Source organism: Grus americana, chromosome Z, assembly GCF_028858705.1.
Source record: "Grus americana isolate bGruAme1 chromosome Z, bGruAme1.mat, whole genome shotgun sequence".
In the NCBI taxonomy this organism is placed as follows: Eukaryota; Metazoa; Chordata; class Aves; order Gruiformes; family Gruidae; genus Grus; species Grus americana.
Genome location: NC_072891.1, coordinates 6,666,191 through 6,810,369, shown reverse-complemented (window position 1 = coordinate 6,810,369; position 144,179 = coordinate 6,666,191). Strand labels below are relative to the sequence as shown.

Genomic DNA, 144,179 nt, shown 5'->3' with positions numbered 1-144,179 from the left:
AATAAGAATCTAAGTATAGATAAGTGCATAGTACGTGTACTGATGAGGTGAAAATGCAATAGGTGAGGGCTCCCAGTGAGCAGTTCAGGTGCCCAGTTGAGTCTTATAGTATCACATATGTAGACATTTCAGTGCCAAAGACAGTATAAAATGATACCTACAGTTAGGTACCTGAATGGCTCTGCTGGAAACCACTCAGACTGTATCCCCTTAGGTAAAATTACATCAATTTTCCTTGTATCAGTTCATTCACCTTCAAAACAAGAATACTAATATCTCTTGACCATCACTTGGAAAATTCTATTTTATCAACTGACAAAATTATAAACACAAAATACTAAAATACATTGACCTATCTATCTAATATATCGATATATTTTAGAACAGTAGATGAATTGATGCTATATAGCAGGAAAATATGCCTATTGACCGGCCAGAAGGAATGTAAAACTCAGCCTTATCCTGGAGGAAATTATGGCAGCTCAACTCTGTCTTACGTTTTTCAGCACAATAGATAATTGCTACAGTAGGTAAGAGTTTATAGTTGATTTTTCAGGTAAAATAATACATGTCAGTATTCCGCTGATAGAAATTTTTGCCCTTTTTGTCAAGCTCTAAATTACTGTGGCAGACATTTCTTTGACAACCTGTGGCAGTACTATATGGTTAGAGATGGGTAACAATGTCCATCCAGTTGTACACCCAGCAGTCTGTGAGCCACAACTTACAAACCTCCCAAAACTGCAAGTCACCTTGGAAAAAACTTCATATAGAACTTCTCACAGGCACATCCTTCTTAACACAAGACATAAGGGATCTTCTATACCATGGCCAAAAAAAAGAGAAAAAAAAAACCCCTGGATTATTGACAATTTGCAGCTGGAATGAGATGCCTTATGATTAATGCCCTGTGAGGAGGATGCTGTAAACAAAACATTATTTTGTATTGCAAATAAATGGGACTGCTAAGCACTGTGTAAATCCCCCCAGGTACCAATGGTCCGTAGCTCTGACAAAAATGCATTTGCAGAGCACTTAGTGTCAAGAAATCCCATCTCTTGGTGCCAAAGGGTTAAGAGTCTCTCCAAATCAGAGGATAAACTCATTAAAATGGGCCATTACAGGAGGAAGAAGAAGCCCCAAGACTCCTTCCCCATTTCTTTGCTGGGTTAGCAGGAGGAACCAAAGAGCATAATACAGGTTTGAGTGCACATAAAACAATAGTGAGCTCCATAAGGAGTAAAGATTCCAAAGTAAATAGAATACTGAAAGTCAGCAGAGGCAAAAGTTAACTTAATATAATATACTTGACCCTCAGGTAAGGCATTAAGATGCTGTTTTGGCAGCCAGAACTGATAGGAGACTTGCTGAAAGGGTATTGGCTTCAGAAAGAAGACAAATGCAATCCTAATCCCTTTTTCCTGCCACACACTGGAGATGAGTGAAACCCAAGGGGGAAATTCTTATTACAGCAAATAGGTGCAAGTCCAGAGGAAAAATTAAGTCAACTTGACAATTTACAAATTTCCTTTCAAGCATGAAAGGTGGATGAAAACAGAAGGTTATTTTTAAATCCAAACCACAGTATTTTGTATCTGTTAATATCACTGCCAAAGAATAAGGGACACAGGAAAAGAGTTCATAATGAACCCAAGCTTCATCTCACTGGAATGAAGCCAGGACAAAATAACTTTTGTCAGACAAGCAATATTAGAAAATCTAATACAGGGAAGAGACATTTTTCCTTCTTCCCATCAGGGGCAGTGAGACCTGGTGGTTTATCCACAGCTTTCCGGGTGAAGATGCAAACCAAGGTAAAATCTGCTTATCCCTGACTTTGCTAGGGTAAGGAATATACAGTACAATGTTCCTCCAAAAAAAAAAGAAAAAAAAAAGGTATTTCTGCGCTGTTTTGCTTCATGTTCCTCCTGATTTATTCCCCTGCAGACAAAAGAGGATTAGGTATAATCAAAGTTTGCCATCAGCATACCTCTACTATTCTATAAATGAAAGACCTTGAGCTTTGTGGAAAATACGTGTACTGTTAGGTGGGCATCTGCTTAACTCTTATGGACCTTTAACACGTGTTTTGAAATGCTCAGGCATACTAGGACCTGGCAGTATTAAATCTTGCTTTTGTAGATGCAAAAATTGCAATCCATGCTATGTTAGAGTGAAGCGAACATACAGATCAAATTATATCCTACCCACTGCATAGAGCCAGATACTCTCTGGACCTGAATCCTGAGCTCAAGTGCTTGCACCTCCTGTCTGACATCCAGCAAGCTGCACTCCCACTGTTCATTTTGGGGGTGGAAAATACCCCCATCTCCAAATGCATTGTGGTTTGGATTTACATCACCCCAAGCATGACAGTGTCAGTGAAGATTATACCTGGGGCCAAAATAGCTAGTTTGGGGATGAAATGCAAACTGCAGAAACCACATCCTCCCTTGATGTTCCAAAAAGTGGTTGCCTGACTTTTTTTCCTCCATTGTAAAGCCAGATGTCTCTTCCTTTGAGGGAGGAAATCAAAGCAGACCACTCTGATCAAGGAGCTGCATGAGCTCTAGGCACATGTGGCTGCCATGAAAGCATGCTCTACAATGAGAAAAGATCTGATGCTGAGGAGCAGAGAAATGCTGGAGGAAAAGAAACTGCATCTCAGGGAATGGAAGAAGTGGTTTTGCCCTTCCTTTGTAGACTGTAGAGGAGCCGAAGTGAGGTGACAGATGAGATGACAGAAATGGTCTGGAAATCTGCTTTTTTCCTTCTCGCAGAGGTCACCCAGGTGGAGGAACGTGTCCATTCCTAGGGGCAGACTGTGAACTTAAGGCTGAAGCTATGCAGAGTTTTGCAGAGATAATTGCCTGGAGGAGAGAACATCAATTAAAATTCTGAAATTGAAAACATTGCAGAGGCTCATAAACAGACAACGTTTAAATGTCTCTGTCAGCAGATACGCTGGATTATCATTTGCTACCTCAGATAGCAAAAGGATGACCAGCCAATAAATACAGCAAAAATATCATGCCCAACCACAACAAAATGCTACTGGAAATTTCCACACCAAGAGATGAGTCCATCTGGTCGTAATTTTTTATGATTTTCTACAATATGACTTACAGTTGACTTCTAGCTGAATACGGTATATATGTACCTTAGCTAGTACGATGGGGTCTAGTGTTATATAGATAAAGTTAATTTCATAACTGCTACCATGAATTGCACTGTAATGCTATTAATATACAGAAAGTGTTTGCAGGATTGGGGCCTACGCTGCTGCCTGATGCAAACTTTCCCCAAAGCATTATTTTTTAAATACTGCTCTTCCTTCACAGCACCTAATTAGAGAATTGCTTGGTGGAGAGATCTATATGACTATCTATATGAGTATATAAATATTCATATAAATAAACATATAAATATCTACAGATGAATATATAAATATCTTTACACAGAGAGATTTGAATAAGCATTAAAATACATCTTGGTTCCAGCAATGTCAACAAAATTGTAAGTGGGATGCAGAACAAAATTTCACTTGGTTTGGTTTCTAAGATTTGTTGGCACAGATTCATCCTTTCTAATTTTATATTTTTAGTTAATAGCTATAAGTTAGGACTTGGTCACCCTTGAATTTCTCTGTAGTTGAGAGAGAGAAAGAGAGGAAGATATTCTTGGAGAAGGTGACTCTCATCTTTTTAGGGTTGAATCACCCTCTCGCAGGAGGTGCCTATTTTATCCTTTGCCTAAGCAGACAATATAGAATTAATTCTTATTTAGCATGCTGGTAAAAAGGTAGAAGTTTAATTTGGTCTCTAGTTCCAAATTCCTTGATCAGCCAAAAAAACAGTGCCTCTCCTTATCTGGTGTAGATCACTATAAAGGTGTTTGAAGTCAGTTAATTTAGCCTGATTTGCACAGTGGTTGACCTCATCTTGGGACAGGTATCTGAGACTGGTGACATCAGTTCCATACGTGTCAGCCTAACATGACTAGCCTCGCATGTTAATAACTTTTTGACATCTGAAGTTACATGAGAAGTTCCTCTCCCTCCTTTTTTAATTATATGCCTGTTTCCACTCATCTGGGTGAATCTCAACTTTCCTTGCAAAATCATCTCTTAAAATTCAAGCACAGCTAGGATGAACCACAGCAGGTTGTTATCAATTGCCAACAACACTGTATCTACTGTTCAGGACAGAAAATTATTTAAGTCTGAGCTAGACACCTAGGCTCCATCATAGAAAATAGAAAGAGGTAAACATCTTCAGAGGGCAATTAATCCGCAGGCTCAGTCTTGCTTTTGGTAAAGTGAAAGTCATTTTGGGGTGGATATGAAATGTAGGACTGTCTTGCAACAGTGATAAATAAAAGGAGAGGTGTTATGAGACAAGAAGAGTGAAGATAACAGTACAGCTGCTAAACATCTGAGCTAGAAGTGTACAGGCTGGAATTCATCTCATCCAACTTCATCCACTTAAAAGATCTTCATCAGGTCCAAGTTAAACATCCAGGCTCCTTTTTAGTTGATGGAGAGAGACAGCACAACCGGAGGGTCTATCTACCTGGTACCCACTATTGGCAGGCTGAAATGCTCATGGCATGTGTCAGCATTTGCCAACAACTTTAGCAAAAACCTTGATAACTAATTGCTAGATGCCTTACTTTTAGCCAACTTAAGTGAGGTGAGGTGAATCCCATACCAGATATTTCCTATGGATGCATATTTGCTTAATTTAACTGTTGAGTTGGGAATTGGCCACAGCCCTTCAAAAATTCTTCTGTGTTATAGGTTCAGGGAACATAAAGCCTGGAATAAGAGTATTAGCTCACCTAGTCTAGCCACTTGGATATCATCAGTTATTTACTACCACACAATTATAACTGTATTAAACCCAGTCACTTGGTTTTGATTAAACATAATCTGTATTTGGCCACATTTACTTTTCATTCTTGAACTGAAGACATCAAAAGCAAGAGAATTCCCCTCATCTCTGGTTGGTTTTTTTTTTTTTTTGAGAGTTAATTCCCTTCTCCACTATAAATGTGCACCTTTTTCTCCGTTTGAATTTGCCTGGCTCCCAGCCACTGACTCTTGTTAAGACTTTATCTTCAAGATTCAAGATCCTTCTACAACCCAGCATATTTCCCTTAGGAGGCAACTTGCATGTGGTCACAAAGGAAATATATAACAGAGCAAGGAACCAAAACCTTACACTCTGAAATCTCAGGATAATGCCCGGATCATCAGCTCATCCATGCTGCTGACAGCACTTTGGAGAAGGGGGATGGACAATGGCTATTAATGCAGCATGCAGATGGGGCTCTACAGGTGACACTGTGAGAAAGGACACTGTTACCTCTGCCTCTTCCAGTCATGCACAGTCCAATACGTGGCAGCTGGGGCACAACAAAGGAAACCTGGTTATACAGGACACAAATTGCTCAGGAACTCAGCAACGTGCAGCTCTGGCCTCTCAAGAGGCAGACTGTTTCCCGCAAATTTGCTTCAACCTGTTGCTAACGTAATAGCAAATACCTGCCTTGATTGTCCCCTGATTTTCATGGACCAGGTGATGCTATCTGCAACACTGGAAGCACCAGGTGACAATGAACCCAGCATCCCTCCTCCTCCGCCAGCTTCCACTCCTGGCACCCTGAGGTTATTGTGGCAAAGACCCATGAAAGGGGATGCATCTTTTACGGAAAGTGGCAAATTTCGTATATGAGAAAGCACCTTCCCCCTCCCTGGAACTTCACCTTGTTGTTGTGAACTGAAGCTCTGCTCTCTGTCTGCTGCAGCCCCACATAAAAAGAAAATTGTTTCTCATAAATTACTTCGGAAATGCACATTGCATGTTAATTGTAAAATAAACAGTTTAAATTCATTTCATTGAGCACAACATCAGAAAGAAAATGAGCCAACTGCAGTAGATTATTTCTGTTGGATAGGTTTCAATCATCTTTACTGATGCCCTTCATTCTTCTCCTGATTACCATCACTAAAAACCCCCATAGCAAATTTCATCCGAGTATCTAAAAATAGAGATATTTATAACTTGGCTGTTTTTGTCTCACATCTCTCCTCCCCCTTTCCTCTTTGCATTTCTGATCAGACTTATTTCAGACCCTGGTGAAATATGTAAAGCACTCATGCAAGGACTATGTACAGAGGGGAATCTGGGGGCTTCACCACCTTCTTCTCTATCCGTACCGTAGGTGCCCAAAGGAGTACCCTCAGCCCATTCCCAGTTGCTCTGCCAGGGGTTGTCATCCCATGAGACTTGCTGTCTCAGCTGCTTCTGTGAACACTGCCTATCGTCATTCAGATTCAGCCAGGTTAGCAAAGAGTTCCTAATTAGACTGGTTAAGCTAACCTAGTTCATTTTCACTAAAAAGAAAGTGAACAGGCAACACGAATAGTCCATCCAGAAGGCCAGCAAGAGCAGAATAGAATAGATGGGGTAGGACAGGGAGCAGCAACTTCTTCAGCTCGTTGGTCTACAGCCACGGAGATGTGCGATCAAGGCCTTAGTGCAAGTCCTCATTTGGAATAAAAGCGGCATAGTTCTATTGACTTCACACCGACGAGGAGCCATCTGATAAGGTGGATGCAAAACCAGCAAGTTTCACAAGTCTCAGAGATGGTGAATGTCACCTTTCTGAGTTTCTCTTTGATCTTTTGGTTGACATCCCAAAAATTGAGCAATTCATATTGAAGCCAGGAGTCTACATGTTGAGCGTACATGATCACTTTGTAGGTTGTAAGTCATACCTTAAGGCACAAGATAACTTGAAACTTAGCCCAGCCTTGTTTAAAATTCAGCTCAGGTTCATAAAACTACAAACCCCAGTGAACCCTGTGAACTTGGCTCAATTTTAGGGTTTGAACAGTCTGGATCTAAACACATTTAAAATACTTTTTTTCAAAAGCAGCCTGGGCAACAACTGAAAGCCTTGGGAAAAGTTCCTCTGCATAGGAAAACAGCTAATGCATCAAGTTATGGTTTCTTAATGGCATTCAATTAACACATCACCGTTGTTAGTTGATTAAAAATTAACTGTGAATACACATTTAACATTTAGTACTTACAAATGTTCCTTGATTTATTAAAATTGTCAGGAGTTAAGGAGTCTTGGGATAAGCAAGGAATATTTTCTTTGCCTATTTTGCTAACTCTGTAATGAAGCAAGCAGTTTTTAATAGAGAATTCAGACTTGCTGAAAACTTTTCTGTAAAGCACATTATAAATCATTCTTCACATATTAAATACCCACTTTCCTCAATTCACTTTGTTTGTGAATGTGTGTATCGGCCAGCAGCACTTGCGCTAGAAGAAACCCCCTTTTCCAGGAGTGCAAAAGAAGGGAGTGCTGTTTGGAAGATTCCTTCAGCACTGCAGCTGAGTTTCCACGCGTGTCTGTGTTTGCTAACGGGGAATCTTCTCCACGCCGACTTTTTGGGTTGCAACATGTCACCAATGCCACCGCGTGCCTTTTGCTGCATGGCATCCCGGTGCCACTGCTATGTCAACAGGGCAAGAGGTGACACCCCCAGCCTGCGGTGGGGAGCAAGCAGGAGGAAAGCCGTGCTCAAGAGAAGCACAGCCACGTGCTGCACAGTGATGTGCATCCTCCGCATAGAGGGTTTTCAAGAGACCAGCCATCCCACCCAACCCCTGGTGTTATTTACAGGATCACCTCTGGCAGATGCAACCAGCCTGCATTCCCTACCATTTGACACCAGCGCAGTTCCTCCTACGTGTGATCTTCCTAAATTTGGACATGTCAGTACCGATGCTGTGTACAGGGCTGACTCTGACTGCACGTGCAGTTACTGCAATCACATGTTCAAATAGACATTTAAGCCTCTGAAGAAATATTTGTACTCTCAGATGTAGCTAATGTGTTTATTGAACCAGGTCCAGGCAATGACAGGCATGAGGACACTGCGGAAATAGAAACAGTCCAACCAAGAAGTAGCAATAGCAGTGCAAAGTGCTCAACATTTCAGCTAAAGAAGTCAGGGGGAAGAGGGCTCTCCTCCTACCTGAGCACTGACATTTCAGATCTGCCTGCTTTAGTCCACGATTGTGCCTCTCTGATTAAGTGTGTGACATATGGATGCAGATCACGAAAACGAGACCCCTACAATGTGAGCATTTGGTCACCCCGCTCATGAGATGCTGACAAAAATCTTTCAAACACACAAGTTGTTTTCCAGCACTATAATTTTCTGCCTTTTCCCTCCCACATTGCTCTGCCCTCAGTATAATACAAATACAAATGAGACAAAAGAGAAAAAAAAAAAAAGGGGGGAAAAAAAAGCTTGGAAGCACTTTATATCACGTCCCTCCCTGACTTGCTCCCGGGAATGCAGCAGTGTTTTTCCCTTGTTCTGCACCTAATGAAACTCTTGTCATGATGCAGGGATTAATCTGATTATTTATTATTTGCATTAGTATGATACCATCTGCCCTTCCCTCCCCTCTCCTCTCTTCTTTCCTGCATGATTAGGGATCTATTGTGTTGAGCAAGACGGGTACCATGTTAAGAAAAGGTTGTTATCCCTGTTTCAAGGAAGGGAAGTGAGGTGGGCAGAATTTCATGATTTAGATGGAGCTTGCTGACGCACAGTCAAAAGCATCCTATCCATTTCTGTGGGCTCCGGATCAGCCTCTAAGCATAAGCCTGCTCTGCATAAGACATCACTGTGAGACAGAGATTTAAATTGGCTCAAAAATAGCTGAGTGTCTGCACTGCAGAATCGCCGCCTGACGAGATGCTAGCTCTGGCTGTGGGAGCAGACTGGCCGTCCCAGCTTGGTGCTGGTAAACTGAGGTCCTGCAGCCTACTCCTTCAGAGCTGCCTCAGTGTACAGCACTCCAGGGTGTATCGACCAAATATGACCACAAATGACCAGGATAATCTTCCTCAATTCACCCAGGAAGTAGTAAAATGAGAAAATAATGCTTCCATTCCTAAACCTTACTTTACCACTGTCCAGTCTGAAAGTGCATCTGCCATGATGATAAAACAGGGTTCAGGATGAGCCCCAAAGCAAGGTATATTTTTCTCTTTTGTCTCTTCTCAAGTCCTCTGCCATGTTTGGTGTGTCCTTGTTAATTTCTAAATATCCAGTTATGGATCTTATGTGACTGACTATTCCCTAAAAAAAGGGATAAGCCTTGCTTTATGATACCAACAGCCTAAACACTCTGGCAGGAATGTTTTTTAGTGTTCATTTTTAAAATGAAGAACTTTCTCTCTAGAAGTTCACAGAGATGTTTTTAAAGACATCTAGATGCTTAAAGATACTAATGAGTGGTGACTGAAGTTAAGATGCTTATCTCCTGCTGAAGTTATGGGAATGAAATACATAAAAAACTTTTTAAAATCTTCCTTCACATCTGCTGGTCTCTCACCTGGGCATCCTTGAAAATCCGAGTCTTGTGTGCACTTAAGAATGAGATCCCATTTTGTATGTCTGACATTCTTAACTGCTGAAATATTCTGCTAGTGTTACCTACAGCCTACAACGTCCCAAGAGAAAGCTAGCACTAATATCCGCTTTTGCCAAGTGGGGATGCTGACTTTCACATTGGTTAAGAGTCCATGAGCTGATGACCAGACTCCCATAGCCTCTCCAGATACACCCTGCTCCATTTACTAGACTGGTCTCATCTCATCATTTTCCCACATGAACCACATCTTTGCTGTTACCGGCATTCACCGCTTAAGTCTGAGCCAGACATTCTTCAAGAAAATGAAGGGTAAGTGCTTATTCACCCCAGTGCTTGTCATGTAACGAGTATGACAGAGCTTATATGCCTTGGAGATGTAGGAGGGTCTACCCAGGCAACAAAAAAATCTCATGGAAAGCAGGTGTTTGTCAGTTTGTGAGACAAAAGGCTCACCTCCACGCACACAGAGGAGCACGGAGTGTAACAACGGGGAAGGGGGCACCCAAATAACTTAAGGGGAGAAAAGTACTCCTGCTGTGGCCCATCCCAGAGATGCTCCAGGAGACCATCACCCCACCACAGTGCTCTCTGGAGCGCTGTAGGTCCAGAGAGGGAGGTCACTGCCCAGGCACACATTATGGGGTGCACGGGAAGAGCGTTTTGGGATTGAATAGGACTTATTATGGGATGTCTAGAGGAGGAAAACAGAGGTGGGAAAGGGAGGGATCAAGGTGGGTTGGGAGAATCAAACATGGGAAAATTGAGGGAAAAGAGGATAAAATGGCCAGCTGTGTGCAAACAGGGCTGGTCAGTGCTCTTGTCTGGATCGACTGTCTGTGTGTTTGTGTGACGGTGTGTGCAGGGCTGTGCACTCCTGTACCCCCTGGCATGGGGCTGCAGCCTCAGGACCTCCTGTGTTCCAGTGCCAGCAACGTGGGGGAGACTGGAATCCACAGGCCAGCTGCTGGGGGATCCATATTTTATACATATGTGTATATTTTGCAGGGACAGACTTTCACCCTGATCAGCCAGAGAGGAGACATGATGAGGCTGTTGGTGCTGATTGCGTTTGTGCGAGTGCTCTGTGTGTCCGTGATCCGTGTGGATCTGAATACATCTTTACATAAATACGCATGCTGTATATGTGTGTGTGTGTGTGTGCCTGCTGGGAACACATGCTCAGTCTCTGCTGGTTGGACCTGGGACGTGGAGCTGCAACGGCCCCGGCTCAGTTGGGCTGCCAGATTCAGTCTTACCCTAACAATATCTTCAAGCCACTAAAAAATGCAGGAGTGCCATGTGCTAACCTGCAACAAATTCAGTGATCTCAGTATTCGGAGTCAGACTTTGGGGGTCTGGAGAGGCCACTATATCGTAACGCTCTGTTTGATAAGCTTCTCCAGCCAGATCTGAGGAAGGGAACGAGAAAAGGAGGTACCTTTGGACAGGCCTGCCAGGCAGATGGACAGGGGAGCCTTTCATTTCAGTTCAATGATCCCAAGCACAATTGCATGGAACAGTTTATGGCGCAAAAGGAAAGATAATAAGAATCTAATGTGGGGGAAATTTTCAGATAACAACTGTCTTGTCTCTCTCCACAGGCTGATATTGCTTGGTGCTTTCATTTTCTGATACTCTTTACATCCAAGCTGACTGTGATCTCTCTTGATGAAGGCACTGAGACAAATAGCAGTGCCTAAATATCTCTGAAAATCTCTGTGGACCTCGCTCTGAAGACCCTGAGCACTCAAAATTCAAAATGGGGTTAGATTCCTCCAGCTGCAGAACAATAACTCTTACAGTCCTTTTCCCCAGACACTCTCAAAGTCTTGAGTCTGAGACTATAATGAGAAGTTTAGAGTAATTGAAGTCTCTTATTTCGTATTCGTCTGAATGAGGACAGCCTGGAACCTGGCGTATCTTGCTTTTTGGCTAAATAGCTAGACCTGGTTTATCTATGAAAGGAGCCTTGACTGAAATAAGGCCCTGTGCTGATCTTGAAGACATCAGAGATGGTTCAAGTTGTACCTATCAGATTCAGAGGCTTAACTTTACCTAATTCCTGGATCTCACCAGGATTTAGGCAGGAATTAGGCATCCACCGCACCATTCAAATTTGAGGGTGCCCAGGGTATGTTTTCAGGGTAAAAGCATGGACACCCAGAGAGTTTATGATTCCCATGAATTAAACCATTGAAAGGAAGAGTGGTTTGGATGACAATTTGAGACTATTGGCACCAAAGTCCTTCTTCGGGACTGCTCCTGAGATGCATTTGTGAGCAACAGAGCAGTGAGCTTTTCAGAGAGTGCTTGCCATTAGAAAAGGTTTCATCTCACCTATTTTTTCCCATTTCACTGGGTAACACTGAACCTGGAGTCACCTGGGCTCCCTCCAGTGACAGAGGTAAGCAGAAGGGACTCCTCCTTCTGTAAGCTAAACAGCACGAATTACCATCTTCATCACTGTGCCTCTCTCTTCCCCCTATTAGAAGGAACCTGGATGTTCAGCGTAGACTAAGGAAAGGCAGAAAAGATGAATCTTGCTCAACACAACACTGCTTCTTCCCAAAGCCCTGTCACTGAGTTTAAACCAGAGAAAACTTTGGGAACTGACCACTCATTTCAAAATCTTACTGTATAATTGGAAGATGTTCACTGGAGCAACACAGCTTGTTAATTATGAAGCATTAAACATATGAGGCCAGATTTTGACATCTTGACAATGATGGCAATCTTGTATACAAATAGTCCTGCTGCAATAAATTGGACCATTTGTGCAATGGGATCTACCCAAGGCTACGAGTGACTCAGTGTGAATCCAAATCCGACACCTAATATTTATAACAGGGACTAGATGACTCAGGGCTTCGTAACAAAACACAGAGTTTTTCAGCCTCCGGCTACCTGCTTTAATCTCACCGCTGTCAGCCGTGACAGAAAGTCAGCGCCACATGACAGCTGTTCAGAGACATCCTAATGAGCGGGTGATGTTGGAGGTCCTGGTGGACATCACCCCGGGAAAGCAGCGCTACGCCCGGGCATCCATGCTGGCAGCCGTGGCGGAGGAGCGGTGGCCTCCAAGGTCAGGGTCGGAGCATGTCGGGTGGCATGGAGGAACCCGCACCGCCGCAGCTCCTGCAGCATCTGCTCCAAGGAAAGGGCACGTCTCAGCTCTCCGGGCACCGTGAGGACAGAGCTCTCCATCAGCATGCACGACCAAACACAAAATCCCCCCCTGACAACTTTGGCTCACCGGTGAGGCCTAAACCATGTATTCTTTGGGGAGCGCAGCAAACCCAGAGACCATAATTAAAATATGTTAATCTACACTGGGCACTTACCCATGGATAAACACTTCCATTTGGCACGATTTCCCGCAATCTTCTTCTGAGATTTGAGATTGATCTCAGAACCCCACTCCTTTTCCTTTTGACATTTTTGGTCTTATTTTTGAGCCAAAAAAAAAAAAAAAAAAGAAAAATAGAAAAGGAAGGAAAAGAAGAGAGAAAGAAAAAGAAGTTGACACTTCTTTTCTTCGTAAGCTTTGTAATTCCAGTTTTATTTTACTGAGGGTGGGGAAATGCTGTAGCTAAGCTATGTGTTCATTACAACCAGGGGGAAAAAATGAGGTTGGCTCCCAGTTTTGCTTATGTTGTTAAAAGAGCCTCTGAAGCTGCAGTTCTGGAACAGGTCTCCTCTTTCTTTGAAAGCATGCTGTTTGATAGACTGTCATTTGTCCCCTCCTTTCAGAAGAGCCAGCTGGCAGCTAAGTGCTAAAGCCAGTGACTTGCATGTGTTTTTCTGACATTTAACAAATGGGAACAGCTTGCAAATCTGCATTAACTCACTCTGTCTCACAAATAATCATCGGCTACGCGGTGTAGACATTCGGAACATTAGCGCAAACACAAAAGGGAGCGGGAGTCTGTGGGAAAAACAAGTTGGCAAATAAAAGATGTTTTACTAAGGGATAGATATAGCTTTTTGGTTCAGATGGAGGGTTCGGATAGAGATCCTGAAGATGGGGGGGTGCGTGGAGGTACGAGAAGTGTGTGGCGAAGGGAACTAATCCTCTCCCTCACACCGCAGGGGAAGCTACCGGATTTGCACCTGAAATGAGAGCTTCTTTCACCTGCCATTCATGAGCATTTATCAGTGGAGCATTTTCATTCTGCAGCCACCACCTGAGATAGTCTGAGGAAAATACAGAAAGTGCACCCAATGCCAAGCTGTTTCCTCATCAGTGCTTCTGTGTGGCAGCTTACGGATGTCCCTGAATTTTTCTCTTTGTAAATTAACATCGAGTCTGTTACCAGGATAATGAATACTATGGGATGGTTCAGGTACTAAAGGAGCGCGGATAAAACCAACACACGATCAGTTCTGAGGCTAAAATACAGCTAGTAAAACATTTACCTTCTAGGCTTAGGTCAGAGATTTGGACTTTTCACTTGAAAAGAAATGGATACTTAATTCCTTCAGCCTTTCCGAAAACTATAGTCACAGCTTTTAGGGAGTGAAAGAAAAATCCAGCTGTTATTTCATCTTAACCACTCTTTTTTTTTTCCCTCTTCTAGGCATTGAGAAAGATACATCCACAGGTAACAATATGGATTTTTTTCCCCTGCTCTAAAAAACCCTTTTCTTTATAGGTTGACACTCTTGTAGGTCAGGAGTGGACATGAACCTCACATAAAATGATGGCAAAACCTCACCAACAGGCCGTATCAGTTTGGGGTGATCATCTTCCTTTGTAAGAGCACCCAGACAATATTTATACCCAAACACCTCTCTTGCTGAAGGTAAGGACTAAGCCCTGTGCCTGGGAGTCGCTGCAGACTCGTGGCACATGCAGGTCCATCCCTTGAGGCCATCAGTAGCCAGTTGCAGCAACAGACTTGGTCCTCCTCCTAGGGCAGATGAAAACCACCACAACTCTGGCACACTTGAGCAGGTGCTGAGCGGGATATGTGATTTCCAGACAGAACCTGATGGATTCGAGTGCCATTAAAAACCGTTTTGCCGAGTGGACAGGTACGTTACTTTGCATTACTGGTAGCTGAGAAGGAAATATGCCTTGGCTGCCTCCATGTAGCACACTAACATTTCAGAAAATATCTCTCAGCACGAATGCATTCATATTTCTGAGATAATTTAACCAGAAGGGTATAAACTGTATACTGTATTACTTTGCCCCGAGTTATCCTGCCCAATACTAATTGCAGTTTAAAATATTGACTATACACAAGTTTTTATCTGGTCTCACTAATGTTAAAATAGCCCAAGATCAAACCTTGTGCCAGCTTTTCCATCAGGCAGGATTCAGCAGTCTGTAGGACCCCATGAGGGCATGGCTCTTCAGAAACATGCCTGGTCTGTAGGCAAAGCCTTATTCTGCTCATGAAATCGTAGGTCACAGAATCATAAAATCATTTAGGTTGGAAAAGACCTCTAAGATCATCAAGTCCAACCATTAAACTAGCACTGCCAAGTCCACCACTAACCCATGTCCCTAAGCACCACATCTACACGTCTGTTCAATACCTCCAGGGATGGTCACTCCACCACTTCCCCGGGCAGCCTGTTGCAATGCCTGACAACCCTTCTGGTGAAGAAATTTCTCCTAATATCCAATCTAAACCTCCCCTGGTGCAACTTGAGGTTGTTTCCTCTCATCCTATGATGGCTGGACTCTCCTTCCATTAGGAACAAAAGCAGTCTCATGCCTTCTTGGATGTGCCCTGTGCTGGTAAGTGTTTCTTGGTGGGCAAAACCTGTCTCAGAAAAAAGCAACAGAGCAATAGGTGCTAGCTGGCTGTAATTCCCCCTCACCTGAACATCTGCAGGCATGCTTTTTGTCTTTTGGGGGTTAAATAAACAGAATTGTAGGAAAATAAGAGTTATTTTTTGTACTCAGATCTGTTCCCCCCCACTCTTCCTTCCCAAATATTTAGTCTACTAGTAAAAATCATCTGGTCATTCAAATCAGCTATAGGAAGTTCAAGACCATGGATGATAAATTATATGCACCATCTCTAATTACTCTGTCATCTGTTTTCCCATAAGTACAGGGCAATTTCAGTGAAGCCTTAAGTAGGGAACTCAAGTCACACTTCCTTATCACATGTGCACTGTGGTGTGTTTGCCTCTCTGAGATATAAGAGCTGCCATTTTTCCTGTAGCATCAACATTTCTTTTCACTACTCCCCTCCACCTCCTTCTCTCTCTCTCTCTCTTTCCCTCTCTCTCTCACAGCACTTGGCAAGTTTCTCCCTGACAAAATGTCCATCTGTAAAAAATAAACAGAACAATAACACCTTGTAGGCATGATGTAAGTGTTGCTTGGGTTTTATTTTTGTATGGATATTTATATATTTAATTAAATACAGTCCTGGCAGTTTTGTAATTGCTTAAGAGTATTCTAACAAAAGCATAACTGCTGAAGTGGGCAGAATTGCATGTTCCTTCATTTTTCTTGCTCTCCTTTAGCGTATTCTGTGTAGTGCAGCAACGAGTGTATGATTTACTATTGTCCAGGAACAATCTCTGCAAAACCTTACCTTTGATTCCCCTCCCCACCTCCAACTGTTCATATGCACAGATACACATTTTGTATCCAGAGTGGTCCCCAGGGAAGATCGTGGATCAAATTCATCCCTTGTCTATCTTCCTTGAAACCAGTGAAGTTTCACCATCATGGATGAGTTTGGCCCCTTCAGTCGAAGCTCAGCAGTGGTTACAAGAGACATATGAAACAACCCAAAAGGCACTCCCATCTGGACCATAAAGCAGCAGATCAGACAGACAGATGGAGCAAGACACAGACAGGAAGAAATAGGATTTGCTCTAAGAAGAAGAAATGGTGAATACTTTCATGGCTGAGCTCAGAATGATGCAGTTCTGGAAAAAAATTTGGAAAGGGACATGGAGGCAAGTTGCAACTGATGAAATAGAAGTTATCAACTGGGAAAAAGAGCACAGTGTTTTCAAGCATGCTTACACCAGGTCCTACGCATTAACCCGCTCGATGTTACAGGACACACCTGGCCAACAGATACCACCAGTGTGTGACTTCTGAAGATGCTTTATGAAACACCACAGAACAAAATAAAAACTGACCAGAAGTTTACTTCTGAGCAGCCTTGATTCTAGAAAATAAGTAACTCCCAGCCAGCAGCTGGTCAAATGCAAGAACTGCAGGGTAAAAGTCAAATTCAAAGGTTTTGCACATGGACTCATTACCAAAGCCAAGCCTTTGGGTGGAAAGCCATTATGCAAGAACAAATCTCAGTGATGAGATCAATGCTACAGCTATTCCTGAAACTTTGTTTTTGTGAAAGAAGTTCCTGCTCACAGGGGCTGCCATGAAGCTAATAAATGGATTTTGTCCTGAGGGAGAACTTGTCCTGTGCTCAAGGAGCTTTGCATCAGGCCCAAAACTATCTGTTTTGTCATAGACACGCGAAGAATTATGAAGAAGCAGACAGAGACTCAGCTAAAGAAAAGTTAGGCCTTGGTAACAAAGCCATTCCCTACTACCTCTCTGGATGATCTAACACTTTATAACATTTTTCGATGCACCTTTCCAACCTTAATGTCATTCATGGCTGTTTGTATAAAGATATAGCAGGATTGTTTGTTCTTTTTTTTTGGGGGGGTTGGATAATCAGAGGTGCCAAACAAATATTTGGATGTTTCAGAGCTCAATGGCACAGAATACCTCAGAGACAAATTATCTGAGATACTTTTAGAAAAGATCTAGTGGCATTTTTTTAAAAAGAATAAGAATCAGACTAACCTTTACAAGTACATTAAGCAACAGTATTGATCTGCATACCTCTGGGGACAGTTTACAGGCAGAGGAAGTCAGGTAGAAATGCTCTAAGTTGCACAGCAGGGTGTTCAATGGGAGGAACTACAGGGAGATATTTGTTATTCACAAGTTACTGGAAAATCTCACTGACCTCTTCAGTGTTCTTCCTTGGTGTAAAAAACCACGTGGGGAATGAACCCAAACCAAAGCACCAGCTTAAACTAGGATGGAATGGGAGAGGTCATCCAGCACAGAGTGAATAACAGTTTTAAGTCCTAATGCTTCAGAGTTGGACTGAAAGTCCAAAATCTGCAGCCAAGGTACATTTTCAAATTTCCAAATATCTACTGCAATATTGTTACTATAGATGGAAATTTCTCCCCTAGTCACTTTTAGAAACTGATCATCCTTTCTGGAAACTAGAGCTAGAAAAAAGGAGCAGCAGCAACTGAGCTATCTTTCCTCTAGATCCTGCTCCCCACCTCTTCCAGCCTTTCCCCCAGAAAATAATCGCAAGTCAAAAAATAACACACAGGCATTTATGACTGTGCAGGTGTGTGTTTGCATACATGTGAAAGAGAGAGATGGGGAGAGGATTCCTGCCCCAGAAGTGTGATTAAATCCAGAGAAGGTTGATAAAGGATCTACTGTAGTAGGATGTATTAAAAAAGAGAGTTATTGTATCTTCTGAACTGATCAAGGTGATAAAGTAACTGATCACACAGAAGAACTGCTGGAACTGCACCCAATTCTACTCTATGAGTAAACAGAGTCCTGTGGCTCGTTCAAGAGGCTATAAATTTACGCTTAGTATTTCAGGTCTATATCTAAAGAGTGACAGAACCTCATATCTCCTGATTCATCCAGAAAGAATGCATCATCTTTTTGTACCAATCTAATCAGGAACACTTTTGCCACGTCCATTTTTCTTTTTAAGTCAAAAAAGGCACAGAAGAGATTTAGTCTTTTTTTTCTTTTTTTTTTTTTTCTCCCCTGGATATGGGGAAAATAAAACCACCCTAAGCCTCTGACACAGGTACGCTGACTATACATCTCACAGTAGAGCAGTTCATTTCAATCCTGTGCTTTAAGTACCATCTAGTGGTTAGAAATATATTTGCATTTCTGGTAGAGGATCTTCAGATTCAGATTTCTGTGTCTTTTAAAGGCGAACTAGTCTCATCATTTTCTGAAATGAAATAAAAAGAAACACTCTTGAATTTATTATTCTTCCCTTAAAAAAAAAAAGAAAAGAAAATCTTCATGTCTTTTTACCCACCTTGTTTCAGTTCCATCTGAAGCACTGCAATATTTAGTAACTTCAGAGAAAAAAGAGCTCAATAAAAATGTAGCTGTGCTTTTTTTCTTTTACAGATAGAAAATGAATGTCAATGTACGATCGTTCATTTCCTTATATTAAAAAAAATAATAATTTTTCATTAGGAGGTCAAGCCATACGTCTTTGAATATGCATTTGAGAATTGGCCTTCAATTTGAGCCATTTATTATTTTTGAAAGTATTGCTCCATCTATCTGTCTGTCTTAAATTAGTATCTCTCTTTGTGTGTTCCCCTTTCCATATTGTCTGCCATCTGTTATATGATCACTGAGAGATAATGCCTGGTTCGCTTGTTTGATTAGTTATCTTGCTTTCTGTTTCAGTGGACATTGGTTAAATGTACCCATGGTGTTGCTCTCCTGATATCAGGAAAGTTACACCATAAACAGGTAGACATGACTTCCTCCTTTCTGCCAAGTCTATGTGATTCTTTTCTAGCATGAGGCTCCAAATGTTAGTTATCTAAGTTGTAGCCAGTCACCTTTAAATAATCATTTGGAAGAAAAGAGGCATTTGCGACAGATTAAATGAAAATGTTGCTTAAGGCACCTGTCTTCTCCCCTAATTACAAAGGGAGCTCATCGATGCCGGTCAGGTGAGGCCCCTGGACCACGGTCCAGTTCCTTGATGTCAATCTCCAACATTGGTCAAACTCCCTCAGGCATGAAAGAGCCTTCACAAGACCTGCCCTCTCCCTGACCAGAAGCCCAGGGCCGTAGGGTACTAATAGCAGCTCAAAAGGCCTGAAATCAAATAGCCTGAGTTGAGTACTTGCACACCTGGGGTCTCCTTATGTGCAGGGAAGACCTGACCAGTGCAGGCCGTGGAGCCAGGAGACGATGCTGCTTACCCAACAGCAGGCACCAGGACTGCTCCAACACCTCTCTAGGAGCCACCAGCAGCGCTGACTAGCTCCTTCCTGGCTATAAGGACAGCTTAAACACCAACCTGGGCATAAACATCCCTAGGTGTCTAAATTCAAGTGTTTGTTTTACTTAGGCACACTATCCCACTCAATACTTCAGTCAGCTAAAATTTGGCAAGACAAAAGTCCACTATGGAAGGTTGCTAATTTCACCTTGTAAGTCTAACTGGCAAGTGATGTGAGAAAAATAAAGACAATAAAACATTCATCATTCTCACACTGCCTCAGCACGGGTTATTACCCTCTCAGAGTTTGTCCCCACAAATGTTCAATTTGGTGTTTGTCACAAGTGATGGAGCAGGATCCCATAAAGAAGGTCTTGCTGCTGCTGGAAAATGTTTCTGTCCCTGGTTCTCAGTCCCAGATGCTCATTCCCTCTCCCCCCCACTGGAGATTTCCAGCCAGATCTGCATGTAGCCATAGTATAACTCTGGAGATACCAAGAATATGTGCATGGGAGGAATTCTTACATGACAGTTTAAAAAAGTCAATTAAATTCCTATCTGAGAAAAGCAAGAATCATTTAACTGCTTCCCACTTGACAAAATTTAGAGATTACCCCTTTTCCTGTTAGAATACTGCTCTTGCTGCTTATATCATATATCATAAATTGCTGCCTAATGTTGAGCTGTGAAGTTTCATCCTAGAAATTCTGCTGGAGACATTTTGACATGAGCACAAGATTTATTGCTGGGCAGCTAGTGGATCTGACATCTGTGATGACAGATACTCTTTTTTCAAATGAGCATAATGACACTGAAAGGAACAGGATCAACCTTAATGTCCCTGAAGTCTCTTTCTGTGAGTTGCAGGTGTACCCTCATGCAGATTTTTGAGGAATCCCCATCAGCAGAAGCAGCAGAATCACACAAGGTTACTGCACAAGAAAAATGTATGTATTTGTTTTAACAGGCAAATGCATTTTGCCCGCAGGGGTGGGGGGCAGGAGGCTGTGATGGAGTCCTGGCCTGAAGCTAAACTAGTGGGGAGACCCTGCTCTTGCACTGGAAGTTATTGCACATCTGCGCGCTAAAGCACATTTCTGTTACGTTACCCAGAGCGAATAGTTTATTACGTATCATTACCTCTGAACAACAGATAATCAATTTGGATGTGTCCTTATTTACCTGGACAAACAATGGAAGGCTTTGCAACTTAATGGCCTGTTTGTTAGAACAAATAGACCTATTCGGTTCTGAGATCACAGTCAATCTGACAGTTTATAGCTGGTTGGTTTCTGCTTTCCAACTGTGAAACCCCGATTTGTTTTCAAGGTGTAAAATTAGCAGTAACATTTTTACATGCTAACGGATAAGTCCCTTATTGAAACATATGACTGCACTTGCTCACTGCAGAGTGAAAATAGCCCTGCTCAAAAACCCAGCACAAAGCCTCTGGCCCGCCTGAATTTCACATAAGCCCTGATGTGATGCCAGGTGTGAACTGACCCAGACACCGGCTGTCTCCACGACAGCAAATTTCAACCTCCTGTAGCAGGAGGTTTTCCACTCATTATTAAATTATACTATTTGCATATAGTGGAGCGGCAATGGGGTGCTTGAACTGAACATGGACATTTAAAACAGTAATTCTTCACTTCATCTCTGAAATGATTAGCCTTGCTAAATCACGCCGAACGCTGAAAAGGGGTGTTGAATCATGACCCTGTGGTTGAGCAATAGATTCCACCTTGTAATAACGCCTGTGTAAATAAGCACAAGTTAAAAAATGAAGGAATATCTGATCCTAAACCTCTGACTTTAGATATTAGAAGCCCAAGGAGTCAGAACAACATATAAGGGAAGGAAAAACAACAAGAGGAGAAAATGCATTTTACCATATTAATATGTTGGTTATTTTTCTGATTAGTTGGGTAAACTAAACTAAATCCTCAGAAACAGCGAGCCAAGGTAAATTTTGAAAATATCAGAGAGGACTTCATTGAGAGTTGAAGATGGAGAAAGGAAAAGTCTGGCAAATGAAACAGGCTGCAGATGTAGCAGTTCCACTGAAATGCATCAGGCCTGTAAATCTGCTTTTTGGCCAGTGTGGAATGAGTTGCCGTTTCCAGTACAAACACCACCTCATCCAGCAATATCCCAGCATTAATCTGCTTGACACACTTATTGGAGTTCGGACTTCTAAAGAAGTCACTTACTAGAACACACTGAAGTATATATGTGGGGTGTATGTGGTAAGGAGATTCTCCAGAATATATAGTGATGTTCAAAGAGGGTGCTTCAAAATGTCATGTGGATGTCTCCAGCACTCTCTGTCCAGAGAACAGCTGTACCTAGCTATCCAATTTATCTGTACTTATCTGCATTTTTCATTGCTTTTCCTTAACTTGAGTATCTTTGCCTCCTTCCAGGGACTTCCCTCATGAGGAAAGATAATTAAACAGTAAAACTGTAACACCTCCCACCCTTTGGTTTAAAATCCCAGTCTCTTCTAATTTCTCCACATAAAATCAGTTCTCTATTCCCCTTTTCATTTTAATGGTCCTTCTCTGTACCCACTCCATTTTGGATTTGTCTTTTTGTGGCCATTAGTACCTCCAAGTTCCTGCCAGAAGTTTTTTTTACTCGCCTTTTTGTACTCAGCTTAGTTGCATCACTTTAATCACAGACATCACAAAACTTCTAGAAAGTCCAGGTCTTTCCCCTTTCTCAGTAATAACTGATGGTCTTTCTATTAAAATCAGAAATGGCTAGGTTAAAATTCCTCCAAAACTTATGAATGATATCACAGAACTGGTTCAAAACAGATCCTCTCAGCAACCTGAAGGATAGATCCACATCCAACACAATGTTCTGGTAAAGTCCATTTACACTTGGGTTATCTTACCCTTTTCTATGCTGAAATGGATTACTTTTCATTTAATAAATATTCCTCCTTAAATCACAGACATTGAATACAACAGTTTGCTGAATTGTGTGTTACTTAATCACCAACCTACAGAGAGCAGATGCCTTCTTAGATACATCGCAAGCACCTCAAGGAGGTTGTATGTGAGAAGTAAAACCACACAAGACGCGTGGAACACAGCACACCAGTAGCTCTAACTCAGGAGCATCCCTGAACTGAGGATGCTTTATTGTCTTATACCATTTCCAGTCATATTGTTAACAACTCTGCTTAAAGGCTCCATCATCTAATAATAAAGCTAGTACACACTGCCACTTAGACTTCCCCATCACAGAGCTTCAAAGCACTCTGAATCAGTGGTATTTTGCTTACTCTTCTAAAGACCTAGATTTTTTTGTTTTCAGTTCTTGACATAAGTGAACACATTTGTAAATCTTTTCTTGAGTTTTCAATTGAAGGTTTTCATCAAATGGAAGTAAAAAAATTCCATGGTGAAGCCTACTGCTTCTTATTACCATGATCACTAATGCTATCATTGTCGTTATCTGACACAGATGCAAGTTCTTTAGCTCTTTTTACTAGGGCTTCTTGCCTCAAATATCTGTGAGTGCCATAGGAAACGCTTTTATCTGAGGTCCTGAATAAACTTCCAGAAACAGTTTTGGACCAGGGTGCTATGAGGATTTATTTAGTTATTGCCAGGGATTCATCTTTAAATTAACTGTGCCTTTATAGAACTAGAATTCTGCTTTTTCATTAGTGACATAGCTTAATTGCTTCACAATCAGGAAAAAAAAAAATTAAATAAGAATAAAGAAAAAAAAGGAGACTAGCAAATACCTGCCTGACTTAACCACATTAAGCAGCATGGTGCAGAATGTAACTTAACAGTCCAGTGAACTGTCAGTGGCAGAAGTAATTGGAAATTGGTGGGATAGTTCTTCATATGATGGGGATGGGAGTTTTTCATGCCTATTTTTAATGGGCAAATAGCTCTCAGGGCAGCTTCATATTCTGTCATTAATTTGTAAAGATCCTTTATAATGTAGAAAAGTTAAGATAGCAAAAAAAAAAAAATTCCAATTACATGTTTAATGACTTGGCATTTGTGGTAATGCTATCTAGCACTAATTCACCTGTTAGAAAACAGTCTATCTTTTAGCCCCTGGGGTTAATAGAGTGCAAAAGCCTAGTCTTATCAGAGGGTGGGAGAAAAGTGATTAATTTTTTCCTACAAATAAGAAAGAAAAGCAAGAATGACAAAATTGATTATGAGTTTTCAACTTGCTTATTGAGCTTAGACTATTTATTAAATATCTTTTAAAAGAAAATAACAAACTTCTAATTGCTGGTGTCTCTCTAGCTCTCAGTACTTTGCAGAGAGGCATGGGGGACTTCAGTCCCTCTCTACCCAACATGAGCACCCATTGGAGTGAGGCATGCACCCGTACCGTGTCATGGGGCTGCAGATCAAAGCCTGCTTCACTTCTATATGGAAATGGGATCCATAATAAAAAATGTGATTTGATCAGTCAATAGGTGGATGGATGGATGGATTTATCCTCTCCTCAGCTGCATACTCATAACTACACTGAAATCAATAGCAGATGCTCAAATGTAACTAAAGGCAGAATTTGTTCCACAACAGCAAAGAAATACCATTTATGCAAACATCCATATTCATTTACATGCCTGTCTTTATCAGTCACTGCTGTATTTGCATCTCAGCCTGGACAAAAGGCTCACGAAGGCATTTGTAATGAAGGCATTTTAAAAATTTAAATAGTCTGTACTGTAAATTGCATATTCTAACTGACTGGCCTGGTGTGAATTTCTGAGCCCACTGAAAGGAAGAGAGGCAGGATTTGCCGTGTTTATGCAACATCTTCCCTTGCTTAATACCTGATTTGTCTGTGTCAAGGCTAAACCAGGATTAGCAGCAGAAATACTAAATGATGTTTGAATTCATGCAGTCCTGTCTAGCCCATGTAGAACACGAAGATACTGGTTATATCAAAAAAAAACCCCAGCAACAAACAAACCAAACCAAACAATTGTCATCAGTCCAATCTCTAAAACTAGGAGTTTCACATTAAAGATAAGTGCTGTCTAATGGCTGGAACACAAGCCCAGAAATCAAGGCTTATCTCCCCTGTTCCTAACTCAGCTCGTGGCTCATCTGTCAGGAGCTAATGAAGGCTGAATACTGAGCATCCAGAATACTGAAACCCAGTGACTTCATCCGGAATTCTGTAACCTTGGGTTTTCTGAGCAGTCAGCCCATCCAACTTCTTCCTGAGCCCTTTAGGGTCAATTATGGTTTTGTCATTAACTTCAGTTGGAGAAGAAAAAGTTGAAATTTATATTCACTGTACCTCACCACCTCCCATCTGTGGCATGGAAGCAACAAAACCCAGCACGCCCTGAACAGTTTGGACGTGTTTGGTGCTTAAGAGAACTAACACTTGCAGTGTGCCCTTTAATGATCTGGTGGTGACAGAAGATACATAAGTCTCAGCTTAAGGGTGGGATTCACCTCATTTAATACTAGCTTATAAAAGCTGTATTTAATATACAGAGGTCATCTAGGTTCCTTTTACAATTTTTGGAGAAAAACGGGTTTGCAAACAGTGGTACATCCCAGCCTCACACAATTATTGAAGGTAAGTGGGGTTGTATTGCTCTTAAATGTTACTGTCTCCTTCCCTTGACTCAAAAGCAAGGTGAGGCCAGACTAGACAAAGTAAAATCATGTATCCCAACGTAACAATGCAATTTTAAAGAAATTAACAATCTTTTGTTTACGGCCTGTAGCCTTATTTGGATTTGGATGCTATGCAAATGGACTCCTCTGTAAGTGGACGGACAGATGGATGGATGGATGGATGGATGGATGAAATTTTGTCTTTACTTGCATTGTCAAAACTTATGTTTGTGGTTTTGTTGTTTTGTTTTGTTTTTTATAAAGTTGCTATTATTATTGTGTCTTATTTGGAACAACCTAAAAGGTATGTTCAGCTACTTTGGGAAAGCATAGGGTGCACATGAAAACATGACCCACTCTTATAAAAGAGTTAAACTTGTTTTCCGTAAGTTAGTTGAAAGTGATGTGCCCTCATTCCCATGGCAAGGAACATTTCCTTTAGTGCAGCTGACAAGTTTTTCAAGGTGTTTCTGCACATCCTGTAGGGAAAGCAAATTGTCATCAAAATTGAAAATTCAGAATATGGTGGGGTTTTTTTTTTCCCCTGAAGGTCCTTAGGGCTCTTGAAATGCTAAGTAGAAAACTGAGCTCAATGCATATGGAGGAGATTTTCATATTTTAAAAGACAGACAGAGTGTCAGCCGGCAGACGCAGCAACTCTGAGAATCTTCAAAAAGGCAGAAGCAGAAAAGTTTACTGCTTGTTCGGCGGACACATTATTTTAGCCTGTGTTCTGCAGATTGAGAGGCAGATTGCCTAAGGTCAGAGGGTGACCCTGCCCTGCAGCACGAGTATCACTCCTTTTTTTTTTTTTTAAAGTGCAAATTTACATTTGGCTGCAACCTGCCTCCTTAATGATGGATCAGCCTTTTGTGTAGGTATAAGCTCTGATTGATGGGGCACGGGGATAGGAGAGGAGCATGGAGAAAACAAGTTTATAAATTTGACATAAGATTTGAATCGCAGCAGGAACTCTGCCAGTCTCCGTAGGCATAAAATTGGACTGGCTGGAGATATGTACTGCATGTGTGATGTTTCAGCACTTATTGCTTTCATTATATCTTTACTTACCCAGTAAACAGACTACTGAACTTGCAAAATCCGGCAGACTGAGGTTTTTTTAAACAAATTTTATGATGGGGGGGCAGGAACTGGAAAAAAATGAAAATTACATATCAGATCTTCATCTAGTTTAATCTAACATAATTTAATTGATTTCATTGGAGTTACACTGATTTTCTCTAGCTGATGACCTGACTCAGTAGTTTTGTTTTGCTTCACCTTTTTTTTTTTTCCTCTTCTGAACAGGCTGTGTTGACATTTCATGTTTCCTATTATTATTATTATTCCTTTCCCTTCTTTGTTTGGGGAATTATATGGTTTATTGACTAAACAGCATTAGAAAACTAAAGTTAATGGGCCAAACTCTTCCCTAGTGCAACTTTATTGAGTTCAAGTTATATAGGGATGAATGAGTTCAGGGACTCCTCCAAAGAGGGTTATTGCAGAGGCTGATTCTATAATAAAAAGGAAGTCCACAGCTTTGTTGTGATTTCAATAGAAATGAAATGTTGCAAGAAGCCCAGTGCTTTCAGCTTCAGCTGATGTGATGAAACCTGAGGGTACTGAACACAAAAAAGTAGAATCATACCTCATTTTAATGGATTAGAACAAATCCTTTTATATTATCAAGAATGCATTTAATAATACCCCTGTTCATGTCTACCTATTCCCTGGAGTGCTCTGAGTTCTGTGGCCAACCAGAATGGCCATCTTCTCCACCATACCTCTATCACTGGCAACTGAGGGAGGGTCTTAGTGACTGGTATAACATCTGTCCTACGAGTAAGGTGATGCTGTAAGGATTTGACTCCTTAAAATAGCAGAAACGCAGCACCAGTATGGATCAGGCTCAGTGAAAATGGACTCTTATGGATGGGACAAAAAAAAAGGTGGTTCCTAAACGGGAGTGTTTTGGGACAACGTTCTCATGGTCTTAGTGGAGATGAAAACTTTTTTGCTTGTGAAGTGGAACTCAATGAGACAGATTGAAACAGTTGGTGTTGGTAATAGTAAAATATGGACTGAATGTGTGAGTTGTCTGCAAGTTCTGGGTTTCTTTGAGCACAAATAAAGATGTTATTGTGCTCGGACAGAAGGTTGGGGAAAAAACCTAGAAAACTTGTTCAATGGCAGTCTCAGTGAGAAAAGGCCTGGAACAGTAAGTAAATACTGTACCTTTTACTGTAGTGTGTAGGCCCTAAGCCCTGTAATAGCAAAGCACAGTAGAAATGCAGAAAGGTAGATGACTTTTTGCTCAAAGAACTCTAACCAAAAAATAACAGTCATTGATTATGGAAAAATATAAAATCAGCTGGAAAATCTTAGCATCATAGAACGGTTTGGGTTGGAAGGGACCTCAAAGATCATCTAGTTCCAACCCCCCTGCCATGGGCAGGGACACCCTCCACTAGACCAGGTTGCCCAAAGCCCCATCCAACCTGGCCTTGAACACTTCCAGGGAGCCAGGGGCCTCCACAGCTTCTCTGGGCAACCTGTGCCAGTGCCTCACCACCCTCAGAATGGAGAATTTCTTCCTAACACCTAATCTAAATCTACCCTCTTTTAGTTTAAACCCATTCCCCCTTGTCCTGTCACTACACTCCCTGATAAACAGTCCCTCTCCAACTTTCTTGTAGGGCCCTTCAGGTACTGGAAGGCCGCAATTAGGTCTCCCCGGAGTCTTCTGTTCTCCAGGCTGAACAAGTCCAACAGTCTCAGCCTGTGTGCATAGGAGAGGTGGTCCAGCCATCTTTGTGACCCTTCTCTGGACTCGCTCCAACAGCTCCATGTCTTTCTTGTCCTGGGGCCCCCAGAGCTGGACGCGGTACTCCAGGTGGGGTCTCACCAGAGCAGAGTAGAGGGGCAGAATCTCCTGCCCAACCTGCTGGTCACGCTGCTTTTGATGCAGCCCGGGATACCATTGGCTTTCTGGGCTGCAAGCGCACATTGCTGGGTCATGTTGACAAATGAACCTTGTTAGGTAAAAGACCATTCCATAAACCTAAGATATTGGTGCCCCGAGTTTTCAAGTAGAGCTTTATGCATGGCTTTGTGTTACTTGGATAAGAATCCACAGGGTCACCCTCGTGAGACCCTCATCTTGCTACAGGGGTATATGCTGCTGGCCGAACACTCTTAGTCTTTGGATGTTTGCTCCCTGCTCTAGATGGTCTGAAAATTTTCTGAGCACATTACAGGGGCAGTTTTGTTCCAAGGCTAGAAGTGTGAAAAAGGTCAATTTTTTGACCCAAGTGATATTCTTAGGTTTGAATTTAACTCCAAATTAATGCATTCTTTCATATCTAACTATTATTCCACATAGATACATCAAAATATTCAGTATCTAAAGTACATCAATCAGTAACCTTTTAATGCATCTATAAACAAAGGTAAAACATACATTTGAGGAAAGGAAAGTTGTAAACATTTCTTAAACCCTCTTCATATCCATTTTTAAAGGAAATAAGATAACCAATGTGTTAACCGCCTCTCTATTGTGGTTCTGAAGACCTGCCCCCATCATTGCGGTATCCAAACAGCAGAAACTCTCTCTCTTGTACATTCAGCATGTAAAGTCTTTCTTGGGATATTACTAGAGGTAAAATGGCGGTTGCCAATTCAGTTTTGTTCCAGTTCATTAGTGACTGAAAGTCATTACCATCTGACAGATGTACTAAGAGTTATGTATCGTTTTTAGTTGTCTCAGTCCGGTTTCTAGTGGACAGATGTCCACATTCAGAAAAGATGAAACAAAGTAAGCCTGACAACACAGCTACCTTCAGCAACTTTGCTGTAAGTCTTTGCCAAGAATGTGGGACCTGGCTGAACATCTGAACTGATCAGTCCTCTTACTTATTGTGGTAGTCCCACTAGCAGAAAATAGACAGTATATGAGGAAGCAACGCCGTCCTCTGGAACACAGTATGTATTTCTTAGTAGGATGGAGAGGTTACATATTTCTCTGTGGCTATCAATCGAATACAGACTGCGAGTGACACTTTTGCTTCAGAGCAAGAGAAATAGCTCCATTCCCTCCAAAGAGAACTGTGTCAGCAGCAGAACTCTCTACTGGTCCCACTGTCTCGATATTTCACCTCATCAGGCTTCTGGGACCTGACAAGCTATCAACACTGAAAAAGAGAAAAGGGATAGGAGAGATTTTAACGCATGAGCAAAGAAATGAAAAGTGTCAATCCCATGCTTGCTATAGGTTTTCCAGTTACAAGAAAGGGAAAATATTAGCCACTAATGAAATCGAGATGTAGGTAGCCAGTTTCTTATACTCTCCATGAGAAAAAAAAATAGATTTCTCTTTGTGTACATTTATTCACAAACTTTGTAAATGCCTCCCTGCGTTGGGTTAAATCGGTGTTTCAAGACCAAACACTCAGGTAAACGTTGGGCACTGGATGAGTGCGTGTTTGCCAGCGCTGTGGCAGAAAGTCAGGCCCTGTCCCACTGCCCAGGCAGAAGGCAGGGCAGGCTGGGGGGCAGCTGGGGTAGCCCCAGCCCTGGGCATCAAGCAGCCTCATGGGGATGGACTGATGCCAGGCCAGGGCATCAGCCCAAGAGTGGGAGCTGGCTGAGTGGAGCCCATTGCTGGGCTGGACCTGTGGTGGAACAGAAGACTGATACCTATGGTGTTGCTGGGACACCCCAATATGGGGTCCTGGGCCATAAGCAAGGGAGACTGGTGACCATTAAGGCCGATTAGTCTCTCAGGTCCCTCTCAGTTTCCCAAGAGAAGGGACAGTTACCTTTTTCTGTTGGCACGATGCAGGTCAGGGTTTACTTCACAGCATACTTGGAGCATCAGCTGTCTTGACACTCTGGTTCACTTCCAGAACCTGTTCCTGTTATCACATATATGCAGCTGCCTGTACAGTGTGCGTGCTAGTTCACTCCCAGATGCCCTTCTGGAATATACTTATCAGTCTCCTTCAAGAAGAAACGCAGGTAGAGTTGCCAGGATAGTTTGCTTATACGGGTGCTGCAGATCGGCAATAGGAGAACAGATGTGCCTTGTTTGACACCCAGCGCTTGGATTAATCCTGCCCACAACGTGACTTCATGGCATGACCTAGATGCCACGCTATAAAAACCTTTCTGCAGGCTGAAAAACAACTCTTACATTGTATCAGGCACTTTGAGCTGGAAAATACACAGAGAAATAATCCTGTCTTTTGGCCACAAGAGTGGTCACTGAAGCTTAGAGAAGAGACGGACCAAATATTATTGCAGTTGGGATACAGATGGACCAGGCTGCAGGGGCCAAGTCAAGATAGGGTAGATGCAAACCACACGTACAGATGATTAAGGGGCAACAGCCTACAGCGGCTGTTTTTAGCAGTAGAGATGTTACCGTGAATGCTGAGTGCCCTGAAGGATCTACAGAAATGGCAGCAGAGAGTAAATGGGATAATGCCCTTATCTAGCTCTGCATCTGCTCCATACCAAATGGCCCCACGCAGCTTCAGCGTGCTACCGCAGTTGTAGCAGTGTGGCACGTCATACAGACACTGCACCGCCTCAGACATCTGTCACCTCCAGCAAGATCTGCGTCAGTGGTGTGGGCAGTGATTCCCAGACTCGTACGCTATGTTCATCACTGCTTCTTCCAAGTACGTTAGGATCCTTCAAGGTGCAAAATACTCTTTCCATCTGCCCCTATGGCAGTATTTGAGAATGTACAAATGCAGGGTTACTCATATGAGAAATCAGTATAAAGTGACAGTTTTGATTGAAATGGCATTTTTCTACAATTTTATTGTCAAAAATGTCCTTCCTAAACATTTTTCTCCTCTTTTGCCTCCTACAGAACTAATTTACTTATTTTGTTAGACACACTAGAATCTGAGAAAGTTGGGAAATATGCTACTTCAGAAACTTTTTTTAATGCCAACTTCAGAGAACTTCTGTAACTTTTTCTTTTTTTTTTTCCCTAATAAACAAAATTGCAGAATCCCAGAATGGTAGGGGTTGGAAAGGACCTCTGGAGATCACCTAGTCCAACTCCCCTGCTAAAGCAGGATCACCTACAGCAGGTTGCACAGGATCATGTCCAGGTGGGTTTTGAATCTCTCCAGAGAAGGAGACTCCACAACCTCTCTGGGCAGCCTGTCCCACGGCTCTGTCACCCTCAGAGTGAAGAAGTTTTTTCTCATGTTCAGATGGAACGTCCTGTGTTCCAGTTTGTGCCCATTGCCCCTTGTCCTGTCCCTGGGCACCATTGAGAAGAGTCTGGCCCCATCCTCTTGACACCCACCCTTTAGGTATTTATAAGTGTTGATGAGATCCCCTCTCAGTCTTCTCTAGATTAGATTTGAATAATAACCTAAAAATGTCTCTGTAATAGTGAAATCAATGGTGAAATTATTTAACTGATACTACTAATTCCATTAATTGAAAAAGGATCCAATTTTTCCCGAGATAATACTAAACCAGGTACACATATATAAATGTATTTGCCATCTGTATACACATAGATATACATTGCTTAGCTTTACAATTGTGAGATTTACTTGTCTTTTAAATTTTTACAGTTTTATGTTTTACTTTTTCTCCACAGCCAAGAAGAGCAATATGTTTGTTTATCTTTGTTATGGAAAGCAGAGCTTTTATGTAAAAAACTGGGCTGGAACCAAACTAACAAACAAACAGAAGCCATCAAAAATTACGAGGCAGGCAATAAATGAATGGCAGCTGCCAGAGCCGTAGAAATTGTAAATGTGATCAAAAAGTGACAAATTAAGATAGAGAAAGCTGGATAAAAGATCACTTTTTTTTTTTTTATTTTAACATCATCTGTGCAAAGGAATTTGTTAATTTAATTACGGTTAAATCACATTTTGCACTCATGACACATGCCAGCTTGGCAGTGCAGGAAAGCAAAGGCTTCATTTTAGTGATTTGTAGTTCTGGGTCAGGACTTTCTCTAATTTATTAGTTGTTTTGGAGAAAAAGAAAAAAAAAAAAGACCTCTTCATCACGGCATCTGAGGGGGGAAAAAGAAAAAAAAAAGGCGTTTCAGTGAAATGGTCCTTCTTTCCTTAAAGAAGTGTTCCCCTCCTGCTTTGGCCTCTTCCCCTATTGCTGCTAACTTGCAAGAGGAGAGGACTACCATGTCCTTCCACACCCGCCTTTTAACGCTTCTTACTGTGAAAATGGAGGAGAACGTGCTGGTTCCAAATCACAATTATGTTTTTTGTCTTTTTTTTTTTTTTTTACATACATGCAGTGCATTCTGGGAGAGAGCGCCTCTCTCTAGATGCTTCCTCAAGACTACCTCTGCTGTACGTACAGCGAGCTACACCAAAACACCACTTTTTATACTTTAGTTCAGCAGTGGTCAGTTTTGCTACTTAAAAGGGCCTGCAATCCTTATTAACACTCAAAACACTAAATATTGCTTAAAATCACATGACCACTTACAGGATGTAAGCTGTGGGTGATTTTTGGTTGCCTGTGTCAGATGTGTAGTCATTCCGCACATATCTTTTACAATTTTCTTTTCTGTTAGGTGATTGCCAACCACCCACTGCTGCTGACAGCTGAGGCTTCAGGAAAAACATAACAAGTCAGTCAAAAATACTCCCAAATTAAGTATGGGGAGACTCATGATAACATTACCACCGTGAATTCAGCCACCAACCTGCAATGTCCACATCCTGCACAGCTTTTGCTGCCCGGTGGCAGAACGCAACTGCCATTTCCGCTCAGCCTCCTTCAGAGGTGTCACTAACAAAAAGCATGAGTTGTTAACTCTAAAACTACCCGCTGTGCGACTTCGCCTGCACAAACATACGGTGCACTGGCCGTTAGCCTTCCAGACTCAGCACCCGCCTTCCAAGTCACACAAAGGATTTGGAGATGTGGGATTTGGCTGCAACACAGAGAATCGCAGCCTGAAGAGAGAGTGGGAAACCTAGGCGAACTGCTGGGGAGCGGAGCAGTAGTCCGAGCCTTGACACCTTCAGACATACCACTCTGGAGGCTGCTAGCAGCGGGCCAGCCCTCTCTGCTCTCAGGTGCGACCCGCGACCACCTCGCACCCCGCTGCGGCAGCAGCCATCTTGCCCTTCCTCTCATGAAAGCGGCCATCTTGCGTGCCGTACAGCCGGCGGCAGCCAGGGTAGTGAGACACACGTAGGACCGCCCACTCGGCTGACGGAGTCTGGCGGACATTTTGGTAAAGGGCCGTTACAGCATGGAGCATTAGCGTCGCTGCTCCTTCGTCCCTTACAGAAGATGGCGGCGGCGCATGCGCAGAGCCTGGTGGCGCAGGGGCCCAGGCGGCAGGCCGGACCGGCTTATGCCCGCGGGCCGTTGTGGAGGGCTCGGGCGCTGCTGAGGCGGCGGGTGGGGAGCGGCGACGGCAGCAGCCATGGGCGAGACCGAGAAGCTTTATTATGTTTATAGCTGCGACCTGGACATCAACGTGCAGCTGAAGATGTGAGTCAGGGGGGCCGCGGCTTGCAGCGCACCCCTGCTCCGCTGCGGGCGGCTGGGGTTACGTGGGAAGCGGCCCGGTCCCTGCCGGCTCGGGGGAGGGTGGGCCGCCCGCTCAGCGGAGCTGCGCTGGGTCCCGAAGCCTGGCTTCCCCGCGGGCGTCCGGTTACGGAGCGGTGCTGGCTCTGTCTCCCCTCAGCAACCCCGGGCGCTCCTGGACGCCGCCGGCTGCGTCCCTCGGGGCTGCTGGGCGGAGGCAGCGCGGCCGCGTCCCTGTTAGCGTGCCGCGCCGCCGAACGGTGCCCTGGAGAGGGGACGGGGGGCCGCGGCGGCAGCGGGGCCAGGGTTGTAAGCTTCGGTCTAAACGCCTTACATACGTTCGTGGCCTTGGGTCCCGCAGCGCAGGACGGTGCTTTAAAGCAAAAAGAGATTGTCAGCCTAGCGCTGACGTCTCTGATGACCTTTCACCTGGTGGTGTCACAGCACGCTGTTAGGGGAAGGCGATAGTCCTTTTTCCTACTTGTTCGCATGCTCCTTTGAAAGCAGGTTGCTCTGAGTCGGGCTCTTTGTTGTAGGCAGATCCAGGCATGCAACACGTCAGTGTGTTCCTAACAGGGTGCATGCAGGCACTCTTGTTGAAGCTGGTATTATAACGTGCTGACGTATTTGCTGGTTCATTTTTTAATTTTTGACATTTTTCTGTATCGCAGCAGCGGGATGTTTGAATTGAGTAGCTGGCTTTAAAACTTAGTATACCTAGTGTTGCTACATTAAGATATATTGCACTTTTTTTGAAAACTAACTTGGGAAAGCTTATGCGAGGTTGTTTAACTTCTGAATGGAAGTTGATACACGCAGTCAGATGCATGTGTCCCCTTTGCTAATTCATTCTGCCTAACAAAAATATAACTAGGATTTTTTTTGTACATCAGAGTGTATGTCGTCCTGGAATGTGCTGTGCTACTTTCTTGCAAGAAACTTGTCCATCTACTCTGAAGTGGTTTTTGTGGTACTAATAGATTTTCATTTGCTAGAATATTGAGCTTGCATGTTTTCCCGTCACAACCACAATTCCTTTTTTATGTTCACGTGTGCGTTCACAGTTAGATATTTAATACGTGTGATTGTTTTCACTGTGATATAGCTGAGGCCTGAGAAATTCCATCAATTCAACACGAGCATTCTGCAAATTGTTGCAAGGCTTGAATCAAGTTTGATTTGAATAGCCTGCTTAGTTGAGCTCTGACTTGTTGATTTGACTGGCATGCAAAGACAGTCATATGTTTCACATTTCATACATCTTAAAGATAAGACTTTTCTAATCATGTTGGTTTTGGTTTTTGTGTTGGTTTTTTTTTTTTTTTCCCCCAAATAGTATTTGGAGCACATGTATGCTGATGTTTGTTTTGTTTTTCTAATAATAGCAGCACATGTCACCTCATTGTTGCCCTGCTTAGGGTACCTCATTTGATGCTGTCTGAGAATCTACAGGTTGTACTAGAAGAAGTTACCTCAATTGAAAGGACAAACAAGTAATTCTTCCCTTCCCAGCTCTTCACCCCACCTGCCCCCCAATCAGAATAGCAATAAATTCAGTATTTGTTCATCACATCTCAAGTTCGTCTCCGATACTCGCATTTCACTACTGGCAAGTAATGCAAACTGAGCATAGCCTCAATACTGGGTAATCTAAATATAAGATATGGAGCTAGAATAGGATTTTAATTGTGGATAAAATCAAATTTGGTTTATTTATTTTTTTCTCTTCCCCATCCCTTCTTTACCCCCCCCCCCAGAGGAAGTCTGGAAGGGAAAAGAGAACAGAAGAGTTACAAAGCTCTCTTAGAAGATCCAATGCTGAAGTTCTCAGGACTGTATCAGGAAACTTGCTCTGACTTGTATGTAACTTGTCAGGTGTTTGCAGAAGGGAAGCCTCTTGCTCTTCCAGTTAGAACTTCCTACAAAGCTTTTAGCACTAGATGGAAGTAAGTGACTGCCTTTTATTTCATATTCCTCTTAGTTGCACAGGCATCAACTTATATAAACAAATCTGTATGTTTTTTATTTGTATCAGAAAGATTTGTTTTCTGTTGTTGTCTTCAAGTAACTTACATTTGTTCAAGTCTGCTCTAGTCTCTAGCCTTTTAATCATGCTCAAGACGACCATTTGAATGGTTAAAGCTCACAAGAAAACAATCCATCTGCCCTTAGAAACTCATATTCTAATGAGAATCTGGGTTGTATAAACTAATACAGAGTAACGTGAATTCTAAAGCTTTATGACTAATGAAAAGTGTTTCTCTGCAGCTGGAATGAATGGCTAAAACTGCCTGTGAAGTATCCAGACTTGCCTCGCAATGCACAGGTAGCTCTGACCATCTGGGATGTATATGGACCTGGTAAAGCAGTTCCTGTGGGAGGAACAACGGTCTCGCTTTTTGGGAAATACGGGTATACTGCTTTTTCTTCTATGGTACAGATTTGAATCTCACTTGTGAATAGTAAGGTAGCAGTTGTTCCAAGAGATTTTTTATTTATTTATTTTTTAAACCGCAGTAACAGTTCCATGTTTGGAAAAATCAGATATGTACATAGAATCATAGAATCTTTAAGGTTGGAAAAGACCTCTAAGATCATCAAGTCCAACCGCTGACCCAACACCACCATGTCTACTAAACCATGTCCCAAAGTGCCACGTCTACAAGATTTTTGAACACCTCCAGATGTGTACATTATTTACTCTATTTCTTCCTGAGTGTAACTTCATACATACTACAGTGTTGTAAAGAGGGAAGGAAAAAAAAAGTCTTGCATAACAACAATATTTAGGCTTTTTTTTTTTTTTTTTTTTTGAGATCGCTAAGCTTGGATTTTAAGGTAACAAGTGCTGAAATCACTTCATATTTATACTTTTGTAATGCATGGATACCAATACGATTACTTAAGATAATTGATTTAATTAGTTGCAATTGGTCTGTTAATGCAATATTATTTATAAGCAATGAAGTATAACTCAGTAAATCAGGAATTTTCAAAATTAGTAGTCTGTGATCGAGTAGAAGGCAGGTTCAGTAAATTTGTGGATGATAACACTAAGATAGAAAGGATTACAAGTGTGCTGGAAGGGGACAACACATCAAAAGGATCTTGACTAAGTGCAAAGAGGACTTAAAAAAAAAAAAGGATGCAGTTTAAGGAAAAGTATGAGGCATTGGTACTTTTTGCAATTGATTGTATTCAAATACAGAATGAGGAGCAGCTGCCCAGGAAAACAAGAGGAAAAGATTTGAATTTTAGAGTGAATCTTACGTTTTACATGATTCAACATCGTCGTGCTCTTGTGAAATGTGCAGACAACATTGAATGCATGAAAAATCTAGAAGTATGTGCGTCAGGGACAATGTTGTATCCTCCTTCTCTAGTGGGATACGTTCAGTTCTATATGACTTTAGGCAAGTTGCTGACTGCTGGGAGTCTAAGGGAGTCCGTATCATTGAACATCTAGGAAATAGGTGGGGTGGAGGAAGAGTAAATACTAGTAAGGCCAAAGGAGAGGCCATAGGAACACTTCTCTAGTATGTGGGTAGCTTTGGAAAATGGGGAGAAATAGCCTTTTTTTGTCCTGTCAGTGGATAAGAAGTAATAAGGCTAAACTGAAGTGCAGGGAAAGTTTAGGTTAGCATTAGGAAACCTGTTGTAGTGACACTTGAATGCGGAAGATGAGTGTAGGGAGAGGTCGTATCTGTGTCATTGAAGATACTGCTTTGACAAAAATAGCGACATTGTTTTAGGGCAGAAAATTGAACTGGATGCATTGTACTGTGCCTCAAAGACTGCTGGTAGATTTTTAAAGTATTAGAGCATAGTTCCTGGAAAAAAAAAAAAAAATTACAGATTTACCTTTCTTTCCAGCATGTGGGGCCTGGGGAATGTAGACGGACAGAAAGCAAGAAATAATTTCAAAATTTTGTATTTACTTGTAAATGGAAAACCTTGTAGTAGTATTCCACAAAGTGGTGTGTAAAGTCAAGGTCAGATGGTCCTTCTAGTCCGTATTTCTCATTTTTAATGGTTGACTTTAAAAAGTATTTCTCCCAGTTGTATTTACCGGAAGTTGTTAGAGTTAAGTGATCACCTCTTATTGGCAAAACTGATGCACTTGATTTCTTGGGGCATCTTTCATAAGTGGATCAGCGCAAATATGCAAGGGAAGCAGGGTTTTGCAGAGAAAAGGTGTGGTCAGTTACCCTGCAAAGTTCTGTTCACTGCACATTTTCAATTACCAATTCAATTTCAAGCACAGATGGAGAAAATAATGTTTTGAGGGGTTTTTTTATTATTATTTGGCAGCTCAGAAGGCTGCTTCTTATCAGTTGACCTTCAAACGAAACTTAGGTAGTTTTTAGTTGAATTTTTTTCAGACTGGCAGACCTAAAGTCAGTATTATAATTTGCAAGTCAAGAGGAATACTTTCTGCTTCATTACAAATAATAAAAATATGAAGGTCAAGTTCTGTCCTCACTTTACGTTTGTACCACCCCACTGACTTTGGGAATTACCCATTTTTCTTCCACTTGCCAAATAAGTTATCTCAGACTTACTAATTTTCTTCTAAACTCCACGTGCCAATAAAAATGAAGGCCATAGAGGGCACAAGGTACAAGGTGCTTTTGCGGTTCAGTTAAATTATGCATGGTAGTGTATGTTTGTAGGTTTGGCAAAGGAAGCTACTTCATTTTCTTGCAGCTGCTGCTGTACTTTGATTCCTGACAGCTGTATTATTTTGAATTTACTGAAGCGATTCTGCATTTTTTTTTTCCCTGCAGTATGTTTCGTCAAGGAATGCATGATTTGAAAGTCTGGCCCAACGTAGAAGCTGATGGCTCGGAGCCCACCAAAACTCCTGGAAGAACCAGCAGCACAGTCTCTGAAGATCAAATGAGCCGCTTGGCAAAGGTGATAAGAATTGCAAGTTAGCTTTAAGATGTATGTGAAAAGCTTGCACTTCACTGGAGTGAAATGAAGACAGGCTTTAACGAAGATAGGCTTCTCATGTCGTTTTCTTATGGGAAAGCTATCTTCTTCTGATTGTTTAGGTATTTCACAGGATTTATATAAATGAGTAAACTAGATCGTACTCGCTTCTGAGGTATTTTTAAAGGGGGACATATAAATACCTTTTAATATACATAGCATTCTGTTGTAACAACATCCTAATTCTTTGTAAAGAATGACAACATGAACATGCCTTGAAGATGCTTGAAGCCAAAATTCCATCAGGTTCAGTAAGAGCAGGTCGTAGCAGTAACTTGTGAGGACAGTCTAGTTTCTTTCAGTAGCAATCCTTTAGATTTAAGGCTGTCTGGTGTTGTGTTCAGATGTGTGTGACATACCTCTACATTAGAAAGAATTTGAGTAGAACTGCAAAAAATAACCGAAGTTTCATTCATTTAAGCTTATGAATATGTGTGTATATTAGTATTTTTTTCTCCCAACGTGATAGCAGAGTGTTTTCTTGCCATCAGAACTACTTCTGGAATTGATCAGTAAATGTTAGTTCTTGAACTGTTTTAATAGCTGATCTCTCTCTCTTCAGATAAACTTACCCCAAGCTTGCCAAATCATTTAACCCACTTACTCAGTGTACTTTCTTCTTAATCTTGGTCTCCTAGTTTTCATCTTCACGTTTGTGCAGCTCCCAGTGAAAGATAGGTCCAGTGCCATAAATATGTTCGTTTTCTCATCTAGAGATTTATCGCTGCAGTAAACTAACTTTCATTTAGGGTCTCTCTTTTATTAGTCTAGTTCACCTTGAATTTATAATGGCAAATTAATTAAATCTTTCTGCCAGTGGTGTTGCCCCATTTCTTGATCATAGTGGAATAAATCCCCGCCAGCCTAAGGAAGCTCTGTAGATGGACACTAAATATCAAGGCTTGTTTATAGTTCATCAAATGGTTACATGATGTAGGCAGTGGGTCTCCTGAGGTAGGGTTTTAGAGCACAGGCCTCCCATTTCATGTTAGTTCTGTTATGCAAACATGACCATATCCTACCAGTGTTTTTTTTTCCTCTTCCCTTCATCCCCGTATGCTCCCTAGCTCAAGAAATACAAATAGAGTATTTAATACCTGGGTCTGTTCTAGCCTGTTCTTTTGGCATGTGGGAGGTGAGGGCTGAAAGCCTCTGAGGAAGAGGAGGAAATTCTCCTTTCACATCCCAATTGAGAGTTCTAGTTGTTGATTAACAAAAACCTAATAACATCACTGCCACCATCTTCTCTTTTCAGTGTTCTTTTGCGAGATAGTAATTTCTGAAAGATGAGAGTGTTTTCACTGATACTTTGTTGTATTCATTTAAAAAAAAATCATTTTACCATCAGATGCTAGAGAAATGAATAGGGTTTCTGGGTAGTGTGTCTATGAGAGCTTTCATTTGCACAGCTGTTTACACAGCAGATGAGGTTCTTGTGATTTGTCATTCCTCAGTAGCCATTGTTTGAATGCAAACAGCTTCATTTTTTTCTGTAACTTACTCATCAGTTGCTGAATGCCTCCTGATGCTGCTGTATGTGAGGGTATATTTAAATATAGGTAAGAGGAGTAGGACCAGTTAAATACAAGATGAGTTTATAGGGAATTTGTATAAAATCAATGACCGGCTGCTGGAGGAGTTGCATCCTTTTACCTTAAATAATTGATACAATGGCAGGTTTCTCATTTCATGTTGAGGTGCTGCATGGTTGTGCTGGTACAAAACACATGAATGTTGCTTGTAAAATTGCTACCGATAAGAAAGCTGTGGCTTTGCATCCTGAGGGTCATTGTGAATGCAGATTTTCCCTGTACTAAGGAATATTAATGGGAAGAGTGTAGAATACCTTAGCATGCTCAAATATTAATGACACTAAGATGTTTCTCCCATGAGTGGTGTATTAATTTATTCTACTTAAACAAAAAGTTCTTTCTGATCCTTTCACTTCCCTCACACCTTCTGCTGGCTGAATGAAATTAGATTATAACAATGCTGAGATAGTATCTAAAGGGATGCCTCTTATTTAGTAGCAGATGATGAATGCTTCTTTCCCTGAAGGGAATATGCTAGCTTCTTTCTTAAGCTTTAAATATTAATCCGAGAGAATGGTTCTTCATGTGTGTATACATATGCCTGCAGATCTTCTGGGTCTTGTATGCAGGCCTAACTAGTTGCTGTATTATGCCTTTTTTCTCCTGTATAAGAGAGGTGAGGTTTGTAGGTTTAAGAGATTAATAATTTTCCCTTAAAACACACAGAATGACTTTATTCTTTAGTGCAATGAACAAGAAATTGAATTGAGAATTTTTGACCAAGGCATCTAAATAATGGGGTTTTTGCCAGGGCTTTGATAAATGCTATCCTAAATCTGTGCATCAATACTGCATGTCAATATGTGGTATTCTGAAAATTTTGATGCATTGGTTTAAGGTAGTGGAAATAAGAGGGCTACCTTGAGTGAAAAAATATTTTTGTTAGATTAAATAAAAAAGTAGGGAGTAATTCAGAAGTGGATAAAATGGTGGACATGTAAGAGTAAGGAATTTCTTCATTGCTGAGGATGAGAACACTTTTTCTGTGAACTAGGTAGGACGATTGTGAGTGTATCAAGTGATGATGTCCAGCCTGCCTGAAACAGCATTTGGGGTCGTAACTGGTCTGCATGCTGCTGCTTCTCTACCTTAGAAATATATTATAAAGTCATATATGAGGCAAGGGCCAAGTCTTGTCCTTTTGGTACAGTCCTGGCACACTGTGTCTCTAATATTACTGGGATAGAATTTGATGAACTGGCCACAGAATATAACATAAGATGGCAAAAAATTATTACTATATTGTGCTCCCATTTGCAATCTTGCTGATAAATTGAAAGAACCCAGAGACTGGGTTTTCTGTGCTTTAGTTACGTCCAACATCCTGAAATGTTATTAAGGATTATATTTTGCCATCCCACCCTTCCATTTCCTTTTGTACTGTTAAGTTTCTGAAGTTTACTGATGCTAATCTTCAGATTAGCTGTCCCAGAGTTTACTGGAGACAAAAGAAATGAAGGGGAAAAAAAAAAGAAAAAAAAGCCCTTACTATGTACTGAACGGAGTTAATTAATTCTTAGCAGTTGCCGTGGTCTTCCAAAGTCTGCATCAAAATCTCATTACTTCTGTGAAACTACATACTGTGGTCTAGGACCTAAAGAAATCTTAGGTGAATCAGCTGCTTTAAGCAAACAATCTCATAGTTGTTACAGGATTATGTTTTTGTGTTTCATGGAATGAGTTCAGAACAAAGGGCATCAGATGCGCATGGCTAATTTACTATTTAGCGCTTCTTGAAATTAACAGTTCCTAGCAAATCTGGAAATAAGTTTAAAACAAACCAAAAGAGGCAGGATTTTCTTTCCAACTGAATAGCTTTTTGACTGCTTTTTAAAATGTGACTGCTTTTGCTTAGTCTTTTACTTGGTTAGAGCCAATAACTATAGCTGAGGATTAATATTCAGTGGAAAATTTTAAACCTCGTCTCTAGTAGATTTAGTGGGAACTAAGAATTAGAAGAGCTGAATTTGATAACATATTTGTGAAATGAGCAGGTATTGGCATTCAGAGCTAAATGTCATGCTTGCTTTCATAAGTAATCTGCCTTAAAATTTAATTCAGAATTTGAGAGGGCACAGAGGCCATGGTGTGGGCTGTAGTGTATTCCAACTCTTTCTGACATGTTTCCAAAAATATTAAATTAATTGGGAGTTTTGTTTCCTGCTTGGAAGTAGGAACCAGTATCCAAAGTGTTGTTAGACAATAACACCAGATTAAACTCTGGAGAGTTGAATAAGAGAAAAAAACAAAACATGAAATTGTCTTAAACAGCAAGAAGTCACTTTGTGGAAAGTGAACAAGCAAGATGATCTGTTGTTGGATATGAAGGGGCAGTTGATCAAGGTGTTAAAAGGTGAGGATAAATGTTTCCCATCTTATTTTTGACAGATCAGTTCCACTGATAAAAGAACATCTGCAGGTAGACTGCAGAACATTGAAATTGCCTGAATGGTGTTAATGACTTTTTACAGTCTTTTGTAAACTAGACCATTATTTGCCCATTATGTCAGCATTTCTTCCTCAGAAGTTGTAAAAAGCTATCTGGTTCCACAGCCTACATAATTTCTGAATTTTTGTGAATTTGTCATGTACGTACTCCACAGATCTGTCAGGATCTGTACCTGGACGTGAAGTTGACGCTGTTCTCAGACTACATCTTGACGAGATTTGTGTTTAGCCCAGGTCATCCGTGTTAGAAACTGCAATAGGATGTCTGTGCAATAATACATGTGCCCCTGCTGCTGAAACATCAGTTTACTGGGGATTTGAGTGAGAGTAAAGGAGCTCCTGGGCAAACTCAAACACAAGAAGGAAGCCTACAGAGGGTGGAAGCAAGGGCAGGTAGCCTGGGAGGAATACAGAGAAACTGTCTGAGCAGCCAGGGAGCAGGTTAGGAAAGCCAAAGCCCTGATAGAATTAAATCTGACCAGGGACATCAAAGGCAACAAGAAAAGCTTCTATAAGTACATTGGTAATAAAAGGAAGATTAGGGAAAATGTGAGCCCTCTCCGGAAGGAAATAGGAGATCTGATTACCTAGGATATGGCAAAGGCTGAGGTACTCAAGGACTTCTTTGCCTCAGTCTTCATCAGCCAGTGCTCTAGCCACACTGCCTGAGTGGCAGAAGGCAAAGGCAGGGACTGGGAGAATGCAGAACCACCCCACTGTAGGAGAAGATCAGGTTTGAGAATATCTAAGGAACCTGAAGGTGCACAAGTCCATGGGACCTGATGAGATGCATCTGTGTGTCCTGAGGGAACAGTCAGATGAAGTTGCTAAGCTACTCTCCAACGTATTTGAGAAGTTGTGGCAGTCCAGTGAAGTCCCCACTGACTAGAAAAGGGCAAGCATAACCCTCACTTAAAATAGAAAGAAGACAGACTTGGGGAACTACAGGCCCGTCAGTCTCACATCTTTGCCGGGCAAGATCATGAAGGAGATCCTCCTGGTAGCTATGCTCAGGCACATGGCAAATAAGGAGGTGATCGGTGACAGCCAACACGGCTTCTCTAAGGGCAAATTGTGCCTGACAAATTTGGTGGCCGCCTATGATGGGGTTACAGCGTTGGTGGATGAAGGAAGAGTGACTGATATTATCTACGTGGACTTGTGCAAAGCATTTGACACTGTCCTGCATGACATCCTTGTCTCTGAATTGGAGAGACATGGATCTGATGGATGGACCACTCGGTGGATAAGGAATTGGCTGGATGGTCACACTCAAAGAGTTGTGGTCAAGGGCTCGATGTCCAAGTGGAGGTCAGTGATGAGTGGTGTTCCTCAGGGGTCGGTACTGGGACCAGCGCTGTTTAACATCTTTGTTGGTGACATGGACAGTGGGATCGAGTGCACCCTCAGCAAGTTTGCCGATGAAAACAAGCTGTGTGGTGTGGTTGACACGCTGGAGGGAAGGGCTGCCATCCAGAGGGACCTTGACAGGCTTGAGAAGTGGGACCGTGTAAACTGCATGAAGTTCAGCAATGCCAAGTGCACATGGGTGGGGGCAGTCCCAAGCACAACTACAGGCTGGGTGGAGAATTGATGACCTTTGATGTCCCTTCCAACCCAAACTATTCTGTTATTCTATGTGTTATGGTTTTGTCCCAGCTGGTGGCTAAGCACCACGCAGCCGCTTGCTTACTCCCCACCAGTGGGACGGGGGAGAGAATCAGAAGAGGACAAGAGAGAAAACTCATGGCTTGAGATAAAGACAGTTTAATAGGTAAAGCAAAAGCCATGCAGGCAAGCAAAGCAAAGCAAAGCAAGCAATTTATTCCCCACTTCCCATTGGCAGGAAGATATTAAGCCATCTCTAGGAAAGCAGGGCTCCGTTGTGCGTAATAGTGAGTTGGGAAGACAAACGCCATTGCTTTGAGCATCCCCCCTTCCTCCTTCTCCCCCCAGCTTTATATGTTGACCATGATGTCATATGGCATGGAATATCCCTTTGGTCAATTGGGGTCAGCTGTCCTGGCTGTGTCCCCTCCCAACTCCTTGTACCCCCCCCACCCCACCCCAGCATACTCACTGGTGGGGTGGTGTGAGAAGCAGAAAAGGCCTTGGCTCTGCGTAAGCACTGCTCAGCAGTAACAAAAACATCTGTGTGTTGTCAGCACTGTTTTCAGCATAAATCCAAAACATAGCCCCATACTAGCTGCTGTGAAGAAAATTAACTCTACCCCAGCCAAAACCACAGAAAACCACAGGCTGGCCACAGAACAAAGTTGATGAAGTAGTGGTTGTAACCCTTCCCTTAATAGGAAAAGATTTGAGTGTCCCTTCACTAGCCTTTTTTGCAGACAGATACTGATTTCTTTGAAACATGAAAGAACTTGGTGTCTTCTAGTCCCTTTGCATACTGCAAGAATTACTAATTTTCTGAAGAACACTCGTGATTTCTTAGGAGCCAAAGAGATGATTCTTGTTCATACTTATGTGGTCATCTGCTGAATTTTTCATAAGCTATTGTGTGTTAGTGCATCTGAAACTACAAGTAGTATGGCTCGTATCTTATCTTCTCTTCCACTCTTGTGCTGTTAGGTAGTCCTTTAAACAACTCAACTTCCTTGCTGTTTTTACAGCAGTATGTAGATGTATGAGTAAAACTACTACTTTACAGATGACTAAAAGGAAAGGGAGAACAAGCTCTCCATGACTTGCTATGAGTTTTCAGCTGATTACGTGTAAGTCGTGATCTGAAAACTTCTTTAGGTGAGGCTAACAAGGGCAGAATTATTCAATTTGGGTAGTTTTTGAAATATCTTTTTTTTTTTTTGGCTTGGTAAGTTTTTCTATATGAAACTTAGCAACAAAAACAATGAATTATGTTTGCTATGTGCTTAAAAAATAGGTTCCTGTTTTTAAGGTGTTAAAAATGCAGAAGTGATGTGCTTGGAACATGGTTTTGGTCTTTGCTGTGATTGGTGTTTTAGGTAGAATTATTTTTATGGCATGGCTTAGCTGTTTACAAGGACCTACTGTGTGTGTACTGTACAAATGTTTTTTCTGGTTCCTTTATTTTTCCCCTGATTTCATTGTAGTGTTTCTGTTAAATTATAACTTTGGTATTCTTTTTCTTGCTCTGAGCAATTTACATGTTATCATTGTGTTTTTTCATGCAGCTCACCAAGTCTCATCGACAAGGTCACATGGTGAAAGTGGACTGGCTGGACAGACTAACCTTTAGAGAAATAGAAATGATCAATGAGGTAGGCCACTGTACATCAGATTTGTAATTTGTTGGGGAGATCTTGCCAATATGGAACCTTGCTTGCTTAGGAGACTAACTCTAAGCACTAGTCCTATTCTTCTTCAACTGCTAGTGTATGTGATAAACAGAAAAATAATTCTTTAAGCTTCCAGAGTTGATTTTATTTTGGCAATAATGAGAACAATAGAATAGATTGAGTTGGAAGGGATCTTTCAAGGTCATCTAATCCAATCCCCCTGCAATACTTGGGGACATCTTCAGGTAGATCAGGTTGTTGAGAGCTCTGTCCAACCTGACCTTGAATGTTTCCAGGGATGGGACAGCTACCACCTCTCTGGGCAACCTGTACCAGTGTTTCACCACCCTCAGTGTAAAAACTTTCTTCCTCCTATCTAGTGTGAATCTACCTTCTTTTAGTTTAGAACCATTACCCCTTGTCATATCACTACATGCCCTTGTAAACAATCCCTCTTCAGCTTTCTTGGACAATTTGTCCTGACTGGGACAAACCCATGACACATAGAATCATAGAATGGTTTGGGTTGGAAGGGACCTCAAAGCCCATCTAGTTCCAACCCCCCTGCCATGGGCAGGGACACCCTCCACTAGACCAGGTTGCCCAAAGCCCCATCCAACCTGGCCTTGAACATTTCCAGGGATGGGGCATCCACAGCTTCTCTGGGCAACCTGTTCCAGTGCCTCACCACCCTCAGAATGGAGAATTTCTTCCTAATATCTAATCTAAATCTCCACTCCTTGAGCTTAAGGCCATTCCCCCTTGTCCTGTCACTCCCTGCTGTTGTAAACAGTCCCTCTCCAGCTTTCCTGTAGGCCCCTTTAGGTACTGGAAGGCTGCTATAAGGTCTCCCCCGAGCTTTCTCTTCTCCAGGCTGAACAACCCCAACTGTCTCAGCCTGTCTTCATAGGTGAGGTGCTCCAGCCCTCTGATCATCTTTGTGACCCTTGTCTGGACTTGCTCCAACAGCTCCATGTCCTTTTTATGTTGGGAATCCCAGAGCTGGATGCAGCTCTACGGGGATGTCTCAGGAGAGCAGAGTAGAGGGGTAGAATCACCTCCTTCAACCTGCTGGTAACTCTTCTTTTGATGCAGCCCAGGATATGTTTGGCTTTCTGGGCTGCAAGTGCACGTTGCCGGCTGATGTTGAACTTCTCATCAACCGGAATAGACAGCTGTCTTCTAAGTTTGCAGCTTCAAGTGAACTTTACCATGGAAGATGTAATTTATTAGTAATTTGGAACAGCTTGGAACAAATTCTGTTATGTATGACTAACTCTAGGATTTAGATTATGATGGGAAGCATTTTGGACATGCAGACTGTTCCTTGGTTTTAGACCTGTTCAGCTTTATTAGTTTTGATTTTGGGTGCTGAGGAGAAACACAAGATTTGAATGAGTATGAAAAAAAAAAATGTTGAAAATCTGGTAGTTAAATACCTGAATGAGATGTTAACCCTCATTGAGCAAAATTACCCCCAAACTGTTAACTGGTTATACTCATCTTGCCCTACAGAACACTGTTGGTTTCTGCTTTCTGCCCTTTGATTTTGATTGTCTTACTTATAATTAGACCTCTGGGAATCAGATTCTGTTTTAACTTAAAATTTGTGTTCTTATAAGCCCTTATGAATCTTTTTTTAATTTTTTTTTTTAGAAGTCTACCAGTCCTTTTTTTTTTTTTTCCTCTTCACTTTCTGTAAAAATACAGAACACTAAAAATCTGATTCCTAGGGCTGTGCCTTAAATGCAGAACCACTTTGCCTGTAGTGGAAAGTCAGTCCACTATTAATGCATGAAACAAGCTTGAGTTGCTTGTTATTAAAGGAGATGGGGGATGCTTATTTTTTGTATTAAGTAAATGTTCCTGATGGTGATAATGTGTAAGTTCATTCTTTTTTCCCACCCCGATCTTAAAATTCTACACACTGTTTCTAGGTAGAACATTTCAAAAATTCATACGTGAACAAATCTTCCTCTGAAAATGAATGAGTTGCAAATCTAATCTTGTAGTCCAAGTTTAATTTCTCTTTTACGTTTCTATCTAAAACAGTGATATTTTTTATGTCTTCTGGTTTTTGACTCTGACATACATAATTTATGTATGTAATTGTGTTTAAAAAAACCCAAAACACAAAAAATCCTCTCTGTCAGCTGGTTATTCCTCATTGCCTTTTTGCAGACCTTTAGTCCCCAGTTGCAAACCACTTATGAAAACAAAGTGGGAACGTGAGGAAGTAAGAATGTCAGGAAGAAGGTGATGTGGTCTCAAGTAGTGCTATTAAATAATTAACTGAATAATTGCTACAACAACTGATAATCTAATTAATGAGTTACAGCACAAAGGAAGTAGGGTAATTGCTGTACTGAGAATGTTGAAGATTGATGCACTTTAAGATATGATACACATCTGTGGTGGTTCTCTTCTCAGAGGGAAAAACGAAGTTCTAATTTTATGTACCTGATGATTGAATTCCGTTGCGTCAAGTGTGATGATAAAGAGTATGGAATAGTTTACTACGAAAAGGTAAGTGCCTTACAGGCTTTATGGTCGTCTTTAAAAAGCAACATATGCACCTAAAATGAATAGTTTTTCTGCTGAGGTGAAATATTCTGCCGCAGGATAGCGGCAGACAGCTGTCAGTGGCAACTGTTTATGTACATACAAATCAAATAGTACAGATGCAATAAGATTGCAGAAGTCAGTCATTCGTGTAATACAGTTCAAGATTACAGAATTTAGCAAGTGTGAGTGATTAAAAACTTTTTGATTTATGATCCTTCAGTCATCCCAGGACTACTTTCAGAGTAGCTGTATGTAAAATTATATCTTATATCAGGAAGAAATGCACCTGTATGGATTGGTAACTTTGTAAAAGATAAGTTATTAAAACTTTGCACAGGAGCTCTGCTAATGAACACTTTCTCTAAAATGAACAAATATGTAGTCTTTCATGCTGAAAATGCTTTGGAAGTCAATTAAGGAAAAGACTTTGGATTGGAATGCTTTGCATCTTTTCTTTCTCTTTACAAAACAGGTCTCCAAAGCAGTACCCTCAGTGCTTTTTTAAGTTCAAATTTAATGAAATGAAGGACTAACAGTGAGCTTAACAGACATCAGTGTGGCTTTGGAAAGGGTTATCAGTTCTTTTTATGGACCTGTACATTATAGAAAGACCCACTAAAAAAACTCACCTGTCAGTAATTCTTAAAATTTTCAGCATGTTTAGACGTAACAAGAATTCAGAAAGTTACTGAATAATGCAGCTTTATGGGAAAGAAGGTAGAAAATGAGGCTGGAGTCCTGTTGAGAACAGAGACACTAACTTCAGGCAGCATCTGTTTTGAGAATTTAAAAACTCCTGTAATTCAGTACAGAAAATGTGAATACAATGGAAAATAGATTACAAGTATTTCTATGTATGTGATAACATTACTAGTTGATTGGGCAACAGAACTGTGGTCTAAAGATTCTAGAAGTTAGTAGAAAATACAATAATGAATTGCAAAAAGCAGGACTTCACAAAATTGAGGATGGGGGAGTGATGTCTGGGGGTTTTTGGTGTATTTGGGGGGGTATTTTTTTTGGTGTGTGTCGTTGGGGTTTTTTTTGGGGGGGGGTGTTTCTTGGTGGCTTTTTTTTTGAATTTTTTTTTTATTGTGGGGGTTTTTTTTTTGTCCCGTACCATTTATTGTAGTGACATGTTAGTTGCTTAGTTTGACTGTCTCGGTCTCGGTAAACCATTACAGAAAAATGTAAGGATTGTGAGAGTACAGTTGAAAAAGATAAAATTTTGGTGAAACTCTGTGCCTTAGGCAGGTGCCTAGGTTAAAAACTTACTTAGCTTCCTGCCTGAGTGTACAAGCAGGTCTTTAGCATTTCTTTTGGTGGACTGTAGTTGACAATGGGACCTCTCCCTACCTCTACAAGTCTCTTTACCTTTAGAATAGCTTGTTTTGCAGTGCTTCTACAGGCTTTTCCTAGAACCAGCTATTATAGAGGATCTTGCTGTTACAAAACTCCCTGGTGTTACAAATCGGAATGAAATCTGCAATGTGTCAGACTCCTCCATGAAACAAAATAAAGTTATTTACTTGTGTGAAAATCAAGAAAATATTTTTCTGGAGAGCATAATGGAATATGATCAAAATATTGAAACATTTTACTAACATTAGGGTTTTTTACATTAGAATGTACTGTACTTTCCACAGGTGCAAACTGATGAGCATGGCTACTGTACAGCTTTGTGTCTTTTTGTCTCTTTTATTTTTATAGTTCAGTGTGACATTCCTAAAAATTATTTCTCTCCCTCACCTCCAGAAACCTACCGTTACAGATGAATTATTCCTGATTTACACATTTTTTTGTCATCATTATGATTTTTGCAGATATGCAAGGTGAGAGAAAGAAGATACCAACTTCAAGCATGCATCTGTTTCTTTTAACAGATGTTTCTGAAGCATGTTAAAAGTGCATGGAGCAAAATAACTATGAATTGGCTGTTCTTGTGGAAATAAAGTAATTGAATGGGTAATAGTACGTATTAAAACTATAACTGCAGTTTGAGGGATTTGTTGTTATGAAGTAGCTTTTTCAACAAGTTCTTGACCCTTTTTCTGGCAGCGGTAGGAAACTACGTAAATTAGTGCCTGTCGTCTTAGTTTTGTCATGCTTCCAATTACAGTGTACGGCATACATATCTGGCATCACCAATCCGGTATATTGAGTCTAATGAAAGTAGGTTCTGTTGTCACCTGTCTGTGACCGATAGTCAAAGTGGAGATTACTTGTCACGGGTTTGTTGATAAATTTGTTTTCAAGTATTCACGAAGAACTAGCCTGTTAAACAGTGCCTGATAGAATTTGAGGTTCTTTGATTCAACATTCAATTACAAACAAGTGAAGTGGCAGTGACTTTTTCCATGTTCTCTGTTAACTTAATACAGCATTCAAGACATGAAGGATAGCAGTCTGCTAGCTTCTGATTCTCCATTCGGGCAAAAATTCAGTGTGACTTTCCAAGTGCAGTTAACACCAGCATTTATCATTAATGTGTTTTTGTGCAGGTTTCAAGTGAAATCTTTGTTTGAATAAATAAATTGATTGCACTGCTGCATCCAGCTTATTAAAAAAAAAGGTAGTCTGATTATCAGAGCCTTTTTCATGGCTTGAAAGAAAGAAAAAGTAGTCTATTGCATTGGGTGTCCATTTACTTTTTGTATGGGAGAAGTTGGATCCTATTGGTGTTACATGAAATGATATTTTGACTAAATAAGATAAACAGAACTTCCTTATTTATTAGTGTGAAACTCATTTTCAGGAAAGGGCAGAACCACCTTGCTGGTTCAGAAAATTCTTCAAATTTTGTTGACTTTCTTAAATGGATACTGATATTTATATCAAAGTCACACACTCTGACCTTAATGTAGTGAAATACCTTTAAAGCTCTGTGACATAGTAGTTTAAAGCAAGTTAATGCTGTGTATTGATGTTGCTTTTGTTTTCCAGTGGCAAAATAGGAGGTGATCTCAGGTTCTGTCTGTGCTAGCAAGTAAAGCAGCCAAGAGGAACGGATGTGCAGAGTGAAGATGTTTCTAAAGGCCCAATGTCTGCACTGCGTTCTTACACTTGGGACTAGTTTTAATCAAGTCCTGTGGGCTGAATGACTGTTGGCACTTGGAGGGTATTAGGTGTTTCTAAAGCTTCCATGATACAAACCAAAGCTTGCTACTGTCACGTAAAAGGGTACAAGTCTGATGTGTGGCTGAGGGAGGCCCTCCCGTTGAGTCACGAGGTTCAGAAAGGACCCCCTTGCTTTCTAAACTCCTTCTCAGAGAGGAGCCTAGGTGTGGCTAGGTCCAGTCTTAGTCCCAGACTTGGTCAATGGTTTATGTCTACAGGATTATGTGTGTAGCCACTTATCAGAGTCAACATTTGCCTGTCAGAGCCCCACTAAGGACTTTCACTGAAACAGTTTCACAAAGCTGAAAAGAAAAACAGGTAATTTATTGAGGCAACAGATATAAAAAGTTTGGAATTGCCGTTGATAAATGCACTGACTGCAACAATTTTGAGCTCAAGGTAATAGTTCAGCGCTTTTGTTACTGATAGTTTTCCTGGGGTAACATCAGCCATGATTGGAGGCACAAGTCTTACCAAAGAGGTGTCCCTGCTTGGGGAGGAGAGAGGTCCAGGCCCGTCGACCCATCCGGGTAGTTGGAGTTCTCGTTCTCACAAAAGAGGATTCTAAATGCCAGATTTATACTGTTGGCGAGGTGGGACTAAGTCAGGTATTGTGTGCCGATTGGCCCTTAACAAGGCTTGTTGTGCAGTTGATCGGGGCTGGGGGGGGAAGTGGCGGAGAACAAAGGCGTTCAGTGTAGAGGGGCGGTGGTCTGTTTAGTTTTACCAAAGTAAGGTCGAGCTGTGAAGGCTCCCCCTCACCCCAGGAGTCACTTAGTTGATTGAGGAGTAGACCCGTCAGGCACCGCATCTTGTTAAGATGAACAAATTGCTCATCTCCTGCCCCTGTTCAGGTCCAGTGCTTATCAGTGCAAGATAAGCAAGTTGTTCCATCCCTGCTCTTGCCCAAGCTGGACTCCTCCAGGGCCCCTTCTGCTGGCTCATAATGGCCCTGTATTCAGCACCAACAAGCCTGGACAAGTCCGGCATCCCGCAGCTACATGGGGATGATCAGGAGAGACACTTCAAAAGCACGCACCTGACCAAATTTAAATCCTACATTAGAGTTGAGCCTCAGCATTGATACGATGTAGTAAGTTTGTATGGTCATGGTCAGTGATCCATGTGATGCTTTCCAAATATGAGTTAGAGCTGCATGTTAATCTAATTGGAAGGGAAGTTAAACAACTGACGTCCTTCATGGGCAAGCTAATGGCTTTGTGCCTTCTTGAAGATTTCACAAAATACTTTTTAAAATGTTAACTCCTGACGCAGTAACTTGTCCCATGGCGGCTTTGGAAAGGCTTGATTTCAGAGCAAGTTTTGATTGAAGCTTAAGGTTTTGTTCTGAAACGCAATGGGAGCAGAGTTTTCCTACTGCTTGGACTGAATAACTAGAGCTTTTCAGCTTGTCTCTTCAGCATAATCTAGCTGCATTTGAGAGGGGGAATTTGACAAACAGTCATTAAAATATTTTGAAAGGTTAAAAAAGACACGTCAGCAATGAGTTTAGAAATCATTCTTTTAATGCTAGTCTTGGAAAAAATCCCCAATCTTGGTTTTAAAGGGTGTTACAAACGCTTCAACATTAGTCACTGGAAGGCCTCGTGTGTTTTTATTTTAGTTTTGTAAGTAAGCAAATTTTAGGCAATTGTGCTTTTGTCATTCTCATCCTAGTAAGTTTTGAGTTGGTAATAGATGTCGTAGGTTTTTTATTGTGGGATAGATCCTCCATTTTTACGAGCCTGAAAGCTTTGTCGGACGCTTTCCTTTTACAGCTATTTTATCTGAATGTTTTCACTGAGAGAAAGATGTAGTACTATGGGTGTTATTATTACTTATAGTGGATATTTCACATAGGATATGGATGTTAGAAATGCCTCAGTAGGAGTTCGAACATTTGTTAATTGCTAGTGAATCCACTCCTGGGTCAATTTTTTCCTGCAGTGCTTTTATGTGAAGGGTATAAACGGGGTGGAAACTTGTTTGTCACTGGGACATTGGTAATCCTTTGTTTTAGAAAGGTCAATTCGAATTGCAGCCTCATAATTTTGACTAGGAAGATAACCAGTTAGTAGATAGAAATCAGTCTGTCATCTCTTGTCGTTGGATGTGTTTCTTTTCAGAAGGAATCCCCCCACAATGTTTCACTGTTTTTTATGTAATTTGACTTTGTAAAACTAGTATAACATGATCTGAAAATTCTGTCCAGTGGGATGGCAAAGGTTTTAATGTGCGAGTGCTAATCTGTCAGTCTGGCTCCTACTTAGTTCAGTCTACTGTTATATTGACACAGTAGTGTTTTGTTATAATTGAAATATTTTAGAATTAATAGCATTTCCATACAGTTAGGTTAAAGCTAAGTTCATTATTTAGGCAGTACAGTTTTAAAACAGAAACTGTAAGCAGATGGGCTCTTTGTCCTCCTCAGTGTTTGCATGCATATTTTTTAAAGACTAATGGGAGAAGCAAATCTCATGTTCTGGGACCGTTGTCAGCCACAGCCAGATTGTAGATGTGTTTCCCTTAACTGGGATGGATGTGTGTGTAGTTACTGTCTTTGTTTTGACTGTAAAATTGTTACTTTAGAAAGGCACAGGAAGCTAATAAATGTAATAGAAGTGTCTTCCTGAATGTGCATTTTAATTATAAGAGATCTTTTACTGTAGTCAGCTATACAAAATTTATGTAGCTGGAAAAAAATGTTTCTCCTGAAAGTTTAATGGCAATCTTAACTCGTGTCATCTTGGTGACAAATGATTCTTTTTTCTTCCCCTTGATACAAGCCCTTCACTTCTTCGAAAGTTACCTCTGAAAAGTGTGAAAGTAAAGCCATTCCAAGAGGCCTGTGCGATTGGAAAAGGAGGAGGAAAAAAATAAGAGTGGGGGCTGAAGCAAACATGAGCAAGTTATCTCAAAACTTACATTATTGAAGGAAATGTTGATATGTCAAAAACCAAAACTTTATTCTGAGCTGAAATGTACTCCAAAAAAATGAGAACAGACTAAATATAAATATAGCATAGCACATATTATGCTAGTGTTGTCTTTGGTTTTTTTATGTTTTATGGTTTTATACTGTCTTTTAAATGAAACGTTCTTCTGTAGATTGTGTCAATTACTGCTTAGATACACTTCTGAGGTACACAAGACATAGCTGAGTGTGACTGGAAGAGGGAAGTAGAGTTGCTGTTTCTGTCATGTGGTGTCATTTTCCTTCTGTCTCGTTCAAACCAGAAACTTTTCATTTCTCCCTTATTTATGCATGAGCAGGTTAATGTCCCCTAAGGAAACTTAGAGGCTCCTGTTGTACTGCTCCAGAGCAGCACAGCCTGAACTTCTGGGAGAGACTGTCACGCTCCATGTGGAACCCGTTATAGACAGGCACACTTGCATCTTCCAAAATTCATCTGTGTTTCACATGGCTTGTATGTTGAACTGTTAGGAGATATTTTCTACAGTATAGTTGTTATTTGTAGGAAATGATTTGGTTTTGGTGGAAATAAGGACCCTAACTGGGTTTCTTTTTCTGCTTATAGACAACACGTGTGATAATAATAGGAAATTTCTCCACTGAGTAGCCTGTGTGCCAGCATGGTAGTGAGTTGCCAAGCTGCGTCTCTTCGAATGAACTTTCATGTGTCTTGCCACCTTGTTTATCATCTGTCAAAAACTAACAAGAAAAAAAATCCATTTCTTACTTCCTGTTTTCCCCTTTATAACTATCAAAAGTCAGCAAGGTGCAGTTGCATCATTCTTTCACTGTAGTATAATTCACAGTACATTAATATGACGTGGATTTTTTTTTTTTCCTAAAACTTGACATGTTTAATATGCCTTTAACTTTTTGCCATTCAGGATGGTGATGAGTCATCTCCAATTTTAACAAGTTCTGAAATTGTTAAGATTCCAGATCCGCAGATGTCTATGGTAAGCAATGCTCCGTGTAGTGCAAGCTATATTACGCTATTTTTATTGAAGTTTTCCTAAAGGGGAGATAAAAGCTTGCCTGTATTGTTGTCCGTAATATTTTAAAATTGCATTGGAAAGATGTATTTAACCAGTTGAGAAATATCAATGAGTTTGACTTTTATTTTTTTTTCCCTGTTGCTGTTCGATTAAAATACAAGAATTGATGTAATGCTTATGTTCAACTCCTTTCCATACCTAATGTGCTTGCTTCTGAGGTGTAGGAAAGCAGAGAAGGGGGATTGTTGGCAAAAGAGGTCAGAGGGTGGGAATATAAAGTACGAGGGAGCTGAAGAAAGGAAATTTAGAGGAAGGTGCAGTAACTCTTGGTCACTTCATCTGTTAAAATATTTTCTCCCAACACTCTCTTGTATGTTGTCTTTCATATAGACAGTGCCTAAGTACAGTTCTAGAAAAGATTTCCATTATTGTGGATGCCAATTCAGTGGGACTGGTATTGGCAGCTTTGGGAACCTTAATGTAAGTGGGCTTCTACTGGCAACACTGTTTGAGCACTGTGTACTCTAACACTGCAAGAGCAAGTCTGACAATGCTGAAAACTGCCTTGGCTGCTGAAATCTCGTTGGCACTGTGGCTCCTATTGTGGCTCCTACTGTTGCTAACATGGCATTAACAGTGGGGAAAACTTTTTACAAGTTTTTCTTGCGTACGAAGCTTTATACTGCAAACATCCTAAAAATGTTTATAAAGCGGCTAGCACGTTTGAGTGCTGTCTAAATCACAGACGTGTTGACTGAAACGCTTGCATTTTGCAGCAATTCACTGAAAGGCAAGATACGGTTTGTAAATTGTGTGAAGTAAAAACAAAATCCACAAAAAAACCCCCAGAACAAAATGCAAAATCCCCAGCAACCCTCCATACATTATTGTAGGAATTTCTTCTAAAACAACAAAAAAATTCCAGAAGATGCTGTAGTTTTAATGTCAATTTTAATTGTCATGCCTTATTCAAGATACTGGTGAGTCTTTGCTAGATGGTTTCATTTCAATAGTAATTTTCTCTGGACTTTAAATATTTATAAATACTGACTTACTCCCTACATTTAGGAGAACTTAGTAGAAAGCAAACACCACAAGCTTGCTCGAAGTTTAAGAAGTGGACCTTCTGATCATGATCTGAAGCCTAATGCAGCTACACGAGATCAGCTTAATGTAAGTCAGTCATGTAATGGCAAAATTGAATTTTATTAGGTAGATTGGTATTAATATATGGTGGCAATTTAAGGAAAATACAGTTCATTTCAGTTTAAAGAAAGTCATTAATGAAGAAATGTCGTTAAGTGTTTCTTACAGGTGCTTAGTTAGATGGGTCCGACTCAGAAAGGAGCAGAAAGTACTTGCTCATTTTTTTGTAAAACATTTTTTTGGGGGTAAGAATGCATATTTTGCACCTATCGTGTAGATGTTGATGGTAGTCTTAAAGTAATGGTGTATGTTTGCCTACACTGCCACTTCTATCGGCTGCATAACTGAGGAGCCATCACCACGATAGCATGAGAACTTTGTGTTGTTGGAAGGCTTTTTTTTTTCCCCTAGCTATTTTTGTGTGTTGTCAGTGTTGTGTGTTGTCACAGTGTAGTCTGTTAACTTGTTGATAATGCCTGTTCTTGTTTTTAACCTCACTTTCTGACTATGTATCTAATAGATCATAGTGAGTTATCCACCGACAAAGCAGCTAACTTACGAGGAACAGGATCTAGTTTGGAAATTCAGATATTACCTTACTAATCAGGAGAAGGTAAGTTGAATGATTGAAGAGGCCTTATTGCAAGAGGTGCTTCATCTGGCAGTCATTCTACAATGTTTTGTTATTGCAGAGATACAGAGCTTCATTGTCTTAGAAGCTAGTCAGGATTATTTTTACTTTTTCTACAATGTTACTGATTTAAAAATTGGCAACTGTAATTTTCCCTCTTAAATCATATGAGCTAGCTATTACTACAGCAGTCTTTCTACATATGCTGTTGGCTTAAAATACCGATGTTGCCAATATTAAAGAGGAGCTTCTTCATCCCTTTTAGACAAGGGTTAGCATTACCAGAATAAGTAGTAGCACACCAACAGCCCAAAGTAAATTAAATAACTACATATTCCCCCAGCAGTGGGTATTTTTTATGTAATTGTGGTAGAGCAGTACCATTGTCTTTACATTTTACTTAGAAGATAACCCAGCTGCATTTTTCTAGGACGTATTAAAGCAATCCCATATCATATTGTCATTTACATAAGTAAGGTTCCTCAGGTCTGTGCTTATGTAAATATAGTCTGAATCTACTTCTACTTTAATGTGAAACATTCATTTCTGAAATCATTTGTTCAGGCTGGCTTTTCACTGATTGAATTGTCCAATTTCTTTCTATTTAGGCCTTGACAAAATTCTTAAAATGTGTCAACTGGGACCTACCACAAGAGGCAAAGCAAGCACTGGAGCTGCTGGGCAAGTGGAAGCCCATGGATGTGGAAGACTCTCTGGAACTTCTGTCATCTCACTTCACCAACCCAACGGTTCGGCGCTATGCCGTCGCCAGGCTTCAGCAGGCTGATGATGAGGTATTCATTGGGCTGTAGGTACATGTGAAAGTCTGCTGCGCTCAGGATTTTTGGTGTCATTGAGTACTTGAAATGTTTGCTACTCTTTAAGGCATTTAAGTGAATAATAGTGATAGAAAACTAAAAAAATATAATGAAATTCACTGTAATACTGTTTATTATAAGCTCTTTATGGAGCAAAGTCTTCACATTATTAAGTGACACTTACTGATAATTGTCTTGGTGGGAACAGCCAGTGATAACTGGTTTTGTCAAACAAGGTGAAACAACTATGTTCTTCGCAGAAACCAGTGATAAATTTTGAATGTCAACCTGCATAGAAGTGCTTTGAACTTAGTCTACTAAAAGATTTCCAACAAATCCACCTAGTACATTGAAGCAATATATCATCATACTCTTTTGCTAAAGAAAGTGAGTAGAAAAGCATCTGTGGAAATAAAAGTGTTCGTAATTGTGTACTGATTAGAATATGATGAGCTGTGATTTGTGAGCAGAGCCCACTTAATAGATGCTAATCTGTTAAATTTTAATTATTTATATATTTTATTTTCTTTTGACAGTAAAAAAAAAAAAGGACTTTGTATGTGTTACCATAACTCTTGAATCCTTGGCAATCAATAGAGTTTAAAATAGGGAGCATAAATATATCAATTTTTTGCACGCTTACTTCAGTAGCCAAGGTCATACTGCTTTGACTTTAAAAATGTACCTTTTATGAAATATTTGAAGGCAACTGAATGGAGAAAGTTGAATAGTAGAGGCAACAAATACATTATAAATAGTGAGTGATTAAAATTCTATTCTTCAATCTAAAATATATCAGATATGTGGTTTTTATTTGGACCCCCAGCTCTACAAGGGATTAAAAAAAAAAAAAAGTGTGTAAGAGAAGAGAGAATATGATTTCCTGGTACCACAGTCCAAATTTTATGCTTGAATTTTCTTCTTGGGAGCCACATGCTGAAAGGTATATTTTGTTGATGCTGGAAGCAGGTAAGGTAGCTTACCTAAAGAGAACTTTTAAAATAGTAATTGCACTTAAATATTTACTTAATTAGTACTTACTGCCTTTGAGTTACAAAAAAATAGTAGTGTGAGAACTCAGTATCTTTTGGGAATCTAACTCCATCCTACACCATTTTTTCTATTGCCTATTGCTTGCTAGGGACACCTCAGTTTCCATGTCTCTATAGGTCACTGCATCCTGGCTAAGTTTTTCTATAAATTAGAAGTTTGAAAATATATGGAGTCCTAGTCAGCTTTGACTGACCCCTTCAATTATTTTTTTTTTTTTCCTCCATGAGGATTTGCTGATGTACCTGCTACAGTTAGTCCAGGCATTGAAATATGAAAACTTCAATGACATAAAGAATGGACTGGAACCTAACAAGAGGGACAGTCAAAGTTCAATGTCAGAAAACGTGACAACATCCGGAACTAATGGTGCAGAAATAGACAGGTAAGAAGCTTAGATTTCCAGTAGAAAAGCAGAAACATATAATATTCAGTCCTCAAATTATTTGTACTTTTTAGGGACCACTGCATGTTCAATATCCAGTTGTATAATCTGAAGCAGTGACATAAAAAAAAAAAATCAAAAATACCCCTCCTGAGCTTTCACAGAATGTATTTCCTGACTACAGATAGTTTACAGAGCAAACATTCTTAATCCTGAAGTTGTGGCCTTTCACCTTACTGCATGAAAGGAGGACAGCCTCTGGAGAGCAGGAAAAACACTGGCATTGCTTCTTTCTGTCCTTGCAAAAGTTAGGATGTATTCAGTGAAGTTGTTGTATGAGGATCCACTTGGCACTTTGATGAAAGAGTGTGGATCTAAAAGTCCATTCAGTCCGAAATGGAAAGAAATTTCTTCCTGCTCCTGCAAAAGAAAGTGTAGGGAGAGACCTGTGAATGTAAAAGAGCTGAGGGAGCACACTTTTTATTCTCACGCGAATCCAAAGAAAGGCTGAAATATCTAATTAATATGGTATTTAGCAAGGTGCAAACAAACTTTGTTAGCCAAAGTCTCCAGTGAATATTTAATACAAATTGCCAGGCTTTTTAGTCTTAAGCTTCAGTATCTAATCACTTATGTCACTAGGGTATACTTTTCATATTATAAGTATACTGCTTTTCATTGATCTTGCCGCTGAGCTGTAGAGTGGGTGCCCTGGGATGTATGGTGTATTTTGAGGCTGCAATGACACTTAGACGTTAGTAGAGCTTTTTGATTACTTCCTTTCAGGTAAATTTACTGTCTTGATAATTTTGCCTTGCAAGCATTGGGTTTGTCTACTCTGTTATGTGTAATTGCATTCCAGAGACGAGTGCTTGCAGGTGTTGCGTATTAGCAATTTCATCTCGAGAACATTTAAAAAAAGCTTATCCTGAAAATGTGGATTTGCTAAATTACCATCTATGTCTGCTTATTTTTTATGGAAGGTGAAACAAAATGCTAAGTTTGCGGTAAGTGAACGGCCTTCACAGCCATAAACTCTGTAGCTATCCAGGCACAGATTTTTGCTGTTTTCAGGAACTGCAGCTGTTAAAGTTGCTGTTCATGCAGTTTGTTCTGAAACAAAGTTGAGATACTATCTTCAAAGATATTTCTCTTCCAGTTTTCTGAATTTATTATGCTGTGGAAGTGAAAGTGTTGCTATTTCTAGGCATGCATCGTGCCCCCCAAGCAAGAACTTTGACTTATGCCAATTACATGCTTTCCTTTATGTAGTTCCCAGATCATGAATCCTGTTGCACCTGTTTCCTCACCACCCCTTTCTTCTAAGACAAAAGAGTTTGCAGACAATGAAAACTTTGATGTAAGTTAAATGCTTTACCTTGTATTTTTTTTATACTCAAGGCTTTTTAGTGACGTAGTACTGTTTTTAGTTTTTGTTTGTGAATATTTGAATCTTTCTACTGTATGTTGCTGAATACCTGAAGTGCTCAAAAAAACCTAAATGCTAAGAAAATAGCAATAGCTTAAATTATTTTTTTTTTACAGGCCATTTATTTGTGTGCATGGTCAAACTATCCAAAACTGGGGGACTGGGCACTGAATTTTTCATAAAATGAAAGCACTGTGGTTTAAAGGAGAAAATTACTGCAAAGGCTATTTCATGATTAGATACTGACAATTGCATGTGTTTGAGGTGTTTTAAAGCAGTTTTTTTAATGGAAAACAGTTATCCAAATATTTTAATCTCTGCAGTCTGTTCTTCCTGTAACCATATTCTTTGGAGTGAATGTCATCTTTTTTGGACCTGAGTGAGACACTGTATGTTGATTTACATCTGCCAAGGATTATACTCAATTTATACCACAAGTAGAAGAGTAATAAAAATGGGACTGGGGGTGGGGGGGAAGATAAAAGGTACAGACCGTTTGAGGGAACTTGATGTTAATCTGATGTGCAATTAATTGGTTTTTGAGCTAAAGATCCATTCCCTGTTGCAAATCTTACTTTTTGGATCTCAGTACTGCATAGATAATAAGCCTCAAATTGATCACATCAGTGAAAATACAGAGATTGCTTGTTAGTTGGAATATTAAACCTTGAAAAAGCAGCTAAATTTTGTGTATTCTCTACAGATTTTTTGCTTTATGTTAAGATGTAGAACATCTTAACGAGTTTTAGATCTTCTGGATGCAAAACAGGGTAGCAAATCCCTTTTGGGTTGAATCTTGCAGCAAGGAATAATGTAAGGAAGGAAAATGTAATATAGAAACTTCACTGTAAAGTTTTATTGTTGGAGAACGTCACATACTTTTGACATGTTGTTAAATACATTATTGTAGTTGCAGAACTTTTTTTACTTGTAGTGTTTTGCTGGATTTGGAGTATTATTAAAACTAAGATGATTTAAATATTAGGTTGGATTGGATTCAGATTTTAGAAGGGAATATTTCTCTCAAAACTCCCTGCAATTGTTTGAGGGTTTTCCTTAACTTCATCTCTCTCTCAAGTGCATAGACTTCTTTGTAATTTAATTTTACTTTTCTTAAATCCCTTCCAGCAAGACCTTTGCACTTTCTTGATTTCACGAGCATGCAAAAATTCCACATTGGCAAACTACTTATACTGGTATGTTAGAAACTATTTATTCCTATTGTATCAATGTTTATATAATGCCCAGAAGGATGCACAGCAAAAGATGATCTGTCTTTAGAACTTGAGAATCTCAGTTTCTGTCAGGATGAAGTAGTAGATTTAAAACAATATGCATTTGAACAGATAATTACTAAAAGGAAGGTGCTGGGTTTTAAAATGCCCAAATGCTTTATTGTTAGATGAAGGTGATTTGCAGGGCATTAAGTACAGTCTTCAAAAAAAAAACAAACGACTAGCTATAGTTTATAAGTTGTCATTCAATTTGTTTGTGGGGGTGGGAAGGAGATGAAGTTCATCTTCTGCTCTGCTTTTCTGTTTGGTTTGTGTTTATAGTTTTTGACAGTGTTGGCTAGAATATTAAGGTTATGAACTTCAGTATTAAGCAAAAGTGTACTTTATGAAGGTTCATAAAGCACTAATTTTTTGGTGCTAACCTGATTATTTTTTAGATTCCATTTGTGGTTGTACTATGAGCACAAACAAAGTGTCATCGCAGATGTGCTTTCTTAAGGGGGAACTTTAGTTGTGAATAGTTCATCTAGATAGTGGAGAGGTGAGATTACTCATTTAAGGATCTTGTCTTACTGCAGTGGTTTAAGAATTAAATTAGATCCCTAAACTAGTCATCTGCATGCCTTCTGCGTAAGCATTTGCAGATACCTCATGTGGAGAGAGCTGTACTCTGTGAAAGTGTGTGTGTATGTGTGTATGTTTATGTATGTGTATGCCTATACACAACACACAGCTATTTATTTGTATATACATATGTATTTTAAAATAGCCATGTAAAAGGCATCTAAGCTCTCTAAGTTTAAACTCAAATGATTCTCATTTGTATCCTCCTGTAGATGTCCATTAGTATTTTTAAATATTAGATACATTATCATATGTTAATGTCTATGAATATTAGCCACAGATAAGCCATGAATTAGGAACAGAGTATGACATGTGACGTAAACTTACTAAACTGTTGTTCTGAAATTCCTACAAGAATCCTAGCCTACCCTGAGAGAGACTCCATTTGTAAATGCCTTCTTAAGTTTTATTATTTAATTGCTTTTTCAGTAGCTTAATTTTTAAGTAAGTGCATGACTTAACTACAGTTCCTTAGCGTACATACTTCTTTTACAGTGGTCAAAGATAATGTTTGGCTTCAGAAAAAGGTGCTATTAAGTTTAAATGATTAAAAATAATTCAGGCTGAATTGATGTGGGTAGAAGCCAAATGCTTGACTTAATAAAATATTCTTCATTAAGATAAGTGTTAATAGGTTAGCTTATTTCTATCACATTGCTAGAAACTGTGCACTTGCATTTCAGCAACATCTCAGACATTCAGTCTACATAAAGTTCAAACATCCCAAACTCTGAAGTTTTTGTCTTATGACCTAAAAAAAAAAAAAAGGGGGCAAAAAAACCCACCCCAGCAACACCCCCACCAAACCAAAAAGCCCAATCAATTTTGTCTTTGTTTTCTTTCCAGACATCTCTCTTTCTCAGTGACAAAACACAAATGTTGCAGCCACTGTTTGAGCTGACGTAGCCATAAATCCTCTTGGCTGTTGATCAATTGCTCGTTTCAACTATCCAGACACAGCGTGCACCTGAAATAATCAATGGAAAAAGTACAATAACCCTTGAAAATCAAACCTCCTGCTCAGTCACTTGTCATTGTAAAGCTGTCCTATCCTTATACTTTAACAGCGACTACAGAAGTCAGGGCTACTGCTTTATTCCGTCTCTTCTGCAGATGTATGAGACATCTATCCAAGTATGAAGCAGTACTCTTCTTGTTTCAAGATAGCTTTGAGAAACTATCTAGAGCTTTTTAACAAATGAAGATGACAATGACATGTTTCAGTTCATTACTTCCTGTTTTCCTTGAAGTTTTGGTGTGCAGACTTTGTGAATATGGACTATTTTTATGCACATATTACTGCAATCTAATTTTGTCATTTTAGTGAGGGAACGGTGTAGAACAATATATTACCAAAGTCCTAGAAGTAATCTTTAGTTACAAATTCCATTGAAGTAATACTCATGGAATAAGTTACATATGCCTTATTTTAATATATGTATATATAATATATCATGTATTTATAGATGAGACTAGTCAAATCTGATCAGCTGCAAATGACAGCTCTAATCTTGTCCCATAATCATTCAGTTGCAAAGATTCCGCACAAATGCATAAGGACGGGGTAATTCTAGCTGTCATGGTCAAGTCCAAGTGTGTTATATGTGCAGAGTCACTTTTGAATCCAAATGCAGTGTTTGAAAATCGACTGACTTGCTAATTTCTTCCTTTTTTTAATAGTAGGGTTATATGTTTTTGCTGGGTAGTACTAAGGAATATATTGATCAACAGAAAGACCTGTGCATATAGCTACTTTTTGCTTGTTCAAATAGAAATAAACACAAAAGCATTCCAAACAACTGCTTAACATATCAAAATAAATTTTCAGTATAGCTGTCCCAAATTGTACTGTTTAAATTTTGTATGCAAATCATAATTTTAGAAATGAAAACTCATTTTAGTACGTAGACTTTGCGGAGCTGCTTCAGGACCAATAACATGTCTTCCACTGTTGCTAAGGCTAAAATGGAACAGGTAGGGTGAGACTGGTTTTGCAGGTACACTTGAATAGCAAGTTCACAGCCACTACGTTATGTAAAGGGTAGTAGCATAGTGGAATGCCTACTCCAATGTGTACTGCTTGGTTGGAGTGTTCATGTGATTTGGACTTCTGACTTGTCCTGTTTGAGTGATGCCACTTCACTGTAAATGAAAGACCTCAGAAACTTTGATAGACTTTCTTGATGCAACTTGGAATTTCACTATGCAGTTTTGAAGAGTTCGCCTGTTGGTTCATATCTCATTCAAAGATCGACTTTATTTTTAGTTTCAAGCCTATAATAGAGGGCTGCTGTATTTCACTCAAATTGTGTAGCACCAAAGTACAGCATAACTTGTGTTGGTTTTATGCTGCAGGTATGTAATAGTGGAGTGTGAAGACCAAGACACTCAGCAGAGGGACCCAAAGACTCATGAAATGTACTTAAATGTAATGAGAAGATTTAGTCAGGCTTTGCTGAAGGTAATGCCTCTGTAAGGAAATACATAGTGTTTTGAAATAGTCATTCTTTAAAAACATGGGTGTCTAGGAGGAGGACAGTTTTTCATGTCATATATATTGAAATTTTAAAAAAAGCTTCCACTTTTGCTTGATTTTTGAGTTCATGGTAAACCAGAGAAACTGCTGAAAAAGAAGAGAACAAGTATTGAGAATTTTTCCTCTGTTTTATTGCTTGTTTCTGTTCGTAACATGCTGGCTCTAAAATCCTTTGCCTATTTTATTTACTGTTTCTTTATTGAAAGCACTTAACCTTGCAGTGCAAATTGAGACAAGAGACCTGTCTTTTGAATTCGCAGTGTTGTTCTGTGTATCAGCAGCAGAGGGTGCTGGAGCAGCAGCGAAAAAAAGCAAAACCAAACAAAACTTTTGGAAATTACAATGTATAATTTATAGCAGATTTGCAGTCTTTCCTGATTTTAGTGTATTTCATACTTCCTATTAATTAGGGATGTTACTCAAATCTGACTTGCTTTGTAAGAATATTCCATGTGCTTATACTTACTAACTTATTTTTAGCTATGTGAATGGGTTTGTCCTCAGTTCACCACTGAAACTGTTGATGCAAATTTAAGTGCACTGGTAGGTCGGTAATTGATTGCCAGCTACAGTGATTCTGATTATGTTTTACAGAAAACACTTTTCAAATTGACAGGAAATTGATCATTATTCACTTACCTCTTAGAAGCCCAAAGGTCTAAGAATAAAAGAATAATTTCTAGATAAAATAATTACAGAACAAAGAACTAATTTTGTTTCTTTTAATTCACTTAGGGTGATAAGTCTGTTAGAGTTATGCGTTCGTTGTTGGCAGCCCAGCAGACATTTGTAGATCGGCTGGTTCACGTAATGAAAGCAGTGCAGCGTGAAAGTGGGAATCGTAAGAAAAAGGTAACTAAAGGATTGGAAGCTTATCTCTGGCTAGAATTTGACAATAGTAATGTTAGCTTTTCACTAAGAATTCTTAGCACTGAGATTTTTATAACAGATGTCTGCCTGTCCTGTAATAATTTTAGCAAACTTTAAACAAAACTAGGAGAGGTTTAGATGAGTCAAAGTTCAAAAGTGTTCTGAGAGTTTGTAGATGAAAAAGAGAAGAGGCCCTTGAGAAAAATCTTGGGATATTTTGGCAAAAGGAAGGTATGAGAATAATTGAATAGTTGACGATATAACAGTGAACAAGTTGTGGGGGACATGGGAGTGAGCAGAGGTTATTGTGGTGTGAGAATTATGCTGGGATAGAGAATGAAATTTGCTTGGCAGCAAGCCTTCATTTATTCCAAGAGCAACAAAACTATTCTTATATAAAGCGTGTGTTTAGCAGAACTTTGCATTATCTGAAAGTTCTGTTGCATCTTGAGGAAAAGGATTTCTGTCACAGGTATATTTTGGGAAGCTTTGTCCTTAGTTAAAATATTTCAAGTCAACTTGACAGACAGGCAGGATGAAGAAGCAGGAATGCCAAAGGAATTTTTATTCATATATTTTCTTTTCCTCTGACACACATCAGTATTTTTAAGTAAGGATTTTTTAGTGTAATAATTTCTTTTCACGTTCTTTAAATCTGTGGGGTATATTTGTGTGGGAAAATGAAACAAGTGCTGCATCGTTTTTATGAAACGGAGTGAATGTGCTATGTATCAGTAATAAAGATGTAATCACTAAACAAGGACGAGGGTTTTTCAATTCATAAGGATATATTTCCTACTTGTGCGATACATTGATGGTGTTTTGTCACATATTATTTTTATAATTGCCACGATATTTCTGTAAAACTAAGAAACACATGGCTTTGATTTTTGGATTTAAATCTACCTAGCAGCAATTAACCAATGGAAGCATTCTCAACAGTAGCGGGCTACCTTGCTGTGTGTCTGTATTTATGTCTATTATATTCGGTAGGGGTCTTTTGTGTATTTGATGCTTGTTATGTAGGACACCAAGCGTAAAGAAAACTTGAAAACTGACTAATATTATATTTTTGGTAACTACAGATATAGGAATGTAGAGCAAGCTCTGAAATCAGATCTATGCAAGCTATTGGCTCTTTAGTTCATTGGTGGTATAGAATCTCATTGAGTTCAGGGATTTAAAGGATCAGAGCGGAAGACTTGAATCAAACTTCAGAAACCAGAACTTATATTTGTTACTGATATAGAAAATGAATCATCCTGCTAGTTGTGCAGGCAGTTTAGAAATAAATTTTTTGTAAGGCTATTATACCTGGCACTTAAAAAATTGCTTGACTGTACACAGGTTAGATGAAATATCTCCTTTCTTATTCAGATTACTACAGATGGAGAATTTTTATTTCACTAGATTTTAAGAGTGAAACATTGGTTCTTTGGAGGAGTAAATAATTTAATAGAATCATAGAACCGATTAGGTTGGAAAGGACCTTAAAGCCCATCTAGTTGCATCCTCCTTGCCATGGGCAGGGATGCCCTCCACTAGACCAGATTGCCCAAAGCCCCATCCAGCCTGGCCTTGAACACTTCCAAGAGGGGGCATCCACAGCTTCTCTGGGAAACCTCTTCCAGTGTCTCACCACCCTTACAGTGGAGAATTTCTTCCTAATATCTAATCTAAATCTCCCTTCTTTCAGCTTAAGGCCATTCCCCCTTGTCCTATCACTCTATGCCCTTGCAAACAGTCCCTCTCCAGCTTCCAGTACCTTTAGGTTGTTATAAGGTCTGTTAGGCTGTTATAAGGTCTCCCCGGAGCCTTCTCTTCTCCAGGCTGAACAACCCCAACTGTCTCAGCCTGTCTTCATAGGTGAGGTGCTCCAGCCCTCTGATCATCTTTGTGACCCTTGTCTGGACTTGCTCCAACAGCTCCATGTCCTTCTTATGTTGGGAACCCTAGAGCTGGATGCAGTACTCTGGGGGGGGCTCTCACAAGAGCAGAGGGGCAGAATCAGCTCCCTTGACCTGCTAGTAACGCTTCTTTTGATGCAGCCCAGGACATGGTCGGCTGTCTGGGCTGCAAGTGCACACTGCCAGCTCATATTGAGCTTCTCGTCCACCAGTACCTCCGATTCCTTCTCCTGAGGGCTGCTCTCAATCCATTCCACACCCAGCCTGTAGTTGTGCTTGGGATTGCCCTGACCCATGTGCAGGACCTTGCACTTGGCCTTGTTGAACTTCATGAGGTTCACATGGGCCCACCTTTCAAGCCTGTCAAAGTCCCTCTGGATGGCATCCCTTCCCTCCAGCGTGTTGACTGCACCACACAGCTTGGTGTCGTTGGTAAACTTGCTGAGGGTGCACTCGATCCTGCTGTGCATGTCGCTGACAAAGATGTTAAACAGTGCTGGTCCCAATACCGACCCCCGAGGAATGCCACTCGTCACTGATCTCCACTTGGACATCAAGCCATTGACCACAACTCTTTGAGTGCAATCACCCAACCAATTCCTTATCCACCGAGTGGTCCGTCCATCAAATCCATGTCTCTCCAATTCAGAGACAAGGATGTCATGCGAGACGGTGTCAAATGCTTTGCACAAGTCCGGGTAGTTGCTCTTTCCTTACCTACCAACGCTATAACCCCACCGTAGAAGGCCACCAAATTGTCGGGCACAATTTGCCCTTAGTGAAGCCAATGTCACCAATCATCTCCTTGTTTTCTATGTGCTTTAGCCTAGTTTCCATAATGATGTCAGGCACAGAGGTGAGACTGACGGGCCTGTAGTTCCCCAAGTCTTCCTTTTCTTCCCTTCTTAAAAATGGGGATTATATTTCCTCTATTCTAGTCAGTGGGGACTTCACTGGACTGCCACAACTTCTCAAATACGTTGGAGAGTAGCTTAGCAACTTCATCTGACTGTTCCCTCAGGACACACAGATGCATCTCATCAGGTCCCATGGACTTGTGCACCTTCAGGTTCCTTAGATATTCTCAAACCTGATCTTCTCCTACAGTGGGGTGGTTCTGCATTCTCCCAGTCCCTGCCTTTGCCTTCTGCCACTCAGGCAGTGTGGCTAGAGCACTGGCTGATGAAGACTGAGGCAAAGAAGTCCTTGAGTACCTCAGCCTTTGCCATATCCTAGGTAATCAGATCTCCTATTTCCTTCCGGAGAGGGCTCACATTTTCCCTAATCTTCCTTTTATTACCAATGTACTTATAGAAGCTTTTCTTGTTGCCTTTGATGTCCCTGGTCAGATTTAATTCTATCAGGGCTTTGGCTTTCCTAACCTGCTCCCTGGCTGCTCAGACAGTTTCTCTGTATTCCTCCCAGGCTACCTGCCCTTGCTTCCACCCTCTGTCGGCTTCCTTCTTGTGTTTGAGTTTGCCCAGGAGCTCCTTGTTCATCCAAGCAGGCCTGCTGGACTCTACTTGACTTCCTCTTTGTTGGGATGCATTGCTCCTAAGCTTGGAGAATTGGTTATTTACTAACAATGTATCCTTTATAAAAAGACTTTTTATCTGTTTATATATACCTAGTATATGTTTTATGATTATTTTAAAAAAAAAAAAATGTTTTATTCTTTTGTTCTTTTAGAATGAGAGGCTTCAAGCATTGTTAGCAGATAATGAAAAGATGAATTTAGCAGATATGGAACTTATTCCACTTCCTCTGGAACCTCAGGTGAAAATTAAAGGGATAATCCCTGAAAAAGCCACACTTTTCAAGGTAAATGAGATATTTTGAATAGCTGAAATACAAACAAATCTTATGAGCACTAAGCTTAGAAACATCAGTTGAAATTTTTAAAGGGGCTGATACAGTTGAGGCAAAATAGTTGCTCTTAAAGTGGTTAAACAACTCTTTATTTTCTTTGTCAAACTCTTTTTTTCAAGTTAATGTGCAAACTTTAAAGCAACTTTTATAAGACTGACAGTTTATAAAGTTTATGGAGTGCCCAAGCTGAAGGCATGCTTCCTAGTTCAGAATTTCTCTGAACTTTAGTTAGATTGTGTTTAACAGGAATACCCCTTCTGATCAAAATCATACAAATCAAGACAGGTGTGCTGCGTCTCTAGATGTATGCATCTATTCCATTTCAAAAGAAAACTGTTAAAGTGCTAGAGACTGGAAGGCAATAAAGTGGTCCATTTCATGCAGCTGCAGTTGGCGGACAGGTGGATCCTGTATCCCTATGGTATGTAAGTCCTTAAACCAAACTGTAGCAGTTGCTTGTGATCATATGGGCATTGTATACTGTTGAAAGGGCTGGGGTTATTTTGCTTCCTGTGCTACTTGGAATGTAAGTTATCTGTGTCTAGTCATGGACCTCTCTATAAATTTACTTTCAACTCATACAGATGATGGTTATCTAATTTTAAGATGACCGAAATGTGCCTTAAAAGTCAGGCCTATGCCCAGAAGACATTCTCTGCCAGTTAAAAAATGTACAAGCTGCTGTGAAAACCAGTGTGAATTCATCATCTATACTAGGTCATAAATTTATTATGACCAGTAGTTTCATACTTTGACAGGCTGCTTGTTGACTGTGTTATAATTTGTGTTTACTTAAAATCAGAGATGAATATTTTTGCATAGTTTTCTACCATACCATCTCCTAGTTTCCCAGCTTTGGCTTTATTCTTTGTATACCAGTTATTCTCTTTGAAGAGTACACTTCTTCAATTGCATGCTTTTGCACCTCAGGTTGGAGGCAACGTTGCAAAGATCTTGTCCTGAAAACAAAGTTTTGTAAGCTTGAGTCAACTTTTTAACATGAATATGATTTAAGGGATGGGGGAAGAATGTTGACAAAAAGACTGATATTTCCTAGCCAGAATAGTAGCTTAACTTGATTAGGACAAACTCAAGTTAGATAGTCTTCTACATATTGGTCTTCTGTAGCAATGTAGAAAATTTAAGACAAAAAATATGAGATGTAACTTGTTTCAGAAGCAGAGATGGTTTGAATTCTTGCGATTCTGAAAGGTTACAGATCTCCGTTTAATATCTCATTCTGTACTGTGGGATAAAAACTAAACAAACCGAAAGAGGGAAGAATGCTAATTTTTGGTGGCGTTGAACATCACATGGCAGCTTTAGTAGGACTACTAAAAGAATAATTTTTCCATTATTTATGGAACTTAATAATTTGAAAACATTCATTGTATGTGAAAAATCTAATGTAACTGCTCAAGTATTAAACTCTGTATCCTTGACTATTTTTTTGTTTTGGTTTTGAGGGAAGTGACTTGGTCAATTGCAACAGATGAAATCATTCATGTAGGTAATTGATCCCCTTCAACCTATTTTATGCAGAGAAATTGCAAACAATTAAATTGTCTTTTGCAAACAACAATGTAAAAAGGCATTTTTGCTTTTACTAAATAGATTAAGGAAGCAATTAATTGTTTAAGATGTCTTGCCCCTAGCATTTCTTTGATGTTTATCCTATAATTGTGTCTCTCTTTGATCTGGTCAGTTTAAATTTGTTTTGTTGTGACCTTTTGCATAGTGCAAAAAGAATTATGTTGACTGGAATTACATGCATACAAACAAAATTTGAATCTTTTTGTCCTTTCCTCCTCTACTGCTGGAGGGAGGGGTGCAGGGAGAATGTATTTTTCACAGTCCTTGCTGAAAAAAGAAAAGCCTTAACGTATTTAAAAAAAAAAAAAACAAAACAGAACAGAACAAAAAACCTCCCCAAAACATGCCTGGATCACACTTTTGATAACTGAAAATGGTATGTTCTAATTGTTTAGTCATAGACAGTGAGTAACTGTTTTTAGAAGCTTCAGAATTGCTTCTTTTCTACCAAACTTGAGGAACATGAAAAGAGCTCTGGGTGCTCACTGCCACACTGCTGGTGTTCAAATGGGACTATTCTAAACCTTTCTGTAAGTGAATTTGATACTTGAATCCTATGACCTCATACTTGCTTAATTCACCTCTGATCTACAATGCAGTGAACCAAGACTTATATTTTAGAGCTCCACTGTAGCAACATGTTAATACGAACATTGCTGTGAAACAGCTTAGTAGAATAAGTTTCCTTTTCCAGAGTGCTTTAATGCCTGCTCAGTTATTCTTCAAGACGGAAGATGGAGGCAAATATCCTGTAATTTTTAAGCATGGTGATGACTTACGTCAAGATCAACTTATTCTTCAGATTATTTCACTCATGGATAAGGTGAGAATTACTAATCCACATCCTTAGCCTTCTATGTTCTTGATTTTCCTTGTCAAGAGCAAGACCATTAAAAACTTAATGCAGCTTATGTTGCTGATACATTCCAGGGTTACCAGATCTTATGTGGCTTGTTTCCTTTGTAGACATGCAGTGATCCTGTATAGAGTTAAATAGAATCATAGAATCTTTAAGGTTGGAAAAGACCTCTAAGATCAAGTCCAACTATTGACCCAACACCACCATGTCTACTAAACCATGTCCTGAAGTGCCATGTCTACATGTTTTTTGAACACCTCCAGGGATGGTGACTCCACCACCTCTCTGGGCAGCCTGTTCCAATGCCTGACCACTCTTTTAGTGAAGAAATTTTTCCTAATATCCAATCTAAACCTCCCCTGGCACAACTTCAGGACATTTCCTCTTGTCCTATCCCTTGTTACCTGGGAGAAAAGACTGACACCCACTTGGCTACAGCCTCTTTTCAGGTAGTTGTAGAGAGCAATAAGGTCTCCCCTCAGCCTCCTCTTCTCCAGGCTCAACAACCCCAGTTCCTTCAGCTGCTCCTCATCAGACTTAGGCTCCAGTCCCTTCACCACTCCATTGCCCTTCTCTGGACACACTCCAGAACCTCAATGTCCTACTAGTAGTGAGGGACCCAAAACTGAACACAGCACTCGAGGTGCGGCCTCAACAGTGCCCAGTACAGGGGGGACGATCACTGCCCTAGTCCTGCTGGCCACACCATCTCAGATACAAGCCAGGATGCTGTTGGCCTTCTTGGCCACCTGGGCATGCTGCTGGCTCATACTCAGCTGGCTGTCGACCAGCACCCCCAGGTCCTTTTCCTCCAGGCAGCTTTCCAGCTACTCTCCCCCAAGGCTGTAGCGTTGCCTGGGGTTGTGGTGACCCAAGTGCCAGACCCAGCACTTGGCCTTGTTGAACCTCATACAGTTGGTCTTGGCCCATCGATCCAGCCTGTCCAGATCCCTCTGCAGAGCCTTCCTACCCTCATTTATTAAATAAATAAATAAAATGGCAAACAGGCTTTCACTCATTACTGATTTCAGTGAAGAACAGTGGAGGTCAATGTCCAATGCGCACTCCTTTTAGAAACAGAAACTACCTTTCTAATTGCATTCATCTTTGCTTTTGTGTGTTGCTTTTTTCCAGCTGTTAAGAAAAGAGAATCTGGATTTGAAGCTGACACCCTATAAAGTGCTAGCAACTAGTACAAAACATGGTATGAATGCTTGTATTTTGTAAAAATACACTATTGGGAGGAATCATTTCCTTCTGTTCACGGACTGTTGTGACATACTATTTTCATGAGATGTTTTGCTTAGTACAGCGTTCTCAAAAGCAGCTCAAATGTGTAAGAAAATCTAGTTGCAGTGTAAGTCATGGAAGTAAACAGGACTTATAAACAAGTACTGAGTGACCATTTTGTTCCATGGGTGACTCGGATATCTTCATAAAAGCAGCTTGGTCTGTATTTTGGAGTATGTGACAATCAATAGTGTTATCTTTGGTGCTAGCTGGCTGTGTGATCTTGGACAAAAGAAAATTTAACACTCCTCTTTATAGAACTTTGCATGAAATGGAGGGGAAAAAAAAGTCAAAACAAAATCAAATTTGCCTATGCTTTTAGGTACATTCTGGATAAATATTTAGAAACTCACTGATTTATATTTCTCTTCTCATGAAAACTGGGAACAATGGACCTTTTGCAAGCTGATTTGGTATTAATGACAAGCTGGCTTAAAACTATCGAAGGCAGAAAATTGGGACAAAATATGGGTGTGTTTTGCCAATGAGAAGCAGTTGAATGAAAGTATGTTTTAGTGTTGCCTCTTAATAAACATGTGTTATACCGTAGCTTGAGAATTCTATGCATTGCTGATTTTTTTTTTTGTTATTTCCTGTCACAGGTTTCATGCAGTTTATTCAGTCAGTACCAGTTGCAGAAGTTCTTGCTACTGAGGAAAGCATACAGGTATGTGATGGGAATTTTTAAGTCATCTTCTGAACAAACAGTATAAACTGCAGGCTTAGATATCATGCAAAAGTCATTTGTCTCTCAACTGATTTTTACATCTGCTATTAGAGGACAAATGACAGCTTGAAATGTAAGGATATTTACAGCAGATGTTTTGCTTTAAAAAAGTACACTTTAATCACCACATGAATAGCTCATGTCCTAAAAGTAATACCATTTAAATAAAGTGTAATTTAGTTGTGACACTGAAATTCTGGCATTGCTTTAATGACGAATGGAAGATGGATGACGCTTTTCTGTATTGCTTTGTTTTAAAGTTTCTGTCGTTTACTCAGTACGTTTGGCTTGATATCTTGTCAAAGTATGGGGTTTTTTTATTTTTTTTTTAATGGAACAACTAAATATTTTGTTCATATGATTTCTGAAGCCTCTTTCCCTGCTGTAGTGGATGTATGGATACTGTGTGCTTTTATTTCTTTATTTTTTTACCTTTTCTTTTAGCAAACTTTATGTAACTGTCATGGAATTGAGCAGGGACACATAATTCAATAGTGACACAGAAAGTTCGTGCTAGTTTCAAGCACAGTACACAAAATAGGTAGCAGAGCTCAGCTGGTTGAGATGAATAAAGTTAGATAAAAACATACCAAATTGCCATATGAGATATATAGCTAGTAAGTTTTTTAATGGAAGCACAGCATGTTTATGTTGGATTTGATCTGTCACAGTACCTTTTTTCCCTTTTTTGTAGTTGTCATATTGAAGTTTGCATTTGTTCATAGCTCAGTAACTGGGACTCAAAGGAAATAGCTCCCAGCTACTATAAACTACATATATTAAAAATACAGAGATTTAAAAAATGCTTATCACTTGTCATTATCATTTGCTTAACAAATAAGCATATCAAATGCTTATCACTTTTAAAAAAAAAAAAAGCTTATTAATCAGAGAATGACCAGTATCAAGTTGCATAAGGTTTTTTCTGTTCCATAAAGGTTGTGATAACCTACATCTACACATTCAATAATCACACAGTTTATAAAGTATTTTTTGTCAATCCTTTGTAATCTTGAAATGTTCTATTCATTTTCTAGTCCATGACATGTTTTTTTAAAATAATATATTTAGAAATGCTTGTGAAATTGTCATTTTGTGATTACTTATAACATCATACTCCGATCTAAAATAGGTGCCCCACCATTTTAGTTGCTGTGTTAGATGTAAGGAGCAATTCTTTCCTGTGAAGAATTGCTAATCTAAACAGACAAGATGCCAAAAGAATGTGATCTAAGATTACTTCACAGATCAATGGCAAAATACATTATATAGCCCAGATTTCCTGTGCCAAAGCATGATAAAATAACTGGGCATTGTGGGCCAAGGAAATGAAAATGAAATGAACATTTTTAGGTGCTGTGAATGCTCGGTTTATTCTTTCTGTAATGTTCATTTTGGATGTCACAGCTGTTTTAATAAAGGTGAGCACTGCATATAAACATTAAAAAATGTTTAATTTCTGAAAAGATTTAAAGCACGTAATCTAATACTGGGTGGCAATGTAGATCTTCAGGAAAGAAAAGATGTTTTGATGTTTAAATGTTGCTTACCCTCTATCAACAATCTTGAAATTACATTTCATGTTTTGGAGGCATTTCTGTTTCACGCTCTACAGTTCAGCATTTGGTCTGAAGTCTGGGCTTTTTGTTTAGTTTTTTTGTTTGGTTGGTTTTGGGTTTGGTTGTTTTGTTTTTACATGCAGCATGTAAAATTTTTGGAGTACTGTAAGTAGATCCCTCTAGTTATTAATTAATAACTTTTCAATGCATTGTTAATTTTCTGAAGCTGTTAATAAAACTTTTTCAGGTTGAACTTCACATCTGTTTCTCTTAAGAATGTGATGAGTAAGACAAAATAAATAAAGCGATATAAAATTAAATTAGATCTTACTAGTTTCTTTGGAAGTGCTTGTTAGTTTAACAGATTATAATAACAGCCATTTGTGGTGTTGATTTTAAATCCTTTTTTCTACTAGTTCTAAAGATCCTGTTTCAGATCATGTGAATAACTAAACATGTTGATGACTTCCCTTCCAGAACTTCTTCAGAAAACATGCACCTAGTGAGAATGGCCCTCATGGCATAAGTGCAGAGGTGATGGACACCTATGTTAAGAGCTGTGGTAGGTTACATTCTTACAGTTGGTAACTTCATATCTGAAGTATAAAGGACGGGGTAGATAAGACATTTCAGTTTAGATGACTGCAGGTAGGGCACTATGCACATACTTGATGTCAGAATCTCTGTGAAAAGAATAGTTTTGAGCCTGGCATGTCATACACAATTCTTCTCCTCAGCCCTCTTTTTGTTCTCCTTAAAGGAGAGTGGAAGATAAATACTCTTTGCTTTTTAGCAATAATCTTACCTCTGTCCCGTCTGCATCTTCAGTTGGGGTCTTTATAATTCAGGGGGATATCAAGCATTTATATAATAATAAATCATCTGTATTTGAGGTAGAAAATTTTAATTTGTTTTTAAAACATAGGGGGTGTTCGGGGGTTGAGACTACATTCAACTTCCTGTTCCATTTGGATGACAAGAAAAAGTGGTAGTGTAGTTGTTGTTTCAGTAAACTGATGGCAGTGTTAAAATATCATATTTGCTGTCTATTAAATTAAAAGCAACTTCATTCTTTAAAAAAAACGTAATTCAGTTGTTGCTCCACCCTATCTTCTTTCCCCTTCTTTTTCTGATGGTACAGTCTTTAGAACCGCTTCAAACTGGTTGGGGGGTAAAAAAATTAAAACAGTTTGCATTAGTTCTAATTTATTTATCACTGCCTGGCTTACTGCTTAGCTTGTAAATACTGCTGATGTATACTTGCAGATTCATGTCAATGTCTATGCTTGTTTACAGTTGTCCAAAAATCTTCAGTTCAAAATTTGTGCATTCATTTTGCTCAAAATACTTCATCTTCCTTTGAAGTCTCTTAATCCGAATACTCAAAGAAGTTAGGCTTTTAGTGTTAGGCATATAATTGTGCAGTAAGAAATGAAAATCTAGGCAGTAGTGAATAAACATCAGAGTTTTAATTTATTACTTCAAATGTTCTTCATACTCCTGATAATCTTGATTTTTCTTCCCCAGCACCACCCCCACCCACAGTCTCTATGGCATATTTATTACTTGTGAACAAGAGCTAAGATCGTGTCATATGCTGTTGTTAATTGTGTGGAACTTGTTGCTCTCCAGGAACGGTACTTATATTGATGTTTACAATTTACTTCTTACAGCTGGTTATTGTGTAATTACATACATCCTTGGAGTTGGAGATAGACATCTGGATAATCTTTTGCTAACAAAAACAGGTAATTCTTCTTAGCAGTATAATTTTATAACAGCAGTTGTTTAATTTCTAATGTGTTGGTACTGTTTTGCTTCATTTTGCTTTTGAGTATAACCCATGGAGTATCGTAGGTTAGAATATATTTTTAAATGTAAAGTTATATTGTCTTATCTAAGGTAATATTTAATCCAATGAATCAAGTTCAGCTTTAAACTATTAGTAGTGTGAAGTGGCAGTTCAACAGTAAGAAAGCAAGTAGATTAATTGCTCTCTGAACACATTAGTAGGCAAGATATAATGTGTATCCGATATGTGATTTTGATGTCAGTTTACGAGCAATTTATAATCTGTAGGTAATGGAAGTCTAGCTTCACCTAAACACAGACATGTTTATAAACACTGGGGGTTTTGTATGGTTTTAATTTGGTTTATTTTACAGTCCTGTGTTCTACTGCCATTTTTTTTACACTGAAAACTGGACTGGTACATTGTTTTTTGTTAAACACAAGAATTTTTTTTGAAAATAGTGTGCACATAGTATAAGGTAAAATTTGGCTGCCTTTACCTAGAGCCAAGAAACTTTTCACTGTTATCTTAAACTTGGCTAAAATCATAATTACCTTTTTTTCAAAACTCTTGGTCCACAGGTGAAAAAAAGGATCCATTTGAAATTATTTGTAAAGTGACTCCCATTCCAAGTATCCTAATTGTTCATTGCCAAACCATTTAATTTTTCATGAAATTGCAGCATTCCTGTTTAGTAGCTCTTTTTAAACCTGCTATCAGAAAGCAAATTCAAGATCTACTAATTGGATACCAGTTCTATTTTAATAGTTATCAAATAATTCTGCTTTTTTTATGTATGCTATTCCAAATACAGTAGATGTTTAGTATTTTCAGTAGTCGTATGGGATTAGGTAAAATCTTGATGACTTCACTGAGATGTCCATGTGAATCCTTGTGTCAAATTTGACGTTCTTTTAAACAGAGAGGTTCTGTGAGCTTTCCAGGTCTGTATGCGTTTCTAAGAAATTTACGTATGTTCCAGAAGTGACAGTGTCACACAAGACCTGTCAGAGCAGGATTCAATTTAGCATTTTTCTATTCCCTATGAATCTTGTGGTCTTTATGAAACCAAACCACTGTACAGCAAAAACCCAAATGGCTGAGCTGGCTGGATCATTCAGCTCCAGTTGAGATTATATGTACTTCTTTTAACAAAGAAGGAAATAGACTTTTTTAGTCTACTGCTGATTACAAATTTACAGCTGGGGAAGAGAAAATAGTAGAAATTACTGTTTAATCAAGTACATCGTTTAGTTTGCAGCAAAACCTGTATATCTTGAAAGTTCAAAATAGCAGATGCACATGTAGATTTTCCTTAATTTGTTTTAACTTTTTTAATGTTATTTTTTGTTGCCATCTGTATAGATTAATAACAGACCAGGAGGAGTGAATAATTCTAGTAATTTGAAATAAATAGAAGATTTCTCTACTAGAGGAAATGAAAGATTTGAAAATTAAGCTACTTCATCTATTACAATCTCTGCCTTGGGGTGAAGGGAAATTCAAGTGTTTTAGTTGAAAATAAATTGCACAAAGTTTTAACAAACAAAAACATTTATTGTAGGGGAAAATTTTTTGGAGTTGTTTTTTGTTTGTTTGTTGCGGGTTTGTTTTGGTTTTGCTTGCTTACTTTTGAACAGCAGCTTCCCGTATGAGTTCTGATGCCTTGAATACCTTCATTACATAGTGATGAAGAGTTAGGAGTGGTGGTTAAGTGTTTATTATAAAGTGAAATGTTTATTGAATTGAGAAACATGTAAATAAAAAAAATGTTATTTGGGGAAAAGAGACACATCCACGTGGAAGGCTTGTTAGTTTACAGATAAGGCTGAAGCATATATTACTTTGAATCAGTATACTCTGTATGTAAGACTAGGAAATTAACCATTGGTAAAAGGTCTTGGTCTAAGCACATGAGGGAACAACTAATGCAAGTGTATTTTTCCTTATCTGCCTGGAAATGAACACATAGGCATTTAAAAATCTGTCTTGAGAGGTCTCTATCATTTGTCTAAGGTGATGGGTATAAATCTTTACATAGCAGGCACTGCTTACATGCTCAGAATAGTAGTATTTTAGTGGTTTGATTTGGGGTAAAGTGCATCTTACCTGTCTGTGTTTAAAAGTAAATGGCAGTTTGGCTTAGTGGAAGAATTTAAGCAGTACAGCAGAGGGCAGCGCACATCCACGATACATTCTGAGTCTGAAATTGTTTTCTTCTGCTACCTATGGTTTGTCACATACTGAGAGGTTGGGTTTTTTTTTTTCCAAGAGAAAGTTCTTATGTTCCAAAAACAACAAAGGTTTGTTTCTTGCTACCAAGTATCCCTTAGACTTAAGTTGGAAAAAGTTAACTTCATTCTCCTCTTGAGAATGGAAGCTGTAAGTACCTTTCTTCAAAATTATATGACTGTATATGCATCCTTTCTTGATGATATTTATTTAATGAATTGAAGTTTTCCAATAGGGTAAAGAATGCAGAGTACCAGCTGTGGGTTCTCATGCTATTTTTGGATTTATATGGCAGTATATATCATTGCTTTTTTCAGCTCTACCCGTTAGTTTGGTAGATGTAGCCACATCTGTGTTGGAGTCCTTCCACTAGAATCATTGCATCATTTGCTAACATACAGATGTCTATGCTTATAATAGACATGGTATAATTTAAATATTAAGCAATAGATACTGAAGTTCATAAAAACAAATTGTTTCCCACTCAGTGTTAGAAATGTGCTGTAGGGTGAGAATGTCTGTTATCTGGGTGAAATAATTTCTGCTGTATTTCATAACTGTTTTATGCCTCTAATTGTAGAAATAGGGTGACTGTTTAAAGTAGTTTTAAACAATGAATCTAGATTTTCAGTTGTTTAAATGCTGTATCATTATATTTCAAGGGCAGCTGTAGATGTTCGTTTGGAAAGAGATATAGGAACACATCAGTTAAAATATCCTCATCTATCAGTAATGTTACAAATTACAAGAATACTTGCATCAGTTTCACTAATGTGCCTTAGCTTGCAACCTGAATGTCACGTTTTATAGTCAGTATTGTGTTACAGGAATATCTATTTTCTTTGAGAACTTTTGGCTTCATACTTCTGGAGATGGAACCTGTTATCAATTGTATGTTTTAATTTCTTGTTTCCAGATCTATAACAACAGATATTACAGTGACTTGTAAATAACAAGACACTGTTTTGCAGCTGAATACCCAGCTTTAAGTAGCATCAGTGCCTTGTAGGATTACAGACTGATTTATGTATTAATGCCAGTATCTGACTTACCAGCTAATGTGCTCTTTGTTGCCTTGGAAGGAAGAGCAAGTTGTGAAGCTGGATTGTGATATACCAGATGTAGAACGTTCAGTTAACTTTCATGTAATATGCATTATGCTAGTATGTTTCAATTGTGTCATGCCTTCCCTTGAAAATAGTTTATTCTGAATTTGTTCCACTGTTTTTGATTGTGGAGTTGGGATCCAGCTACCAATGTAACATCCAGATAGGGATGTCTTCATGTTTGCTAAGCCTTTTAAAGTCTTAAGACAGGCAGTACAGTCATCATTAGAGCTTTGATAGTGTTTCAGCTATGACAGACAAGTGAAGTCTCCAGTCCCACGTGAGATATATCAATAGTTTTAACTTGGTTTATAGACAGGCAAGGGTTTCACAAAGGTCCTGTTGTATTTGCAGGTTATGTGTAGATATTTTAGGATATCCTGAGGCATTCAGATGGCATTTTTGAGTAGCACTGCATGTGCGTGTCGGAGCAACTAGTTCTCACCCAGCTTAATCTTTCAATAACCTTTAGAGACTCATGTGTAAAACCAAGTTCCCATTATAGGTTCTCTAAATACAGGCACTTATCTGACCTCTACACCTGAAATTGGTCTGTAGCAGTAAAGTGAATTGCTAGGTGGATAAAATTAAGTTTATTAATATCTGAGGGCGGGTCAAAGACTGAGGGCTCAGAACTTGAAAACCACATTTACTTTTAGCGTCATGTGTAGGTAGATGAAAGAACTGGATTGTCATCTTATTTAATGCTTAGAGATAGGGCTATGGTCTGTCTTCAGTGTAAAGTGCACCAGTTGACATCCAGGTGAGACAGAAAAGATCTGAACAGTTCCATATATGAGATGACACCATGTGTTTGTATGTTCAGTGCTTTTCAGTTCAAACCTGCTTTGGGATAGATGGTTTTAAGATGACAAAAATGGAAAAACTATAGGATTCAAACCTTCTTCTGTATCAGTGCTTAAATAAATACATTGATAAGTACATTTATTAATGTTGTAAACTAGTATGTGAAATACAGTGGAATTTTTAAATACATTTTAAGTGTTACTAGTCTTGATAGAGGAATGTCCTTTTTAAAAAAAAAAAAAAAAAAAAACACCACCAAACCTAACGTATACCGTTTAGATTTCTCTGTGCAACTCCAATTTCTGTCATGCCTACCAAGGAGCATGTAAACTTTTAGCTGTTAATGTCCTAAAATATTTTCTGTTTTAGGTGTCTTGAACAGTATTTCTCATGTAACAATACATATCTGACTTTTTTTCTTATAATATGCCTGCATGGAGTGTATTTTGAGAATGGACAGCTTGAGGTGTGGGTGTGTGGGGAAATTACAATGCTTAGCACAAGCTGGGCCATTATCTGTTGTATGGATGACAGTGATAAACTTTACCTCCAGCTGTTGCTGCATACTGAGTTTAAAAGCTGTATCCTGGGTAAGTACTTAACAATTCATACTAATTTCTTCCATTTTTGTGCAATCTTAGAAAAGTTATAACATGTAGCTGATTAAAATGATGACAATAAATCAGGCATTCTGATTATTTTTTTTTTTTCATCATGGCAGTGGTCTGATAGCAAAGGAGAAATTTTGATGGTAAGATCAGAACTTGCTGAGAAAGCCAGGAAACCACCCTGTCCATCTACACACTTTCATCAGAGGATTTTTTTTATCCTATTACTTCAAAATTAAAATAGTGATTCAGTTAAAATAGTCACTGAATTGTACTTTTTCTGTACAAGTCAAGTTAAAATAATAGTGGCAGTTGCAGTTTACAGAAAATATATTGAAATTCAGACTCTGGGGGATTTTGTATTTTGTTTGGGTGGTTTTTTCCACTCTTCCCAAAAGTGGGAACAAGTAAGTTCAGAATGATTTGTAAAGTTTTCTTCTTGCCTGTTAGAAGACATTTGCCACCAGACTTTATTTTAGTAACTGCATTTAATTTGCTTTGCCTTCCACATTTTGTTTAAGGATTTCAGAGTTCTGTGCAGGTTTTCAGCAGCTTTTCCTAACAGTCCTCTGGTGAAATAAAGCAATTTCTGTGCTGCTATATGGGAACTTTCTTCTGGGCTAAAATCTAGGCATTAACAGTAAAAGTAATGGACAAATCAGTCTCTCTGGCTTGTCAGATGTTATTGGCTATTGCAAGCAACAGATACCAATTTTTAGTCTCCGTAAGTCCATGCTTCACTTAATCAAAGATCACTCTCAAAGCTGAAAGGAACTCAGACGGACTTTCAAATCCCTCATGCCCTGACTCCTAGTCAGGGAAGCTTTCCATGTTTGATGCCATTTCCTTGAACTCCCCAAGGGCCTGGTCTTTATTCCATATGTTAGAAAACCAGGTGTTCAGTAGAAGAATGTAGTCAACCTCATTATTTATTTATTTAAAAAAAAGCTTAAAAATACACAACGGTATCCGCTTTTAGGTTTTGAATTAAACAATTTTGGGTATGCATGCTGCATTATTGCATATGCCTGGAAATGTCTCATCCTCTTCCTGTCAGTAAATGTCTTGTGTCTTGCTTTTTCTACAGTAAAATAGCTTGAATAGGGAATGGAGAGTGCTTATTAGGGCACTTTTTTTTTTAAGGTGAGAGACTCAATTTGAAGTCTTCCCAGCAGAGATTTTTCCTGTTTCCTGAGAAGGTGCTAATGTCATATTTTAGACTTTGAGGAGTGAGCCACTTTCAACATCAGAAATATTTGTCTAAAGCTGTGGATCTTGCACTATAAGTGGGTGCCTACATACAGACCTGCTCCTAGCCTTGAAGCAGGGCAGGAAGTTCATGCATACTTGTTTGTGGTCTCAAGATGTTTCCTGAATTATGTTTTCATTTCTCAGATGCCTAAAATCTCCCATTTTTATAAGGAACTCAGATTTCTAAGTAGTTGTCTAAAGGTTTCAGTGTCTAAATATTAGAAATTCAGGGCCTTTATATCTAGCCTTACAAGAATGTAAGAGTCTCAGAGGATGAAATGTATTTCACCTGTTGTCTTAAGTAACTTCTCTTTTAGTTTGAAACACGACTCAAGCAAAACAGTCTTACCCGTATGATTTAGCAGTCATTCAGGAACAGTAATAAACCAAAACAAGAAGTCCTGTCTTGTCTTTTAATTTATAAGCACGTCTAATAATTAAGATCCCATTAAATTAGGATGCAGTAAATCTGAAGGAGTTGGATTAGAAGGTGAGGTTAAAAACATGATGGTATAAGAGATGGAAGTGTATGTGTTATGGCACTGACACTGTATAGTGAAGGAAGGAAATGTAATTGTTTTATAAAACATGGAAGTTCAAAGCCTTTAGAAAAAGTAGTGTTACACAAAGTTCACAAGCAGTCTAATATACTGGGAGGATAGATTATAATTGTATATAAATGCCATGCTATGACTATGAATTATTACTCATAGTGGGGGTGCCAGAGCACTGGCCCAAGTTGCTCAGAGAGATCATGGAGTCTCCTTCCTTGGAGATTCTCTCAAACCATCATATTAAATATACAACCAATTTAATTTGTCCAAAGCAGGCTTATTCTTCACCTGTTCCAACAGTAGTTAAGTCCTCAAGGAGAACATAAGTCAGGCTTCTCTGTAGAAAGCTCTAAAACTTCAGTACTCCCTCAAACTGGCTTGGTTGGTCTTTACTGCTGTAGCGGCTTCAGACAAGCACCAAGGGGAGCTTTCTGCCCATATTGTGTAATATGGTACACTGGCTTAATTGATCTTGGAGGAGCTACACGAATGAAAATGAGTGAAGTCTGTGTTTAATGCATGGATTTGAAGAATATTAAATATATTTAATGTATTTAAATTAAAGCTTTTGACATATATTTTGAGTCAGCGTAAAAATCTGCTGAATTTTGAAGTACAGCTAGGGAAGCTATAATGTTAATGCAGGATGGCCTCATCTTGTGCTTTCTTTTATACTTCATTCTAAAAGTTAGTAAGTAAACTATTTGATATCTAATTAATCTATATGAACATATATTAGCTATTCAAATGTTTTTGAATGTTTTAGATGCATCTTTGTTACGAATTTAAATTATTAATTATTGCCTCTTATTCCCTGTCTCCAGAGCAAACTAAAAAGGAAAGATTTAATTACTGCCAGAAGAGTTAGTGTTTTATTGAAAATGTTGTCTCTTGAGTCTTCAAGGTGACAGGTTGGAAAAAGTGAACAAAACCCAGAACCCTCAAACATTTTTTGTAACTTAATGGGGTGTGGGGCTGTGTATATCGAAGTGCCTACTTCAAAAACTTAGTGTACAAAAATGAGCTCTGAAAGAAACTCCTGTAACAGCTTGAATAAACTATCGAAGGAAGGGAGGTGGGGTTTTTTGGTTTTGTTTTGTGTTTGTTTTTTTTTTTTTTTTAGCAAAATTAAGTATGCAAAATATAATGGTTGTGGCATTTATCAACTAACAAATACTTTGTCTGCTTATTAAGCATCCTTGTGAACTCCCTTAGAAAATAGACTGGGATAGAATCTGTTTCTTGGTTTGAAGAAGAGTGCTTATGACAGATCTCAAGCAGCCTTATCTGATGACGGAACATTATTATTCAATGAAATGGTCAAAGAGGAGTGACTAATTGAAAAATACTATCTGCTCTATTTTTTTTTAAGAGTGCTGAGCACCTAAGCTAATGAAAATATGAAAATGAATACAGATGCTGCAGGTTAAAATACTCCTTGGCAAACAGATCTCTGTCCATAATGCTGTTCAGTTTCTTAATTGTGAAGCAAGACTCTGCATGTTCTGTGCTGTGACTGTCTAGATAACAATCATGCTAATAATTTTCATAGAATCATAGAGTGGTTTGGGTTGGAAGGGACTTCAAAGATCATCTGGTTCCAACTCCCCTGCCATAGGCAGGGACACCCTCCACTAGACCAGATTGCCCAAAGCCCCGTCCAACCTGGCCTTGAATGTTTCCAGGGAGGAGACATCCACAGCTTCTCTGGGCAACAGGTTCCAGTGTCCCACCACCCTCACAGGGAAGAATTTCTTCCTACTACCTAGTATAAATCTACCTTCCTTCAGCTTAAGGCCATTCCCCCTTGTCCTGTCACTCCATGCCCTTGTAAACCGTCCCTCTCCAGCTTTTTCGTAGGCCTCCTTCAAGTACTGGAAGGCCACTATAAGGAATATATATTTTCTGTCTTCTAGTTCAGAAGATCTTTCGTCTTCCAATATACATTTTATCCTCTTCTATAAATTAATCATATAAGAAATGTATTACTGCCTGTGGGTAGTTTTGCTTTGGATGCAAAACTTAACTTAGCTAACAGTTCAAACGCACATCACCTTTTTGTACTACTTAATTTACTTTCTGACTCCTCATTACTGCAGACTTCAGGAAGATGGTTTCTCTCTCTCCTAAGGAAATCACTTAACAGATTTCATTTGTATATTCATTTTTATTTTTTTTTATATAAATGTTTCTTGGCGTATCTGAATTCTTACCATCAACTGATATAATTCTCACATTTTAGTACTGAAAAAGTGTAAGACAGACTTTGGCACATTTGAAATACAATTCAGATAGGGAACTGTAGTGATGTTTCTTCAGTGTGTTTGGAAACTGTTGATAAATTTTAACCTTACTCAAACAACTCTTGAATAATTTTAAACCAGCTTTGAAATCTTCGGTATTTTGTGGCTTCAGAAGGTCTTTCTTGCGATCATGAGTTTTGTTTTCCCTTTAGTAAATTGAATATACAACTAAAATAACATATTTGATACCACAACAATCAAATGGGATAGTAAAAGCAATGCAATGTGTGGATTAATATCTTAATTTGCTAATAAATTCTAAAGAAGGTGCAAAGAATTAGTAGTATGTGTTACAACCGTGCATTTAATACCTACTGACCAGTTTCAACATTGATTGTCTTTGTGAATATACTCCAGGTGGGGTTTGTTTTTTTTTTTTAAAAAGGGGCAAAAAACCTCATCTTGTTTGTTAATACTCTAAATGAATTTGAAACCAGCTTTAATTTTTTAAACCTATAATGTCAAATGAGCAGCTGAAGATATAAAATACATGGTTATAAGCCTTACAGAAAACAGTGCATTGTATTTTTTGAGCGCCACTTAGCACTTTATAGGGATTGCACTTAAAGATCTTTTTTTTTTTCCGAGTTTTGCATCAAAATTTTATACTATGTGAAGGGTTGAAATAGTAATTAATGTTTGCCTTTCCTTCTTCTACAGGTAAACTATTTCACATTGACTTTGGATATATTTTGGGTCGGGACCCTAAGCCTCTGCCTCCCCCAATGAAGCTGAATAAGGAGATGGTGGAAGGTATGGGAGGCACGCAGAGCGAACAGTACCAGGAATTCCGTAAGCAGTGCTACACAGCCTTTCTCCATCTCCGCAGGTAACAATACTATTTTGATGCTAAAATTTATTAGAGCCACCATAAAGCAGGAGAGGAGTAAATAAATCAGAGAAAATGTTTGTGTTGAAAAATCAAAACCTCTTTGAAGTCTGAACGTAGACACAAGAATTTATACACAACAGAGGAATGAAAACATCACAGCATTGGTGTAATGTGGCACTTGATGGTTAATAGTCCTTTGGGTTAAGGTCCTCAGTTTTGCTTGTTTCATAACCTAAATAGCTTTTTTCATAACTCCTATGGGGTGTTAATACATATCTTGCTTTTTTGGATATGCTTTTGTCCTTAAGCAACTTTTTCTCTGATTATTGATGATCAGTTAGCTGTCCTTTTAACTTGTAAGTCATTACTTATTTGCTGCTTTATCCTCCTCCAGTTTACATTAGTGATGATCACATTCTTTGGCTTGAAGATGCCATACATAAGCTTAGTTGGGTTCAGGTCCTGCAGGAGAGAAATTGTCACTACAAGCAGCTAATTAAGTATGTTAGCAGAAGATACTCAGAAGTGTGACAGCTAAAACCTCTTTAGACTCTATTTATGGACCAACAGATCTCTCCTTTAGAGGTGGCATCAGCTTCATTCTTTTGCAGTGACCATATTGCTTACCATCAACTTTCTGAGCCAAGTAGCTCAGTTATGTTCTGTTTGAACAGAACACAGGTAAGCATTCTTGGGCTGCCCAGTGATGGATTTAGTACATCTTCCGTGGAGATGAAAGAATTTCACTTTGATATCAAGATCTCATAATGTAAACCTCCAAAAAAAAAATTAAGGGGAAGAGCATATGTGAAAAGTACATGTAGTATGAAAAATAGGCAGTCAATGATTTGAAATAAAAATGCTACATGTAGTTTTGTCCGTGTTAAAAGGAGGAGTAAGGAGTTGATTTATGAACTGACATTGTTAATGGGTTAAAAGCAATTCAGCAGCATGGAAAAACAGCAGCGTGTTATCAGCAAGCAATTCATGACTTCAGAGAACAATCATGAAGGCTAACGTATATTCCGTGTTCTAAATTTTGCTTAAAACTCTTTTGTGATACTTTATTACTGATTTGTGAAATACTTGAGTTGTTTTTATTGTTTAAACTTTGCTGTTTCAATGTAAAGGTCTGTTGTGTCAGTGAAGGATTACCCATTGCATTAATATATGTAATAGTTTGCTACAAAGATCATCATCAAGTATGGAGTATAGCAGTAATTTACGTATAAAACTAAACTGTAAATCAAGATGGTTTCATTTTTAATGTCTGGGATTGTAGCTGTAATTATAGTCTCTCCAATATTTGTTCAGTTTAATAGGAAAGTATTTTTTAATGGTTCTGGATAAATATCTTTAAGGCTTTCAACAAAGATAACAGGATAATATTGGTATTACTATAACTTACCTTAAGCAAGAACTAAACTAACTTAAGCTAGAACTAAAAATTATTAAGATTACTTATTAACAAAAGAATAATTAGAGGTACAATGGCTTAGTTCTATCGGTTCTGCATGTTGACACAAATGTGTTCACAGATAACTTCTGGCTACGTAGTGTGAAATCTTAACCTCTGATTGCTAAGACAAAATACAAACTCTGTTTGTCATCTCCATCAATTTGTGTTTTATTTTTCTTTATTTCCCTGGGGTATAGACAGTTCTCTACATATTTGAAGTGCTGTATCTCAGTGTCTCAGGATTCCTGGTGGAATGGGTGTTGCATAGTGGAAACAAATAAAAACAATTTAAAACTTACAAGTGGAAAAATAGTTTTGTTCATTGTTTTAGGTTGGAAGCTGTTTGACATATGAACATTAGCATGCAGTTGGGTTTTTTGGTTGGTTTTGTGTTTGGTTTTGGGGGGGGGTGAGGGAGATGCTTTCCACTTTTTTTGAACAATAATTGGTGATTTGTGTTTGTCAGCAGTGCTGTAATGAAGGAGCAGCCTCTGCGTTCTGAATGTCTTGCAGGCCAAATGGTGACTGGCAGCAGAACTTGCATCCTCACGTGGGCTTTAGCAGCCTTTTACAGCTTCATTATACACGTGGAGCCTATTTAAAGATGTTCAAGTCCTGTTACCTGTCAGCGTTTCCCTTCCTCTGAGAGTTTACACATGCTCAACAGCATCCAACAGAAAAGAATCCAGCATCAACATTTAAAAGTTTTTTTCCCGGAGTGAGGTTCTAGATTGTAAGGATTTCCCCTGTGTTAGACATGTGAGAAGTTCAGTGGTCAGTTTGAGTTAGTAGGCAAAGGATTGGGAAGTAACAGGAGACAGAAGCTGTAGTTTGGGCTGAGGTACTTACTCGGTATGGATGGGGATATCCAGCTAGCTGGGCCACAGTGTTTTTCCCAAGTCTCTTCACAATGTGGACAGCAGAGGTCATACAGCTCTGAATGAAGAAAAAGTAAATACAGGTAATGAGTGGAAAGCTGTGATGGTCATTGGGATGTGCCCATTCTTTCGAAAGGTAGTAGCTAGGCAAAGCTAGGTAGTCTTCTAAAAACCTGGGGGTAGATGGTCAGGAGGGAAGAGCAAAGGTGAAACTGGGTAGGATCAGGTCAGTTTTGCTTGCATCTGGAATGCAAGGAAATACTTCTGGAAGAATAAATGCCATAGTTTATTATAGCTAACTGGGACATAGAATCATAGAATGGTTAGGGTTAGGAAGCGACCTCAAAGATCATCTAGTTCCAGCCCCCCTGCTGCGGGCAGGGACACCCTCCACTAGACCACATTGCCCAAAGCCCCATCCAGCCTGGCCTTGAACACTTCCAGGGATGGGGCATCCACAGCCTCTCTGGGCAACCTGTGCCAGTGCCTCACCACTCTCACAGGAAAGAATTGGTGGAGTATACATAGTCTTGAGAAGAGAATAAGTAAGTCCTGGGGAGTCCCAGGCTATGCTGCAGAAAAGGTGATTGTGTTTTAAACTTATGAATTTTTGAGGTAGACCAGGTAAGCAGTGCTTTAATTTGGGACCACAGATAACTGTATACTTCCCTGTCTCGTCTTTGTAGTAGAAGTTTGTGGCTTTGGATTTGATAGAGTATTGCGTTGTCAACAACCTAAATTTAGGTTTAGGGCATCTGTATTCAAAGGGGTTGGTAAATGTTGACAAAATACATAAAGGAGTGCCTGGGATCAGAAATATATTTGCTGAGATATTAAGCACCTAAAACTAAAAGTTGCTGTTCTCAGAAAAGATAGCACTGAGAATTTGAACTTTTTTCTAATGCAGGTTTCTTTTTTGGTATATGAGGCCTCTTCTATGTAAGAATGGAGTTATTTTGTTGGATTTCTTAATTTTTTACAGAACCTCCTTGGTTTTAGTATTTGATGTTCAAACCATAAGTTTAATCAACTGCCACTGCAGCTGAGTGCTTGTTTATTTCACAAATTAATTTTTACTGAGCTTTGATGAAGACAAAGAATGCATTCACTTGTGAAGGATTTAAAGTCAGGTTTAGGTGCTTAATTGAAGCTCCTTAAACCTAGAAAAATTGAGCTCCTACTTCGTTCTGGCTGTGAATGTAGGTCACCCATTCCAGAGGCCTTTGTAATGTAGATGTCAAAGACGATTGATACTACTTGCCTGACAAAGGTGTTTGTTTTTTACAGGTGGAATTTCTAACTCAGATGTTTCAGTGAAGTGTGTAGTGCTGGGATGGATTTGGGCTGTCAGTTGACCAGTTGCGAACATCTTGGCATATTTGCCAAGGATGTTGCCTATGGGAAGGATGACAGCCAGCTGTCTAACGTAGGAAGTTGTTACCTCTCTTGTCAAGTCCCAGATTTTTTAATAAATTTTCTAAAAATCTGTGAAACGTGATAAGGATCCTAGAGGCAGTTAGCAAATTTACTTGATAAGCCCTCTTTCATCCTTAGACGCACATCTAATTGCTTACTGAGTTAAAGAAATGTTGGGGTTAGGGGCAGAGGTGAGACCTGCAGAGAGTATAGTGATCAGCTCTTTTCAAATTTTTCTCATACAACTCTATACTCTGCCCCAAATTACCTTTTCTTGATTTTTTTTTTTTTTTTAAAAATGAGGTTCTTCAGATGATGTTATACTTCCAGTGCTTTTACCTTCGTTAATCACAAAGAACCAAAAGACTTCATTGTGTGGAACAGAACCAGCTCTTAACTGGCATCTAGCAGTGATGCCTAGATCTTTGAAATCACTTTTATGAACCTCCATCACTTAAATAACCCCAGTTACCTGTAGTGCTCATAACCTCTTACCCTCTGTGTGGTTCAAGAGCAAAAGGAACTCTGAGACTCTGGGGTCAGTTCAAAGGGAGAACTATCAATGGAAGCTACCAATGACCTAGGAAGAGACTTGAGACAATGTAACTGCAACATTTAAGCATATTTACAGTGAGATTTGCTTGTTTCACGCAAGTAGAAAAAAATTTCATTAAAACCTGTGGTGTCTGTTCCTGGCACCAAAGCAACTGCCAGATTTCTTTGCCAGATCTGAAACAAAATGGCAGTGTAGCTTGCTTTCTTTCATCTATGATAAAAGTAATTTTCCTGACTCTAGCCCCTTACCCCTGGCAAGGTGAAGCAGAACAGCTGAAACAAATGAGACACTGAAGATTTCTGTCCAGTTTATTTTAAATGTATGTGTTTATAAAGAGTTAAAACTTACATTGGAATGTGTTAGGTAGTGCTAGCTCCAGGTGATAATGAAGTGTCAAGAATTTTTGATGGAATTACGCTTTTCTAGAGAGATTTTTTTTTTGAGCAGTATTTACTTTGCAAAATATAGCTGTGAAGCAGTTCTTTTGTGTAGTTAAAATACTTTGTACTCCTTGCCATTGTCAGCTTATATATATATTCAGCAGCTTGCTAATAAACAAGTTTTGCTGCTAAGAATTCATTTTCTATCATCTATGAAGCACCTGGTGCTTTTAGCAGAGCAGTATTTCAGACTTTAAAGTCAGTTATATACTTTGTCTCTGAAAGGGGACTAGATCTCTTTACAGAGGAAGGGAAGTCTCATTTTATGTTGCACAGCTTGAAAATTATCCTTTCAGAAAGCAACTTACAGCTAATTTCCTGCAAGGGCAAAATGATATTCTGTAAAAGATTCACAAGTACTTCCAACACCATGTTAAAATGGGAAACTATACTCTGTCTTGTCTTTTTTAATGGTTATAAATGACATTGTACTTCATAAGTGTAGAATGCCTACCAATGTTATTGCACCTTAACTGAGCAACTGCAGACTTGGATCTGGTTAAATCACTTACATTCAACTTGTTATGGCAAAAGCCCTTGCAGCAACTTGAAAAATCATTACTTGTAATTGTGAAGACTTCAGCTGTTTGAATGCTAATTTATATAATACTGCTGTATCACTGATAGACTTTTTAATAAAAAATAACCTTTGAATCGGTATTCTAGCATATGTTTGTCCTACTAGAGGTAGAAAAAGACATTGAATCTTACAATACATGAAATCGCAGTTTATATTTGATGTGTCTCTGAATAAACGTTCTGACAATTTTTAGAAAATTATAACAAAACCAGAACAGTCTCTTTAGTTTTGCCAGTTTGAGACAGCTTGAGGGTTAAACTTTCACTGCTAATATCAGGTATCTTATGTTTTTAACATAAGTATGTTCAAATGAAGCGTCATGAATGCATCTCCTCTGAACCGTTACCAGTTCACACTAAGATGATGATTGTTCTTAAATGAAGTTGTTTACAAAATGTCTTTGTACAGTTTACGGAGTGTTTTACCTAATTTGCTCCTCTTCTTAGGTATTCGAACTTGATCTTGAACTTATTTTCCCTCATGGTGGATGCCAACATTCCAGATATTGCTCTTGAACCTGACAAGACTGTAAAAAAGGTAACTGGAGAGCTTTCCTTGTCTTTCAGTAACCTGTCATCATGTCAAGAATAAGTCACTTGTGGTGACTTATTTGTAACTGACTTGAAATTATTTGCTGCTATTTCGTAAGTTTTGAGCAATTTCTAGAATCATTGAAGTTAAAGATAGGAGAACATGCTTTTGAGATCACGTAACACATGTGCCAGTAAATACAGAACTGCTCTTTATGGTCCGTGCAGTAGTGCACACTCTGCTCCAGCTCTCTTTCCCAAGAGGTATTTTAGCATTCTGCTAAGACCAGTGATCCCACCTTAGGAAATTTTTGATAAGTGACTATATCATGAAAGATAGTTCCATCTAATCTAGAATCATGGATGGTTTTATAAAACCAGTCTGCTGAAGATTGAAAACTAGTAGACTGGTATATCTTCATCACCAAGAAATTTTTGTTTATTGTGAAAACAAACTCGTGTCCCATAATTCTAACTTTGTCCCTTTGCACCAGCCTGAATCATTCTTCTCCATTTGATGTTTCAGCAACAGTTGACATTAAGAATACTGGATAAATGGTCATCTAGATTTTATTACACTTACATTTTAGGCAAATGTTGGCTTTTTATAATTTGATTTATAAAAGGGCTATCTGTTTTCATTCCACAAAAGACTTTGTGGAGCCTGTGTATCCAATAGAAATCAGTTCAGTGTAATTTTTATTCGAGCAGTGGATTTTCTCTAAAATAGGCTGTTCTTCAGTGTTTTCAATAAGCTATGGAAGCAGAGTTCAGAATCTTGAGTATTTCATCTTCTAATACAATTCCCTTGAAGAAAACTAAATTGACTCCAAACAAATCTTTCCTTTTGCCTGCAAGAATTTGAGCATTTCTGTTCAGAGTTTCTTGGTTCCAAATTGATACAAAGTGTTCATGTGGCTATTCAATTTCATTTCCCAGAAGGCTGGGCTAGCCAAAAGTGCTGTATAGTTGCAGTAAAGATGACAGCCCTCCCTCCATTTGGTTGTTTTCCTGAGAAGCTGACAGCTAATTCTTTTTCCATATCAATAGTTGAACCTGACCTCTGTCCATAAATGCCCTGCAAAGACTGAGTAGGTGTCGTGGTTTTACCCCAGACGGCAACTGAGCACCACGCAGCCAGTCGCTCACTGCCCCCCGTCGGGATGGGGGAGAGAATTGGAAAAGTTAAAATGAGAAAACTCGTGGGTTGAGATAAAGACAGTTTAATAGGTAAAGCAAAAGCTGCACGCACAACAAAACCAAGGAATTCATTCCCCACTTCCCATGGCAGGCAGGTGTTCAGCCATCTCCAGGAAAGCAGGGCTCTGTCACGTGTGACGGTTACTTGGGAAGACAAACACCATCACTCTGAGCGCCGCCGCCCCCCCCTCCCTCTTCACCCAAGCTCGTTATAAACTCAGCATGACATCATATGGTATGGAATATCCCCTTGGTCAGTTTGGGTCACCTGTCCTGTCTGTGTATCCTCCCAACTTCTTGTGCACCCCCAGCCATCCCGCTGGCAGGGCAATGTGAGAAGCAGAAAAGGCCTTGGCCCTGTGTAAGCACTGCTCAACAATAGGTCCGTAGAACAAAAACATCTCTATATTATCAGTGCTGTTTCCAGCACAAATCCAAAACATATCCCCATAGTAGCTACTATGAAGAAAATTAACCCTCTCTGCTGAAACCAGGACAGTAGGTTACTCATATAGAACATGGGAGGATAGAGGCTTAAAGTAGAAAACCAAAACAGCTCAATACCTGGCAAGTTTTGATGGAGTGACTACATCAGTGAACAAGGGAGGAGCTATGGATGCCGTCTATCTGGACTTCTGTAATGCCTTCGAAACAATCACAGATTGGTAGGGGTTGGAAGAGACCTCTGGAGATCATCTAGTCCAACCCCCCTGCTGAAGCAGGATCACCTAGACCATGTTGCACAGGATCGTGTCTGGGCAGGTGTTGAATCTCTCCAGAGGGGGATTCCGCAACCTCTCTGGGCAGCCTGTTCCAGTGCTCTGTCAGCTTCAGAGTGAAGAAGTCACATTGCTGGCTCATGTCCCCCACAACATCCTTCCCTCTAAATTTGAGAGACAGATTTCATGGGTGGACTGTATGGTGAATGAGGAATCGGTTGGATGGTTGCATCCAGAGGGTAGCAGTCAATGGCTCAATGTGCAGATGGAGATCAGTGACAAGTGGTGTCCCTCAGGGGTCCGTATTGGAACCAGTACTGTTTAATATCTTCATCAGTGACATAGACAGTGAGATCAACTGTGCCCTCAGCAAGTTTGCTGGTGACATCAAGCTGAGTGGAGTGGTTGACACACTGGAGGGGAGGGATGCCATCCAGGGAGACCTGAACAAGCTTGAGAAGTGGGCCCATGTGAACCTCATGAGGTTCAACAAGGCCAAGTGCAAGGTCCTGCACAGGGGTTGGGGTACCCCTGGTATCAACACAGGCTGGGGGATGAAGGGATTGAGAGCAGCCCTGAGGAGAAGGACTTGGGGATACTGGTGGATGAAAAGCTGGATGTGAGCCAGCAATGCGTGCCGAAAGCCAACTGTATCCTGGTCCACATGAAAAGAAACGTTACCAGCAGGTTGAGGGAGGTGATTCTGCCCCTCTACTTCGCTCTTGTGAGACCCCACCTGAGTACTGTGTCCAGCTCTGGGGTCCCCAGTACAAGAAACACATGGAGCTATTGGAGCAAGTCCAGAGGAGGCTGTGAAGATGATCAGAGGGCTGGAGCACCTCTCCTGTGAGGACAGGCTGAGAGAGTTGGGGTTGTTCAGCCTGGAGAAGAGAAGGCTCTGGGGAAACCTCACAGCAGCCTTCCAATACCTAAAGGGGCTACAGGAAAGCTGTAGAGGGACTGTTTTCAAGGGCATGGAGTGACAGGACAAGGGGTAAGGGCTTTAAGTTGATGGAGGGGAGATTTAGATTAGATATTAGGAAGAAATGTTTTACAATGGGGGTGGTAAAACACTGGAACAGGTTGCCCAGTGACATGATAGGTGCCCCATCCCTGGCAACATTAAAGGTCAGGTTGGACAGAGCTTTGAGCAACCTGATCCAGTTGAAGATGTCCCCGCCCATGGCAGGGGGATTGGACTAGATGACCATTAATGTCCCTTCCTACTCAAATGATTCTATGATAATATAGTTCTATGGTTCTAAGTTGCAGATGATGGGAGTAACTGCATTTTCATAGAGAGATGTTGTGGTTTAGCCCCAGCCAGCAGCTGAGCACCACATGGCCACTTGCTCACCCCTCCCTGGCGGGATGGGGAGGAGAATGGGAAGACAAAAGCAAAACCTAGTGGGTTGGGATAAGGACAGATTACTGGGACAGCAAAGGGAGAGGGAAACAACAACAATAGTACTTATAATGGAATATACACAACGGGCAATAACAGAAAGCAACTTCCTGATCCCACAACCAGCCGGATACTCAGCCCACATTCAGACTGTCCCGGAGCCACACTGACCCCATCCTCTCTGACTGGGCCCCTTTTGTGGTGAGCATGACGTCACGTGTTATGGAATAGCCCCTTGGCCAGCTTGGCTTACCTGTCCTGGCTCCTTTTGAAAATGGAATTCTATCCTAGCCACAACCAGGACAAGGAAGAGACCTTCCTAACAGAAGGTTCTTTGTGAACAGAGAAGGACTTGCAGGTGATGTGATGGTTGGAGACAGTTTTGGGCATAGTGATCATGAAATGATGGAATTTTTGATTCTCAGAGAAATAAGGAAGGGGGACAGCAGAACTGCCACCTTGGACTTCTGGAGGGCAGACTTTGGCCTGAGTCCCTTGGGAGGCAGTCCTGAGGGGCAGAAGACTCCAGGAAGGCTGGACTTTTTCAGGAAGGGAGTCTTAAAGGCACAGGAGCAGGCCCTCCCCAAGTGCTGAAAGATGGGCTGGAGGGGAAGAAGACTGGCCTGGCTGAACAGAGAGCTTTGGCTGGAACTTGGGGGGAAAAAAAAGAGAGCCTTTGGAAGAAGGGGCAGGCAACTCAGGAGGACTACAAGGATGTCATGAGGTTATGCAGGGAGAAAATTAGAAGGGCCAAAGCACAACTAAGACTTAATCTGGCTACTGCGGTAAAAGACAATAAATAATGTTTCTATAAATACATTAGCAACAAAAGGAGGACTAAGGAGAATCCCTGTCTGTGGTGGGTTGACCCTGGCTGGGGGCCAGGTGCCCACCAGAGCTGCTCTATCACTCCCCTCATTCGCTAGACAGGGGAGAAAAGGCATAACAAAAAGCTTATGGGTCGAGATAAGGACAGGGAGAGATTGCTCACTAATTGTCGTCACGAGCAAAACAGACTGATCTTAGAGAGAAAATTCCATCTAATTTATTACTAAGTAAAACAGAGTAGAGGAATGAGAAATCTTAAAACACCTCCCCCCACCCCTCCCATCTTCCCGGGCTCAACTTCACTCCCCATTTCTCTCCCTCTTCCCCCTCAGTGGCACAGGGGGACGGGGAATGGGGGTTGAGGTCAGTTCCTCACACGGTGTCTCTGCTGCTTCTTCGTCCTCGGGGAGAACTCCTCTCATCATTCCCCTGCTCCAACATGAAGTCCCTCTTACATGAGACAGTCCTTCACGAACTTCTCCAACGTGAGTCTCTCCCACGGGGTGCAGACCTTCAGGAGCAAACTGCTCCAGTGTGGGTCCCCCACGGGGTCACAAGTCCTGCCAGCAAACCTGCCCTGGCGTGGGCTTCTCTCTTCACGGGGCCACAGGTCCTGCCAGGAGCTTGCTCCAGCGCAGGCTTCCCACAGGGTCACAGCCTCCTTCAGGTGCCTCCACCTGCTCCAGCGTGGGGTCCTCCATGGGCTGCAGGTGGAATCTCTACACCCCCTCATCCTTCCTCCATGGGCTGCAGGGGGACAGCCTGCTTCACCATGGTCTTCTCCATGGGCTGCAGGGGGATCTTTGCTCTGGCGCCTGGAGCACCTCCTGCCCCTCCTTCTGCACTGACCTGGGTGTCTGCAGAGTTTCTTACATCTTCTCACTCCTCTCTCTGGCTGCAAAAGCTCTCTCTCTCTAAGTGTTTTTCTTCTTCTTAAATATGTTATCACAGGGGCACTGATGGGCTCACCTAGGCCAGCGGCGGGTCTGTCTTGGAGCCGGCTGGCATTGGCTCTGTCAGACACAGGGGGAGCTTCTAGCAGCTTCTCACAGAAGCCACCCCTGTAGCCTGCCCACTACCAAAACCTTGCCATGCAAACTGAACACAGCATCCTTTATTGGATGCAGGGGGAAACATACTGACAGAGGCTGAGGAAAGGGCTGACATACTTAATGCCCTCTTTGCCTCAGTCTTTAGCGGTAAGACCAGTTGTTCTCTGGGTACCCAGCCCCCTGGGCTGTAAGACAGGGACCGGGAGCAGAAACTCCCATAATCCAAGGGGAAATGGTTAGTCACCTGCTACACCACTTAGACACACACAGGTCTATCATGCCAGATGGGATCCACCTAGGGGTACTGAGGCAGCTGACGGAAGTGCTCACCAAGGCACTTTTCCATCATTTGTGAGCAGTCCTGGCTAACTGGGGAGGTCCCAGTTGTCTAGAGGTTAGCCAATCTACAAGAAGGGCTGGAAGGAGGATCCAGGAAACTTCAGGCCTGTCAGCCTGACCTTAGTGCCAGGGAAGATTATGGAACGCATCATCTTGAGTGCCATCACGTGGCACGTAAAGGACAAGCAGGTGATCAGGCCCAGTCAGCGTGGGTTTATGAAAGGCAGGTCGTGCTTCACTAACTTGATCTCCTTCTATGACAAGGTGACCCACTTAGTGGATGTGGGAGAGGCTGTGGATGTTGTCTGCCTGGACTTCAGTAAAGCCTTTGACACCATTTCCCACAGCATTCTCCTGGAGAAACTGGCTGCTCATGGCCTGGACAAGTGTACATTTCACTGGGTAAAAAACTGGCTGGCTGGCTGGGTCCAAAGAGTGGTGATGAATGCAGTTAAATCCAGTTGGTGGCTGGTCACAAGTGGTGGTCCCCTGGGCTCAGTAATGGGGAGAGTTCTCTTTAATATCTTTATCAGTGATCTGGATGAAGGGATCGACTGCACCCTCAGTAAGATTGCAGATGACACCAAGTTAGGCAGGAGTGTTGATCTGCTGGAGGGTAGGAAGGCTCTGCAGAGGGATCTGGACAGGCTGGATTGATGGGCCAAGACCAACCGTATGAGGTTCAACAAGGCCAAGTGCTAGGTCTGGCACTTGGGTCACCACAACCCCAGGCAACGCTACAGCCTTGGGGGAGAGTAGCTGGAAAGCTGCCTGGAGGAAAAGGACCTGGGGGTGCTGGTCGACAGCCAGCTGAGTATGAGCCAGCAGCATGCCCAGGTGGCCAAGAAGGCCAACAGCATCCTGGCTTGTATCTGAGATGGTGTTGCCAGCAGGACTAGGGCAGTGATCGTCCCCCCTGTACTGGGCACTGTTGAGGCTGCACCTCGAGTGCTGTGTTCAGTTTTGGGCCCCTCACTACTAGTAGGACATTGAGGTGCTGGAGTGTGTCCAGAGAAGGGCAGTGAAGCTGGTGAAGGGACCTAAGTCTGATGAGGAGCAGCTGAAGGAACTGGGGCTGTTGAGCCTGGAGAAGAGGAGGCTGAGGGGAGACCTGATCGCTCTCTACAACTACCTCAAAGGAGGTTGTGGTGAGGTGGGCGTTGATCTCTTCTCCCAAGCAACAAGTGACAGGACAAGAGGAAACGGTCTCAAGTCACACCAGGGGAGGTTCAGATTGGGTATTAGGAAAAATTTCTTCACCGAAAGGGTTGTCAGGCACTGGAACAGGCTGCCCAGGGAAGTGGTGGAGTCACCATCCCTGGAAGTATTTAAAAGATGGGTAGACATGATGCTTAGGGACATGGTTTAGTGGTGGACTTAGCAATGCTAGGTTAAGGGTTGGACTTGATGATCTTAAAGGTCTTTTCCAACCTAAATGATTCTATGATTTTAACATATGCTTGCAACACATACCTATGAATTTCATCTTTACGAAATTGACATGTTTGCTTCTGGCTACTTGTTGGAAAAATAGGGAGAAGTACTTTTTTGTTTTGGGTTTTTTTAGACTTTTCAGCTCTCCCACAAGTATTGTTATTTTATATTAACTCTCTTTTTTTTTTTGACGGATCAGCTGTTTTTAATTCCTGTTCACTGTTCAGGTTTGGTCCTTTTACTTTGAAAATTATCCTTTGAATATACTCGTGGAATTTGTGCAAAATTTCATAATGATATCTCTAAAGAGTAGGTGAACAGAGGACTCTTCCATAAAGCAGTTTTTGACAATATGATCTGCCGGATGCATACAAGTGTATTCAAAGCTCCTATGACGGTAATTACTTTCTTTAGTTCTCAATTTTTGGTTTTACTTTTTTGCTTCAAAAAGAGTTAGCAAATCAGCTGTAAATGGACTGGGATCAAAATAATCTTAAGCTATTATAGAATGGTGAATAGCTCATGTTTGGTTTTTTTTTTAGTAATGTGTTGGAAAACTTGTTACAAGCATGATATTAAATGCCTATTAGCCTGTCTCAAATCGGTTATGAGCTTTGTTAGTACTAATAGAAAAAGGAACAATGTGGCTTGCATCTCTTGGGCTGAGTGGCAAGTTTGTTCAGTCATTTAACAGGATAATACTGTACCTTGTAGGAAAATTGAATAAATGCTTTCAGCATCTCAATTGATTTTTTTTTTCTTATAGCTTTAAACAAAAAATCCATATATATTTCAACAGACTCAAATTAGCTAAAGATCCATTTTGGACTGACCTGTAAAATTAAATTACCTTTGATGTGTGAGTCAAGTCAATAGCCATTTCAACCGTGATGTCACTTTCATGGAAGACAAAGTTGGAGATTTACACATGTTTTTGTATCTAAGAAGGTATCCTGCTTAATAGCATACGTGAAGTTCATAGGCAGCATTTTCCTTATCGATGCTGTAGTAATAATACTCATTCTCTGTTTTGTAGAGCCCTCATTTTTGCTTTAAGGGGCTGGTGAGCCAGTGAGGCTCTGTGGTCTCAGTCAGCTGAAGTCAGGTCACTGAGGTAACAAGATAAAGGTAACCTTATCTAAATTTGGTGATAAATCAGAGTACTAGTTTATGATTAAACTACAAGGAAATTTGCATAGTAGAAAAAAAATGCATTAAAAGGAATGCTTACTGAAAGGAGTATTATGCTTCAGTTATTTTGGCGAACAATTCATTTGGCGTAGAGATCCTCGATATTGGAATTTTTCAGTAGGTGCGGTTATACTGCTGTTACCAAGTAGGCATAAATTATTCTAAAGATTACTTCTAAAGAAAGATTTTTTTTTTTTTTCGTGGAATGTCCACAGTTTTAATTCCTCAAAGTGAAAGCATTATGATGTTAGATGGTAGCTCAGGTTCCAGTCTAATCTTCAGCTTCACAAAGTGACATAATGCATCCTCCTAACTTCTGATAGGCAAGGAGGCACTTTATGTTACAGGAAGTATCTGCCTGCTGGTGAAAAAAGGTAAGATGCAAAAACATGCTAGCAAGTGAAGCTGCCTTTGGAAATAATTTTGGTGTTCCCTTTTTCTAAACTTCCAGAAAGTAATCTACCAAGTTTTCAGAGCCAGATTGAGGCTTTAATTTTTGTAATCATACACATATTCTAAATAAAAATAAAATTTGCATGTATCATATGATAATGATGGCTGGAGTAAAATAAGTTGAACTAGAATAAAGACCACTGTCATTTTGTATGGCTTGATTTCTTGTGCTCTCTTTTGTCACTTCCTGTGATACATACATGTGTTATAATAGGATGCTCACTACTAAGACTGAAAAGATGGTTGGAAATCAGCAATCCTAGGACTTTCTGATGGTTTAGATAAATCGAGGAAACAAAGTAAGGTCATGAAAGTATTATGTGGAGCATGTCCTCTTCAGTGAGGCATCGGATGATTTGAATTGTGATTTTATTTTTTTTTAAAGAATTTCAGACTAATACATTAAATGAGACTTTTTTGGAAATTCTTAAGGATTATTATTACTAACCCGAGGAATGAAAGTGAAAGCAAGATCTTTATAATTGGAGACTGTTTTTGCCAAAATGTCATCTACTTTCCAGAAACAACGTGAGATCCCAAGGAGCTAACTGGCAGAATGTAATTGTATTATCAAGCTTAAAAATCTAACTGAAAGCATATTGTCTGGGTGTCATTTCTGTCCAATAGTTGTGAAATGTCTTAAGAGAAATATGTACCAAGTCAAGGCAAAGTTGAAACAACAGCTTGTCTCATGTACAACTTTCTTTAAAAATAAGTGTAGATTACACCTGTTTGACATGGTTTATGGCACAGGATGGTGTAAGCGGAGCTGGGCACTCTGTTTCTGTCATCTGTGAAGATACTTCCACATTATTCTTCTTCAGAAGCGAACAAGGTCTACACAAACTGATTTTATTTATGAAGGAAAAATGACAGTGTGGATAGTTTCTTACTGTTAGTCTTAAAAGTATCAGAAATTCCCAATGACTTCAACTGGAGACACAGATTTAGAGCATACCAAAATTTGACACTTTTTACCTGCTTTACGTAAGATTTATGTTCAGAAAGTAAATCAGTGCTGACCTTAATGACGCATTCTCACGCTTAAAATTGGACTGAAAATCAGTTAGTCAGCATTGGCCTGGCAAAAAAAACCCGAAACATCTTTTTCAAGTTTCACAATAATTCTTTGAGATTATATGGAAAAACATTTTTCAACCAGCTGTCCCCTTTCAGTGTGTATACCCAGTATCACTAGATAGATTAGCCAGTTCCTTTCAGTTGCAAGAAAAGCTTGTTTCAGTGACTCACTTCCCCAGTTTTGATCACAATTTTTCCCCATAGAAACCCCCAGAGAACGGTGATTACCAGCTACACAAAATTGTCCCTGTCCTCAAAATCATAGGAACCCTTTTCAAATTCTTGGTGTTTTATTTAACAGTAAAACATTTGTCAATTTTTGACCAAGAAAAAAGTAGCTGCAGAGCTTGAAATTAGTTCTTTTTGATCCTTTCATCTCCTTTTGTCCTCTCCATACTATTTATAAAGAAAACTGTCCATCTAATGTGCTTCACCTCATGGTTCATGGCACCATCTCCTACTGCAACCCTCTGATTTAGGCTTTTCTAAGCTGCTTTGGCTCACAAAATGAAATTAAACTGAAACATAGCAGAAGAGTCTTCCCACTTTGCCTCTCCCTTTCTGTGGTCTCTAAGATGGCCTTTAAATTTTCCACTCTTCGCTTATTCTTTTCCAGTTCTCAGTTTTCAGGAAAAGCACTGGACTGAAATCTCTTAACGTTGACTCCTCAATGCATAGCTGAAATATAATAAAGATTTCCCCCACACACACCTTTTTTTCTGCCAGTGCTACTTGCCTTTTTTTTTATTTCCAGTACAGCTGCAACACTAATTGCTAACTGTTGGGCTTTTTTTAAATTAGCCAGTGCTATAAATTTAAGTAGTAATGACTAAAATCTGGAGTCAATTATACAGCCAGTTTTACGTAAGGAAGAGGTAGACCATTACTCTTCAGATGTAGCTAATGTATTCAGCATTGTCACCTCCTAACAAAAAAAGCTTTTTGATTTTTCTACAGGAAAGCCAGATGGCTTCTATCTGTCCTTCATAGCAAATTTGACCTTTAAATTAGAAAACATCAGGGACTAGTGATTCATTGACGCACAAAGAACTCGGCAGGCATTAAAGGACAGTGTCCTAATTGACTGAGCTGTGTTTCAGATGCCCATTGATTAAAGAAGGTGCTGCAAAGATGCTGCAACTGTTTCATTTACACGGGAGGTTATTATGAACATAGCACAAATACCTGGTTTCCAGCAAGCAGCAGGTAACTGCTGTCTGTGACAGTAGCCCCATTCAGTTTTGATAGCACCTTTGGGTATACACAGGAAAAGGCTAAATTCAAACGATTCAGCATAGTGAAGAATTTTCTTCCTACGTAGTGTAACACTGAGAGCACCCTCTGGGTTTCCAAGTTTATGCAAACATTGACTAGGTCTCATCCACCTTGATAAGAAATCAGTGGTATAAATGTTTGGAAACCAGCAAGAAGGGAGAGCAGGCATGTTTTGTTCCTTTTATATTAAATATAGCAAAGTAAAATAATTCTTGTTCAACAACTGTAAAAGCTGAAGCAGAGATACAATGTGATTCCAGGTACTGAAAGAGTTTCTGAGCTAGCTTTTTGTCTAAGCCTGAGCTAATTTTGCCAGTTTCTTCATCTGGGTTGTAGTAAAACTCCCTGTGCTCTTTCCTCCTTCTCTGTCGTCCCCAGGAGTCAGTCAACAGGTAATTGAGAGTTGAGTTCACTAGCTAGTGAAATGGAAAGGACTTCTAATTTGTTGCTTGACATGACTTCTTAGACAGTGGGTATCTGTCCCTTTTCACCTAACTGAAAATACAAGTATTTGTTAGAAGGTGGAGTTAGGAAGCATTTCTGAAATTTATTAATGTCGAGAGGAAATTTACTTTTGCAGGAGAAATAAATTCAGTTTTCCTTGGTTAGAGTCTGTCTGTTTCAGGATTTATATTTGCTTGCTGCTCTGGGGAGGTTTATTCTTTGTAAAAATATCACATTGACATGGAGCTTATTTTGCCTAGGCAGAGCTTCATCTGTCTCTCCATTTGGGTAATGATGCTGCAGCTGCACACCCAGCCCTTCTGTTTCTAGGCTGCTGATTTTGCATGTATATTAATTCATTTCTAAATTTAAAAAAAAAAAAAGATGGAATAAACATCATGACATGAACAAAGTATGAGAACACTCCTGTGCTCCTGTTGCTTTATATCATGCTGTCTACTTGATTATAAGATTTTGGCCAATATGATGAAATTCTGAGCTGGAACAGTATCATCTTCGCATACTGCAGCGGCTGAAACCCTTATTTTCATGGAAGTTCAGTTTAGAGATGTTCACTAACATCTTCACTGGCTTCTATTAAAAAAAAAAAATTACAGAAGCCTACACAGACTTGTACAGAAACTGCAGTTTGTTCAAACCAAAGCCTTGAAAACAAAAACTATTGTCAGAATAGTTTTTCAAATAAAATTGTTCATGCATATAGAGCATCTGAATAGTTTGTACAGTGGGTTATTTGGACTGCAAGCAACAGGGAAAGCAAAAAAGTCTTTTGCTGAAAAAGATGAAATGTGATAAGGGTTAAATCAATAATGCCAATTTCTGCTACATGAATGTTGTGTACTGAATGTTTGTAACAATGTAAGGCAAAACAATAAAAATACTAATGAAAACCCCACTAAATACTATTGTTTTCTTTTTTGGCTATCAATTGATTTTTATCTGAGGTTTTAGTAGTAGTCTGGGTGCTTACATCCAATGCATATTAGAACCCAATGAAAAAGGAGGACACTGAAGTTTCACTTAAATTTAAGTAGCTGACTTTGCAATGAGCAATCCCATATTGGAGTGATAAAATTGGGTAGCTAGTAGTCATAGAAAACACCAGCAGTACTGCTTAATGTTACTGGAATAATAAATACTAGAGCAGCCAGCAGTCTTCAGAATGGCTGACTTGCAATTAGTCTGAAAACTAAATAGGATTAAGAAAGGGTTCTCTTATGTACATGTGATATGTTAGCTGAAAATGTATTACTGCCGTCTTTAGTAATTATGAAAAACATAGCTACAAATGTTCATGAAGGATGGATTCCAACACTGCCTTGAAGTTTATAAAAGCTTCCTAAGAATTTCTAAAAAGTCTGTCTTAACCTTGAGCCTTAAGTACCTAATCTATTTTAGGTAACGTTTTAGCAGTGAGAAGATGCTTGCTAGTAAAAAAAGAAAAAATTCTGAGTTTAACACAAGGATAACTATGGCCTATACTATGTATGGTAGGTCAAACTTGAGGACAAAAAAGAAGTCTGTACAAATCTGCTCTTTGGGGCGAGGGAAGGTGCAGTCTTGTGGTTGAGGAGCACAAAGTATAAGTGAAAATCTTGGAAATTTGCAAGGAGGTGCACTTACCTGCGCTAGCACTATTCCTAACTGGGTTTGTCTCTCATCTCTCTATCCAAAGCCTGTCATGCTTTAAAAAATGCAAAATACTGAAAGGGAGAAGGGTAGACCTGGAGATTCATTCAACTGAATGAATACACAGGTCTGCCATTCACCTGAGCTCTTTAACTGCAGTTTTTATGATGATGATGAAGGTTTTCGTGAGTATTTAATTTCCTCTTTATTGCCATCCTGACTTTTATACTGTACACAGCTCTGTGGGCCTGACTGGGAGTCTTCTATGAAATCGGCTTCATACATGCATTGTCTTTTTTTGTTCTCCTTGAAGACACTTAAAGCAAAAATGAAGTGTGAGTTTACCAGCAATTAACACTGCTCATTGTTCTCATAGATGTTACACTCTTTTCCTCTCAGTTAACTTTACAACTTCTCTTTTTCTAGTGAAATATCACTAGATATGTAAATATGCATAAAGTTTACAGGTTTTGAAATTTTGTATCTTTAAAACAGTTCTTCTGGTGTTTGGTTTTTGGGGTTTTTTGGTGGGAAATATGTGTTTTCTATGAAATAGTTTAATTTCTACTCCAGTCTTACATCTCATGGTGTTCTGCTTTGCCATATCAATGTTTGTGGCGTGAGACTTTCTTTACTTACCCCAGAATTTAGGATGTGGGATTCTAGTTAGTGTTTGCTTTGATCAGGCTGTGTCATCATAGGGTCCTGGGGTTTTTAACAATAGATAGATGAAATGACCATTTGCTTGTGGGTTGAGGTGTTTGGTTTGGTTTTGGCAGGTAGAGGAAGAGAGGAAGTTAATTCTGATTTTGAATGGGGTCTCACACAGTGTTTGTGGTTTGGATTTTGGGGTTTTTTGTGTTTTGGTGGTTTTGTTTGTTTCAGAAGAAGTGTAGTTAAAACTGTCTGGTTTTGTTCTTTCACTCTCCACCTGCCCCTGTATCTTAGCACCTTAATCCTTATGTTTAAACTATTCGAGAAAGCATAAAACTATATCTACAGACTGTGGGTATTTAACTGGAGTATGATAAAGTTTCTAGTCATGCAGATTCATATAACTGTGCGATCCTGTTCTTTTACGTTTTATTACTAAACTACTGTGCAGGGGGGTGGGAAATGGACAACTTGAAAGCTTAAAGTTGAATGTCAGTGTCTTCGTGGACTCTAGTGCTTTATCCAACCTTTTCATCCTTAGAAACATTCAAATTGTACTGTTGAAACCTAATGTTTAAAATCAGTCCTTTCTGGAAACAAAGCAAAAGTTTCGCTAGATTTATGAAGTATAGTTCTTTTCTCTTTGACAAATGCTAATGACTTAAACTAACAAGATTCACTTGGTTTTGATGCCTTCATGGTGGCCATTCTTCTTAAGTGTGTAGAATAAGTGTGTTATCAGAATGTGACACCCCCCCCAAATCCACTTTTTTTTTTTTAACATAATGCAGAAATCCCTTCCTAATTGCAGCTCCTCTGCTGCAATTTCTGTGAGAAACCATAGGCTTTCAGACTGCATGGTTTACTCTGTAAGTCAGAGATTTCAAAGAAGAATTACTAATGGTTTTGTTACAAGAACCGTAAGTCAATGTATATTAATGTTGTTGCAGCTGTTGCAGCTCGAGAGGTAATTTGTCATGCCATGTTTCTTCTCAGCTGGGTGGAGCAGTCAGTTTTAATTGCAGTGCTGAAAAACTTTCATGCAAAGATCTAGTACTCGACAACATTTGGTCCTACTGTTAATTCCAAACTAATTTTAAGGTCTAACTGTGGGTAAATTTCTTTCCACATATATCAGTTTGCCAGTCGGTTCCTGGGGAAGGTGGGAAGTGAGTTCAAATGGTCATTAACTCCATAGAATGAAGCTGCATCTTAACATCACTAACTGCAAGACTTTCTGAGAAGTTCTATAAACAAATTAGAAGATCTCTGAAGTGCTTGATTACTAGAGTTGTGTAGAAGAGCATTACAGTGACTTTTTTTTTTTTTTTAAATTGCAGTTAGCAATTTTTCTGAATTCTCATTACATCACCTTTTTTGTAAGCGTGAAAATACATCTGATAGAAGTCTGTGCCTTTATTTGGGGAGGTATTTAAGCTCGTCCATAATTATAAGCATGTGAATAGTCCATTAAATTCAGTTAGATTCTATTGTGTGCTTCACTGGCTGTCGAACTTCTAATATGTCTATGGGAGATAATAAACTTACTTCTCATCATGTTTGTTAGGAAGATAAAAGTTCTATAACATTAGCCTCAAGTCTCCTCTAAACCTCTCCCTGGTACTTGATTCCTTGAGAGTTTGAACTTTTTTTGGCTTAATCTATTCTTTCATATTGATCAAACTTCTTTTTCAGGGAAAGTTGAGGAAAAACTCGATTTATGCTTACTTAAAATATATCAGCAACAGAGTTATAACAGTATTTTGAGTGAAGCAGCATTACCTTTCCATACTTGGCAGACTAACATGCTTTTTATTATAACCGCTGAAGGGTACTATTCTGGAACACGTTGCCTTTGAAAAGAATGCAGAGTAATACTAAACTGAAATCTTGTAGTATTTGGCTATCATAAAGAGCGTGGTTGCATATAGAAAGAATACAAAATGGGAAGAGAAGGTAGTATCTTCTCATAAATATGACCTTATCAATAACCTCGTTGAAATAATTTGGCTGGCATTTTTGTCAATGCTTAAAAAAGTTAATGCATGGAAAATGTTCAGGAAAGACTTGATTCTGTCTTATAGTCAGTCTCCTTAGTCATATGCAGGAGAAGGTTAAGAAGCACCTTAAATCATTTGATATTTGCCTACATGAGAGGGATTTCTAATGGACAGTTCTTTAATGTAGAAAGTTTTAATGAGCTCAGCTGTTTGAGATGGAGATTGGACAAATTCAGATAGGGAATAAGTCACAATTGTTAAATAGGGAAATTAATCATTGAAACAATTTACCTAGGATGTGAAGAATTCTGTCTCAGTATAAAGACTCTGCAGAAGAGATTCTCATAGATAAACTAGAAGTTACATGCTTGATGCAAAAATTGATTGATACGATTTTACCTAGCTCTTTATGCAAGAGACTGAAGTAGATGAATATGATGGTCTCCACAAGAGCTCGCATTATTTGAAATTTATCTTTATGAGAATAAAGCACATGATTAGATGGTAGCAATTAATTTTCTGCAAGTAATGTGAATTTGCTAGGCAATTTTCATATTGTGATCAGCACTACTTTGCAAGGTGACTAGTAATTTTAAACTTAGGGGATAGGCTTCATTAGAGAACGCTAGGATCTTAGACTGCTTAATTCTGAGAGATCATGGGCTTGCTAGGCAGTCTTAAACAGCACAAATGATTTTCCAAGTTGAGCATCCAAAGTTAGTATTGTTATCTAGAAACAATAGTGCTGGTCGGGTTTTGTTTTTTTTTTTTTTAAATGATGTCACATGCAGACCTTGCTGCACAGCCAGCACTTCAGAAAACTTAGAAAAAGATGTTTTGGTATCTGTAGCTCTTCCTAAGATCCATGCATCAGATTATTTGAACTCATCCAAAATGCTTATCATGCCTCTGCCTCTCAAATGTTGTGATGGATAAGGCATTTCTGCACAACTTACTTGGCTCCTGCAAAGCAAAATTTTATTTATTTATTTATTTATTTTCTCCCTAAAGATCTGTTTAAGCTCTTGCCAGTTCTGTGTACAGAGGCTTTTTGAGTATTACCAAAGGTGTGTCTGTGGTAATGGTGCTTGTGAGATGTTTCCATCTGGAATAGTTGCCATGGAATTAGTTGCAATTCATAGGAAGGCATCCACTGCACTTTTGTAAATTTTCCATGGATAAAGGCTTTGCCAAGGCTTAAATAGGAAAGTATAGATCTTGTTGCAGTGTTGTTAATTATAGTGCCTTCAGCTTTTAATTCATATACAAATTGCAAGTATTAAGCAAATTGCATTATTGGGACAATAGTTAAAATATTTTGCTATCAAAGGCAAAAAATAATGTAAGAGGGATAGCAGTGTCTCCAACCAACTGTTCATGGATGGTGGATATAATCATAGTTAAAGACATTCTCACCTGCCATATAAAGATCAGTTTTGGCAGAGTCGATTTGCTTGCCCCTTCCCCTATTCATTACTTAATTGCCTTATAGTTACTGAAAGACCATTTTATCTGAAAATAAACTTAGAATAAGGAAGTGTTAGATACTTTCAGAAATGGTTAGGATCATCCAGACTCTTTGAACTTTGTATTTAATATGCAAAGTTGAGTGGTTTTTTTATGGGGCATGTCATTCTATGATTCTCTAATTCTTGTTCAGTGAATGTTGAGTATTTTCTCTTTTTCTCATAGCATTTTAGTTCTGTTTAAACTTTTATGTCCAAGTACTTCTCTTGACTTTCTGGCCTCAAGCTTTGAAATTACTAGTTGGGGAGATGAGGTGTAGGGGCTGTTTCTAGATTATTTAAATACTCATTTTTATGCAATAGTTAAAAATAAACATTTTATGTAATGCTGTAAATATCCAATTATCTGCTGTAACTTAGAAGTAAAGGAGAGATTCTCTACTAAACTTCCATAACTGAAATCTTTATGTCTGCTACTGTATAGTTCTGATAGAACAGTGTATGTTTTAACTGTTGAACTGAATTTATTTTTGTCATCTCCATCTCCATTCCAGGTGCAAGACAAGTTTCGTTTGGACCTGTCTGATGAAGAAGCCGTCCATTATATGCAGAGTCTAATTGATGAAAGTGTCCATGCCCTCTTTGCAGCTGTGGTGGAGCAGATACACAAGTTTGCACAGGTGAGATATCCTCTCAGTTGGTGGTCTCAGTGAAAGCTGAATAAGATGAGAGGTTGCAAGTGGTAAGTTCAAGACTTAACTTCATTGTTTATGATGGTTTAGTTCATTTTCCAACAAGTTAAAAGTGTGTTCTTGGTGCCAGGACTGAAGAGAAAGCTCTTAGTGGTCCTAGAAAAATCTTTAAACCACTTTATCAAACATGTTAAATGGGATGTAGCTGGTTGTATTACCAAGGGTAAGAACTGCAAATTGGAAAGCCGGAGTTCGGAGGAAGGATCCAGAACTTCCCTAGCTTTCATTCCCAGAGTAAATGAGTGGAGATAAACTTCCTTTCTTTCCTACGTTTGCTAGATTTAACTGTGTATTCCAGGTAGTTATTTTAATCATTAACAGACACATTAGCTTGCACAGAAGGGGCCAGGAACTCTGCTCATAACAGCATCCACATCTTCTGCTGTGTTGATACTGTACACCAGAATATGGTCCCCAGCAGCTATGTGAGCAGCTGTCCCCTGTGTCAGAGGCCTCAGCACAGTTGGAGATCCTGAGGGATAATGGAGTTTTTCAGATTTGGGGCTGTAGAGGGTGGCTGAGACCTCTTTCTGGGACAGTGGGAATTGGGCTCCTTGCTTGCAGGAGATGTGCAGTGATGGAATGTCTGCATCACCAAACAAAGGAGCTGTAGGAGGAGGCCAGCAAACTGCTCAGTTATCAGGGCTGACAGGAAGGAGATTGACCTATCTTCCCCAAGACCTTGCAGATAGAAGAGCCTGAACCTCCAGCTACGCTGAAGGAGAAGCAGGATATGTTGTTTTTATTGAGTTAGGAAATGGAGACTCCCAGGATGGTGACAGCTGAGACTTCTGGTGTTAGGAGAGATGGCTTTTTCTCTGCCTCCAGATCTGCAGCTGCAGAATGGATTCAGGGGGTTTGGGAGTAGTCAGTGTGGATTTACAAAAGGGAAAGCATGCCTGAATATGATAAAATGGCTAGTTTGGTGGACTGGATGGAAGCTGTAGGTATTCTTTCTCTTGACTTCTCCAAGGCTGTGATGCTGCCTTCCATGGTGTCATTATGAACAAACAAGAGCATTATAAACCAGAGAAATGGACACTGGTGTGGACTGGAAACTGGCCAGTGTGCTAGAATAAGAAGGTTGTGATCAGTGGCACAAACTCCATCTGGAGGCCAGTCACTAGTGGTGTACTCCAAGGGTTGACACTGAGGCCAAACTGTTTAACATCTTCATTAATGACGGGGGTGATGGGACGAAGTGCATTCTCAGCAAGTTTGCAGGTAATGCAAAACTAGATGAAGTAGCTGATACACCAGAAGCATGTGCCACCACTCACAGGGACCTTGACAGGCTGAGGAAGTGAGCCCACGGGACAGCTTTCCCAGAGAGGTGTCAGTCTCCGTCTGTGGAGATACTTAAAATCCAACAGCACGATGTTCTGAGCAACCTGTTGTGTTTGATCCTGCTTGAGACTAAATGATCTCTGAAGGTCCCATCCACCCTCATGCATTATCTGATTCTTGCTAATAGTGTGGGGTGGCAATAGATTATTGTCACCACTATTTTTATTAGTAGAATTTATCCTTGCTCTAGTATGGAGAAGGAAATGTTTAACTACACATATACAGCAAGCCACAGTAGGACAATAAAATCTTTAGTTCTCATGTTGAATAAAACTATATTTACAAAAGCATTTCTTTGAATTTACAATATTTTTTTCCCTTAAAGCCATCTGACATACTTAATTTGTGTTTATCAAAGAGTTAAGATACTACACTGTTTGCCTTAAGTATTAGACTCATGACAAGAAAGGGAATTGAGAGGAGAAATGAAAATGATCTGAAAAGCCAGTCATTATCCCAAGTTGTTTTTATTGATTCTTTCTTCAAATGACTGATAAAATTCTTCTAGAAACTGAGGAGAACTATTTTTATGGCTATCCATTTTGCTGAAGATTCTCCAACTAATCTGTTGTTTCCTGCAAACTTAATTTTTATTTTGAAGAATTGCACTATAGTGCAGGGTAAAAAGCAAAAATGTCATTTCCATCTGCATATGTATTTAATAAAGGTGATCTCTTACGTGATGTGAGAAAAGGAGTGTAATTATGTAAAAATGTTGCAAAATTTCTTGTCATTCATTATGGATTACTTTGATCATAGGGTGGAGGATGGTAATTTCATAAGACAAAGTGAAAAATGCCTACAATCTGCATCTGGATTCAAAAAAAAAGCCATTACAAAGATTCAAGATTAAAATTTTAAGTGCCTCCAATATGTGTGTAGAGCTTTTTTTTAATCACATAGTGACAGTCATTTTTTTTAAGACCTATCTTTTTACTTCATTGGTTTTAGGTGGCTGCCAGACTCTCCTAGATAATTGTTACTGCATTTGTGAAGTTGTATTAGTAAATCAGAGTTTACAGGTTTGATTTAGGTGACCTTTTCTTTTTCCATTCAGAATTGTTCTTGCTTGACCTTTCTTCAGCACTTGCAACTGCTTTTAAAATCACAGGACAGATTAGTTCAGGATATTTAAAAGTTCCCAGGAATTTGAACCCCAGGCTTCTCGCTCCCAGGAATGGTGTTCTAAGCAACAGGCTGATACGTACAGCAGTGGGCAGTGACTGAATCTTGCATTCATATTTTGAGAGTTAAAAAGCAAGCCCATAGTGTGTATTGCACTTTGGATACCAGGTAAGCAGATGTGACAGCCACTAATGCAGGCCTGATCCAGTCATCTTATTTAGGGGTTTTTACCTCTCCAGCTAACGAACGCTGGGTTCCAGCGTGGAGACGTTTGGGCTGTTTTTCTTGAGGCCCTGAACTCTCCTCGTGCTGCTGCAGTTTGCTACCTATGTGCTTTTAGCTTGTCTTTCTACTTTTGGGATCAGGTGCCTAAAATGTAAACAACAGCCTGTTACTTTTTAAGTGCTTAATGCATCTCTTGGCTCTGTGTAATATCAGATTCTTCTGCTAGTTCTGGAGTTCAGATTATTGCCTTCATTCGTGTTCTGTAAACAATTACACTTGCAGGCTTCCCCCTGCAAGAGTACTGTATGCTTATAGGTGTGAGGACAGTACAAAAAGAAATTAATTAGCAGTTGACAAGTCTTAAGAATCTAAACTCTATTTATACTTCTAAAAAAACTTACAAAAATCTATCAAAATAAAATGTAATTAATATCTATTCTCTTTATATTGCAAGTGAGATAGGGACACTTTTTAGTGATACCTAGCAATTCATTAGTCAAAATCATTATATTTCCCTTTTGTCTGAGTCAATCTTAAGAATTTGCTGCTGGAGCCTTCAGAGTCTGTAAATCGCTGAACAAGTGAACAATTAATGCATCATTGAATTTGCTGTAAAGGGGTCATCTTACACCGTGACCAGTTGAAGCTTTCAATTTGTTCATGTATAATGCTACACTGAATTGCCAATAGCCTTGCTTTTAATGGTAATAGCAGGTATCTGAAGAAAAAAAAAAACACAAAAAAATACCACTACACAGGTATTACGACACATGCTTAAACAGCAGATTTTAGCCTAATGCCACACAATTTTTCATTTGAAATGCCCTTCTACATTTTTTTTTTGTTTATCATTAGATATTTATTCTGTTATTGCCTCCAAAATAGGCCTACAAGGAATTTGTGCTGTCTACTGCAGCAGTTAAGAGCTTTTTAATAAGGTTGGTTATTATAGTAACTGTTGTGTATCAGCGTTCTATGTGTCACTCCGTAGTAAGTAAAACTCTTGGATAAAGCAATCTCGATATTTTGGCATCAGTTTGGTATTATTCTTTTGTAACAATATTGTAAATTGAGTTCAGTTCAGAGCTGTGTTACAAAGCTTTTATTTTAGTTTCTAACGCATCTCTATTATGTTATCAGCTATTTTACAGACCTTTTTATGTAGTACTTGTCTCCTTCTTCATGGTTGTAAAAAACCTGTTGTCTCAAAAGTAAATAAATTTAACATTTACAGTAAGTTAATAGTGTTGTACAATAGTGCTTAAGAGGAGAAAAAGTGCATACTAATTTTAGTTGATACTAATGAAGACTAGATAGCCATTTCTCCCTGGAGAGTAATTTTCATTTTAACAGCATTATTTATTTCTGTGGAGGAAGGAAACAATCTCCAGTTGAAGTGACTAATTTTACATTTGATTTCCCTTGTAAATTTACAAGGCAGTTGCATTCTGGACTCATGTTAAGTGGTGATTAAAAAAGTGAAAGCTTGAAAGATGAGGGGTATCCCACCTAAAATATAGCTGTAGAATTTGGGATTGTACTAATGGTTGGCTGCACTCTGTTTAGGAGCAAATTCAGTTTAAGCTGTAAATGCTACATGGCTTTAGAGTATCTCCAAGCTATGGTCCCATTGCTGTTCCATCCCAGAATGCAGCTGTAGTTCCTTTCCCTCAGGACAGGGCTTCTGTTTTCCTCCTGTCAGATGCCAAAATAAAATAGAGAAAACCTGCTAGTTTGGATTGTGCAGATTGGATGAAACCATTTGTCAAGGAGCGGATAGAGTTGGTTTCCAAGCAGTTTATTTTCCTGAAGGGTTGTGAAAATTGCTTGCCTTTAGGCATTTTACCATGTTTTTAAACCCAGAGTTCAATTTATGTGTAACTTCTGTCCTCTGAGAGTAAACCAGGTTGAATAAATGCTGTGCTATGTGTTTTTTTGTTTTAGTACTGGAGAAAATAAGCCTTTTGCCTACCTGTGGTGGAAACAAGTAAATGCTCAAGAAAGAGACTTTCTCAAGCCCTTCTGGAGTTCATCAAACAGTTTTGGAAGGCCAAAGCTTCAGGTTTGGTAGCATGGAGAATTGAGATCTCAGGAGGTAGAGAAGCTTTTTGAGTCTCCATTCTTTGAAGGTTTAAAAACAACCTTTTTTTTTTTTTTTTTTTTTTAAAAAAAAAAAGGTTATTTATACCGTCCTTCAGACTCAGATACTATGGCTTTTCTTTCTAGTCAAAACGTTTGAGCCTCAAAGGTTGAAGTAAGCAACTTCCTCCCAAGCCAAAAATAACTGGAAGAGGCTGGATTTGATGGTAGATTCTTGAACCTGTTAATATATTTTTCTTATTTAAAAATAGAAATCATTGCTGTACTGAACATGGGTATGTACAAAGGTACAGCAGTGAGGCTACAGTCCCTCGGTGCAGAAAAACCACAAAACTATGGCAGTCTCCTCTCCTCCCTTCCCACCAACGTTGTTCCTTGAGTAAGTTTTGAATATAATTTGTATGATCCTTTTTTTCCCACCTTGGGCAAGGTTATCATTTAGAAAGGACAATCATTTCTCCCCTGCTTACAAAAATGTTTTTAAGTGCTGATAAGTTAGCCAGCTGTAGGCAGCCAATTAAATCATCGCTAACAGGCTCAGCAACCGGAATACACAGTGAGCAGTTCAGTATTTCACACTTTAACTCTGTTTTCTGTACAGTGATTATATATTCTTGACTCTAATAAACTCTTTGTTGTTGCAGTCTTGAGGTGTTCTGGTTTGTCTTTTTAATCTTACCTACTGAGACATGGCGTACTAGAGGATTATGTTCATAGCTCTTGGCTTTTTGCAAGGATTTTCACTCCTCACTTCACTTGACACGGGAATAAGGCCACTCATGAAATGACTTTTGTGCCACATGTTGAGTTCATAATGAATCTGTTTTGAATGATCAGCAATGTAATTAGCTCTTCATAAATGTGTGGATCTCTTCAAAGGGTGCTCTTATACTCCTGTTTTTTTAATAATAATTTAAGTCAGGAAGAAATCACTCCCAGTTATAAAGATAAGAAGGACTGATTTGAATCTGAACGGCTGATATTTGTGAGTCAGTCTTGCTTTGTGCTTCTTTTGCTAGTAAACACCAGAAGAGTTTTGATGGAGGAAAATCCACTAGGGCTGTCATGGGCCCTTAGCTATTTCAGCATATTACCCAAATTGGCTAGTTAAGAACAATTGGTTCAGCCCTCTTTTCCCCTGTCTATGCGAACTAGAGGAACTGTATTGCACCAGCTACTTAGTGCTTGTGTTATCTGGCAAAACACAGTGCCAGAGAGGAGCCACGGTAGTACCTCTTACATTCAGCTGACCCTTCTTTAGACAAGTAGTCATTATCATTTTCTGGTGGGGTGCTTTTGGTCTTGCTTCATCTGGCAGAAATACTTCTCGATATTTCTCTGCTGCCTCCGTTTCCCACAAACTCATTCTCTATACAGTAATCTGTGATATCTTCTAAGGGTATTTCTGAGAGCGTGAACTTTTCAGACATTCAGAGAAAATTCTGAAGAAAAAAAAAGTCTGTTTTTTTTAAAAAAAAAAGTTTCAAAGAGGCATCCTGCGTGCACATACAACTTTGATTTGTATGATGTAGCCACACTTTATTTGGATGAGTTCTTGACTCCTGATCCCTAGCCCTTTCCATTGTTTATGTTCTAGGATTTTTCCTCCAATCCTTTTGAATAAATCTTTCTCTTTCCCCTGCCCAAGACTAATTAAACAGAAAATGGGCATGAGCTACTCTGCACTAGTTGACCAGATAGACCAAGGATGACTCCTTGTTATAAACCCAAAAGATGTTATCAACCTGGTCTTACAGCACATTCCACTTTCCAAAGAAGTTTATGAAGTGTTGAATGTAACTTTTATAAACAGATTATTAATTAATACATTATTGTTCACTGTGTCTTGTGGTTTAAAATGAATGTAATAACCTGTTCATATGCTGGACTGTGCAACACCCTATTAAAACTATACACTAGGTCAGTTATAAATGTTAGCCTGTGAACCCAAATGGAATCTGACTAAGATACATAAGGCTTAGGAATACCATGACTTCACTGTAAATCACTGACCACTTCATAAACTGAGAACCTCGGGCACAGAGGTGGAAAACCTTGCCTGAGTCAGTGGAATATAATCTAACCGGTATTTCATCTGTATTTCTGCTTGTTGAGTGACCCTGCATATTTTTTCGGTGTATTTTCCAAAGAATTTTGTAGAACACATAGCAGCTGAGTGCCAAAAAACTGTCTGGATGTTTCTGATCCAACTAGTGACTTTTTTCAGGATGATCTGCATATTCTGTTCCCAACTCCTGTGAACCATTACAGCATGAAGAACAGGACAGCACCAGGACTGCTAGAACATACTACATGTAAGTAAATTCATTGCTCTAAGTCTTGTTTTCTAAATACCAAATACTGTTGAAAGTTGTTCTTAGAACTCCACATATTTTATTTTTTAAAAATCTTGATAGACAAAGTTCTGACTTTATTTTGTAAAATATAATGGCTCTTAGCATTTCATGCAGCATCACCTATTTAAAGTAAAAAAAAAACCAAGCAAACAAAATCACTGGGGGGGAATAAACTGTTTTGTTTTGAATGAAGAGTTTCCTCCTTTGGTATATTAGTCTAAAGGTTTGACTAACCAGAGTAAGAATGTTTAATTTAATAGGTTATCTATCACAGCTCAGTATCTCTGTGCACTCAATACTGTGAGTATATTATGTGTCTGTCTCTTCTGAATCCCGTGAATAACTACTACCAATTTTGACTTGACTGGTACAAATTTTAAAGGTAAAATTCCTATGTATTTCACAAAGTAGATCCCCAGTCAGAGGAAGGTCCCCAGGGAGCGTCAGGCAGCAGTTTCACCCTACTCATGTATTTGTGCATATGCAGGGGGTGCTTATGCATAGAATGAGGCTGTGACTCCATCACGTGTATTAGAACATGATGCAGTAGTTGGTAGGAAACCAGATTATACCAGTTGTGTCACAGAATAACTTGTCAGAAGTCATCCTGTTAAGTCTCTCTAGGAAGCATTACAGAGAAAAAGAAACAGAACAGTGAAAAAATAATTTTACTGTGGGCTTGTTTTACCCAGCAGTTGTACTTTGTATAACTAGAGATAAAAAGTATTACGAAGCCAGCTTGTGGGTGCTTTCTTTGCCTTTGAAATCCATCTTGGTTTCATCCTGATTTTCATTTCTTCTGGAATTGGTATTGGTCTTTCTGTTGGGATTGAGGGTGAGGGAAGCAAAAGAAATTGTTCCATCTTTTTTTTTTCTCCCCAACCTATACACTGTCATTGGTTGTTTTCAACTGCCACTGCTTCAGGAGCAGAAAGTGGCACAGTTATCTTTTTCTCCTTTTTTGGGGGAAGAAGCAGGAATTGCCAAAAGAGTTTTGAGGCAGGAAGTGGAGTGGGAAGAAAAGGGATGGGCTCTTTGCTTTAATATAAAAGGCATATATCCTTTTGTCAAGAAATGTCCCTGTTCATATAGACAGTTACCTGGCTTTGTTCTTCCTTTGTGCAATCTAAAATAAAAAGCACTTTTACAAGGCTTTGGGAGAATAATGGCTTTGGAAAAGGAAATCTTAACACCTCCTTGCAGAGCGGGGGTAGCAGCAAAGAGAGGTACTATTGCTGCCTTTTGTAGTCAGCAGAGGTTTTACTCACAGGCCAGTATCATCAGTGGATGGTAAAGTACCATGGTTGTTATGAAGTATCTGAAGTGCGCACATTTAAGGGGTCTTGAGGGAGTCATTGAAAACCAATTGCAGGTGGATTGTGTTAAAATAGATTTTTGTAACCTCTTCAGCTGATGTGATGATTCTTTGTAATAGTGAAGCTACTTGAAGTGCAATATTGGTGTCCTCATGTCCTTCCAAGCATCCATGATTTAGTAGGGACTTTGCCAGGGAGGGCAAAAAATTGTACTTTGGAGGGGAAGATACCTAACCCCTGTTGCTTTTAGTGTATCGAGCAGTGACATGGTTCCTCTGCATGGGTTCAAACCTGAAACAGTAGTAATGTTGCTTCATGAGGAATTAATATCTCATGTACACACAGACATTAATCAGTTAAGCTATGTGTGGGATGGGCCTTTCTAAAGTGGATTAAGCTATACCACAGGGAGATACTTAAATTCCAAATAAAACCTCTCCACAATTAGATGTTTTGCGAAATTTAAAAGAGCTACTTTGAATTCCTTCCCTTGACAGAAATGTGTTTGTCCTAATTTTTTCCCCATCCCCCTCATCAGTGGTGAGGGATCAGAAGATGGCGATTTTGAAGACTTTCTCTGGGGGAGGATGTTCAATTCGTAAACTGCAGTGCATGGAAAGTAAAGTGATGTGAAGGGAGGGCTGAGCCAGTGTGGAGACTCTGGGGAGCTCAGGGATCAGTTCTGTGGGCGAGCCATGCAGTTTGCTCCAGCCTTTAGTCCTCACAGTGACAGTCGGATAATGGCACTTTCCCCATCTCGCTGGTTGTTTAGACATTAATTGGAATATGTAATGGATAAATTGTGCAGATGCACATTCTGCAGTATGAAATGGCTTTGTCTGTCCTTGATCTATAAAATAGGAAGATGTTTTGCACAGTCCTTTCTTCAGTGTGTCTTTTTTCACTGGGAATCAGATCGTGAAGTTAATTGTAACCAAAGGCTTTTCTCTCCCATGTCTGTTTAATATAACATCTCTCGCTGATTAGAGACTGAAGAACCCATATTGCGAAAGGAAAATGGCTTTTTTTTTTTTAATAGGTTTTTTTTCTGGCAGTCATATATAAACAGCTTTCTAGCTGAGAAGATGGGAATTAATTAGTGAACATCTCTGCTTTTAACAAACCACTCACAAACTACTTCTCTTTGAACTTTAGGTGGAATAACAAGCTCTGTGTCTGCGTGGAGGTATAGAGAGGTGCCTGCTTATCTTGCCTAGCTGTGTAGCACCCTGTGACAAGGGCACTGTGTCCCCAGACAGGGACAGAGCTTTTTTTCTCTTCTAGTAAATACTGGATTGTTTTTTTCACTGTATCTGGTGATGTCAACTGTACTCATTCAGTTCAGTCAGCTGTCATTTACCTTTCTAATGCTGTATCATTGTCAACAGACATACCAGGGAGAGATTTCTGATGAAAGCGCAGCTGGTCCAGTAGCAGTATTTATTCCCTGAGGTAGGCAGCTTCCATTTCAGCTTAAACTTTGGCTTTTTTTCCCCTTCAGCTGTCCCTGCTGGGAGCCATTCTTGTGTGGATAACTGCTTCACTTCTGACACTTGGGTCTGATCATGCAGTGACTGACTCGGATACTAAGTTTTCTGACCCAGCAGAGGTGAAGGGGAGGTGGTTGATGCTGTAATGATTATGATTCATTCACCAACCTCAAGGATGAGGACAGCAGCATGCATGGCAGGAAGCTCTTTAAGGAGTGATTCAGCTGAGATCTCTGACCAGATTCTGCCAAGGCAGCATTACACTGGAAGTTAATTCAGTTTCTTTTTCCAAGGGAAAGCACAGCGACAGAACTTGGGATAAGAAATGAGGTCATTTTAAAAATGAAATACATGGTAGAGAGCTGGCTACCACAAGAGCTGTACTTGTTGAAATCCTGAATGGGAAAAAAAATGTGGTCATGTAGTTTAAAGGTGTTTTGTTCACACAATTTACTAAAACCTGTAGGTGGTATCTTTTCAAGGATATTGGGCCATATTGCATTTATCTTTTACAAGTTGCAAACAACATACAAATAACAAGGCGCCGAGTGGCATCTTATTCTGCAAACAAGGAGATGACAGGTCTTAGCTCCCATTCTGCTTCTAACTTGACAGACACTACCTTTGAAATAATAGCTGAGAGACGCCATGTTACGGTCCTGGCTGTGGCTTTTGTTGTCCGTTGGCCTTGAAGATTTTTCACTTTTTGAACTTCCATTTTCCTCCCAGCTCTGTAAACTCACTGGTGCAGCACCCATTTTTAACTTGTCTCACACAAGAAGTGCCGTAGCTTGGGGCTTTAATTTCAGATGGATCTGAGAAGTGCCATTATAATCTGCCAAATAGCAATGCATTTTGATTGCATTTTGCATTCAGCCTTGGTTTGTTGGCTTGTATTTGTTCCATACATTAGAGTTGAAACATGCCTGAAGAAAGGTACTTGCTGGAACTCCTGTTCCTGTCAAATAGCGTTCTGCCAGTTCTCTTCATCCTTCTGTCTTAGAAAGTTGTAGTAAAAATAGAATGAAAATGTTTGTTCGCTTTCATTAACTAATCCTAAAGTTCAGTATATGCAAAAAGAAAGCCTAACTGGAATGCAGCAAAATAAGATGATCAGATTTTCAGCTTAAACAAGCAATAGCCACAAGACATGTCGTCAGGCCTTTTAATCAGGGTCCAGGTTTTCTGCATCTGCATCATCCAACTTAATAGTTACCTGATCCTGATTTGATGTGCTGCAACTGATAAATTCTATTCATTGAAGAGATATAGCCAGTAGGACAGCTGTACATTTTTTCTAGTTTAACACCATATGGATTGTAATTGAGTACGTACCAGAACAACTGAGAATTACGAGTTCCAAGGATTATTTTTTTGTTTACAGTTAGAGTTATATAATATGCAAGAAGACCAACTCATTTAAGACTTGTAAATCAGCATAAATCAGGACACCCACAGTTCAGTCTTACATTGCCATTATGTATGTATACAAAAGCCTTACTTTGCATATGCTTTTCCACTATTTCATTACTTCGTTGCCCATGTTAATATCCCTGGTTGTACCTACTAATGCTTATCCACGGCAGTTTTAGTGTTGAGCCTTCTGTGCAATCACAAAGATTGTTCTCTTTGTTACGCAGGTTTCGCATATTGAGTTCTAGTGCATTACTATCGCAGCTTACAATTTTTCAGCCATGGTGTTGGTACTAGTGCAAAGGCAGGCACGGGTGTGGTGGTAGGGTTACCAGCTATCCTTATCTTTTGTAACTGCAGAGTGTTGGCCTTGGACTAGAATATCTCTGAAGATGCAGTCACTGCTCAAATACTGGACTACAGTTTATACAATGTACTGTACTGTAATACGGGAGCATAAAAAAGGAATCCGGGACCATTGCCGTTGATGTCATACACACACAGATTTGAGGCAATTAATCCTACTAGATTAAAGCTGCCAGGTGTGTGTGTGTTCTAATCCTGTAGATTAACAGTTTCTGCAGGATCCTCTTCAGTTCTTAGCTGCTCTTAGGTAACTTGGATAATCTCTTCCTTCCCATTTGCCTTGCCAGGCAAGCAGGTGAGGATCATCAATCTTTATATTGTGATATTTGGATCACAGATTAGGATTTCTAAAGGAAGTTTGTTTAAGGTATGTCCCAGATCTAACCAGTATCCCTCCTGGACTCTAGCTATTGCTCCAGAAAAGCGTGGGTTACCCATATTTTCCATGTTATACTTGCCAGCCTGACGTGGAGGTCTTGGCTACTCCAGGCCATTTCAAATGCTACTGTGTGCTTACTTTTAGCTAAATTGAATCAAGGCTTACGTGCCTACTTCAGGATGACCTGACTCTGAAATTGCTAGATTTCACTGACGGGACTGAGTAGATAAGTTACCATGCTGGCAACTTCAATGCAGTTATTTATAAAACTGAAAAAAACCACACATGGCAGTTCTGTTTTCCAGTACTGGCATGTTCCTTGCAAGGACCAAATAGAGGGTATTGCTAACTGGATCTCCCAGTCATGGGAGGCTTGGATAATTTTAGGGGAGTCTGAGGTCATACTAGTTGGTGGAGGAGAGGTTCAAGGCACTAGGCCATCTCCTTCCCCAAGAGGAGGTCACAGTCATTAGCAGACATTATGTTACACTCTGAGTGGTGGAATTCATTATGAGATGTGGATTAAGTGTGCATCCAAATCACATTTAGGCTTTAATTTGTTTAACTGTATGGTCACACACTTGTTTTCTGAGAGGAGTCATAGGTACAAGAATGTTCAGAGAAAGGGCTAATCCCATTATGTTTTCATCCAGCTGGTTACCTGGAAAAGATTGTTGTTCCCATGAGCCTGATTTCTGCAGAAGTTCAGAGCTTCACATATAGTAAAGTATTAGAAGTACAGCCCCATCACTGAGCACTGAGATACTCTTCCCACATTCACATGCCCATGAGCATAAGTAGAATGATGTGAATAAGAGCTTTGCCCCCCAGAAGCACAGGAGGTGGTGGTGTCCCAAGAAGACAGACTGCTTTTACCTAAATTTATTAGTGGATGATGTTGCAGCAGAGAGTACCAGCTTTCTGGAAATGCTGTCTTCTCAGAAACTGGAGCAGAGTCAAATGTATTTCACACAAGTAGGCACATTAACCAAGCTTAAATCACAGAGTAGATAATTACATTGCCCTAGGAAATGAACTAGCTGTTCTGTTATGCCCAGCTTTGGGCTTTAAATCTTCATGTAGCATACAATTGCCATGGTAGCTAGGCTTCAGATGTGCTTGCTCTGATTTCTGTTCTTTACCTGCTTTCTGGTGTTTTGTGAAGCTTAAAATAACAAATGTGTTCAGGTCCCGGTAGTGGAAAGATGCCAGATGAGGCATAAATTACTAACTTTTGTAAGGTAGAGATTTGCATGAATTATCTGAAGTTAAACATGAATTTGTAGATACTGCAGTTTTCAAATGTCTCTTGAGGATTTTACTGATTATTCTCCTCCTATTTTGGGTAGTTCCATAAAACTCAGCATGATTGAGCGTGGGAAGGAGGCTACTTGTATTTTCCTTTTTTTTTTTTTTTTTAATTTTTCAATCTAAATAAGAAAGGAGCTTTACTTGAAATCATTACAGTGAATTTCTGCTGGCATAATAAAGGACTTGTGCACCATAGATACCATGCCAGCTGTTCGCCATTTCCTATGTGTGAACAATTTATCTAGTCTCCTTCAAATCCTATATATCTGGCATCAGGGATCCAAGTGGTTCTTATTTCATGTGTTGCATTCATCTGTGTTGTCTTCTCTTGACCTTTTGGATTTGTAAGCTTCTGAGCAAGGATCATATCATTATGTTTGCATAGTGAGTCTCACCATTGGTCTAGAATCTCTGAGCATTACTATAATACAAATAATTATGGAAGAAACCAGCCATCAAAGTGCATATGAAAAGTCACATGTAAATAATATAGCCAGATCATTATAGTTAAATTAACTGTATAATGAGAAGGGACACTAGATAGCTGCCTAGAAGACAGGAGAGGCCCTCTGAAGAAAATATATGCCTTCTGCTAGAAATAATTCAACTCACACATTTTCACTTTGGTCAACCTGCAAATATCCGAAAAAAACCGAGGGCTTTGTTTTCTAAATCAAAGTGAGAAGAACTGTCAACTATTGTTAAACCAAACTGTATAAGCACCCAGCAAAATCCTTCAAGTCTGTTAGAACTGCACCAAATAACTTCTCATGGAGAATAAAACAGTTAAGATATTCAGATGGCTGACTATTATGTAGGATAGAGCTGGAAAGAAATGTCTTATCTAAAACTTCAGACAGAAAAATGTTATTGGTAAGGTGACAGTAATGCATCCCTGTGAATTTCTGACTCCACACCATGAAGCCATGTACTGGATTGCAAAAGCAGATCATAGAATGATAGAATGGTTTGGGTTGGAAGGGACCTCAAAGCCCATCGAGTTCCAAGCCCCCTGCCATGGGCAGGGACACCCTCCACTAGACCAGGTTGCCCAAAGCCCCATGCAGCCTGGCTTTGAACACTTCCAGGGATGGGGCATCCACAGCTTCTCTGGGCAACCTGTTCCAGTGCCTCACCACCCTCACAGGGAAGAATTTTTCCTTATATCTGACCTAAATCTCCCCTCCTTCAGCTTAAGCTCATTACCCCTTGTCCTGTCACTCCATGCCCTTGTAAACAGTCCCTCTCCAGCTTTTCTGTAGCCCCTTTAGGTACTGGAAGGTGCTATAAGGTCTCTCCAGAGCCTTCTCTTCTCCAGGCTGAACAACCCCAACTCTCTCAGCCTATATTCATAGAAGAGGTGCTCCAGCCCCCTGATCACAAAATAGTTGTGCCTTTGGCCCCGAGTGTATTTTAAGACCTTGTCATCCTTTTGGATGAGAAAAATCCTAAAATACTCCAAATTTTACCTCATTCACAGGGCGACACACCTCTTCTGCTTCTTAACAGACAGCCATTTCTGATCAAATCCCAATGGATTTTACATTCCTTAATCTGCATGTCAGAAGTTAAACAATAACTTTATTGGAAATGTGAAAAGAAATGAAAAGATTTACAATAAAGCAGTCTCTATGCATATCTGCCTTGTATAAGAAGATCCAGCTACTTCAGACCTCTCCAATCATGTTGTCATAGGTCACGGTAGACAATCTGGCTTTCAAGTTACATAGCAGGAGTAGTAGTGAAAGCATGGCTGTTCTGCTTCCTTCTCAGTTTCACAAGCCAGAAGTTTTCAGCCCTTGGACTGCTTACTTTACATTTATTTAAAATTGTGCCCACAATGTTGATAGAGGTGTCTGAATTTCTCTTGTCATTGCATAGACCAGCATGGGAGTATAGAAGGCATTCCTGTAAGCTATGCTGTAACCAGAGCAAAAAGAAAATCCAGTTGGATCAATACATTACTTCAATATTCCATCTTTACCCATACACGTCTACCATTTTCATCTTTCCTTTCCCTCCTTCTTGCACTTTCTGCTTTGCCATAGGAAAATAATTGAAAGGGGGCAAAAATGCTAATGCAAAATAAATTCCTTTTTCAGTTTTTGTTTCTGAAAGCAAAGCAAAAACTGAAGGAAGATTAGGGGGAAGCATTTGAAAGTAATAATAATAATAATAATATCATCATAAGGAAAAACTGGCATTATACAACCGTATCTGTTAAAAGTCTTTTTCAGGAAAGAGATCTCAGAGTTCTAATACACAGGTTTAGGAAAACATCTTGTCATGCTCAGTAGCAGTCAAAGAGCAATTGAACATTAGGATTTGTTAGAAAAGGAATAGAGAATGTCCAGAAAATATTCTTATGCCACTGTGTGTGTGCACGTGCATCCACACACTGAATGTAAGCAAAGCTATGTTTGTCCCATCCCAAAACGGATATATTGAATCTAGGGAATATGAAGATCAGTAAAAAGGATAAGCAAAGGAAGAAAATTACTCCCAACACAGGATCAATAGCTGCACCAGGAAGCTTCAGTCTAGAAAAGAGATGGCTGGGTTGGACTAGGTAGTCTCAAGAGGCCCTTCTGTCCTAAGGTATTCTGTGGAAAATCCTGACTAATACGGAAAAAGGTGAGCAAGAAAGGATTGTTTTTTCTCTTTCTTAATGAACAGATGGTATCAAAAGGAAATTAGCAAGAGAAGGGTTTGAAACAAAAGGAAGTGGTTTTTATACAGTGCATAATTGAACTGTGGAGCTCCTTATCATAGTGTTTTGTGGATGCTAAATAGCAATTCAATAAATGCATGGAAGAAACATTCATCAAGGTCAGTTAAACACAGTATTACCCACAATTCTTGAATTTCCTGAAACTGTAAGTCATTGGAAACTGAGAATATACATACAGCAGAGATACTAATATATTATTACCCATCTCCGCATTCTTCTTTTGACTTTTGTTATTGGTCGCAGTTGAAGACATGACACAATACAGCTGACCTGGCATAGTTGGTCATATGCTTAGAAGTATAATGCATGTGCACTTTGTAATCCATTTCATTGCAAATGCTGTGTGAAAAGTTCATAGATAAATGGGTGACTATCTTAGAAAAAGAAAATAAGCCTTCAACAAAGAAATTATTTGGAGAGGGCAGATTTGTTGAGCAAGAAAGTTCCAGTCTCATGTCTGCTTTTGATGAATGCTGTATTTTGAGACTTTTTTTCCTAATTGATACTTAATCAATCAAGAAAATTCCATACTGAAAACTATTCAAGCACAAGTGAGAATTTACTGTGCTTTTCAAAGGCTTGGTGTGATTCTGAGGAATGTAAGTATAAATAAATGACTTAGAGTCAAAAGGGAATTAGGAAATCTGTTCCTATTTGCAAAACACAGGACTATAGCTGTATATTAGGAGACTGAAGAGTTTCCCATTTTAAAAGGCAAATAGTACGGTTTCAGGAAGATCTGGAGCATATGCTGAAGAAGTGGTTCATCATAATTAATTCTTAGGGAAAATAGTGAAGAACTTGATTTGCACAAGACAGAAAACTAACAATCTCTGTAAGGGACTAAACTGAGGAGACTGTGCCCTGGGGGTTATTTTGTGTTTTGATTATGACAAATCAAGCAAATCAAAAAGCAACCACAGTTTTGACTTACAGTGCGGGGAAGGAAAAGTCTGGATAAGAGATTTCTTATTTCCTTTTTGGCTGAAGACCTGTATATTCAAACTGAGAAGAAAGAACAAGTGGAAGTGACAGGATTTTGTGCAAAGAATCTGTACAAGGTTGAAAATGTTGAAAAATTAGATGGCATGGGGACTAATTGAAGTCTCGGCAAGAAAGTTCTCTCTTGAAGATGAGAGCAGCTGAAGCTGCCTTTGAACTGATGTCAGTGGGACACTGTGATTAAATACATCTTGCTTTTAAAGCATTGCCAGTCCCTGTGGAGCAGTGATTAGGAACCCAGATCAATTATATGTCGGTATTGGTTTAAGACTGCTTTTTTTTCTGCTGCCTTTGGAATGAGGTGGTAAAAAGGAGGAACTTCAGGTTACTAACCTGGAAACGCTATTAGTTTTGTTTGGGTAGGAAAAGCCCTGTGGAATATTACATCTATTTCTTCCCCCAAGTTCATTTAGGATAGTTCTTTTTTTTTTTTTAACATTTTCCCCCCACACACACATCTGCCCTGAGTGAGTGCTGACCTGCTGTGGCCAGCAGCTGAACCTGGTGTTTGCTGTGCCTTGAGGCTGTCATGAGCTTCATCTGGAGGGCTGAACGCAGCTGTAAGTGTTCTAAGTCCCTTTGTCTGTAGTTTGATTGCTTTGATAATGTTCTGGTGTCATGTGTGATGACAATTAAAGAACATTTAAAGCATCAGGCACAAAAGAAACATGAAGGAGCAGTGCTGGATGTAAAGGGGAAAAAATGCTTTAATTTAACCAGTGAAATCTAAGGGAAAGAAAGAGGAGGAACCTGAGTGCTTAAAATGGCTTTTAAGCAGAATTTGAGTACCTGTGGTGCTGACACCACCCACTGAGTCAGGCAGGACTTTGACAAATCTCTCAATTGCTTTCTTTGACCTTAAAGTTTGTGCCTCAGGATAAGCACAATATTATGCCTGTTTGGCTAGGTTGAAACACCACCGAAACTTAAATCAGGACTCTGAGAGCAGGTGGCCCTCTCAGTTTGTGATAGGCTCAATCTGATGGGTTTTCGCCGTGGAAATACAAAAAAGTGCCCTTCAGGAAACTCGAACATCACGCAGATTCACACCTGTCACATCTCAGTGGTTGTCTGCTACTGGTAAAACTTCTCCAGAAGGAGGGCCAAAGTCTGTGCCCTTTCTGGGCTCCAGGCTGTAAACCAGGGGCTGAAGTCCTTTGCCTGAGCACTGCTTGTTTCTGTAGACTGTGCTGTCATTTTCCCTCAGAGAAGTCTCTGCTGGATGATTACGTGAAAGTCCACTGTTACTCCAGAGCCTAGAGCATGGAGATGGCCAGAACTCCCCTGTATGGTGTGATCCACCAGGCTGTTGGACTCCTCGGTAATTAGAGGAAACAGCTAGTTTTGATGACTGATTGATATCAATTACCTTTGGGTTATAATCCCTCCTGTCTGACTATTCAAATACTCACATGAAAAGTCAAGAAGAGGAAAAATCCCCTCTTGCAAACTGTTGCCATATCCGTTACTCTTAGCCCATTGGCTGCTAATTATTCACTGTTCATGCATGAACTCACGTTACTGTACATTGCAGAAAAGGCACCATGAAAGATTTTATAGATTGTGTTTATGAACACAAAGAGCTTTGAAAAACTACTTTTAGTCTATAACAGTCAAGTCAAGCCTACACTCTAGTGAGTCAATCACCTCTTACACAGTTTGGACAGACTTTCCTAAAACTCAGCATATAGTGGTTTTGTTCTTTTTAATCATTCTTCCATGCAGGGACTTAGGAAAGCAAACCCTGGCCATGCCAACAAATAGAATTGGGAATGTTGGGGTTTTCTCCCTTTCCTGAAAGAAGTCAAAACATGTATATTTCGTTCAGGTTTGTTTTCAGAACAGTGTTTTCAACTGGTGGAGCTGTCCTGTTCAGCAGATTAACTATAGTATATGGAAATAATATATGCTACAGGAAAAAAACTTGGAGTGACACAGTAGTATATGAGAGGCTGCCCTGGAAGGAATAGTTTCCCCCTGAAGGCACTAGAGCTCATTCTGTGATTCCACTATAACCATGTGCTGTGGTCTCTCAGTATGTAAAAGAGACCCCTGGTAAAAAAAGGAAATTACTGTCTGCAGACCACATGGTCTGAGAGACATGAAAAATGATGTGCTACTTCCAGGGGGAATGATTTACTGGCTCAGCACAGGGACCAACGAAAAAGGGCTTAATTTTGTTTCTTTCTAAAGGATGAGGAGAGGACACCTGTGCTGTGGCTCAGAATACCTATTTCAGATCTTACTTGTAGTGACTTTCCACATGAGATTTTCTCTAGCAGCAAAACCAGCTTAGGATAGCCTTTTCATTGTCCCAAGGGCTTATTCTTGCCTGTGTGTGGTACTGTAAGATTGTGTGTGATGTAATCATCTGAATTAACACAAAACACAGCAAAAAAATCCAAGACTCCTCTGAATGGAAGAAATGGGATGAGAGAAGAATTTAACTCAGAGAAACATAGTTACAGTACTTATAGTCAAAAGGAAGATATGCCTTGTTGGCATTTAAACACACATAAGTCAATTCCTGTGCATTCCTTGAAGCCCCAAAAAAGCTGTGATACGAGTGGAGAAAGCTCCCTGCATGACAAGGAATGCAGGTACCCACCAAACAGTGCTGTGAGAGGAAAGGAGGACCCCAGACCTCCTCCTTCCACAGCCCTTGGGAATGTCTCTCCACTTTGGAACTGTGTAGCTATTCCTGGTCACATATTGCCTCTTAACAAAAATAAGGAGGTGCCTGCTCTTGCTACAGAGCAGGCTGCAAGCATTTGCCATCCGTTTTGCCCAGTCCCTGAAGAGCACCATTGCTGGAGCTCTCCCTGCTAGTGCAAACATAATTGAATGCTGCAGTGTGGTGCTTCCCTCCTCTACAGGCAGCTGAGCTCTCCCTTTCCAAACAAGTCCAGTCCTTTCTCTGTTACCCTGCTGCTTTTTAAGGGCTTTCTGGCAGTGACTGAAGTGCTTTGCAGAAATTTTGTCATGGGCTGAAAGTGGTTTGGAAGATTGGTACCCATTCAGCTTCATGCTTAGACATTTAATTTTAATAATCAATCCAGTGGGGCAACTCAAAGGCATAGAGTCCTTTGATAAGATGGATTAAACTTCTTGGAAACACAGTGTTTAATAGCAGTTAAAAGCTATTAGGCCTCTTTATGTGCCTCAGGCATGCCAGCGAAGTTATAGAGACTGCTCTGGAGTTCGAATTGGGTGAACTAAAGCTGTTTTCTAGGGGACACGTACATGTGAAGAAAGGTAAACAAAATACCACAGAATAAGTTACAAAAGGAGAAAAAAAAAAAACACAGAAAAAGAGCAACCCAAAGAACCCAAAGAGACTAATTGGGTTGAATTCTGGCCTCAAGAGGCCTGTTTTTCAGAAGCAGCCATGCTACTGCTCACTTTCTGTTTTGTGGAAGAACAGATTTAAAAATCATAGAATGATTTAGGTGGGAAAAGACCCTTAAGATCACCAAGCCCACCAGTAACCCATGTCCCTAAGCACCACATCTACCCATCTTTCAAATACCTCCAGGGATGGTGACTCCACCACTTCCCTGGGCAGCCTGTTCCAGTGCCTGACAACCCTTTCATTGAAGAAATTTTTCCTAATACCCAATCTGAACCTCCCCTGGTGTGACTTGAGACCGTTTCCTCTTGTCCTGTCACTTGTTGCTTGGGAGAAGAGATCAACGCCCACCTGGCTACAACCTCTTTTCAGGTAGTTGTAGAGAGCAATCAGGTCTCCCCTCAGCCACCTCTTCACCAGGCTCAACAACCCCAGTTTCCTCAGCTGCTCCTCATCAGACTTGTGCTCCAGACCTTTCACCACTCTGTTGCCCTTCTCTGGACATGCTCCAGCACCTCAATGTCCTTCTTGTAGTGAGGGGCCCAAAATTGAACACAGCACTCGAGGTGCAGCCTCAGCAGTGCCCAGTACAGGGGGGACGATCACTGCCCTGGTCTTGCTGACCACACTATGTCTGATACCAGCCAGGATGCTGTTGGCCTTCTTGGCCACCTGGGCATGCTGCTGGCTCATACTCAGCTGGCTGTTGACCAATGCCTGTGGTCCTTTTCCTCCAGGCAGCTTTCCAGCTACTCTCCCCCAAGGCTGTAGCGTTGCCTGGGGTTGTGGTGACCCAAGTGCCAGACCCAGCACTTGGCTTCATTAAACCTCATACAGTTGGTCTTGGCCCATTGGTCCAGCCTGTCCAGATCGCTCTGCAGAGCCTTCCTACCCTCTAGCAGATGAACATTCCCACCCAACTTGGTGTCATCTGCAAACTTACTGAGGGTGCACTCAATCCCCTCATCCAGATCATTGATAAAGATATTAAGGAGAACTGACGCCATGTCCTGGTTTCAGCTGGGATAGAGTTAATTTGCTTTCTAGTAGCCAGTATAGTGCTGTGTTTTAGGTTTAGTACGAGAATAACGTTGATAACCATTGATGTTTTAGTTGTTGCTAAGTAGTGCTTACACTAAGTCAAGGACTTTCCAGCTTCTCATGCCCTGCCAGCAGGAAGGCTGGAGTTGCACAAGAAGCTGGGAGGGGACACAGCCAGGACAGCTGACCAAACTGCCCAAAGGGATAGTCCATATCATATGACATCATGTTCAGCATATAAAGGAGGGGAAGTTGGCCGGGGGGGGTGGGGAGGAGGATGGCGGCAATCACTGTTCAGGGACGGGCTGGGCATTGGTCAGTGGGTGGTGAGTAATTGCATTGTGCATCACTTATTTTGTATATTCTTTTATCATCATCGTTATTTTTATTTTCCTTTGCTATTCTATTAAACTGTCTTTATCTCAACCTAGAAGTTTTACCTTTTTTTCCCCGATTGTCTTCCCCATCCCACTGGGGGGGAAGGAGGGCTGAGGAGTGAGCGAGCAGGCACGTGGTGCTTAGTTGTTGGCTGGGGTTAAACCACGACACTCCAGCACTGAGCCCTGGGGAACACCACTTGTGACCAGCCACCAACTGGATTTAACTCCATTCACCACCACTCTTTGGGCCCAGACATCTAGCCCGGTTTTTACCTAGCAAAAAGTACACCCGTCTGAGCTGTGAGCAGCCAGTTTCTCCAGGAGAATGCTGTGGGGAATGGTGTTGATGTATTTTTTTTTGTGAATTTGAGGCAAGAAACAGCCATGGTAGAAGAAAATGGCAACAACAACAGAAATTATTCAACAGCAGTAAACATGAAGTCTTACTCTAGCATCATTATCTTTTTCACCTAAGAATAGTAGAAAATATGCATAGGACACTTCCCATGACCTCAAAGTTTGGCCACATCTAAAAGGGGTCACTGTTTAGAATGAGGTTACAGTGTGTATAATGCTGATTCTTAGTGAATCTATTGCTGAGGTCCTGAGATACATAATTCATGGCAGTTTCTATGATGTCACATGATAGACTGGGTAGATGGACAGACTGGGACAGATGTGTTTAATGCAACACAGTGATCACCCATCACTCCTTTGGTTCCTTACAGCATTAACTTTGCTTTCTTCTAAGTGCAATCAAAGGGGGCATCTCTTGGACACCCAAAATAATGCACTGGAACAATGTGTTCTTTGACCAGTGGAAGTGTTGAAGAACTGAAGAGACTGGTCTGCTATGGAGTAGTGGCTCAGCTGAATTTTCTTGTGCTTGCTAAAGTGCAAATAGTGACAGTGTTATTCATTTTGGTTTTGTTGTGGGTTTTTTTTTTCCCTAAATCTGGGGAGTTCATAAAAATTTCTCATGCAGCTTCTCTGTTTAATGATTCTTGCTCTCACACTACAGCCGTTTTAATCAGCAGAGAAATTAATAAGGTGTCCCTTCTTGATGAAAGATTCATTTCCATGAAACATGCATCCATATAATATCTTTGAGACCTCCCTGGTCTGCCAGATACAGTTGAAACTGGCCAACAGCTTCAGCAGTTATACTGCGAAGAGTGGATCGATGGATGAAAAGTGATGACAGAAACCTGCCAGCTTCAGCATAACATCACTAAAAATGTTGTTCTTAGCTTTGATGTCTGTCAAATAGAATTATACTAGCTAATTTCTTCCCTACTAATCCCCAAAATAAGGCCTATTAGGTGCTTGGATTTTATAAAAATTTAATGAACCCAACACGATGACTTGAAAGTGCTATTTTATCATTTTGGATCCAGGGAGAAAGCTGCCATCTTTGCTAGGAAGCATTAGACCTCACTTCTCCTCACCTGCACTGAACAAACTATTTTGTTACACCTTTTATTATTGTAACTGTTAAACACTGTCTGCAGTTTTGCCTTCTGAGGATGCCCTTTTCACTGCCCTTCAGTGTCCTATTAATCATAGAATCACAGAATGGTTTGGGTTGGAAGGGACCTCAAAGATCATCTAGTTCCAAGCCCCCTGCCATGGGCAGGGACACCCTCCACTAGACCAGGTTGCCCAAAGCCCCATCCAACCTGGCCTTCAACACTTCCAGGGATGGGGCATCTACAGCTTCTCTGGGCAACCTGTGCCAGTGCCTCACCACTCTCACAGTAAAGAATTTCTCTAATGTCTAATCTAAATCGACCCTCCTTCAGCTTAAACCCATTACCCCTTGTCCTGTCACTACACTCCCTGATAAACAGTCCCTCTCCAGCTTTCCTGTAGGCCCCTTCAGGTACTGGAAGGCCGCAATTAGGTCTCCCTGGAGCCGCCTTTTCTCCAGGCTGAACAATCCCAACTGTCTCAGCCTGTCCTCATAGGAGAGGTGCTCCAGCCCTCTGATCAGCTTCGTGGCCCTCCTCTGGACTTGCTCCAACAGCTCGATGTCTCTCCTGTACTGGGGCCCCCAGAGCTGGACGCAGTACTCCAGGTGGGGTCTCACAAGAGCAGAGTAGAGGGGCAGGATCACCTCCCTCGACCTGCTGGTCATGCTTCTTTTGATGCAGCCCAGGACACGGTTGGCTTTCTGGGCTGCAAGCGCACACTGCTGGCTCATGTTGAGCTTCTCATCAATCAATACCCCCAAGTCCTTCTCCTCGGGGCTGCTCTCAATCCATTCTCTGTCCAGCCTGTAGTTGTGCTTGGGATTGTGCCGACCCATGTGTGGGACCTTGCACTTGGCCTTGTTGAACTTCATGCAGTTCGCATGGGCCCACCTCTCCAGCCTGTCAAGGTCCCTCTGGATGGCATACCTTCCCTCCAGAGTGTCGACCACACCACACAGCTTGGTGCTGTCGGCAAACTTGCTGAGGGTGCACTCGATCCCACTGTCCATGTCGCTGACAAAGATGTTGAACAGTGCCGGTCCCAGTACTGACCCCTGAGGAACGCCACTCGTAACCGTTCTCCACTTGGACATTGAGCCGTTGATCACAATTCTTTGAGTGCGACCACCCAGCCAATTCCTTATCCACCGCGTTGTCCATCCATCGAATCCATGTCTCTCCAATGTAGAGACAAGGATGTCGTGAGGGACAGTGTCAAATGCCTGGCACAAGTCCAGGTTGATGACGTCAGTTGCCCTTCCCATATCCACCAACGTTGTCACCCCATCATAGAAGGTCACCAAGTTTGTCAGGCACGATTTGCCCCTAGTGAAGCCATGCTGGCTGTCACCAATCACCTCCTTGTTTTCCATGTGCCTGAGCATAGTCTCCAGGAGGGTCTGCTCCATGATCTTGCCAGGCATGGAGGTGAGACTGACCGGCCTGTAGTTCCCTAGGTCTTCCTTTTTACCCTTCTTAAAAATGGGGGTTATGTTCCCCCTCTTCCAGTCAGTGGGAACTTTACCGAACTGCCAGGACTTCTCAAATATGATGGAGAGTGGCTTGGTCACTTCATCCACCAGTTCCCTCAAGACCCGCGGATGCAACTCATCAGGTCCCATGGACTTGTGCACCTTCAGGTTCCTTAGATATTCTCGAACCTGATCTTCTCCTACAGTGGGCGGTTCTGCATTCTCCCAGTCCCTGCCTTCTGTGACCTGGGCAGTGTGGCTCAAGCATTTGCCAGTGAAGACTGAGGCAAAGAAGTCGTTGAGTACCTCAGCCTTCTCCATATCCTGGGTAACCAGGTCTCCTGTTTCATTCCAGAGGGGACCCACATTTTCCCTCGTTCTCCTCTTATCACTGACATACCTATAGAAGCTTTTCTTGTCCTTAACATCCATGGCCAGACTAACTTCTGTCAGGGCTTTGGCTTTCCTAACCTGCTCCCTGGCTGCTCGGACAGTTTCTCTGTATTCTTCCCAGGCTACCTGCCCTTGCTTCCACCCTCTGTAGGATTCCTTCTTGTGTTTGACTTTGCCCAGGAGGTCCTTGTTCATCCACGGGGGCCTCTTGGTGGATTTGCTTGACTTCCTCTTTGTTGGGATGCATCGCTCCTGAGCTTGGAGGAGGTGACCCTTGAATATTAGCCAGCTGTCTTGGGCCCCTCTTCCTTCCAGGGCTTTGTCCCATGGTATTCTACCAAACAGGTCCCTGAAGAGGCCAAAGTCTGCTCTCCTGAAGCCCAGGGTAGTGAGCTTGCTGAGTGCCCTCCTCGCTGCCCCGAGGATCCTGAATTCTACCATTTCGTGGTCACTGCAGCCAAGGCTGCCCTTGAGCTTCACATCCCCTACCAGGCCCTCCTTATTGGTGAATATAAGGTCCAGCATGGCACCTCTCCTCATGGGCTCCTCTGTCACGTGGAGGAGAAAGTTGTCATCGACACATTCCAGGAACTTCCTGGATTCCTTGCGCTCAGCTGCATTGTCCCTCCAACGGATGTCAGGGTGCTTGAAGTCTCCTATAAGGACCAGGGCTTGTGAGCATCAGGCTGCTCCTATCTGCCTACAGAGGGCTTTATCTGCTTGGTGCCCCTGGTCAGGTGGCCTGTAGCAGACGCCCGCTATGATGTCCCCTGCCCCAGCCCTCCCTTTAGTCCTGACCCATGGGCTCTCGGTCCACTCCTCATCCATCCCCAGGTGGAGCTCCATGCACTCCAGCTGGTCACTGACATAGAGGGCGATGCCCCCTCCTTGCCTGCCCTGCCTGTCCTTCCTAAAGAGCCTGTACCCTTCCATCCCAACACTCCAGTCATAGGAGCTATCCCACCACGTCTCTGTAATGCTAATAAGGTCATAGCCTTGCAGGCACACACACGTCTCCAGCTCCTCTTGTTTATTCCCCATGCTACATGTGTTCATGTAGAGGCATTTCAGTTGTGCCCCCAATGAGGCTGACTGATTGGCTGGAGTAGCTATAATTCTTTTGATGTATCTTCCCAGTGTTACCCCATTGGTTCCTGTTGCATCCGGGGCCCCCGGCTCGTCTCCTCTAGGCTTCGAGCGTGCTGTAGTGCATCCAGCACATCTCTGAGCAGCAGGCTGAGGGCCCTTGCCAGCTCCCCGTCCCTCCAACCTGGGCACATTGTCCCACAACATGTCGCTGGCAGGCCCAATGTTATCCCCTTCCCCCCTTCAAGCCTAGTTTAAAGCTCTGTCGATGAGCCCCGCTAGTTCCTGGGCAAAGATCTTCTTCCCCCTTTGAGAGAGATGGATCCCATCAGGGTTCATCAGGCCCGGTGCCGTGTAGGCCGCCCCATTGTCAAAGAACCCAAATTGAAGAGCATGGGGCAAATTTGGCCAGCAGTTCCGTGGATGCAAACATAAAATACGTGTGATAAAGTCTGGACCTGTCCCCTGAACATCCTGGTCTGCAATTTATTACAAACAACTTGAGCAGTCTGAGCCTAGTGAAAGTTTTAAAGTCCTACCATGCAGCTCGAGGAGCCCCTCGACCTTACAGCCAGCCCAAACAGGGAAAAGAGCTACACTTTGCTGGGATTACACAGAGTTCAATCAAGGTGTAACAGTTATAACAGCTCTACCTAGCTTTGCAATTCTGGCTCTAAGCGTTCCAATAAATTACTATTTCCAAAGCCTTGATGGTTTGTGATTTCACGTCTCTCGCAGAGGACCCATTTTTTCCAAGTTTCAACATCTGCAGAGAGGCGGAGTGGCTGTATGTGAGACAAGGAGGCAGAGTATGATCCCTCCGGCTAAGGCAGGGATACCGTTAAGGGCACAATAATCTCTTTCTTCCGAGAAGTGATGGAAAAGCTCCATAATGGAGCAGACGTTCCCTGAGCTGTACAGATGTCACATTAATGCCGTACCCAGGTGTACAATGGAAGCTAATTGAGGCAATCGAGCAAAAGATTGGTGCATCGCAAAAGATGTCAGTCCGGCACGCAGAACCCAGGTGTTCTGTGGGAACAAATTAGATCAGGGAGCGAAGGCGAGACGAGGCTTTGACAGGGGAGGCAGGAGGCTTGGGAGGGAGAAAAAGCAAAAGAAAGGAATAATTAAATTAAGGAGTTTGGTACAGCAATGAGGGGGAATAGTGCTGAAAAAAAAATTCACAGCATGTGGCTCAGTGCAGGGCTTTGGGGCAATTGGTAGAATTTGATGAAATGAGTGCAGGGAGGGCTGTTCCACGCTGAGGGTCCCCGATGCCAGTGGTCCTGCTACCACAGGGGCTCAGTGGCAGATTTTGCCAGCGAGTTCCTTCCAGCACAGCCCGGGAATGCGGTCTGGGAGGTGAGGGGGGGAAGCACTGGGGAGGCCCAGCGATGGGTGCTCTACAGTCCCCATCACCCCAGCTGAAATCTTTCATGAGAAGACAGCAATAGCCTTTCTGATAGAGGCAGGTTTCTAAAACATTCCTTATGCACCCAATTTGAGGTTACTCTCCTCTGCGTAAAAATTAGTCTGAAGGCTGCTCTGTGGTGCTGCTGGAGTACAGACCTTTGTCCATGGGGAAAGTGGAGAGCTGGGCACACCAAGGGCTGGGCTTTTCCCATCTCCAGTGCCAACCTGAGACACGTGGAGCAGCAGTCCGTGCCTGTCTTTCTCCCTTGATGGCAAAGGGGGACCAAAACCCGTAACGTGGGTAAGACGTCTCAATTTTAGACTTGCCAGCTTAAGGTAAGATACCTCCTGATGCAGGAGTAGCACTTGTTTCTAATCAGGTAAGTTCAGTAACCTGAAAGCTTCACTGCATCAGGGTACCACTGCTGTAGGATGGTGTAACATCTGTCTGGAGAATTTGCTTGCAGTCCATGGGGTTACCCACCATAATTTTCAGCTGTTTGCAGGCTGAGTGTTCGCTTTGTGCATATTAAGCTATTTTACTGCTTGTTCTTACTGATGTAACATAACAATGATATGAAAATGGTGTCGGCTCTGAGTTTCCCGTGGAATTTGGCTTGTTTTGCCACCATCTGTCTGTATTACTGACTTTGAAAACTGTAGACTGTGAGATAAAGACTGATAGTTTTGTCAAGCCACCTCTCTGGTGTTTAGCTTTTTCCAGGCAAACTGATGAAAACACATGTGTTGAATCCTAGTCACATCTTAGAGGCAGAGAGTAAGCCCTAAAGTAATCAAGTAAAAACTATTCTGTGATGTCCTAGCAAAAGTTAATGAAGTGTTTTAGACCACTATGTGCTGTCTCTTGTATGCCTACCTTCTGCAAAGAAGAGGATTTTTTTTTTTATTATTTTATTTATTTTATTTGTTTTTTAAAGGCAAGGGGAGGAGTGCTTTATTTCTCTGAACAGTGGTTTGTTTTAAAAACACCAGGTCTGTAGAGGGTATGGTGGGACCTTCTTTTTGAATTGAATCTTTAAGTGATTTCTGACACCTAAATACCAAGAGATACATTGGGCTTCTCATTCATTGTAGGTATCTGATGGTGCTGGAATGTGAAGTGCTCTGGGCTCGGTATTTTTAGTTTACAGAGGATCCTGGCAAAGGTGAGTTTTGTGCTGTTTTATACACAAGTGGTTTTTAGAGGGTAGGATTTCTAACCTGCCTTCTACTTTGTTGTTCAGGGAGACACAAAATTGTTTCTGTTGTTTCCCGTGTGTAATAAATTGAGCATTTATCTAATTTCCAGTAATTTTCATGACACAGTGTCTCAAGTCTTCAGGCTTGGATTTCCATTTCTCTCATATAATTTCCTCTTATCCTCATTTAGATTCTGTAAAGTCAAAATTCAGTTAGAGACTCCAGTTTTAAAACATCATTTATGTACATTAACTCAGGGAACAAAAAAACCCACCACACAACACTTTGGCATTGAGCAAGGTCCTAACTGCCATGCAATCACATCAAAGTGAATCTGTCCTAAAGTTGGTGCTCCCCAGGCAGAATGGGCACGGCAAACCATTTGACTGAATGGCTCGGCCGGGAGTAGTTACACGCTACATTTTTCTGCAGCATGCAAAGTTCCCTGCCGTCCCTTCAGCTGTGTTGATACAACTGTGTGTAGCGTTGCAGTTTAAACCAGGTCTCTGAAATTATCTGGGTTAAAACAAGCAATGCAATTTCGTTCGCTAATGTGTTTTACCATTTTTTGTACATTTTTGCCTTGCCCAGCAGTACCATAAGACTCTATTGTGATGGTACAGCAGAGGTGCAGGGAGGAGTGCAGGCAGGATTGAATGGCTGGGAAGGGAAAGGGAAAGGGAAAGGGAAAGGGAAAGGGAAAGGGAAAGGGAAAGGGAAAGGGAAAGGGAAAGGGAGAGGGAAAGGGAAAGGGAGGGGGAGAGGGAGAGGGGGAAAGGGGAGGGAGAGGGAGAGGGGGAAAGGGGAGGGAGAAAAGAGGAATGGGAAGGGAGGAAGGGGAAGAGGGGAAGGGGGAGGGAGAGGGGAAATGGGAAGGGAAAGGTAAGCAGAAGTGGGAAAGGGAAGTCGGGAAGGGAAGGGAAGGGAAGGGAAGGGAAGGGAAGGGAAGGGAAGGGAAGGGAAGGGAAGGGAAGGGAAGGGAAGGGAAGGGAAGGGAAGGGAAGGGAAGGGAAGGGAAGGGGGAATGTGAAAGTTTTTACAGAAGGAAACTGAAGAAATGTGTGTAGTTTCATACTTGCTCTCTGTGCTCTTTGCTTTCTTGATAGACAAGGGTTTGAGCTGATCACATCAGTAATAGCCAGTTCCCTTTGAAAGGGAGAAAAAATGAACTGTGACCTCAAGTTAGAAGGGAAGGATCAGCACAGGAATGCGGTATAGTGCATGCATTTTCCTGGCACATATGATGGATTCCTTTTTAATACCCCCAGCACTTTGTAATTTGAAATGCTGCCTGCTATTTATTTTACTTTAATCTGTGTCATTTTTCTGTGTTTTTTATCTTCCTTCCCACTGCCTCTCATGTTATGTATTTCTAGGCAGGCTCCTATAATATTAGGGGGTCTTTTCAAGAAGGGAGGACTGAGTTTGTGGGGAGGGAAACATTCAATAAATTATCCATGCAGTTTGTAACTGCCAGGGTACAAAATACAAAGAACTTTAAAAAAATAAAATAAAGCAAATGTTTGCATTTACATTCCATACTGGGAACTTATATTTTAAACTAATACTAAAGCCTTTATCTGAACTGTCAGTGTTATAGATGGTGCCTTTATATATAAAGATTTGCATAGTTTCTATCAAAGTGATACACTTAGCTGATTTAACATTCCAGCCTTTTATTTAGGAAGGGGAAAAAGATAATATTTTAAAAGATTTTGAAAAATGGGTCGCCTTTATTCAGGCCAGTCCATCAGTCTGTCTTGCATTAGTTCACTTTGGACACAGGAGCCCTTTTTGTTGGTTCTTCAGGATATACTGTCTGCGAGATGGATTCTGGGTCTGGTCTTTCATCTTGGTTTTCAAACTCCTTCTATAAAGTGTCACTCCTTCCGTACTCTTATGGCACCAGAAGCCCTGCACATGGTGGTGAGTGTACCGGAGATTAATTTAGGAATCATCAGTCGGAACAATGAGGGTTGGATTGGGTTGATTTTTTTGAAGCCTTGTGTTAAGTTCAGGATTGCATGTTCAGATCTCCTTGACATCAGCCGTAACCTACCGATGACTGTGTGTTGTGTGACTGTGCTCCACAGATGATGGAAATCTACTGTGGTTCTCCCAAAGTGCGAGTTCATCACAGCCTAACAGTCTGTCAGAGCTGTCTTTCCCCATCCCAGCACTGGGTAAGTCGTGTGACTACCCAGTTTGGGGAGCAAGCCAACAAAAACATGATCCATCTCTTTTACAGTGTTGGATTTCTTAGGGCTGAACTCACTGAACTGATTACTCAGCGAGCTCAGGAGCACGAGGGCTGGTGAAAGTGGGGCAGCGTGTCTGTTTGTGGCAGTCTCAGTTTAGGTTATCCTGCCATGGAACAGCACCTTTGACCTCTCTCAGACTGTTGACATGGAAGATTTTAGCACTGAAAGTGCCCATTTCAGTCTCTGGTGTCTGGCACGTGGTGGTTTGTGTAACGATCTTAACCACGGAAATTATATTAAGGGATATTCAATCCACTGCACTAAAGCATAATAGAATTGGATAGCAGGAAGTTTAGGTCAAATAAATTCAAATGGAAAAGAATGAATTCTGTCAAGGTGTTTAAGCACATTGTAAGCTTACCAAAGAAGGTGGTAAATTCACAGTGGAGCTTTTACTCTGAGACTGGATGTCTTACTTAATGATAAGCTATAGTTCAGCCACCAGCAAGTTATTGGGCTTGATAGTGTTCAGTTAGGAAGAAAGAAAGAATAATTCCCTCCGCCACGGTGGGTGAAATCCTGTGGCCTGTGTTAAACAGAAGGTCATACTTGCAGAGGGCTATGATCAATTCTCTTTCGAGATCTATGAATCTCTTCTGGTAGGTGTTTTAAGGTTGCCATTTGCTATGTGTTTTACTGAATATGTGAAGGGAAGTCCCAGACCTCCCGTAGGTGAAATTGGTTGCAGTTGTATTAATCTCTCAAAAGTTTTCTAGCCTTTGAACACATACACCTCAATACAAACAGTAACAAACTGCAGTGTCATCTAGGCTCTCCCAAGCTGCTAAAGCCCTAGGATTTCTATTATGGTATTTGTGGGTTAAATCCTGTTTCCAAGAAGGCAGTGGAAATTGGACACGGACTTTTTCAAATGTAAGCTTTTGTCTCCCATCACCCGAATGGTCTCTACAGCTTCAGTATTTGGGAGCCTGGATTCCCATCTGGGAGAATCCAATGACTGAAAAAGATGGGTCCAACTCCTCTAAGTGGAGCGGAGAAGAACCCACAGTAGGTGAGATGCGTCTGACAGCAGTGGGCATGTATGTCCATGGAAAGTCCAACTCTGGAATCCTTACTAAAAAGCAGGCACTTTTTTTTTTATTTTTATTTGTCCCCAAAAACTGGCAGTTTCCACCCTTTTGGCTGATAGTCTGTGCTACATTACTCATTTAGGAATGGGAGTTCAAACTCCACCTGTCTCGGTTGGTGGAGTTTGTCTGAAGCACCGGGCTTTCAAGCATCAGATAACATCCATCCTTTCTGATGAAGATCTTGGCCACAGAGAAAAAAACAAACAAAACCCCAGCAAACAAAACAAAAAAAAAATCCACCCATGATCTCCTGTATTATAAAATCAACATCTCCACTATCTTCAGTCTTCATTGAAGTCTATGCTTTTCCTGAAGCCTCCCCTGAAGAATCAGGATTCAAAAATTCTTCCATGTGCTAAGCTGGTCTGCTACAATTGTCCCCAGGTTTCACTGGTCCATAGAAAGAAGT

At 40.3% G+C, this 144,179-nt stretch overlaps 1 protein-coding gene across 5 annotated transcripts; it reads left to right on the top strand.

Annotated features, from left to right (window-relative positions):
* The first annotated feature begins 33,423 nt into the window (after window positions 1-33,423).
* Window positions 33,424-116,894, top strand: PIK3C3 (phosphatidylinositol 3-kinase catalytic subunit type 3). Of its 5 annotated transcripts, XM_054808935.1 has the most exons (26): window positions 33,427-33,633; window positions 35,427-35,615; window positions 35,938-36,081; window positions 38,457-38,586; window positions 45,878-45,964; window positions 48,413-48,508; window positions 55,523-55,594; window positions 56,024-56,113; window positions 56,702-56,806; window positions 57,300-57,392; window positions 58,019-58,204; window positions 59,509-59,663; window positions 60,936-61,023; window positions 62,221-62,288; window positions 65,307-65,412; window positions 66,223-66,339; window positions 69,954-70,085; window positions 72,421-72,549; window positions 73,720-73,789; window positions 74,478-74,542; window positions 76,639-76,723; window positions 77,835-77,909; window positions 87,475-87,643; window positions 93,422-93,512; window positions 111,250-111,375; window positions 116,089-116,894. In XM_054808935.1, exons 1-26 carry the CDS (start codon window positions 33,566-33,568, stop codon window positions 116,101-116,103), a joined length of 2,751 nt encoding a protein of 916 aa, XP_054664910.1. In that variant the 5' UTR covers window positions 33,427-33,565; the 3' UTR covers window positions 116,104-116,894. The 5 variants fall into 5 exon arrangements, with proteins under 5 accessions (XP_054664912.1, XP_054664914.1, XP_054664913.1 ...); XM_054808937.1 differs by lacking the exon at window positions 66,223-66,339 and having other exon boundaries at window positions 33,424-33,633; XM_054808936.1 differs by lacking the exon at window positions 56,024-56,113 and having other exon boundaries at window positions 33,429-33,633.
* The last annotated feature ends 27,285 nt before the right edge of the window (window positions 116,895-144,179 follow it).

Bases quoted from the DNA above. Each gene is read 5' to 3' on its own strand.
- PIK3C3 (XM_054808935.1), top strand. From the start codon at position 33,566: ATGGGCGAGACCGAGAAGCTTTATTATGTTTATAGCTGCGACCTGGAC. The intron at 45,965-48,412 runs GTAGGCCACTGT...TTCTCTTCTCAG, and splicing joins AAATAGAAATGATCAATGAG to AGGGAAAAACGAAGTTCTAA. The intron at 87,644-93,421 runs GTAACAATACTA...TCCTCTTCTTAG, and splicing joins GCCTTTCTCCATCTCCGCAG to GTATTCGAACTTGATCTTGA.